At 37.2% G+C, this 144179-nt stretch overlaps 2 protein-coding genes and 1 long non-coding RNA gene across 3 annotated transcripts; 2 read left to right on the top strand and 1 right to left on the bottom strand.

Moving 5' to 3' along the window:
* Positions 1-53668: 53668 nt before the first annotated feature.
* LOC140146890 (uncharacterized) lies at positions 53669-54445 on the top strand. Its single transcript, XR_011858335.1, has 3 exons — positions 53669-53739; positions 54010-54105; positions 54376-54445. It is a non-coding gene; the product is annotated as an uncharacterized lncRNA (long non-coding RNA).
* Positions 54446-62119: 7674 nt separating this feature from the next.
* On the bottom strand, positions 62120-113021 carry LOC140146889 (serine/threonine-protein kinase Nek11-like). The gene is given in 18 exon segments (XM_072168780.1): positions 62120-63478; positions 67202-67283; positions 70421-70478; positions 71004-71326; positions 74511-74561; positions 75454-75498; positions 78732-78833; positions 78835-78889; positions 80694-80799; positions 83046-83356; positions 84469-84547; positions 85202-85351; positions 88295-88486; positions 93227-93345; positions 93753-93918; positions 99323-99412; positions 100687-100849; positions 112928-113021. Coding segments are annotated over 17 exon segments (2211 nt in total). The 5' UTR covers positions 100761-100849; positions 112928-113021; the 3' UTR covers positions 62120-63270.
* A 255-nt stretch (positions 113022-113276) lies between these two features.
* On the top strand, positions 113277-133045 carry LOC140145355 (single-strand DNA endonuclease ASTE1-like). The gene is made up of 4 exons (XM_072167109.1): positions 113277-113396; positions 129639-129773; positions 130936-131687; positions 132261-133045. The coding sequence occupies exons 2-4, from the start codon at positions 129653-129655 to the stop codon at positions 132795-132797; spliced, it is 1410 nt and encodes a 469-aa protein (XP_072023210.1). The 5' UTR covers positions 113277-113396; positions 129639-129652; the 3' UTR covers positions 132798-133045.
* Positions 133046-144179: the final 11134 nt, after the last annotated feature.

The following is a 144179-nucleotide window of genomic DNA, read 5'->3' as shown; positions in this document are numbered from 1 at the left end:
TACCAAATGTAAAAACGAGGTCATTGGGTACAAAATCTGTGTATAGGTTACATTATGTAATGTCCATAATTGCCAAAAGAAGTCATTGAGTTTTAACTTCTACACATACATAAGTAAGTGCCAACGTGCAACAAAATAAAACATTATTTCTCGAGAATAACACAAATACCACCTGAAAATATGCGTCAATGGGTACTTGACATTTTGAAATAAAAAAGAGCGGTCATTGGGTAGCAGGAAAGAAGAAAAGAGGGTCATTGAGTATCCTGATTTATTTATATGGCTCATTTGAGGAATAGGTAGGCCAGTAACACAAAAATTGTGGGCATTGGGTACATGACACTTTGGAAAAGGGGTCTCCCAAGGCACATGTTGCGTGTCCGTTTTGGAAGTGTCCCCACCCCCCAGGGAAACGCCTGGATGTCGGCTACGTGTTAGAACTGACTGTCACGATTGGCGTACTCACAATAAATGCTCAATAACAGAAGGGAATGACGGTTTAAAACACACGTGGCCTGTATTTCGGTTTAATGTGTAAGTAAAGATTTAAACATAAAATAGATGACGTTACGCGTAAACCCAAAAATGTTTGCTACAAAATAGATCATGTTAATTGTGTGACAAGTACCGTAATGTTCCGACGACCACGTGCATACCTATATTTATATGCCAACAATAACAAATAGTACATTTTTTGAGTAAGTTTGAAGAAAATGTTCATCTAAACATACATGGCATTGGATTTGAAGTGAATGCATAAACTTGAACTTGATTTTCCACATTATAATTAAAAAAGTTTTCTTATTTGATATAATTAATGTAAAAGAAAATAGAAGTTTTTAAGATAATTTGCTGTTAATTGCTCTGATTGATATCATTGAAAATTGATATCAGTCAGTCCTTGATATCCAAATTCTATTTATTTTGTGCTTTCATGCGTGCACTTATTAAACTTATTTTGTGTATGTCAACATTAATAATGTTGCTATCTACTGAAGATAGCAAACAGGTATGTCCTGTTTTTTGGTTGGTTTTGCTTTTTCTTGAATTTTTTTAATTTCGATGTACATGTTTAAAATGTAGCAGAACACTTGCATGCAAAACGCACCTTTTCGCTTTATGTTGTTCATTGTGGATTATATTCTTCACATAGGGCCAGGGGTGGACTTTACTACAGTGCAGGGTGGGCACATTTCAGGGGTCCATGTCATAGGGGGAAAAGTGATGCATATGTGTCTAATTTTGACCAACTCATATCTAGTAACTTTTAGCTTTTCGCATAAATTTGATTCGATTTGAATCATATTCAACCATTTACGCCTTTATTTTGTCCAAATAAATGTTTTATCACCCAAATATGTCCAAGGATCAATATTTCCAAACATAGGCAAACATGTTAGGTTTTGGTGTTGTTAAGTACTCAACAATTCCTCTATTCAACCTGATCAAATCCGGTAAACACCTTAAATTTAAACAAATAATTATTATTAACGTGTAATTGTCATTTTTAGCACAAAGATCTAAAAAACTTGCGATTTGAACACATATGATTCGCAATAGACGGTCACATCTATAGGCCTACCGGTGTGTATGGGGTGGGGGTTCAGGTAAAATGTAAATTTACAAAAATATGGGGTCATTCAGCACAGTTTAAATAAAACTGAGGTCTCACGGTATGAAACTTTAAAAGGGGAGCCATTGGGGTAACAAATGTAAAAACGAGGTCATTGGGTACAAAATCTGTGTATAGGTTACATTATGTAATGTCCATAATTGCCAAAAAGAAGTCATTGAGTTTTAACTTCTACACATACATAAGTAAGTGCCAACGTGCAACAAAATAAAACATTATTTCTCGAGAATAACACAAATACCACCTGAAAATATGCGTCAATGGGTACTTGACATTTTGAAATAAAAAGAGCGGTCATTGGGTAGCAGGAAAGAAGAAAAGAGGGTCATTGAGTATCCTGATTTATTTATATGGCTCATTTGAGGAATAGATAGGCCAGTAACACAAAAATTGTGTTCATTGGGTACATGCCACTTTGGAAAAGGGGTCTATCCCAAGGCACATGTTGCGTGTTCGTTTTGGAAGTGTCCCCACCCCCCAGGGAAACGCCTGGATGTCGGCTACGTGTTAGAACTGACTGTCAGGATTGGCGTACTCACAATAAATGCTCAATAACAGAAGGGAATGACGGTTTAAAACACACGTGGCCTGTATTTCGGTTTAATGTGTAAGTAAAGATTTAAACATAAAATAGATGACGTTACGCGTAAACCCAAAAATGTTTGCTACAAAATAGATCATGTTAATTGTGTGACAAGTACCGTAATGTTCCGACGACCACGTGCATACCTATATATGCCAACAATAACAAATAGTACATTTTTTGAGGAAGTTTGAAGAAAATATTCATCTAAACATACATGGCATTGGATTTGAAGTGAATGCATAAACTTGAACTTGATTTTCCACATTATAATTAAAAAAGTTTTCTTATTTGATATGATTAATGTAAAAGAAAATAGAAGTTTTTAAGATCATTTGCTGTTAATTGCTCTGATTGATATCATTGAAAATTGATATCAGTCAGTCCTTGATATCAAATTCTATTTATTTTGTGCTTTCATGCTTGCACTTATTAAACTTATTTTGTGTATGTCAACATTAATAATGTTGCTATCTACTGAAGATAGCAAACAGGTATGTCCTGTTTTTGGTTGGTTTTGCTTTTCTTCAAATTTTTTAATTTCGATGTACATGTTTAAAATGTAGCAGAACACTTGCATGCAAAACGCACCATTTCGCTTTTATGTTGTTCATTGTGGATTATATTCTTCACATAGGGCCAGGGGTGGATTTTACTACAGTGCAGGGTGGGCACATTTCAAGGGGTCCATGTCATAGGGGTGAAAAGTGATGCATGTGTGTCTAATTTTGACCAACTCATATCTAGTAACTTTTAGCTTTTCGCATAAATCTGATTCGATTTGAATCATATTCAACCATTTACGCCTTTATTTTGTCCAAATAAATGTTTTATCACCCAAATATGTCCAAGGATCAATATTTCCAAACATAGGCAAACATGTTAGGTTTTGGTGTTGTAAAGTACTCAACAATTCCTCTATTCAACCTGATCAAATCCGGTAAACACCTTAAATTTAAACAAATAATTATTATTAACGTGTAATTGTCATTTTTAGCACAAAGTTCTAAAAAACTTGCGATTTGAACACATATGATTCGCAATAGACGGTCACATCTATAGGCCTACCGGTGTGTATGGGGATGGGGGTTCAGGTAAAATGTACATTTACAAAAACATGGGGTCATTCAGCACAGTTTGAATAAAACTGAGGTCTCACGGTATGAAACTTTAAAAGGGAGAGCCATTGGGATAACAAATGTAAAATCGAGGTCATTGGGTACAAAATCTGTGTATAGGTCACATTATGTAATATCCATAATTGCCAAAAGGAAGTCATTGAGTTTTAACTTCTACACATACATAAGTAAGTGCCAACGTGCAACAAAATAAAACATTATTTCTCGAGAATAACACAAATACCACCTAAAAATATGCGTCAATGGGTACTTGACATTTTGAAATAAAAAGAGCGGTAATTGGGTAGCAGGAAAGAAGAAAAGAGGGTCATTGAGTATCCTGATTTATTTATATGGCTCATTTGAGGAATAGGTAGGCCAGTAACACAAAAATTGTGGGCATTGGGTACATGCCACTTTGGAAAAGGGGTCTATCCCAAGGCACATGTTGCGTGTCCGTTTTGGAAGTGTCCCCAACCCCCAGGGAAACGCCTGGATGTCGGCTACGTGTTAGAACTGACTGTCAGGATTGGCGTACTCACAATAAATGCTCAATAACAGAAGGGAATGACGGTTTGAAACACACGTGGCCTGTATTTCGGTTTAATGTGTAAGTAAAGATTTAAACATAAAATAGATGACGTTACGCGTAAACCCAAAAATGTTTGCTACAAAATAGATCATGTTAATTGTGTGACAAGTACCGTAATGTTCCGACGACCACGTGCATACCTATATTTATATGCCAACAATAACAAATAGTACATTTTTTGAGTAAGTTTGAAGAAAATATTCATCTAAACATACATGGCATTGGATTTGAAGTGAGTGCATAAACTTGAACTTGATTTTCCACATTATAATTAAAAAAGTTTTCTTATTTGATATGATTAATGTAAAAGAAAATAGAAGTTTTTAAGATAATTTGCTGTTAATTGCTCTGATTGATATCATTGAAAATTGATATCAGTCAGTCCTTGATATCCAAATTCTATTTATTTTGTGCTTTCATGCTTGCACTTATTAAACTTATTTTGTGTATGTCAACATTTATAATGTTGCTATCTACTGAAGATAGCAAACAGGTATGTCCTGTTTTTTGGTTGGTTTTGCTTTTTCTTCAAATTTTTTAATTTCGATGTACATGTTTAAAATGTAGCAGAACACTTGCATGCAAAACGCACCTTTTCGCTTTATGTTGTTCATTGTGGATTATATTCTTCACATAGGGCCAGGGGTGGACTTTACTACAGTGCAGGGTGGGCACATTTCAAGGGGTCCATGTCATAGGGGTGAAAAGTGATGCATGTGTGTCTAATTTTGACCAACTCATATCTAGTAACTTTTAGCTTTTCGCATAAATTTGATTCGATTTGAATCATATTCAACCATTTACGCCTTTATTTTGTCCAAATAAATGTTTTATCACCCAAATATGTCCAAGGATCAATATTTCCAAACATAGGCAAACATGTAAGGTGTTGGTGTTGTAAAGTACTCAACAATTCCTCTATTCAACCTGATCAAATCCGGTAAACACCTTAAATTTAAACAAATAATTATTATTAACGTGTAATTGTCATTTTTAGCACAAAGTTCTAAAAAACTTGCGATTTGAACACATATGATTCGCAATAGACGGTCACATCTATAGGCCTACCGGTGTGTATGGGGGTGGGGGTTCAGGTAAAATGTACATTTATAAAAATATGGGGTCATTCAGCACAGTTTGAATAAAACTGAGGTCTCACGGTATGAAACTTTAAAAGGGGGAGCCATTGGGGTAACAAATGTAAAATCGAGGTCATTGGGTACAAAATTTGTGTATAGGTCACATTATCTAATATCCATAATTGCCAAAAGGAAGTCATTGAGTTTTAACTTCTACACATACATAAGTAAGTGCCAACGTGCAACAAAATAAAACATTATTTCTCGAGAATAACACAAATACCACCTAAAAATATGCGTCAATGGGTACTTGACATTTTGAAATAAAAAGAGCGGTCATTGGGTAGCAGGAAAGAAGAAAAGAGGGTCATTGAGTATCCTGATTTATTTATATGGCTCATTTGAGGAATAGATAGGCCAGTAACACAAAAATTGTGTTCATTGGGTACATGCCACTTTGGAAAAGGGGTCTATCCCAAGGCACATGTTGCGTGTCCGTTTTGGAAGTGTCCCCACCCCCAGGGAAACGCCTGGATGTCGGCTACGTGTTAGAACTGACTGTCAGGATTGGCGTACTCACAATAAATGCTCAATAACAGAAGGGAATGACGGTTTAAAACACACGTGGCCTGTATTTCGGTTTAATGTGTAAGTAAAGATTTAAACATAAAATAGATGACGTTACGCGTAAACCCAAAAATGTTTGCTACAAAATAGATCATGTTAATTGTGTGACAAGTACCGTAATGTTCCGACGACCACGTGCATACCTATATTTATATGCCAACAATAACAAATAGTACATTTTTTGAGTAAGTTTGAAGAAAATATTCATCTAAACATACATGGCATTGGATTTGAAGTGAATGCATAAACTTGAACTTGATTTTCCACATTATAATTAAAAAAGTTTTCTTATTTGATATGATTAATGTAAAAGAAAATAGAAGTTTTTAAGATCATTTGCTGTTAATTGCTCTGATTGATATCATTGAAAATTGATATCAGTCAGTCCTTGATATCCAAATTCTATCTATTTTGTGCTTTCATGCTTGCACTTATTAAACTTATTTTGTGTATGTCAACATTAATAATGTTGCTATCTACTGAAGATAGCAAACAGGTATGTCCTGTTTTTTGGTTGGTTTTCCTTTTTCTTCAAATTTTTTAATTTCGATGTACATGTTTAAAATGTAGCAGAACACTTGCATGCAAAACGCACCTTTTCGCTTTATGTTGTTCATTGTGGATTATATTCTTCACATAGGGCCAGTGGTGGACTTTACTACAGTGCAGGGTGGGCACATTTCAAGGGGTCCATGTCATAGGGGTGAAAAGTGATGCATGTGTGTCTAATTTTGGCCAACTCATATCTAGTAACTTTTAGCTTTTCGCATAAATTTGATTCGATTTGAATCATATTCAACCATTTACGCCTTTATTTTGTCCAAATAAATGTTTTATCACCCAAATATGTCCAAGGATCAATATTTCCAAACATAGGCAAACATGTAAGGTTTTGGTGTTGTAAAGTACTCAACAATTCCTCTATTCAACCTGATCAAATCCGGTAAACACCTTAAATTTAAACAAATAATTATTATTAACGTGTAATTGTCATTTTTAGCACAAAGTTCTAAAAACTTGCGATTTGAACACATATGATTCGCAATAGACGGTCACATCTATAGGCCTACCGGTGTGTATGGGGGTGGGGTTCAGGTAAAATGTACATTTATAAAAATATGGGGTCATTCAGCACAGTTTGAATAAAACTGAGGTCTCACAGTATGAAACTTTAAAAGGGGGAGCCATTGGGGTAACAAATGTAAAATCGAGGTCATTGGGTACAAAATTTGTGTATAGGTTACATTATGTAATATCCATAATTGCCAAAAGGAAGTCATTGAGTTTTAACTTCTACACATACATAAGTAAGTGCCAACGTGCAACAAAATAAAACATTATTTCTCGAGAATAACACAAATACCACCTGAAAATATGCGTCAATGGGTACTTGACATTTTGAAATAAAAAGAGCGGTCATTGGGTAGCAGGAAAGAAGAAAAGAGGGTCATTGAGTATCCTGATTTATTTATATGGCTCATTTGAGGAATAGGTAGGCCAGTAACACCAAAATTGTGGGCATTGGGTACATGCCACTTTGGAAAAGGGTTCTATCCCAAGGCACATGTTGCGTGTCCGTTTTGGTAGTGTCCCAACCCCCCAGGTAAACGCCTGGATGTCGGCTACGTGTTAGAACTGACTGTCAGGATTGGCGTACTCACAATAAATGCTCATTAACAGAAGGTAGTAACGGTTTAAAACACACGTGGCCTGTATTTCGGTTTAATGTGTAAGTAAAGATTTAAACATAAAATAGATGACGTTACGCGTAAACCCAAAAATGTTTGCTACAAAATAGATCATGTTAATTGTGTGACAAGTACCGTAATGTTCCGACGACCACGTGCATACCTATATTTATATGCCAACAATAACAAATAGTACATTTTTTGAGTAAGTTTGAAGAAAATATTCATCTAAACATACATGGCATTGGATTTGAAGTGAATGCATAAACTTGAACTTGATTTTCCACATTATAATTAAAAAAGTTTTCTTATTTGATATGATTAATGTAAAAGAAAATAGAAGTTTTTAAGATAATTTGCTGTTAATTGCTCTGATTGATATCATTGAAAATTGATATCAGTCAGTCCTTGATATCAAATTCTATTTATTTTGTGCTTTCATGCTTGCACTTATTAAACTTATTTTGTGTATGTCAACATTAATAATGTTGCTATCTACTGAAGATAGCAAACAGGTATGTCCTGTTTTTGGTTGGTTTTGCTTTTTCTTCAAATTTTTAATTTCGATGTACATGTTTAAAATGTAGCAGAACACTTGCATGCAAAACGCACCTTTTCGCTTTATGTTGTTCATTGTGGATTATATTCTTCACATAGGGCCAGGGGTGGACTTTACTACAGTGCAGGGTGGGCACATTTCAAGGGTCCATGTCATAGGGGGAAAAGTGATGCATGTGTGTCTAATTTTGACCAACTCATATCTAGTAACTTTTAGCTTTTCGCATAAATTTGATTCGATTTGAATCATATTCAACCATTTACGCCTTTATTTTGTCCAAATAAATGTTTTATCACCCAAATATGTCCAAGGATCAATATTTCCAAACATAGGCAAACATGTTAGGTTTTGGTGTTGTAAAGTACTCAACAATTCCTCTATTCAACCTGATCAAATCCGGTAAACACCTTAAATTTAAACAAATAATTATTATTAACGTGTAATTGTCATTTTTAGCACAAAGATCTAAAAACTTGCGATTTGAACACATATGATTCGCAATAGACGGTCACATCTATAGGCCTACCGGTGTGTATGGGGGTGGGGGGTTCAGGTAAAATGTAAATTTACAAAAATATGGGGTCATTCAGCACAGTTTAAATAAAACTGAGGTCTCACTGTATGAAACTTTAAAAGGGGGAGCCATTGGGGTAACAAATGTAAAATCGAGGTCATTGGGTACAAAATCTGTGTATAGGTCACATTATGTAATATCCATAATTGCCAAAAGGAAGTCATTGAGTTTTAACTTCTACACATACATAAGTAAGTGCCAACGTGCAACAAAATAAAACATTATTTCTCGAGAATAACACAAATACCACCTGAAAATATGCGTCAATGGGTACTTGACATTTTGAAATAAAAAAGAGCGGTCATTGGGTAGCAGGAAAGAAGAAAAGAGGGTCATTGAGTATCCTGATTTATTTATATGGCTCATTTGAGGAATAGGTAGGCCAGTAACACAAAAATTGTGGGCATTGGGTACATGCCACTTTGGAAAAGGGGTCTATCCCAAGGCACATGTTGCGTGTCCGTTTTGGAAGTGTCCCTACCCCCCAGGGAAACGCCTGGATGTCGGCTACGTGTTAGAACTGACTGTCAGGATTGGCGTACTCACAATAAATGCTCAATAACAGAAGGAATGACGGTTTAAAACACACGTGGCCTGTATTTCGGTTTAATGTGTAAGTAAAGATTTAAACATAAAATAGATGACGTTACGCGTAAACCCAAAAATGTTTGCTACAAAATAGATCATGTTAATTGTGTGACAAGTACCGTAATGTTCCGACGACCACGTGCATACCTATATTTATATGCCAACAATAACAAATAGTACATTTTTTTAGTAAGTTTGAAGAAAATATTCATCTAAACATACATGGCATTGGATTTGAAGTGAATGCATAAACTTGAACTTGATTTTCCACATTATAATTAAAAAAGTTTTCTTATTTGATATGATTAATGTAAAAGAAAATAGAAGTTTTTAAGATCATTTGCTGTTAATTGCTCTGATTGATATCATTGAAAATTGATATCAGTCAGTCCTTGATATCCAAATTCTATCTATTTTGTGCTTTCATGCTTGCACTTATTAAACTTATTTTGTGTATGTCAACATTAATAATGTTGCTATCTACTGAAGATAGCAAACAGGTATGTCCTGTTTTTTGGTTGGTTTTGCTTTTTCTTCAAATTTTTTAATTTCGATGTACATGTTTAAAATGTAGCAGAACACTTGCATGCAAAACGCACCATTTCGCTTTATGTTGTTCATTGTGGATTATATTCTTCACATAGGGCCAGGGGTGGATTTTACTACAGTGCAGGGTGGGCACATTTCAAGGGGTCCATGTCATAGGGGTGAAAAGTGATGCATGTGTGTCTAATTTTGACCAACTCATATCTAGTAACTTTTAGCTTTTCGCATAAATTTGATTCGATTTGAATCATATTCAACCATTTACGCCTTTATTTTGTCCAAATAAATGTTTTATCACCCAAATATGTCCAAGGATCAATATTTCCAAACATAGGCAAACATGTTAGGTTTTGGTGTTGTAAAATACTCAACAATTTCTCTATTCAACCTGATCAAATCCGGTAAACACCTTAAATTTAAACAAATAATTATTATTAACGTGTAATTGTCATTTTTAGCACAAAGTTCTAAAAAAACTTGCGATTTGAACACATATGATTCGCAATAGACGGTCACATCTATAGGCCTACCGGTGTGTATGGGGATGGGGGTTCAGGTAAAATGTACATTTACAAAAACATGGGGTCATTCAGCACAGTTTGAATAAAACTGAGGTCTCACGGTATGAAACTTTAAAAAGGGGGAGCCATTGGGGTAACAAATGTAAAATCGAGGTCATTGGGTACAAAATCTGTGTATAGGTCACATTATGTAATATCCATAATTGCCAAAAGGAAGTCATTGAGTTTTAACTTCTACACATACATAAGTAAGTGCCAACGTGCAACAAAATAAAACATTATTTCTCGAGAATAACACAAATACCACCTGAAAATATGCGTCAATGGGTACTTGACATTTTGAAATAAAAAGAGCGGTCATTGGGTAGCAGGAAAGAAGAAAAGAGGGTCATTGAGTATCCTGATTTATTTATATGGCTCATTTGAGGAATAGGTAGGCCAGTAACACAAAAATTGTGGGCATTGGGTACCTGCCACTTTGGAAAAGGGGGCTCCCCCAAGGCACATGTTGCGTGTCCGTTTTGGAAGTGTCCCCACCCCCAGGGAAACGCCTGGATGTCGGCTACGTGTTAGAACTGACTGTCAGGATTGGCGTACTCACAATAAATGCTCAATAACGGAAGGGAATGACGGTTTAAAACACACGTGGCCTGTATTTCGGTTTAATGTGTAAGTAAAGATTTAAACATAAAATAGATGACGTTACGCGTAAACCCAAAAATGTTTGCTACAAAATAGATCATGTTAATTGTGTGACAAGTACCGTAATGTTCCGACGACCACGTGCATACCTATATTTATATGCCAACAATAACAAATAGTACATTTTTGAGTAAGTTTGAAGAAAATATTCATCTAAACATACATGGCATTGGATTTGAAGTGAATGCATAAACTTGAACTTGATTTTCCACATTATAATTAAAAGTTTTCTTATTTGATATGATTAATGTAAAAGAAAATAGAAGTTTTTAAGATAATTTGCTGTTAATTGCTCTGATTGATATCATTGAAAATTGATATCAGTCAGTCCTTGATATCCAAATTCTATTTATTTTGTGCTTTCATGCTTGCACTTATTAAACTTATTTTGTGTATGTCAACATTAATAATGTTGCTATCTACTGAAGATAGCAAACAGGTATGTCCTGTTTTTTGGTTGGTTTTGCTTTTTCTTCAAATTTTTTAATTTCGATGTACATGTTTAAAATGTAGCAGAACACTTGCATGCAAAACGCACCTTTTCGTTTTATGTTGTTCATTGTGGATTATATTCTTCACATAGGGCCAGGGGTGGACTTTACTACAGTGCAGGGTGGGCACATTTCAAGGGGTCCATGTCATAGGGGTGAAAAGTGATGCATGTGTGTCTAATTTTGACCAACTCATATCTAGTAACTTTTAGCTTTTCGCATAAATTTGATTCGATTTGAATCATATTCAACCATTTACGCCTTTATTTTGTCCAAATAAATGTTTTATCACCCAAATATGTCCAAGGATCAATATTTCCAAACATAGGCAAACATGTTAGGTTTTGGTGTTGTAAAGTACTCAACAATTCCTCTATTCAACCTGATCAAATCCGGTAAACACCTTAAATTTAAACAAATAATTATTATTAACGTGTAATTGTCATTTTTAGCACAAAGTTCTAAAAAACTTGCGATTTGAACACATATGATTCGCAATAGACGGTCACATCTATAGGCCTACCGGTGTGTATGGGGATGGGGTTCAGGTAAAATGTACATTTACAAAAACATGGGGTCATTCAGCACAGTTTCAATACAACTGAGTTCTCATACTATGAAACTTTAAAAGGGGGAGCCATTGGGGTAACAAATGTAAAATCGAGGTCATTGGGTACAAAATCTGTGTATAGGTCACATTATGTAATATCCATAATTGCCAAAAGGAAGTCATTGAGTTTTAACTTCTACACATACATAAGTAAGTGCCAACGTGCAACAAAATAAAACATTATTTCTCGAGAATAACACAAATACCACCTGAAAATATGCGTCAATGGGTACTTGACATTTTGAAATAAAAAGAGCGGTCATTGGGTAGCAGGAAAGAAGAAAAGAGGGTCATTGAGTATCCTGATTTATTTATATGGCTCATTTGAGGAATAGGTAGGCCAGTAACACAAAAATTGTGGGCATTGGGTACATGCCACTTTGGAAAAGGGGTCTATCCCAAGGCACATGTTGCGTGTCCGTTTTGGAAGTGGCCCCTCCCCCCAGGGAAACGCCTGGATGTCGGCTACGTGTTAGAACTGACTGTCAGGATTGGCGTACTCACAATAAATGCTCAATAACAGAAGGAATGACGGTTTAAAACACACGTGGCCTGTATTCGGTTTAATGTGTAAGTAAAGATTTAAACATAAAATAGATGACGTTACGCGTAAACCCAAAAATGTTTGCTACAAAATAGATCATGTTAATTGTGTGACAAGTACCGTAATGTTCCGACGACCACGTGCATACCTATATTTATATGCCAACAATAACAAATAGTACATTTTTGAGTAAGTTTGAAGAAAATATTCATCTAAACATACATGGCATTGGATTTGAAGTGAATGCATAAACTTGAACTTGATTTTCCACATTATAATTAAAAAAGTGTTCTTATTTGATATGATTAATGTAAAAGAAAATAGAAGTTTTTAAGATAATTTGCTGTTAATTGCTCTGATTGATATCATTGAAAATTGATATCAGTCAGTCCTTGATATCCAAATTCTATTTATTTTGTGCTTTCATGCTTGCACTTATTAAACTTATTTTGTGTATGTCAACATTAATAATGTTGCTATCTACTGAAGATAGCAAACAGGTATGTCCTGTTTTTTGGTTGGTTTTGCTTTTTCTTCAATTTTTTAATTTCGATGTACATGTTTAAAATGTAGCAGAACACTTGCATGCAAAACGCACCATTTCGCTTTATGTTGTTCATTGTGGATTATATTCTTCACATAGGGCCAGGGGTGGACTTTACTACAGTGCAGGGTGGGCACATTTCAAGGGGTCCATGTCATAGGGGTGAAAAGTGATGCATGTGTGTCTAATTTTGACCAACTCATATCTAGTAACTTTTAGCTTTTCGCATAAATTTGATTCGATTTGAATCATATTCAACCATTTACGCCTTTATTTTGTCCAAATAAATGTTTTATCACCCAAATATGTCCAAGGATCAATATTTCCAAACATAGGCAAACATGTTAGGTTTTGGTGTTTTAAAGTACTCAACAATTCCTCTATTCAACCTGATCAAATCCGGTAAACACCTTAAATTTAAACAAATAATTATTATTAACGTGTAATTGTCATTTTTAGCACAAAGTTCTAAAAAAACTTGCGATTTGAACACATATGATTCGCAATAGACGGTCACATCTATAGGCCTACCGGTGTGTATGGGGATGGGGTTCAGGTAAAATGTACATTTACAAAAACATGGGGTCATTCAGCACAGTTTGAATAAAACTGAGGTCTCACGGTATGAAACTTTAAAAGGGGGAGCCATTGGGGTAACAAATGTAAAATCGAGGTCATTGGGTACAAAATCTGTGTATAGGTCACATTATGTAATATCCATAATTGCCAAAAGGAAGTCATTGAGTTTTAACTTCTACACATACATAAGTAAGTGCCAACGTGCAACAAAATAAAACATTATTTCTCGAGAATAACACAAATACCACCTGAAAATATGCGTCAATGGGTACTTGACATTTTGAAATAAAAAGAGCGGTCATTGGGTAGCAGGAAAGAAGAAAAGAGGGTCATTGAGTATCCTGATTTATTTATATGGCTCATTTGAGGAATAGGTAGGCCAGTAACACAAAAATTGTGGGCATTGGGTACATGCCACTTTGGAAAAGGGGTCTATCCCAAGGCACATGTTGCGTGTCCGTTTTGGAAGTGTCCCTACCCCCCAGGGAAACGCCTGGATGTCGGCTACGTGTTAGAACTGACTGTCAGGATTGGCGTACTCACAATAAATGCTCAATAACAGAAGGGAATGACGGTTTAAAACACACGTGGCCTGTATTTCGGTTTAATGTGTAAGTAAAGATTTAAACATAAAATAGATGACGTTACGCGTAAACCCAAAAATGTTTGCTACAAAATAGATCATGTTAATTGTGTGACAAGTACCGTAATGTTCCGACGACCACGTGCATACCTATATTTATATGCCAACAATAACAAATAGTACATTTTTGAGTAAGTTTCAAGAAAATATTCATCTAAACATACATGGCATTGGATTTGAAGTGAATGCATAAACTTGAACTTGATTTTCCACATTATAATTAAAAAGTTTTCTTATTTGATATGATTAATGTAAAAGAAAATAGAAGTTTTAAGATAATTTGCTGTTAATTGCTCTGATTGATATCATTGAAAATTGATATCAGTCAGTCCTTGATATCCAAATTCTATTTATTTTGTGCTTTCATGCTTGCACTTATTAAACTTATTTTGTGTATGTCAACATTAATAATGTTGCTATCTACTGAAGATAGCAAACAGGTATGTCCTGTTTTTTGGTTGGTTTTGCTTTTTCTTCAAATTTTTTAATTTCGATGTACATGTTTAAAATGTAGCAGAACACTTGCATGCAAAACGCACCATTTCGCTTTATGTTGTTCATTGTGGATTATATTCTTCACATAGGGCCAGGGGTGGACTTTACTACAGTGCAGGGTGGGCACATTTCAATCCATGTCATAGGGGTGAAAAGTGATGCATGTGTGTCTAATTTTGACCAACTCATATCTAGTAACTTTTAGCTTTTCGCATAAATTTGATTCGATTTGAATCATATTCAACCATTTACGCCTTTATTTTGTCCAAATAAATGTTTTATCACCCAAATATGTCCAAGGATCAATATTTCCAAACATAGGCAAACATGTTAGGTTTTGGTGTTTTAAAGTACTCAACAATTCCTCTATTCAACCTGATCAAATCCGGTAAACACCTTAAATTTAAACAAATAATTATTATTAACGTGTAATTGTCATTTTTAGCACAAAGTTCTAAAAAACTTGCGATTTGAACACATATGATTCGCAATAGACGGTCACATCTATAGGCCTACCGGTGTGTATGGGGGTGGGGGTTCAGGTAAAATGTACATTTACAAAAACATGGGGTCATTCAGCACAGTTTGAATAAAACTGAGGTCTCACGGTATGAAACTTTAAAAGGGGGAGCCATTGGGGTAACAAATGTAAAATCGAGGTCATTGGGTACAAAATCTGTGTATAGGTCACATTATGTAATATCCATAATTGCCAAAAGGAAGTCATTGAGTTTTAACTTCTACACATACATAAGTAAGTGCCAACGTGCAACAAAATAAAACATTATTTCTCGAGAATAACACAAATACCACCTGAAAATATGCGTCAATGGGTACTTGACATTTTGAAATAAAAAGAGCGGTCATTGGGTAGCAGGAAAGAAGAAAAGAGGGTCATTGAGTATCCTGATTTATTTATATGGCTCATTTGAGGAATAGGTAGGCCAGTAACACAAAAATTGTGGGCATTGGGTACATGCCACTTTGGAAAAGGGGTCTATCCCAAGGCACATGTTGCGTGTCCGTTTTGGAAGTGTCCCTACCCCCCCAGGGAAACGCCTGGATGTCGGCTACGTGTTAGAACTGACTGTCAGGATTGGCGTACTCACAATAAATGCTCAATAACAGAAGGGAATGACGGTTTAAAACACACGTGGCCTGTATTTCGGTTTAATGTGTAAGTAAAGATTTAAACATAAAATAGATGACGTTACGCGTAAACCCAAAAATGTTTGCTACAAAATAGATCATGTTAATTGTGTGACAAGTACCGTAATGTTCCGACGACCACGTGCATACCTATATTTATATGCCAACAATAACAAATAGTACATTTTTGAGTAAGTTTGAAGAAAATATTCATCTAAACATACATGGCATTGGATTTGAAGTGAATGCATAAACTTGAACTTGATTTTCCACATTATAATTAAAAAGTTTTCTTATTTGATATGATTAATGTAAAAGAAAATAGAAGTTTTAAGATAATTTGCTGTTAATTGCTCTGATTGATATCATTGAAAATTGATATCAGTCAGTCCTTGATATCCAAATTCTATTTATTTTGTGCTTTCATGCTTGCACTTATTAAACTTATTTTGTGTATGTCAACATTAATAATGTTGCTATCTACTGAAGATAGCAAACAGGTATGTCCTGTTTTTTTGGTTGGTTTTGCTTTTTCTTCAAATTTTTTAATTTCGATGTACATGTTTAAAATGTAGCAGAACACTTGCATGCAAAACGCACCATTTCGCTTTATGTTGTTCATTGTGGATTATATTCTTCACATAGGGCCAGGGGTGGACTTTACTACAGTGCAGGGTGGGCACATTTCAAGGGGTCCATGTCATAGGGGTGAAAAGTGATGCATGTGTGTCTAATTTTGACCAACTCATATCTAGTAACTTTTAGCTTTTCGCATAAATTTGATTCGATTTGAATCATATTCAACCATTTACGCCTTTATTTTGTCCAAATAAATGTTTTATCACCCAAATATGTCCAAGGATCAATATTTCCAAACATAGGCAAACATGTTAGGTTTTGGTGTTGTAAAGTACTCAACAATTCCTCTATTCAACCTGATCAAATCCGGTAAACACCTTAAATTTAAACAAATAATTATTATTAACGTGTAATTGTCATTTTTAGCACAAAGTTCTAAAAAAACTTGCGATTTGAACACATATGATTCGCAATAGACGGTCACATCTATAGGCCTACCGGTGTGTATGGGGATGGGGGTTCAGGTAAAATGTACATTTACAAAAACATGGGGTCATTCAGCACAGTTTGAATAAAACTGAGGTCTCACGGTATGAAACTTTAAAAGGGGAGCCATTGGGGTAACAAATGTAAAATCGAGGTCATTGGGTACAAAATCTGTGTATAGGTCACATTATGTAATATCCATAATTGCCAAAAGGAAGTCATTGAGTTTTAACTTCTACACATACATAAGTAAGTGCCAACGTGCAACAAAATAAAACATTATTTCTCGAGAATAACACAAATACCACCTGAAAATATGCGTCAATGGGTACTTGACATTTTGAAATAAAAAGAGCGGTCATTGGGTAGCAGGAAAGAAGAAAAGAGGGTCATTGAGTATCCTGATTTATTTATATGGCTCATTTGAGGAATAGGTAGGCCAGTAACACAAAAATTGTGGGCATTGGGTACATGCCACTTTGGAAAAGGGGTCTATCCCAAGGCACATGTTGCGTGTCCGTTTTGGAAGTGTCCCTACCCCCCAGGGAAACGCCTGGATGTCGGCTACGTGTTAGAACTGACTGTCAGGATTGGCGTACTCACAATAAATGCTCAATAACAGAAGGGAATGACGGTTTAAAACACACGTGGCCTGTATTTCGGTTTAATGTGTAAGTAAAGATTTAAACATAAAATAGATGACGTTACGCGTAAACCCAAAAATGTTTGCTACAAAATAGATCATGTTAATTGTGTGACAAGTACCGTAATGTTCCGACGACCACGTGCATACCTATATTTATATGCCAACAATAACAAATAGTACATTTTTTGAGTAAGTTTGAAGAAAATATTCATCTAAACTTACATGGCATTGGATTTGAAGTGAATGCATAAACTTGAACTTGATTTTCCACATTATAATTAAAAAAGTTTTCTTATTTGATATGATTAATGTAAAAGAAGATAGAAGTTTTTATGATAATTTGCTGTTAATTGCTCTGATTGATATCATTGAAAATTGATATCAGTCAGTCCTTGATATCCAAATTCTATTTATTTTGTGCTTTCATGCTTGCACTTATTAAACTTATTTTGTGTATGTCAACATTAATAATGTTGCTATCTACTGAAGATAGCAAACAGGTATGTCCTGTTTTTTGGTTGGTTTTGCTTTTTCTTCAAATTTTTTAATTTCGATGTACATGTTTAAAATGTAGCAGAACACTTGCATGCAAAACGCACCTTTTCGCTTTATGTTGTTCATTGTGGATTATATTCTTCACATAGGGCCAGGGGTGGACTTTACTACAGTGCAGGGTGGGCACATTTCAAGGGGTCCATGTCATAGGGGTGAAAAGTGATGCATGTGTGTCTAATTTTGACCAACTCATATCTAGTAACTTTTAGCTTTTCGCATAAATTTGATTCGATTTGAATCATATTCAACCATTTACGCCTTTATTTTGTCCAAATAAATGTTTTATCACCCAAATATGTCCAAGGATCAATATTTCCAAACATAGGCAAACATGTTAGGTTTTGGTGTTGTAAAGTACTCAACAATTCCTCTATTCAACCTGATCAAATCCGGTAAACACCTTAAATTTAAACAAATAATTATTATTAACGTGTAATTGCCATTTTTAGCACAAAGTTCTAAAAAACTTGCGATTTGAACACATATGATTCGCAATAGACGGTCACATCTATAGGCCTACCGGTGTGTATGGGGGTGGGGGTTCAGGTAAAATGTACATTTGCAAAAAAATATGGGGTCATTCAGCACAGTTTGAATAAAACTGAGGTCTCACGGTATGAAACTTTAAAAGGGGGAGCCATTGGGGTAACAAATGTAAAATCGAGGTCATTGGGTACAAAATCTGTGTATAGGTCACATTATGTAATATCCATAATTGCCAAAAGGAAGTCATTGAGTTTTAACTTCTACACATACATAAGTAAGTGCCAACGTGCAACAAAATAAAACATTAGTTCTCGAGAATAACACAAATACCACCTGAAAATATGCATCAATGGGTACTTGACATTTTGAAATAAAAAGAGCGGTCATTGGGTAGCAGGAAAGAAGAAAAGAGGGTCATTGAGTATCCTGATTTATTTATATAGCTCATTTGAGGAATAGGTAGGCCAGTAACACAAAAATTGTGGGCATTGGGTACATGCCACTTTGGAAAAGGGTCTATCCCAAGGCACATGTTGCGTGTCCGTTTTGGAAGTGTCCCCACCCCCCCCAGGGAAACGCCTGGATGTCGGCTACGTGTTAGAACTGACTGTCAGGATTGGCGTACTCACAATAAATGCTCAATAACAGAAGGGAATGACGGTTTAAAACACACGTGGCCTGTATTTCGGTTTAATGTGTAAGTAAACATTTAAACATAAAATAGATGACGTTACGCGTAAACCCAAAAATGTTTGCTACAAAATAGATCATGTTAATTGTGTGACAAGTACCGTAATGTTCCGACGACCACGTGCATACCTATATTTATATGCCAACAATAACAAATAGTACATTTTTTGAGGAAGTTTGAAGAAAATATTCATCTAAACATACATGGCATTGGATTTGAAGTGAATGCATAAACTTGAACTTGATTTTCCACATTATAATTTAAAAAGTTTTCTTATTTGTGACACAATCTGGTCCATGGGGGCCAAAGGAGGCATTTTTGAAAATTGCGTTACTGTAATTATTACATTACACATACGATAGGTTATCATTAACTGAAAACGCCAACGGTCTAGCATATTTGGTTCTTGAGTTATGAAGTTTTTTGATGTCTATTTTCTTATGTATTTCATTGTTTTTTACTCCATATTTTTGCCATTATCTCAGTTTCAAATTTGCCGCCTTTGGCCAACATGGACCAGATCATGTCACATTTGATATGATTAATGTAAAAGAAAATAGAAGTTTTTAAGATAATTTGCTGTTAATTGCTCTGATTGATATCATTGAAAATTGATATCAGTCAGTCCTTGATATCCAAATTCTATTTATTTTGTGCTTTCATGCTTGCACTTATTAAACTTATTTTGTGTATGTCAACATTAATAATGTTGCTATCTACTGAAGATAGCAAACAGGTATGTCCTGTTTTTGGTTGGTTTTGCTTTTTCTTCAAATTTTTTATTTTCGATGTACATGTTTAAAATGTAGCAGAACACTTGCATGCAAAACGCACCATTTCGCTTTATGTTGTTCATTGTGGATTATATTCTTCACATAGGGCCAGGGGTGGACTTTACTACAGTGCAGGGTGGGCACATTTCAAGGGGTCCATGTCATAGGGGGAAAAAGTGATGCATGTGTGTCTAATTTTGACCAACTCATATCTAGTAACTTTTAGCTTTTCGCATAAATTTGATTCGATTTGAATCATTATTCAACCATTTACGCCTTTATTTTGTCCAAATAAATGTTTTATCACCCAAATATGTCCAAGGATCAATATTTCCAAACATAGGCAAACATGTAAGGTTTTGGTGTTGTAAAGTACTCAACAATTCCTCTATTCAACCTGATCAAATCCGGTAAACACCTTAAATTTAAACAAATAATTACTATTAACGTGTAATTGTCATTTTTAGCACAAAGTTCTAAAAAACTTGCGATTTGAACACATATGATTCGCAATAGACGGTAACATCTATAGGCCTACCGGTGTGTATGGGGGTGGGGGTTCAGGTAAAATGAACATTTATAAAAATATGGGGTCATTCAGCACAGTTTGAATAAAACTGAGGTCTCACTGTATGAAACTTTAAAAGGGGGAGCCATTGGGGTAACAAATGTAAAATCGAGGTCATTGGGTACAAAATCTGTGTATAGGTTTTGATTTGATTTGATTTGTTCGGGTTTTGACAACCCTGGATAACCCAAGAAAGCCTCTATTGAAGCTTATTTCCATTGGGGTCCATTTGAACACCGGGACGGGTTAGGAACAGTCAGGGGTTAACACCCTACTCTTTTCGAAACTGGCTGCGAGATACATGTACAGGTATGGCTCTCTGTACACGGGACCGACGGCTTAACGTCCCCTCCGAAGGACGGAGTACTTTCATGATTCATTTACCCAATTCTAAATGAACCATGGGGAGAGCGGAAGTCTGAATTCAATCTACAGAAGTTGCCAATTAATTTCAGACTTTTTTTTCCAAGTCAATATCCCAGCAAATCGCCACCGCCGGGAATCGAACCCGGGACCTCATGCACTAAAGGCAAGTACCCTAACCATTGCGCCACGCTCACGCTCTCCGTCACATTATCTAATATCCATAATTGCCAAAAGGAAGTCATTGAGTTTTAACTTCTACACATACATAAGTAAGTGCCAACGTACAACAAAATAAAACATTATTTCTCGAGAATAACACAAATACAACCTAAAAATATGCGTCAGTGGGTACTTGACATTTTGAAATAAAAAGAGCGGTCATTGGGTAGCAGGAAAGAAGAAAAGAGGGTCATTGAGTATCCTGATTTATTTATATGGCTCATTTGAGGAATAGGTAGGCCACTGTGACACAAAAATTGTGGGCATTGGGTACATGCCACTTTGGAAAAGGGATCTCCCAAGGCACATGTTGCGTGTACGTTTTGGAAGTGTCCCCACCCCCAGGGAAACGCCTGGATGTCGGCTACGTGTTAGAACTGACTGTCAGGATTGGCGTACTCACAATAAATGCTCAATAACAGAAGGGAATGACGGTTTAAAACACACGTGGCCTGTATTTCGGATTAATGTGTAAGTAAAGATTTAAACATAAAATAGATGACGTTACGCGTAAACCCAAAAATGTTTGCTACAAAATAGATCATGTTAATTGTGTGACAAATACCGTAATGTTCCGACGACCACGTGCATACCTATATTTATATGCCAACAATAACAAATAGTACATTTTTTTAGTAAGTTTGAAGAAAATATTCATCTAAACATACATGGCATTGGATTTGAAGTGAATGCATAAACTTGAACTTGATTTTCCACAGTATAATTAAAAAAGTTTTCTTATTTGATATGATTAATGTAAAAGAAAATAGAAGTTTTTAAGATCATTTGCTGTTAATTGCTCGGATTGATATCATTAAAAATTGATATCAGTCAGTCCTTGATATCCAAATTCTATCTATTTTGTGCTTTCATGCTTGCACTTATTAAACTTATTTTGTGTATGTCAACATTAATAATGTTGCTATCTACTGAAGATAGCAAACAGGTATGTCCTGTTTTTGGTTGGTTTTGCTTTTTCTTCAAATTTTTTAATTTCGATGTACATGTTTAAAATGTAGCAGAACACTTGCATGCAAAACGCACCATTTCGCTTTATGTTGTTCATTGTGGGTTATATTCTTCACATAGGGCCAGGGGTGGATTTTACTACAGTGCAGGGTGGGCACATTTCAAGGGGTCCATGTCATAGGGGTGAAAAGTGATGCACGTGTGTCTAATTTTGACCAACTCATATCTAGTAACTTTTAGCTTTTGGCATAAATTTGATTCGAATTGAATCATATTCAACCATTTACGCCTTTATTTTGTCCAAATAAATGTTTTATCACCCAAATATGTCCAAGGATCAATATTTCCAAACACAGGCAAACATGTTAGGTTTTGGTGTTGTAAAGTACTCAACAATTCCTCTATTCAACCTGATCAAATCCGGTAAACACCTTAAATTTAAACAAATAATTATTATTAACGTGTAATTGTCATTTTTAGCACACAGTTCTAAAAAACTTGCGATTTGAACACATATGATTCGCAATAGATGGTCACATCTATAGGCCTACCGGTGTGTATGGGGGTGGGGGTTCAGGTAAAATGTACATTTACACCAACATGGGGTCATTCAGCACAGTTTGAATAAAACTGAGGTCACGGTATGGAACTTTAAAAGGGGGAGCCATTGGGGTAACAAATGTAAAATCGAGGTCATTGGGTACAAAATCTTTGTATAGGTCACATTATGTAATATCCATAATTGCCAAAAGGAAGTCATTGAGTTTTAACTTCTACACATACATAAGTAAGTGCCAACGTGCAACAAAATAAAACATTAGTTCTCGAGAATAACACAAATACCACCTGAAAATATGCGTCAATGGGTACTTGACATTTTGAAATAAAAAAGAGCGGTCATTGGGTAGCAGGAAAGAAGAAAAGAGGGTCATTGTGTATCCTGATTTATTTATATGGCTCATTTGAGGAATAGGTAGGCCAGTAACACAAAAATTGTGGGCATTGGGTACATGACACTTTGGAAAAGGGGTCTCCCAAGGCACATGTTGCGTGTCCGTTTTGGAAGTGTCCCCACCCCCCCAGGGAAACGCCTGGATGTCGGCTACGTGTTAGAACTGACTGTCAGGATTGGCGTACTCACAATAAATGCTCAATAACAGAAGGGAATGACGGTTTAAAACACACGTGGCCTGTATTTCGGTTTAATGTGTAAGTAAAGATTTAAACATAAAATAAGATGACGTTACGCGTAAACCCAAAAATGTTTGCTACAAAATAGATCATGTTAATTGTGTGACAAGTACCGTAATGTTCCGACGACCACGTGCATACCTATATTTATATGCCAACAATAACAAATAGTACATTTTTGAGTAAGTTTGAAGAAAATATTCATCTAAACATACATGGCATTGGATTTGAAGTGAATGCATAAACTTGAACTTGATTTTCCACATTATAATTAAAAAAGTTTTCTTATTAATTTTGATATGATTAATGTAAAAGAAAATAGAAGTTTTTAAGATAATTTGCTGTTAATTGCTCTGATTGATATCATTAAAATTGATATTAGTCAGGCCTTGATATCCAAGTTCTATTTATTTTGTGCTTTCATGCTTGCACTTATTAAACTTATTTTGTGTATGTCAACATTAATAATGTTGCTATCTACTGAAGATAGCAAACAGGTATGTCCTGTTTTTTGGTTGGTTTTGCTTTTTCTTCAAATTTTTTAATTTCGATGTACATGTTTAAAATGTAGCAGAACACTTGCATGCAAAACGCACCATTTCGCTTTATGTTGTTCATTGTGGTTTATATTCTTCACATAGGGCCAGGGGTGGACTTTACTACAGTGCAGGGTGGGCACATTTCAAGGGATCCATGTCATAGGGGTGAAAAGTGATGCATGTTTGTCTAATTTTGACCAACTCATATCTAGTAACTTTGAGCTTTTCGCATAAATTTGATTCGATTTGAATCATATTCAACCATTTGCGCCTTTATTTTGTCCAAATAAATGTTTTATCACCCAAATATGTCCAAGGATCAATATTTCCAAACATAGGCAAACATGTTAGGTTTTGGTGTTGTAGAGTACTCAACAATTCCTCTATTCAACCTGATCAAATCCGGTAAACACCTTAAATTTAAACAAATAATTATTATTAACGTGTAATTGTCATTTTTAGCACAAAGTTCTAAAAAAACTTGCGATTTGAACACATATGATTCGCAATAGACGGTCACATCTATAGGCCTACTGGGTGTGTATGGGGTGGGGTTCAGGTAAAATGTACATTTACACCAACATGGGGTCATTCAGCACAGTTTGAATAAAACTGAGGTCTCACGGTATGAAACTTTAAAAAGGGGGAGCCATTGGGGTAACAAATGTAAAATCGAGGTCATTGGGTACAAAATCTTTGTATAGGTCACATTATGTAATATCCATAATTGCCAAAAGGAAGTCATTGAGTTTTAACTTCTACACATACATAAGTAAGTGCCAACGTGCAACAAAATAAAACATTAGTTCTCGAGAATAACACAAATACCACCTGAAAATATGCGTCAATGGGTACTTGACATTTTGAAATAAAAAGAGCGGTCATTGGGTAGCAGGAAAGAAGAAAAGAGGGTCATTGTGTATCCTGATTTATTTATATGGCTCATTTGAGGAATAGGTAGGCCAGTAACACAAAAATTGTGGGAATTGGGTACATGACACTTTGGAAAAGGGTCTCCCAAGGCACATGTTGCGTGTCCGTTTTGGAAGTGTCCCCACCCCCAGGGAAACGCCTGGATGTCGGCTACGTGTTAGAACTGACTGTCAGGATTGGCGTACTCACAATAAATGCTCAATAACAGAAGGGAATGACGGTTTAAAACACACGTGGCCTGTATTTCGGTTTAATGTGTAAGTAAAGATTTAAACATAAAATAAGATGACGTTACGCGTAAACCCAAAATGTTTGCTACAAAATAGATCATGTTAATTGTGTGACAAGTACCGTAATGTTCCGACGACCACGTGCATACCTATATTTATATGCCAACAATAACAAATAGTACATTTTTTGAGTAAGTTTGAAGAAAATATTCATCTAAACATACATGGCATTGGATTTGAAGTGAATGCATAAACTTGAACTTGATTTTCCACATTATAATTAAAAAAGTTTTCTTATTAATTTTGATATGATTAATGTAAAAGAAAATAGAAGTTTTAAGATAATTTGCTGTTAATTGCTCTGATTGATATCATTAAAATTGATATCAGTCAGTCCTTGATATCAAATTCTATTTATTTTGTGCTTTCATGCTTGCACTTATTAAACTTATTTTGTGTATGTCAACATTAATAATGTTGCTATCTACTGAAGATAGCAAACAGGTATGTCCTGTTTTTTGGTTGGTTTTGCTTTTTCTTCAAATTTTTTAATTTCGATGTACATGTTTAAAATGTAGCAGAACACTTGCATGCAAAACGCACCATTTCGCTTTATGTTGTTCATTGTGGTTTATATTCTTCACATAGGGCCAGGGGTGGACTTTACTACAGTGCAGGGTGGGCACATTTCAAGGGATCCATGTCATAGGGGTGAAAAGTGATGCATGTTTGTCTAATTTTGACCAACTCATATCTAGTAACTTTGAGCTTTTCGCATAAATTTGATTCGATTTGAATCATATTCAACCATTGCGCCTTTATTTTGTCCAAATAAATGTTTTATCACCCAAATATGTCCAAGGATCAATATTTCCAAACATAGGCAAACATGTTAGGTTTTGGTGTTGTAGAGTACTCAACAATTCCTCTATTCAACCTGATCAAATCCGGTAAACACCTTAAATTTAAACAAATAATTATTATTAACGTGTAATTGTCATTTTTAGCACAAAGTTCTAAAAAACTTGCGATTTGAACACATATGATTCGCAATAGACGGTCACATCTATAGGCCTACTGGTGTGTATGGGGGTGGGGGTTCAGGTAAAATGTACATTTACACCAACATGGGGTCATTCAGCACAGTTTGAATAAAACTGAGGTCTCACGGTATGAAACTTTAAAAGGGGGAGCCATTGGGGTAACAAATGTAAAATCGAGGTCATTGGGTACAAAATCTGTGTATAGGTCACATTATGTAATATCCATAATTGCCAAAAGGAAGTCATTGAGTTTTAACTTCTACACATACATAAGTAAGTGCCAACGTGCAACAAAATAAAACAGTTCTCGAGAATAACACAAATACCACCTGAAAATATGCGTCAATGGGTACTTGACATTTTGAAATAAAAAGAGCGGTCATTGGGTAGCAGGAAAGAAGAAAAGAGGGTCATTGAGTATCCTGATTTATTTATATGGCTCATTTGAGGAATAGGTAGGCCAGTAACACACCACTCCACGCCATACATAAATTCTCCCAGTCACATTTCCCCAATATGAAATTTAAAAAAAGTTAAATTTTAATATTACTTCTATTAAAGTTTGGCAGAGGCGGGGTTCGAACTCACGGCGGACCACGCCGCTTTGGATATGCTCTATGAGCCTAGCGCCTTAGACCACTCGCCCACTTGTCTTGATGGAATCCATTTGAAACTTATTTGGCGATATAATCGCAACTTCAATATAGGCCTACCACGTGACAAGCAAAAGCAGAAAACGTACCATATTTTGGAATTTTATTTGCCTAAAAACATTAATGTGTATTAATAGCGCTCAATTGTTGTTAATCCGACAATAATAAATGATAAATGCGCGTCTATATGGACAATACATTATATCGATTTTGACATGTGCTCGCACGGTGTCAGTACATTAGCATGGTCAGTAAAATACTATAGAGGAACCTACCATTTTTCTTGTATACACGTTCGATGTTTTTATCAATTGCATAAAAAATCCATTTTAGACCCCAAATGTTTCTTCGGGAAATAAAATATTAGAATATCATAAAAACGAAACAGTAATCTTTTGCCGGGTCTAATGTTATTTCTACATAGAATTTTTAACGTTTTTTCTATCCTTATTCTTGCTCAATTAAAAAATATTTTGGCGTATATAAAATTTAAATAAAATTCTCTGCCTCATAAACGACCTCAAATATGCCACAATTGGGTATCACGAATAGTTATATATGATGTGCAGTTAATATTCATATTTTCTCTTTTATACAGAGGATGCTTCAGTTTTGACAGGAAAAATATTTTCTTGAAAACCCTCTCACTCGGTTATTTCAAAACAGTAACCACGCTTCCCTGGAATGTGCAATAATTTAGCATTAAAATTTTTCTTATTCTAACAGCAAGCGTTTCTAGAATAAATTATGGCGAAATGTGGTGTAGGCCAGTAACACAAAAATTGAGGGCATTGGGTACATACCACTTTGGAAAAGGGATCTCCCAAGGCACATGTTGCGTGTCCGTTTTGGAAGTGTCCCCACCCCCAGGGAAACGCCTGGATGTCGGCTACGTGTTAGAACTGACTGTCAGGATTGGCGTACTCACAATAAATGCTCAATAACAGAAGGGAATGACGGTTTAAAACACACGTGGCCTGTATTTCGGTTTAATGTGTAAGTAAAGATTTAAACATAAAATAGATGACGTTACGCGTAAACCCAAAAATGTTTGCTACAAAATAGATCATGTTAATTGTGTGACAAGTACCGTAATGTTCCGACGACCACGTGCATACCTATATTTATATGCCAACAATAACAAAAAGTACATTTTTTGAGTAAGTTTGAAGAAAATATTCATCTAAACATACATGGCATTGGATTTGAAGTGAATGCATAAACTTGAACTTGATTTTCCACATTATAATTTAAAAAGTTTTCTTATTTGATACGATTAATGTAAAAGAAAATAGAAGTTTTTAAGATCATTTGCTGTTAATTGCTCTGATTGATATCATTGAAAATTGATATCAGTCAGTCCTTGATATCAAATTCTATTTATTTTGTGCTTTCATGCTTACACTTATTAAACTTATTTTGTGTATGTCAACATTAATAATGTTGCTATCTACTGAAGATAGCAAACAGGTATGTCCGGTTTTTTGGTTGGTTTTGCTTTTTCTTCAAATGTTTTAATTTCGATGTACATGTTTAAAATGTAGCAGAACACTTGCATGCAAAACGCACCTTTTCGCTTTATGTTGTTCATTGTGGATTATATTCTTCACATAGGGCCAGGGTGGACTTTACTACAGTGCAGGGTGGGCACATTTCAAGGGGTCCATATCATAGGGGTGAAAAGTGATGCATGTGTGTCTAATTTTGACCAACTCATATCTAGTAACGTTTAGCTTTTCGCATAAATTTGATTCGATTTGAATCATATTCAACCATTTACGCCTTTATTTTGTCCAAATAAATGTTTTATCACCCAAATATGTCCAAGGATCAATATTTCCAAACATAGGCAAACATGTTAGGTGTTGGTGTTGTAAAGTACTCAACAATATTTCTATTCAACCTGATCAAATCCGGTAAACACCTTAAATTTAAACAAATAATTATTATTAACGTGTAATTGTCATTTTTAGCACAAAGGTCTAAAAAACTTGTGATTTGAACACATATGATTCGCAATAGACGGTCACATCTATAGGCCTACCGGTGTGTATGGGGGTGTTGGTTCAGGTAAAATGTACATTTACAAAATATGGGGTCATTCAGCACAGTTTGAATAAAACTGAGGTCTCACGGTATGAAACTTTAAAAGGGGGAGCCATTGGGGTAACAAATGTAAAATCGAGGTCATTGGGTACATAATCTGTGTATAGGTCACATTATGTAATATCCATAATTGCCAAAAGGAAGTCATTGAGTTTTAACTTCTACACATACATAAGTAAGTGCCAACGTGCAACAAAATAAAACATTATTTCTCGAGAATAACACAAATACCAACTGAAAATATGCGTCATTGGGTACTTGACATTTTGAAATAAAAAGAGCGGCCATTGGGTAGCAGGAAAGAAGAAAAGAGGGTCATTGAGTATCCTGATTTATTTATATGGCTCATTTGAGGAATAGGTAGGCCAGTAACACAAAAATTGTGGGCATTGGGTACATACCACGTTGGAAAAGGGGTCTATCCCAAGGCACATGTTGCGTGTCCGTTTTGGAAGTGTCCCCCCCCCGGAAACGCCTGGGTGTCGGCTACGTGTTAGAACTGACTGTCAGGATTGGCGTACTCACAATAAATGCTAAAGGTTTATTTATATGGCTCATTTGAGGAATAGGTAACACAATAATCGTGGTCATTGGGTACAAGCCACTTTGGAAAAGTTGGTCTATCCCAAGGCACATGTTGTGTGTTCGTTTTGGAAGTGCCCCCACCCGAAGGAAAACGCATGCATGACGGCTATGTGTTAGAACTGACTGACAGGATTGGCGTACTTACAATAAATGCTCAATAACAGAAGGGAATTGCGGTTTAAAAAACACGTGGCCTGTATTTCGTTTAATGTGTAAGTAAAGATTTAAACATAAAATAGATGACGTTACGCGTAAACCCAAACGTGTTTGCTACAAAATAGATCGTGTTAATTGTGTGACAAGTACCGTAATATTCCGACAACCACGTGCATACCTATATTTATATGCCAACAATCACAAAGAGTACATTATTTGAGTAAGTTTGAAGAAAATATTCATCTAAACATACATGACATTGGATTTGAAGTGAATGCAAAAACTTGAACTTGATTTTCCAGATATGATTAAAAAAGTTTTCTTATTTGTAAAAGAAATTAGAAGTTAAGATATTTGCTGTTAATTGGACGGGCTTTACATCATTGAAAATTGATATCAATCAGTTCTTGATATCCAAATTCCATTTATTTTGTGCTTTCATGCTTGCACTTATTAAACTTATACCTATATTCATATGCCAGCTCTAACAAATAATACATTATTTGAGTTACTTTGAATAAAATATTCATCAAAACATACATGAAATTGAATTTGAAGTCGACCTTGTAAATGCATCATTTGAACTTGATTTTGCAGATATGATTATAAAAAGTTTTCTTGTTTGAAATGAATAATGTAAAAGAAAATAGCAGTTTTTAAGATAATTTGCTATTAATTTGCACGGACTTTATATCTTTGAAAATTGATTTCAATCAGTCTTTGATATTAAATTTCCATTTATTTTCTGCTTTCATGGGTGCACTAATTACATTAATTTTGTGCGTGTCAGCACGAATTAACAATGTTGCTATCTACTGACGATAGCAAACAGGGGGTAGATTTTCCCACAGTGCAAAGTGGGCACTTTTCTAGGGGTCAATGTCATTGGGGGCATAATTGATGCATGTGTGTCTGATTTTAATTCGGTATGAAACTTTTAAAAAAAGTGTGTCCATGGGGGCAACAAATTGTAAAATCGAGGTCATTGGGTACAAAATCTGTGTGTAGTTTACATTATATACTATACATAATTGTCAAAAGGGGTCATTGAGTAAAAACTCGTTCGTAAACATACCTAAATAAGTCCCAACGTGCAACAAAAATCCATTATTTATCGAGGAAAACATCATCGGGTACTTGACATTTTGAAATTTAAAAAAGGGAGGGTCATTAGGTAGCAGGAAATAAAAAGGGGCCATTGAGTACCTGGTTTTTAAAGTATAGTAAATACAGTATATGTTCCATAAAATGCAATAGAACAATTTTCAAAATGACGTGCGTTTTTGTAAAATGATAAAAAAAAATGATGGTTTACCCTTTCCCTTAATAGAAGTTTTAGATAACAAAAATCTTAAAGTCAAAACAACGTTTTGAAAAGAACTATTAAAACTTGTCAAGTAAGTCATTCTTATATATACATATACACATCCTGTATTCTGTACAGTATCAGAGTTTGGGGCTTCATCGTGAGGTGCCAAATATTGATCCATTTGAGTATATGAGTATTCGTTATCATGGTTATTAAAATACTTGTTAGCCTGGCAAATAGTAAGACTACCATTCATTCTCTTTATCTCACAATAATTATATTAGGCTGAAATAAATAATGTTTTGGTTCTTATCCTATCCCTCCTTAATTTCTGGGATTTGTCAGATTTATTGTTATTAATTTTACCAGATTTTGCAACTAATTTTAGCATTTAGAATGAATACTTTATACATATAAATAAGTTTATTAGCGAACATAGATCAGTTGACTTTTTGTGGTAACCTAGGGGTGTATACAGAATATTACATTTGAAAAGGAAAAGGGTCTCCTCTTTCCTCGATCGAGCACTGTTGAAAAAGACTCACCGAGAACTACTAACAATGTTAATTAATTTTACATCGAAAAACCAACAAACAAAAAACAAACAAACATACCTCCCCCTTCATCAATTCATTAAAAGCTTCTGGACAAGAACCAAAACATTAATTTGATACAGCCTTAGCGGCAGGTTGTGTGGTACTCAGGTTGAAGCTACCTACATACGTCAATATTGAGGGATGTCGTTTGCATGACTTACAAAAACGCACATCAACTTTGTAACATACTCACGTCCATTAGTGGCGTCCATTTACTCCTTATGAGTTTTGCACGATGAAGAATAAACTACATAGAACAATTTTCAAAATGACGTATGCGAACCGTACAAGCATGCTACAACAATTCAGAAAATCCTGGGTGACAATAAATTGGCGCAGATCGACATGTTCCTCGATGCTGTGACGAGTGTGTGTTGGAACATATCTACATACGATAATACTGACGATGGCGTATGCATGACGTACGTGAACGAACTGTAGTTAGAAAAGTTAGTCATGGAACAGTGCATACGATCCTTTTGAAATAGCGTACGAATGCCTTATAAATTTACCAGGATGAAATACACCGTGCTCAATGACCTAGGCCTAACTAACTTAAAAGTAGCTGGAAATTATACATGACATTGGATTTGAAGTCGACATTGTGAATGCATCAATTGAACTTGATTTTCCAGATATAATTATAAAAAGTTTTCTTATTTGAACCCAGCAAACACAAAACGTTTTCGACATCATCACAAATTCGCAAAAGGTTATAAAAGGTTGTCAGAAAACGTTTAAATGTCGGGTTATATAAAGGGTATATTAAGAGTATAAAACAGTTCATAACCTTAAAAAACATTTTTTGATAATCTACTGCTCAGCAAACAAAAATGTTTCACAGAAAACGTTTAAATGTCGGGTTATATAAAGGGTATAAAAACGTTTTAATAACATTCCAAAAACATTCTTGAAAACTTGATACAAAACATTCTAAACAAAATGTTATTTTGGGGTTGAAAAAATATTTTGTGTAAAATGTTTGCCCAAAATATTTTCATTAACGTTTTAAAAACGTTTTCATGACCTTTATATAACCCGACATTTAAATGTTTTTAAAAGGTTTTAAAAAACATTTTAAGAACATTTCTGTGTTTGCTGGGTTCAAATATTTTAACATAATGTTATTTAAGTATTGACACAATATTTGGCAAAACTGTTTTCAAAAATAGTTTACAATAACGTTTTTTTAAAAGATTTAAAAATATTGTTGTAGTGTGTTTTCATACAAAACGTTTTTAAATGTTATCATGACCTTTTTATAACCCGACATTTTACCTACACCAAAAGCCAAAATATAACTTATTTAAAACGTTTTAAAAACGTTTTTGTGTTTGCTGGGAAACGAATAATATCAAAGAAAATAGCAGTTTGTAAGATATTTCGCTATTAATTGCACGGGTTTAATATCTTTGAAAATTGATTTCAATCAGTCTTTGATATTAAATTTCCATTGATTTTGTGCTTATGATTGTACTTAATGCCCTAATTTTGTGTATGTCAGCACGACATTTGGAAGGGGGGTCATTGGAATCATTGGGTAGCAGTAAATAAAAAAGGGGGTCATTATGAACGTAAAGTTATTAATGGGAAATTGGATATTAAAAATAGGTTGGACAGTAACACAATAAATAGGGCCATTGTCTACAAGCCGGTTTGAAAACGGAGGTACATGTATATCCCAAGGCAAATGGTGCGTACCTGTTATGGAAGTACCTCCCCCCCCCCCCCGCCCCCTGTGAAAAGGCCTGCATGTCACCTAAGTGTTAGAACCGACTGACAGGATTGATTCTGAAAACCTTAAATGGTCTAAATATTTGCATATTGAAGTGTTTCCGTACAGTTTTTACTAAGCCTTTTAGAGTGTTTTATTTAAAAGGCGGCCATGAATGTGGCTGGCCAGCAAATTCTCACCCCACCCCCAATTTTACCCACCCCTGGGGATTATAATTATTGCACAGCCCATTATAATTTTTATTTTATGCACAAAATTCGAGCACAATTCAATAAATGAGCTACCCTCCTTTATACTTCATTTTTATGTGCTAGCTGCTTGTATCATTTTCTTTAGTGTCTTTTTAAACTTTTAATTAAGTGCCTTTTAGCTTGTATATGTTCTATAAATTTCACTCATCCAAAACAATGTGCAATTTATCTTTCCAGTTAATATAGAATGTTTTTGTGCAATAATTTAGCTTCACTACCAGTGCACTACTGTTTTATCTTGACTTCTTTATAAATTTTGTTTTATCTAAACATGTTTTTGATGTAGTAATATTAAAAAATAACTTGAAATTGTGCATAGATATATAATTTTGATCTTAATTAATGTGTAAATTTTGATGTTTGTAAATTGTTAATTGTGTCGCAATTCAGTTTTTACTGCTATGGCATTTAATGAATTATACCTGAAATATACGCCTACCTGTTTGTAATTTGCACTGAGAGGATTTGGGTCGTTTTCTATAATTTCTTTTTTCTTTGTGCTAAATAGCTAGCTAGCATCTTGGGATTTTTTATTACAGATATTTCACTGAAACTCACACACCGATTTTAATCAATGCAGTGAATAATGAATAATTAATATTGATTAATTGATAAACTATTAAGAAATTAACATTAATTAATTATAATAGAACGAAACGAAATGTGTTTTGCTCCTTTCTTTAAAATGTTAAATATAAATATTATGAAGTTATTATCTAGGCCCTTGTTATTTTATTATTATTAAAATTTCAAGTATTACTTTGTGTTCATTAATTGCCCAACATTTAAATAGGCTTCAAGGAAAGGAAATTATAATTGTCTGCATTTTGGAAGTTTTTGTTTCCAAAGCATAAATTTGCACAAATATAAATGCTTCATAAATTTAACCGTATTTAGCATCCAAGACACTGATAGTAAGCATAGTAGTCATCATCATGATCATACCATGAAGCTAGTAATATTACATAATACGCGACCCTGACCGGGGAACTTTTTGGTCTGTGTAGGCCTATCTGTGGTCTGTATGCATAGCATGCCTGCTGCATAAAACCCATACTAGCTTCAACGTTAGATAAACATTCAGTGCAGACATTATTTTTTCTACATGTACACAGTCCATACTTGAGTTTTTGAAACACGTTTCATTGCCCCAATGAGAGCGTTATTATTAAAGTGTAAAATCTCCGGTTAAAATATTAGGAAACGTATGAATTACGTTAAAGTTTCAGTTGAATTTGGGAATTTCGCAGGCTTAATATAATCGATTTTTCCAAGAATACGGTGCCCTTACGTATATGTGGGGATAATTAAAATGTTTTCACAATCAAGTGTTTTCATTTATAGTGAGGCTGCATTTTTTAATTCAAGCTGCAAAAAGCAGAGCTCATTTGATAAACAGTTAAAATATGATTTTGAATGTAAAAAATGGTTGCAGGATAAATTTTGCGATTTTGCAACCATTTTACATTGCGAGATCATATCTTTTATATATATCTATCAAAATGAGATCAAGCTTCAAAATGATAGCTATGTGGCATTTACATTATGCAACCACTGAATGACTTTTCAAACACATTTAAAGATATAGGCCTACTATTTCATTAATTGGTACTGCTTTTATTTTGGCACACTCTGTAAACATATCTCAGTATATGTTTCAGCAAATAATACAAATAGGCCTACGAGCTCCTACGTGTCAAATTATACCCACACGAAAGCTGTACAATAATAATTATGAGCTGGGGTTTAATTTTCAAATTCCGTACCATAAAATGCTTGCCTCCTCTCAGTCTGCCAAAAATCGTTTGCTCCCCCCCTCCCCGGACTTGCCAAATATATCTTGCCCTTTTTATTTTACTCTCCCACCAGGGCTCATGATCATTGTACAGCCCCTATATGTTTTTGTACGGAAAACATTGTATGCAGACCAAATCTGATTTTGTTGCATCAGGGTATTGGGCTATTCCAGAAAATAAGTGCACACCCCCTATAGAGGAGTAAATTTTCAATCAAAGAAATGTCTGGATTTCCAAGTCTGCTTTCTGAAAGCAACTGGAATTCCAGTTGCCAATGTCACTTAAAAAGCTTGAAATCCACTTAAATGAAGGGGAAATGGTGGAAATATCCAAAATGAGCTCTCAAATTGAGGATTTCTGATTTTGAACTAATTTTCTACTGGCTTTTTTCACATTTGAACACTTTAAAAGTCTGGATTTCCAACAGTCATGATAGGACAAAAAGTCCGGAAATCCGAACTCCTCTATAGGGGTGTGCATCTATTTTCTGGAATAGCCCATTTATGATTTCTCGAACTTGAAAAGTTTGTTTCAAAGTATTGCAGTGGCGGCGCTACGGGGGGAGGCAAGGGGATTTCCTCCCCCAAATATTTTTCTTGCCCCTCCCCAGTTTTGAGGCAAAAAAAACCACAACCACGTAAATTTCCGCTTTTTGCGGCAATTTTATTTGAAATGGTTTTTAAGATAATTTACTGTTAATTGCACGGGCTTTACATCATTGAAAATTGATTTGAATCAGTCCTTGATATCCAAATTCCATTTATGTTTTGCTTTCATGTTTGCACTTATTAAACCTATTTTGTGTATGTCAACACGAATTAATAATTGCCAAAAGGAAGTAATTGAGTTTTAACTTCTAAATATACATAAGTAAGTGCCAGTAACCCAAAAAATCTTGGTCATGGGTACAAGCTACTTTGGAAAAGGGGGTCTATCCCATGCCACATGTTGCGTGTCTGTTTTGGAAGTGCCCCCACCCCCGGCCCCCACCCCAAGGAAAACACCTGCATGTCGGCTACATGTTAGAACTGACTGACAGGATTGGCGTACTCACAATAAATGTTCAATAACAGAAGGAAATGACGGTTTAAAACACACGTGGCCTGTATTTCGGTTTAATGTGTAAGTAAAGATTTTAGTATAGATGACGTTACGTGTAAACACAAACATGTTTGCTACAAAATAGATCATGTTAATTGTGTGACAAGTACCGTAATATTTCGCCGACCACGGGCATATCTATATTCATATGCCAACAGTAACAAGTACAGGTAGTATATACATTATTTGAGTTGGTTTGAAGAAAATATTCATCTAAACATACATGACATTGGATTTGAAGTGAATGCATAAACTTGAACTTGATTTTCCAGATATAATTAAAACAGTTTTCTTATTTGAAATGATTAATGTAAAAGAAACATACATAAGTGCCAACGTGCAACAAAATAAAACATTATTTCTCGAGAATAACACAAATACCACCTGAAAATATGCATCATTGAGTACTTGACATTTTGAAATAAAAAGAGGGGTCATTGGGTAGCAGGAAAGAAGAAAGGGGTTCATTGCGTATCCTGATTTATTTATATATGGCTCATTTGAGGAATAGGTAGGCCACTAACACAAAAACAAAAAACCGTGGTCATTGATACAGGCTACTTTGAAAAAGGGGGTCTATCCCAAGGCACATGCTGCGTGTCCGTTTTGGAAGTGACCCCACCGCGTAAACCCAAACATGTTTGCTACAAAATAGATCATGTTAATTGTGTGACAAGTACCGTAATATTCCGCCGAAAACGTGCATACCTATATTTATATGCCAACAATAACAAATAGTACATTATTTGAGTAAGTTTGAAGAAAATATTTATCTAAACATACATGACATTGGATTTGAAGTGAATGCATCAACTTGAACTTGATTTTCCAGATATAATTTAAAAAGTTTTCTTATTTAATATGATTAATGTAAAAGAAAATAGAAGTTTTTAAGATAATTTGCTGTTAATAATTGCACGGGCTTTACATCATTGAAAATTGATATCAATCAGTCCTTGATATACAAATTCCATTTATTTTGTGCTTTCATGGTTGCACTTATTAAACTTATTAAAATTATACATTTTGTGTATGTCAACACGATTTAATAATGTTGCTATCTACTGAAGATAGCAAACAGGTATGTCATGTTTTTTGGTGGGTTTTTTTTTCCAATTTTTGAATTCCGATGTACATGTAGTAGAACACTTGCATGCAAAACGCACCTTTTCGCTTTATGTGGCCCATTGTGGATTATATTCTTCACATAGGGCCAGGGGTGGATTTTACCACAGTGAAGGGTGGGCACATTTCTAGGGGTCCATGTCATAGGGGCGAAAAGTGATGCATGTGTGTCTAATTTTGACCAACTTAAAACTCATATCTAGTAATTTTTAGCTTTTCGCATAAATTTGATTCAATTTCAACCATATTCGACTATTATTATGTCCAAACAATTTTTTTTCACCCAACTGTTGCAGTGTCCAAAGATCAATCTTTCCAAACATAGGCAAACATGTTAGGTTTTGGTGTTGTAAAGTTCTCAACAATTCCTCTTTTCTACCTGGTCAAATCCGGTAAACGCCTTAAATTTAAACAAATAATTATTGTTAACATGTAATTGTAATTTTTAACACAAAGTTCTAAAAACATTCGGATTTGAACACATATGATTTGCACTAGACTGTCACATGTTGGCTTACGGGTTTGTGTATTTGGGTGGGGATGCGGGTGGGGGTGGGGGTTGCACTCCACATCTGAAGTCCGTTTTGAAAGTATGGGGCATTCAGGTGAAATGTACATTTACAAAAATATGGGTTTAATCAGCACATGTTGAATAAAATGGAGGTCTCTCGATAACAAACTTTAAAATTGGGAGCCATTGGGGTAACAAATGTAAAATGGAGGTCATTGGGTACAAGATATGTGTATAGGTTACATCATGTACTATACATAATTGCCAAAAGGAAGTCATTGAGTTTTAATTTCTAAACATACATAAGTAAGTGCCAACGTGCAACAAAATAAAACATTATTTCTCGAGAATAACACAAATACCACCTGAAAATATGCGTCATTGGGTACTTGACATTTTGAAATAAAAAGAGGGGTCATTGGGTAGCATGAAAGAAGAAATGAGGGTCATTGAGTATCCTGATTTATTTATATGGCTCACTTGAGGAATAGGTAACACAAAAATCGTGGTCATTGGGTACAAGCCACTTTGGAAAAGGGGGTCTATCCCAAGGCACATGTTGTGTGTCCGTTTTGCAAGTGCCCCAACCCCAAGGAAAACGCCTCCATGTCGGCTATGTGTTAGAAATGACTGACAGGATTGGCGTACTTACAATAAATGCTTAATAACAGAAGGAATTGCGCTTTAAAACACACGTGGCCTGTATTTCGGTTTAATGTGTAAGTAAAGATTTAAACATAAAATAGATGACGTTACGCGTAAACCCAAACATGTTTGCTACAAAATAGATCATGTTAATTGTGTGACAAGTACCGTAATATCCCGCCGACCACGTGCATACCTATATTTATATGCTAACAATAACAAATAGTACATTATTTGAGTTAGTTTGAAGAAAATATTCATCTAAACATAAATGACATTGGATTTGAAATGAATGCATAAACTTGAACTTTATTTTCCAGATATAATTAAAAAAGTTTTCTTATTTGAAATGATTAATGTAAAAGAAAATAAAAAGTTTTAAAGATAATTTGCTGTTAATTGCGCGGGCTTTACATCATTGAAAATTGTTATCAATCAGTCCTTGATATCCAAAGTCCATTTATTTTGTGCTTGCAAGCTTGCACTTATTACTCTTATTTTATGTATGTCAACACGAATTAATAATGTACAATATTTATATTCAAAATGGACTTTAATAGTCTATTTCTTTTTCATTTCAGCTTAATTTAGCAGTTGTCATGGTTTTGTGTAAATTGCAATTAGATACTTTGTAATAAAACATAAATAAAAGTATTTGTATGAATTATAAATTATATAAATTATATAATTATATAAATTATATAATTATATAAGTTTTCTCTGAGGACTTGCAGCAAAATTGATGATGATGATGATGACGACGACGACAACGACGACGATGACGATGATAATGATGACGATGATGGTGATGATGATGATGATGATGATAATGATGATGATGATGATGATGATCTTTTTTGCTCATAGCACACGTATTAAGCAAAAGCATATACATGATAAGTGAGTAGTTTAGTTGACACCATAGACACATGCTATAAAACATTACAAGTAACATGAGTGGCAAGCATTAGAATGTTTCATATTGCTTGCAACTCCCTCCACTCCAATCAATGTTGGAGCCAATACCAAACTTATTGACTGTTCCTGTCTCAATATCAAAACATCATTGACTGTGTGGGTGCGGGAGGGGGAGTGCATGAAAATTATGACCACTGTGGAATAAACTATTCATAAGCAGCAAAAAGGTAAGATTTAGACCCTTTTTGAAACCAGACAATGTACTTGATTCCCTGATGGTTGTGGGCAGATTGTTCCAAACATGTGGTGATGAATGAACAAAAGACCTGGTTGTAGGAGTTTTCAGCAATTTGACGCTGTTGATCTCAGAAAGACATGTTGTATCAGAGGCGGATCTGAGGCCAGTCCTGGCTGGACAATACAGAGAGAGCAGATCAGTCATATAAGAGGGGGCTGATCCAACAAAAAAGGACTGCTTAAGAACTCCTTCATACCTAGAACACTAAAGGAGTGGAATAGCCTGCCTGAGTCAATCGTCAGCATTGAAGAACCCAAGCAGTTCAAAGCACAAGTAACAAATCTACAATAGCTCAACCATTAAGCGCACACCATTTTCCGGTTCGCCTTCCCCACTAGGGGTGTTGAACTGTACCAAGAAGAAGAAGATCCATTAAGGCATTTCAAAATAATCATCATGATCATTGGGTACTATGATAGTAACACAAGAAGGTGGTCATTTGGTACACATTGAAAAAGAGAATCTAACCCAAGTCACTTGTCAGTCTATCCCTAGGCACATGTTGCGTGTCGTTTTGGAAGTGCCCAACCTCCATGTTGGCCAAGTGTTAGAACTGACTGGCAGGATTGGCGAACTTACAATAAATGCTTACAGAAGGGAATAACGGTTTAAAAACATGTGGCCTGTAAGTCGGCTTAATGTGTAAGAATTTGAAAACTGATCATGTTACGCGTAAACACAAACATGTTTACAGCAAAATTGATCATGTTAATTTTGTGACATGTACCGTAATAGTCCGACGACCACGTGCATACCTATATTCTTATGCCAACAATAACAAAAGAGTACAGCATTTGAGCTAGTTTGAAGAAAATATTCATCTAAATATTCATGACACTGGATTTGAAATAGATCTTGTGAATGCATAAACTTGAACTTGATTGTCCAGATATAGTTTTATTTTTGCGGGGTTTGACGAAAAGTTCCTGAAAACTGAAGTTGTTTAGACATTTTGGCTTTCGTGTATTTTTATATAAAAAAACCTGCTAAAAATAAGAATCTACACCCTCTAGGCATGCGAGTCATAAAAAGAGAGTTTCATATTCTTGCAACTTATCATGCTTATAGGCATTTTGAGGCCTGGAACAAAGTTTGTATATCGTCGAAAAAGTATACGTTTACTAATCATGCTAATCTTAATGTATAGAGGATTAAAAGGAGGTTGATTTGAAATGCATTTTTGTTGAAGTGGCCTGTTAAATACAATAATTCTTTGTTCTTTTTTCATAGCGACACGGAAAACAACGACAGCCCAGAGGCTCTTTTTCATAGCGACATGGACTGTGAAGTAATCTTAACAAAACTATCGCATACTGGGTAAGTTCCAAGATTAAATTTTTGCTCAAATAAGATGAAATGTGTGTCAAAACACACAAAACCCAAAAACAAACCAAACAAACAACAAAAACAAACAAACAAAAATCCGCGTGGTTTTTATTTTCTCACTTTTTGTTTGAAATAAATAATATCCAATACCATGGAGGGGTCTTTCTCACTTGCTCTCGTAATGTGTGCCTTGAATTACTGGGAGCTTAAGTCCAAGTCGATTTGACAAACACATTTTGCTTTACAAACATTTTTAAGATCCCGAAATGCATGTTTCATGAGTTGGCCTGGAAAGGCCTGCATTTCGGCTAAGTGTTAGAACGTATTGGCGTACTCACATTAAATCCTTACTAACAGAATGGAATAACGGTATGTCGGCTTAATATGCAAGTACGCAAATCAAGATAAAGATAATAATGAGGTACAAAAAATCTGCATACTTTAAAAATCAAAAGACCATTTTTGTTAAATGACTGCTCAATTTATTCCTTTTAATTTAAACATAAAACTGATCACGTTACGCGTAAACACAAACATGTTTACAACCAATTTGATCATGTTCATTGTGTGACAGGTACCGTAATATTCCGACGACCAAATTTTTTACCCTTAGCAAGTACTGATAATCGCATTCGTTTGCACCCCTTAACAATTGATCTGTTTTTACACCCCTAAACAAGTAATAATAGTTATACACCTTTACGAGTATCAGCAACTTATAATACTTCACATGTATAACCCAGATGAAGTAATTGGCCACGCGTTTTGAACTCGCCACCCAAAAATGGTGGTTTTGTTACGCTTTTCCAAATCGAGACTCATTCAAATTGTTATATCTCTGCTTAAACAAAAGGCATTGAAGTGTGTTTGGTGTCATGTTGTAGCTAAATGTGTGCCCTAACAGACCTCCAAAGGAAAATGGTTTATCAGCGAAGATAGTGGAGTTAGAGTTGTTTGAGTTCAGAATGACAGAGGTGGGGGCTGAGGCGGTGGCGGATGAGGCGGTGGCGGTATGTGCAAAGTCTATGGGAAATAGAGATTTTGTGTGTGCATGTTGAATCAACTGATCATATCTTTGCATCCATATGGGCTACAGACATGGTTAAGAGCTCTTTTGAAATATTATTTATTCTGTTAATTGTTTTTAATCATTTTGAACTCTTTATGATTGGTTTAGTCTATTAAATGCAAACGTTTATGTACAAAACCACTTGTTTTCAACAACAACAACAGCATCACAATTTCAAGTGAAAAACGTGGATACATTTTGAAATGGATAGCCGGAAATAAGAAAGTGGGTAATTGGATAGGCCTGTAACACAAAATGAAGGTCATTGGGTATGGGTAGTCTAGAATAATTATAGTTTGTTACTTGATTTTTTAAATTTTTTAAATCTTTATTACATATAGCATAAAAAATTAGCTTTCCAAAAATACCATTTTCATTAATTTTGGACAAACTTTATTTCAGCCGCCATCTTGGATTTTTGAAGATTTGATTTTTTGAATTTTTAAATATTTTCCCCATATAGCATTAAAATTAGCTTTCCAAAAATACCATTTTCATTGATTTTGGACAAACTTTATTTCAGCCGCCATCTTGCATTTTCGAAGACGTGTTTTTTTTTATTTCTAAATATTTTTCCCATATAGCATAAAAAATTAGCTTTCCAAAAATACCATTTTCATTAATTTTGGACAAACTTTATTTCAGCCGCCATCTTGGATTTTTGAAGATTTGATTTTTTGAATTTTTAAATATTTTCCCCATATAGCATAAAAAATTAGCTTTCCAAAAATACCATTTTCATTAATTTTGGACAAACTTTATTTCAGCCGCCATCTTGCATTTTCGAAGACGTGTTTTTTTTATATTTCTAAGTATTTTTCCCATATAGCATAAAAAATTAGCTTTCCAAAAATACCATTTTCATTAATTTTGGACAAACTTTATTTCAGCAGCCGCCATCTTGGATTTTTGAAAACTTGATTTTTTTTAATTTTTAAATACTTTTCCCATATAGCATAAAAAATTAGCTTTCCAAAAATACCATTTTCATTAATTTTGGACAAACTTTATTTCAGCCGCCATCTTGCATTTTCGAAGACGTGTTTTTTTGTATTTCTAAATATTTTCCCCATATAGCATAAAAATTAGCTTTCCAAAAATACCATTTTCATTAATTTTGGACAAACTTTATTTCAGCAGCCGCCATCTTAGATTTTTGAAAACTTGATTTTTTATTATTTTTAAATACTTTTCCCATATAGCATAAAAAATTAGCTTTCAAAAAATACCATTTTCATTAATTTTGGACAAAGTTTATTTCAGCCGCCATCTTGAATTTTTGAGACTTGATTTTTAAATTTTTTAAATATTTTGCCCATATAGCATAAGAAATTAGCTTTCCAAAAATATCATTTTCATTAATTTTGGACAAACTTTTTTTTAGCCGCCATCTTGGAATTTTGAAGAGTTGAGTTTTTTAATTTTTAATATTTTTCCCACATAGCATAAAAAATAAGCTTTCCAAAAATGCTATGTCAGGTTAGGTTTGTAATACTATGATGTAATGAAGCAAAATCAGTCGAAAGCCGTCGATATTCAATTTCTAGTTTTATCACTGGTTTATTAAAGCTACATTTTGCAGAAAACCTCATTCAAAATGGATAATTAGTCTTAAAGATGTGAATGATGAAATTGTAGCAAAATCAATATTTCCGAGCTCCGACTGATTTGGCTTGATTACTGTACCTTTTTCAAACTGTCTTTAATTTAGTTTTAAATTTATATTTAAGATTTTATCATAGCAAAATTTATCCCTTTGCGTCATATTTTGATCAACTTAAACTCATACCTAGTACTTTTTAGCTTCATCATCATCATCATCATGATCATCATCGTCATCATCATCATCAACAACAACAACATCATCACAATATCAAGTGAAAAATGTGGATCTTTGGGCACTTCATATTTTGAAATGGATAGCAGAATATAATAAAGGTGTTCATTAAGTATCTGGATAGGCATGTAACACAAAATGAAGGTCATTATGTACAAAACCTTTTCATGGGTAGTCTAGTATAGTATAGTTTGTAAAAGTTGTATGGTGCCTTCTGAGCCTCTCCACGAAGAGGATTTAAATGCTTTTAATGTACACATGTCGTAGAAAACGGGGAAAATCAATCATGTAAATAATTTGATCATGTGAATTAAACATTTCAAATGATGGCGCCCGTCCGTTTCAACATAATAGAAACATGAAGAAACACATAGGTGATACCCCATTCACACTCATTACCATAGCTGAGACGAAAATTACACAAATTACAATGATTGATTTAATAATTGACATGTTAAAAATATAATTGACATGTTCTAATTATAATTGACATGTTCTAAAATACAATTGACATGTTCGTAACCCTAAAATGATAAAACCGATCATGTCAATCGCGGTATTGATCATGTCAATTGTAAAACCGAACATGTCAATAGGACCATATCCCTAACCCTAACCCTAACCCTAACCCTAACCCTAACCCTAACCCTAACCCTAACCCTAACCCTAACCCACTAACCCTAACCCTAACCCTAACCCTAACCCTAACCCTAACCCTAACCCTAACCCTAACCCACTAACCCTAACCCTAACCCTAACCCTAACCCTAACCTAACCCTAACCCTAACCCTAACCTAACCCTAACCTAACCCTAACCTAACCCTAACCCTAACCCCTAACCCTAACCCTAACCTAACCCTAACCCTAACCCTAACCCTAACCCTAACCCTAACCCTAACCCTAACCCTAACCTAACCTAACCCTAACCCTAACCCTAACCCTAACCCTAACCCTAACCCTAACCCTAACCCTAACCCACTAACCCTAACCCCTAACCCCTAACCCTAACCCTAACCCACTAACCCTAACCCCTAACCCCTAACCCTAACCCTAACCCTAACCCTAACCCTAACCCTAACCCTAACCCTAACCCTAACCCTAACCCTAACCCTAACCCTAACCCTAAACCTAACCCTAACCCTAACCCTAACCCTAACCCTAACCCACTAACCCTAACCCTAACCCACTAACCCTAACCCTAACCCACTAACCCTAACCCTAACCCTAACCCACTAACCCTAACCCTAACCCTAACCCTAACCCTAACCCTAACCCACTAACCCTAACCCTAACCCTAGGTTAGCGCAGCAGAAACACGTTATTTAATGTTTCTACATGAATGAGCTTTATTAAAGAATCAAAAATCAAAAAACGGAATTGAAATCGGTCAATGCATTGTGATGTAGTGTCAATTTTAAGATGCTCGTAAATGGAATTAAAACCTGCCACAAATGGCTATAATGACAAAATTGGCACATTTCGAGATTTTGAAGGTTTATTTGGACCCTTGCTTGAAAAAGCAGCGTTAATTTAAGTATCACAGGTTAAATGCCTATCTTTCCGTACTTCGTTAAAGAAAACAAAATTTAAAAATCTATCATTGAATAATTATAATAAATTAACCAAATATACTATTTTAGCTATTTCAGCCAATCTGCAGACAAATTAAAGGTGATTCAGCTAATTAATATGCAAAATTGATGCCAATAGAAAACCGTACATGATATCAGGGTGCGGTTTTTTTGCACACATATGTATACAAAGTTATTTCAATTGATAACAAAAAATACACAAAAAGTAATTAATTATGCAAATTAGCTAATTACAGCTAATTATGTATTCATGATATTATTATGTAAATTAGGCATGAGTAGTTTTGGTTTTTTCAATATTTAATGAAAGTCTATCCATTCACCATAAATTTGTCAAGTATGAACCTGTTATGATGTTGAATAAAGAAACTGCAGTTAATTACTTAAATATAATACAAAAAATACAAAGTTTGACATTTTGACGATGTCTGGAATAGAATTTTCATTTTTTTTTCTGTAAACATGGTATGTGTCACCATTGCTCAAAGCTAAATCCGAAAAGTAAAAATAAAAATTCATTTGCAATGAGACTTTAACACGGGAAGACAAATGGTAAAGAGAACAGCCATCCTACTGTATCGCGTATACAAAAATAGTATGGCCTTGGGCACACACAATGGCTTAGAGCTATTGTGGTTTGGAAAATTACTCCCTAAAAATTTCTTTGATAATGTTTTGTTTTTAATTAGTTTTACTCAAGGCAAGGGAAGTGTGCCATTCGTTGTCGACGGAAATAATTTACATGCTAAGAAAGATTAATATTTCAGCTAAATGGTGGTAGGTCCCTTTATATCAATAGGCCTATATTTTACTGATTTATGAGGGATCTTCAAAAATCCATAAAAACAGGCAGTAGCTCTTAAACAAAACAATGTTTAATTTTTGCGGACCCGATGGTAGCCTTGGAAAGTCTTCACACACCATATATTAAAAATTCAAACATTTTGGATAAATGAAGCATTGTGAGGAAATTCATTTTTTGACATGATGTTTTCTAAAATTGGTCAACTTTGAAGCGCGCGCTTTTCAATTCACTGTTATGCTTGCATGCACAGTGTGGCAGAATTATTGTGCAGCCACTGTGACATACCTACTAGTATTTTGATGTAATAAATATCAGTACAATTTCGAGTTCAACTGAATGCGTTCATTATGATTAATAACATTTTTATTTATCAAAAATCGACTATGGCATAGTCTAGGCCAAGAACTGATGTGAGCATCATGGACGGTGCGGTACTTGTCAGCATTCTGAAACCTGTCGGATGCAAGACATTTGGTGACTATACAGCAACTAGGTGTTTGTTCCTTACATCAAGAGGGAACAAAATCAGACTCATAGAGTAGACATTGTGTGGGACCAGTACTTCGACAACAGTCTAAAAGCACAAACCAGAGAAAAGCGTAGTACAGGACCAACTCAACGAAGACGTGTGGAGTTGTCTAGTCGCGTACCAAGGAACTGGAAACAGTTCCTCCGCTTGAACGACAACAAGACAGAGTTGTTCAAACTCCTTAACAGTGAACTTATAACAAGTACAACTGCAGAAACGTCTCTCGTTGTTACCAATGGCGACACTGCACTTAGTGCCCCTGCTCGAGAAATGACCAACTTAGCTCCTTGCAATCATGAAGAAGCTGATTCCAGAATTATGGTTCACGTTGCAGATGCCATCATGCTGGGCTTTCAAAGGATCCTCGTTCGAACAGTAGATACTGACGTAGTTGTGCTTGCAGTAGCTGCTCTGCCACAGCTAAGAAGAGCAGAACTTTGCATTGAATTTGGTACTGGCAAGAACTTCCGCTACATCCCTGCTCATGAGATATGTGCATCACTTGGACCACTCAAATCTGTGGCACTTCCGGTGTTTCAGGCGTTCACAGGCTGCGACACTGTATCCCAGTTTGCCCAAGTGGGAAAGAAGACTGCATGGAAAGTATGGGCATCACATGATGAATTCACTGCAACCTTCTATGAGCTGCACAATTCACCAGAGCCAATATCTGAAGAGACAGAAGCTTCATTGGAGTATTTCACTATACTTCTCTATTACAGGACAGCAACATGCACCTCTATCAACGAAGTTCGAAAGCTTCTCTTTACACAAAGGCCGTCAGATGTCATATCTTCCTCCCACCAGGGCTGCTTTACAGCAACATATTAGAAGAGTAGTCTTGCAAGGTGGACATATCTGGGCTAGTACTACGGTGCCATATCGTCAAATACCATCGTCTGCTGACTGGGGTTGGACTTGTCCAGAACAGTGGATGCCCTTGTGGACACATTTGCCAGAAGCTAGATTGTCCTGTCCAGAGTTGCTGAAGTGTGCATGTAGGAGCAGATGTAGAGACTGTAAATATGTAAGGGCACTCTTAAAGTGCACTGTATATTGCACATGCATGAGCGATTGTGACAATGCCTAACTGTGGCAAAGGTCCGCAAACAGTCTTAAGGTGATATGAACTTGAAAATAACTGGATACTAACTTTGAATGTGCTGCCTTCAAGCATCAGCAGAATATGTTTTAATCAGACGTGTGTAAATTTCACACTATTTTTTCAACTAACTGGCTGAAAGTTATTCATATTTTGCTCAATAGTATAGTTCTTAGTCAGTTATATAGATATGCCTTATTATAGACTAATGTAAATTAAACGCTTGTTGCTATAGGTAATGTGTTTGCCTATGTGTAAAGAACATCTTCTTTAGAGTATTTGGTGAAAAAACTATCCAAAAATGTATTACATTAAAAACGTGATGTTAGTTTTAAATCAAAGAGTCAAAATGAAGGCTTTACTCGCATCACTTGTAATGACGAGTTCGATAAAGAATGAGAACCACTCAGTATACGCACAAATTTGTTCAGCAATTTTATATCACACAATCAAATAAATCAAACATGAACAATTTAAATGTCAAGATATGACATTTCGCAGTGGCGTACCGTACCGAAAAGGTTGACCCAATTTTTTTTTTCGGTGGTTTGAAAAAGTGAAGAAAAAAAAAAAGGATTATAAGCGCAAGCGCCCTAAAAGCAACACATTTTGATGTACGTATAGTACCAATTTTTCAAAAAATTTTATACTTTTTCAAAATTTTTCGCCAATTTTTCTTTACTAATTCTATTTGCCGCCCCTTCTATTTCCGCCGCCCCCTCTATTTGCCGCCCTTCTCCTTCCGCCGCCACTTCGTTTTGGCCGCCCCTGCTTTTTACCCCGGGGCTGGCGCCCCAAAGCCCCCCCAAAAAAAAATACGCACATGTTTCGTCATGATATGCAGCTTTCACGCTGCAAAGATAAACACTCTTCTCTTCATTATGCGCAAAGCAATATTGTAACCTCAGACTTGGATTTTTTGGTCATTACGAAATGTTATCTACAAGAAAGTTTGAAGTTATTGCGTTCGGGGTATGTTCGGCAAATTGTTGCGTCGACAACTGACTCTGGGGCAAGCTGCAAGTTCCCTTTGAACCGCTGCAATATTTGCAGCTGAACGACCAGTTCTTGGACGTCCGCTCCCTGCTTTGCATCTATTCATCACACTTCCGAGGTTGTGAAAGTTGTTCGTATGTAGAGTTATGGTAGGTTTCGGTGGGATCTTACCGAATTTTTTCCTGACAGTTGTTACTATAATAATATTTGGCAAAGAATAACCAAATTAAAATTTGACACTGAGAAATCGTATTAATACTGGGCTTTAACCAGTTTTGCAAACAAAATCATTGCATTTTTCTTCTTCGCGGCACTACCTCCGGGTCTTAATCAAATTGAGAGCATACTAGGCCTACTTGTCCAGCAATCGATCGTACATCACGTGTGTAAGGCACACGGCCGCGGGCCCGGGGACACCGCGGGCTCGGTGTGTTCTGGCACTTTTGCGTGCTTTGTCACGGTACCATTGATTGGACACATATCACACCCGGCGTTTTCGTGGAAGTGGCAGCAAATATCCGCCGCTTTACACGCTGCTGTCGTTTGTTTTGCTTGTTGTGCGCATTTGTCTTATAATATAGACTTATTGTCTTTGTAATATATTTTTTCAGTCCTTTTAATAGTTTCATTATGTCAAAGAAGATCTTCTCTGATTTAATATGTTTATAGGACTACAAGTTTTGAACATCTCAAACTTATTTTAACTGAGTTTGAGTCTGTAAAATAAAAATACACAAAACTCGCAAGAGTAAGATTTTGTTGTTGTTTTTATTTTCTTTTCTATAATGTTTTGTTTTTCCATTATATTATATAAATTATTACATAGCTATACTGGCGATAAGTAGTTTACATGTTTAACACTACTATGCACGCTACGGCAACGTTATACACGGTGAGTCAATTGGGGCGAACTGGTCGTGGTATGTACGTGTATTGGGGCGAACTGGTCGTGGTATGTAATGTGTATTGGGTGAACTTTTTGGGGGCGAATAGGTTTCGGGGTGAGACGTCTCGCATTCTGCATATGACATCACACTCACAGTATCATATCCAACCTGTTATAATTTCAGATTTGGTCACAATTTCAACACATTTCACTGGGCATTTAAGTTCATCAAAGTTACATATAACAATATTATTGTGGGCTTCCTCTTGAGCAAATTTACCTTTTTGTAATAGGCCATCTTAATTAAATCCGGAGTCTCAAAGCTGCCGCGAACTTTTCTTTGAAAATCAAGAAATTCATTTTTTTAAATATTTGTGACACGATCTGGTCCATGGGGGCCAAAGGAGGCATTTTTGAAAATTGAGTTACTGTAATTATTAAACTACACATACAATAGACTATCATCTAAAAACCCCAAAGGTCTAGCATACTTGGTTCTAAAGTTATGAAGTTTTTTTTTATGTCTATTTTCTTTTGTATTTTATTGTTTTTTACTCCATATTTTTACCTTTATCTCAGTTTCAAATTTGCCGTCTTTGGCCCCCATGGACTAGATCGTGTCACATTAAAAAAAAAATTTATCAAAAAGGCAAAAATAAAACTCAAAATTCCTATTTTTATTCAAGTTTTCAACACAAAGAATTAAAATCTACCAAAAAGTAATTACCCCCTTTAAAACAAGAAAATAACTCAAAATCTATGCATCAAAATTGAAAACTGAAATAGCAAAAGTAAACCCAGGTTAATTCTGCAAATTTTGATACACATTGAAAACATTGCTTTTGTTGCTAAAGTGCCTGGTCGTCACTGGTCACCGCAGGTCATCCTTGATCAGTCATGTGGAGAATAAATTAGCCCGTTCGCAATTCCAGATCATAGTGCATTATGGGTAATATTTGCCGATGAATTGGAGATAAACACGATGAGGCTACTGTACATTTTCAATGGGGTGAACTTTGACGTTTGCATAAAAATGTTTTGTACTGGAATTGAAAATGCATCTTTTTCATTCAAGGAGGAAAAGGGGGGGGGGGATTACTTTTTTGTAGGTGTTTATTTTGTAGCAGTGACTTTATTTGTCTACTACTCGGCCAAAATTTGCAACAGACATTGGATACTTTCTGCACAAAATGCTTGTCCCAAAGCCTGTATTGTATTTGTATGTCTATTTTTATCATTTTTATCAATGATATGCCAAATGCAGTATCACATGGGAAAATATCCATACGCTGATGATACCACGCTGTCTGTAACTACTGATATTATTTCTAAAAAGCTCACTGAAGATCTTTCTGCAATTAAGGCATGGTTAATGTTAACAAGTTGTTTCTTAATACTGAAAAGACAAACGTTATGCTAATTGGTAGTGAGCCTAAGTTACGTAATGATAAATGTTCTGCTTTTTCGGTTACCATTGATGATTGTCAACTTGAAAGAGTTCATAGTGCCAAATGTCTTGGTGTAAAGATTGACTCTAAATTACTCTGGCACAATCATGTTAACTCTGTTATACAGAAGCTTTTTTGTAAAATAGGACTCTTAAGACGTCTTAAAACATTTCTTGACGTACGCACTCTTAATGTTTTATACAAAGGTCTTATTCAACCGCAGTTCGATTATTGTAGTGTAGTGTGGTTTGGTCGCTTCAATGAAGATATGCGTAAATTAAGTGTGTTACAGAAGCGATGTGCAAGAATAATATTACGTGCCAATTACCTTACGTCTTCTGATATGTTTCCTATACTAGGATGGGAATCACTTCCGAATCGTGCAATGTATTTCAAATCTCTGTTAATGTTTAAATGTCTAAACGATATGGCTCCACAGTACCTAATCAACAGGTTTTCTTATATACACGAAAAGCATAATGTTAACACCAGACAAGCTGCGACAAATTTATTGGCTCTACCGCCTTGCATGAATGGTTATGATACTGAATATTTTAAATCATCTTTTTCGTACAGTGGGGTTGAAGTTTGGAACAAGCCGAGTAATGAATTAAGAAGCTCAACAAATATGCAGACTTTCAAGCAAAGATTCAAGTCCTAAAATGTTGTGCATACTTGTAAATGATGTGTTTTTATTTACTTTGAAAATTGTATGTATTTTTGTATTTTAAATTTGTATCTAAGAGTTGTATATACTATATTAATTGTATGTTGATAATTGTTGCTTTTAAATTATTGTATGTATGTGTAGCAGGGCCCCATGTTAGACCAGCTATTTGGCTGAATTGGGCTACCCTGGATAAATATGATTAAAATAAAATAAATAAATAAATGGTACTGACACATAAATAATAATAATACTTTTTTTTTAATGCATTCAGCATTAGGTTTTCAATATCTCACAAGCTTTGAGACTCGGGATTTAATTAAGGTGGTCTAATACAGGAGGTTGGTGGACCCATACAAATCCAAAAACAATTCATACAGCCCGAACATTTCACAATGTCAATGCAAAAAGGATGGGCTTTTGTATGGATATTGGAAGTGGGAATGAGATTGGTGATGGTTTATAAATAGACTGACAAACCTGAAGATGAAAACAAAGGGAATGAATGCCAGCTTGCATGGCAGCTATTATGCTTCCTGCACCATTTTGTGTAGTGTTGGCCATGACAGATATGCCTTCTCCCACCCTGTTTCTCAATGAACCCTTCCCGGGACCCTTCCCCTTCAAAAATACCTCACACATCCTTATAGTGTACCCCCTGTAACAGGGCAGTGGCAAGCAGTAAACTGGGAAACTCCATCCAAACTACAATGTAGACAATATTATAAATTGGGTCAAATTCATCTAAAAATATTCTAAAAAGAGAATAAAATATTATTTCCTCCTTTCAAAAAAAAAAAACCCCACAATTATTGACAAATAAAATTGATTTGATCAGTTCTGTAACATTTTCTCATCAAAGGTTTATAAGAATATCTCAACAAAAATATATAGTTGTTAAAATAGGTGAAAGAAACTTAATAATTAGATTCAGGTTATAAACATGTATATTTCATTTAATGTTTGAAGATTCCTTCACTTAATATACAAATAATAATACACTCACATGGAATATAATAGCATCAAGATGGTGATAGTATTAGTACATACCCATGTGTAACACATTCTTACACACAAAATACAACACTGCATAGAAATTATAATAAATATCAAGGTTTTCTAACGACCTCACAAAAAGTAACACATCCATTACAATTATATGACCAAAAACTGTGAATAAGTTCTGAAGCTATAGGCATATTTATAACAGCTGCATTACTTTTTGTGACGTCTGCTTTGGACGGATTTTAGTTTACATTTAGACTTCTCTGTACTTCACTTGCCCAAGGTAATCTATGGCAAACGCTGCTTGTCTGTGGTGTACAACAGCAAAGAGATTAGACCCAAAGAATACCAACTCCAGCATGTTTGCATGTCCTGTAAGGTAAAATAGTGTACCTCAGAATGGGTGGCTATGCACAAGGTAATCTAAGGCAAACACTGCTTGTGTGTGGTGTACAACAGCAAAGAGATTAGACCCAAAAAGTACCAACTCCAGCATGTTTGCATGTCCTGTAAGGTAAAATAGTGTACCTCAAAATGGGTGGCTATGCACAAGGTAATCTATGGCAAACGCTGTTTGTCTGTGGTGTACAACAGCAAAGAGATTAGACCCAAAGAGTACAATCTCCAGCATGTTTGCATGTCTTGTAAGGTAAAATAGTGTACCCCAAAATGGGTGGCTATGCACAAGGTAATCTAAGGCAAACACTGCTTGTCTGTGGTGTACAACAGCAAAGAGATTAGACCCAAAGAGTACAATCTCCAGCATGTTTGCATGTCTTGTAAGGTAAAATAGTGTACCTCAAAATTGGTGGCTAAGCACAAGGTAATCTATGGCAAACGCTGCTTGTGTGTGGTGTACAACAGCAAAGAGATTAGACCAAAAGAGTACCAACTCCAGCATGTTTGCATGTCCTGTAAGGTAAAATAGTGTACCCCAAAATAGGTGGCTATGCACAAGGTAATCTATGGCAAACACTGCTTGTCTGTGGTGTACAACAGCAAAGAGATTAGACCCAAAGAGTACAATCTCCAGCATGTTTGCATGTCCTGTAAGGTAAAATAGTGTACTTCAAAATGGGTGGCTATGCACAAGGTAATCTATGGCAAACGCTGTTTGTCTGTGGTGTACAACAGCAAAGAGATTAGACCCAAAGAGTACAATCTCCAGCATGTTTGCATGTCTTGTAAGGTAAAATAGTGTACCTCAAAATGGGTGGCTATGCACAAGGTAATCTATGGCAAACGCTGTTTGTCTGTGGTGTACAACAGCAAAGAGATTAGACCCAAAGAGTACAATCTCCAGCATGTTTGCATGTCCTGTAAGGTAAAATAGTGTACCTCAAAATGGGTGGCTATGCACAAGGTAATCTATGGCAAACGCTGTTTGTCTGTGGTGTACAACAGCAAAGAGATTAGACCCAAAGAGTACAATCTCCAGCATGTTTGCATGTCCTGTAAGGTAAAATAGTGTACCTCAAAATGGGTGGCTATGCACAAGGTAATCTATGGCAAACGCTGTTTGTCTGTGGTGTACAACAGCAAAGAGATTAGACCCAAAGAGTACAATCTCCAGCATGTTTGCATGTCCTGTAAGGTAAAATAGTGTACCTCAAAATAGGGTATATTGCTGATCCACTGATTATCCTTTTCTGGTGCATTGTGGGATAGAAAAGGGGGCAAATCGATCGCTAATTTGTTCCCTTTTCTATCCCACAATGCACCAGAAAAGGATAATTAATGGATCAGCAATATACCCTATGGGTGGCTATGCACAGGTAATCTATGGCAAACGCTGCTTGTGTGTGGTGTACAACAGCAAAGAGATTAGACCCAAAGAGTACCAACTCCAGCATGTTTGCATGTCCTGTAAGGTAAAATAGTGTACCTCAAAATGGGTGGCTATGCACAAGGTAATCTATGGCAAATGCTGTTTGTCTGTGGTGTACAACAGCAAAGAGATTAGACCCAAAGAGTACCAACTCCAGCATGTTTGCATGTCTTGTAAGGTAAAATAGTGTACCTCAAAATGGGTGGCTATGCACAAGGTAATCTATGGCCAACACTGCTTGTGTGTGGTGTACAACAGCAAAGAGATTAGACCCAAAGAGTACCAACTCCAGCATGTTTGCATGTCTTGTAAGGTAAAATAGTGTACCTCAAAATGGGTGGCTATGCACAAGGTAATCTATGGCAAACGCTGTTTGTCTGTGGTGTACAACAGCAAAGAGATTAGACCCAAAGAGTACCAACTCCAGCATGTTTGCATGTCTTGTAAGGTAAAATAGTGTACCTCAAAATGGGTGGCTATGCACAAGGTAATCTATGGCAAACGCTGTTTGTCTGTGGTGTACAACAGCAAAGAGATTAGACCCAAAGAGTACAATCTCCAGCATGTTTGCATGTCCTGTAAGGTAAAATAGTGTACCTCAAAATGGGTGGCTATGCACAAGGTAATCTATGGCCAACACTGCTTGTGTGTGGTGTACAACAGCAGAGATTAGACCCAAAGAGTACCAACTCCAGCATGTTTGCATGTCCTGTAAGGTAAAATAGTGTACCTCAAAATGGGTGGCTATGCACAAGGTAATCTATGGCAAACGCTGTTTGTCTGTGGTGTACAACAGCAAAGAGATTAGACCCAAAGAGTACAATCTCCAGCATGTTTGCATGTCTTGTAAGGTAAAATAGTGTACCCCAAAATGGGTGGCTATGCACAAGGTAATCTAAGGCAAACACTGCTTGTCTGTGGTGTACAACAGCAAAGAGATTAGACCCAAAGAGTACAATCTCCAGCATGTTTGCATGTCTTGTAAGGTAAAATAGTGTACCTCAAAATGGGTGGCTATGCACAAGGTAATCTATGGCAAACGCTGCTTGTCTGTGGTGTACAACAGCAAAGAGATTAGACCCAAAGAGTACCAACTCCAGCATGTTTGCATGTCCTGTAAGGTAAAATAGTGTACCTCAAAATGGGTGGCTATATGCCTGGTAATCATTTTAATTTAAAGTGAATGCTTGTTTGTGTTGTGAGTGCGTTGTGCTGACAATGCGCCCTACATGCGCAAACCTTTATAACGCTCAAGTTTGAAGATGCAAATTATCGTTCAATGTTTGATTTTTGCCGGGAAATGATGGATGCACACTATTGTGGTCTCCATACGTGAAAATAATATGGCAGATTTATCATAGCATTACGCACAAGGAAATCTGAGTACATACTCTTTGAGGCTAATCTCTTGGCAGATTTATCATAGCATTACACACAAGGAAATCTGAGTACATACTCTTTGAGGCTAATCTCTTTGAGACCAACAGAGGGCTATATACCTTGTTTCACAAAAGATTTGGTATTGTGGTAGTTTTGTATTTCACTCATGTTGCAGTTGAATTGTACATGCCAATCTAATTCCACATAGCGTATACTCACAGGTACACGGGCGGTGTGTCCACATGCTTGCTGTGCAACCGCGTAAAGGCATTGGCATGCTAATCTAATTCCACATAGCGTATACTCACAGGTACACGGGCGGTGTGTCCACATGCTTGCTGTGCAACCGCGTAAAGGCATTGGCATGCTAATCTAATTCCACATAGCGTATACTCACAGGTACACGGGCGGTGTGTCCACATGCTTGCTGTGCAACCGCGTAAAGGCATTGGCATGCTAATCTAATTCCACATAGCGTATACTCACAGGTACACGGGCGGTGTGTCCACATGCTTGCTGTGCAACCGCGTAACGGCATCACTAACAAACTCAAAGTGAAACAAAGTATACATTCTGTGATCTCAACATATGACATGATCTGATCCAAATGAGAAATTCTGAAAATTTAGTTATTATCATTGATTATCAACTTGCACATTAACCAAATGCGCTATTGCTGAAATCCTAAATCTGTCACACTTGGTACACATTTATATGGGTGGAAGCTCTATAGTCCGAAGGTTCTTTAGTCCGACGGTTCTTTAGTCCGAAGGTTCTTTAATCCGACGGTTCTTTATTACGAAGGTTCTTTATTCGACGGTTCTTTATTTTGAAGGTTCTATAGTCCGAATTTCAAAAAGGTTCCCTAATCCGAATATTAAAAGAGGTTCTTTAATCCGAATTTTAAAAGCGGTTCTCTAGTCCGAATATGAAAATAGGCTCTATAGTACGAATTTTAAAAAGGGTTCTATAGTCCGAATATGGAAATAGGCTCTATAGTCCGAATTTGAAAAAAGGTTCTATAGTCCGAAATTGCAAAACGGTTCTATAGTCCGAACCGGATACCGTGTTCTTTAGTCCGAATTGGTAAACGGGTTCTATAGTCCGAATTTTATTTTTATCATTTGTTTCAGTGTCAAATCATCACTTGTTAAATACAAATCCGCTGAAGTTCAACATGGTTGGTTTCTCTGGATATTTTTTGTAGCATACATTAACGTTCACCTGTATTCTGGTGATATTTTCTTCATTTGTATCTGTTTTTCATTTTCGACCCGTTCAGGGTAAACCCTGAAAACCCGTTTCTGGCCATTTTTCAATCCGACGGCCTACTTTATTAAAAAATTGTGTTATGCAACTTGTTGGGCGATCCAAGTTCATGTGTAGGTCTCAAATATTTATTTATGCTATAACATGCCTCTCTTTTTTCCACAGAAAGGCCAAATCTCTAAAAATATTTTTGTTTTTACCGTAATCCATCTACATTACATCGTGATTTGGTGGTGTGCGCCTTTTAATAGCAGTAGCGTCATATCCCGTTGCCATAGACTCTGCTTTAGTATTATCTAGCTAGAGGGCTTAGTATATGTTAATGTTTTAAAAATTCGGACTATAGAACCTTTTTACTGATTCGGACTAAAGAACACGGTACCCGTTTGGGACTATAGAACCGTTTTACAATTTCGGACTAGAGAACCCTTTTTTTTTTTTTTTTTATAGAGCCTATTTCTATATTCGGACTATAGAACCCTTTTTAAAATTCGAACTATAGAGACTATTTTCATATTCGGACTATAGAACCCTTTTTTAAATTCGGACTATAGAGACTATTTTCATATTCGGACTAGAGAACCGTTTTTAAAATTCGGCCTATAGAACCTTCGCAATAAAGAACCGCCGGAATAAAGAACCTCGTTTCAATTTTTTTTCGGACTAGAGAACCTCTTTTAAAATTCGGACTAACGAATGCTATGAACACGTGTTCGGACTAGCGAACCTTCGGACTAAAGAACCTTCGGATTTTAGAACCTTCGGATTATAGAGCAGTCCCCATTTATATGAGCATACATTGGACAATTGTTTGTCTAGCGTCAGGTAGTGAGAAAAAGATAAATTTCCACTATCTGTGATGTATGGTTAATATGTTACAGGCAAAGAAGTTAGGTCTAAAGGTTCCAATGGCAATTGTCCTGTTAAATCGGTTTATTAGTTGTACCTAAGTAACTACCATATTTCCTCGAATAGTCGCCCCCCTCAAATAAACGCCCCCACCACTTTTTTCAACCAAGATGTTTCAAAAATGCCGATATTTCCATTCTATCTTGTGTAGTAAGCTTACCAAGTTGCTCACATGTCGATAATAACAGCAATATTTGGCGAAAATCTGCATCGAAGCTTACCTAATGATTTTTTAACAGGAATTGTTGTGCTAAAAATGACCACTAATTAACGCATCCCCCCACCACCCGTTTGGAAAATGCAACGCCCCCGGGAGCATTTATTCGAGGAAATACGGTATACATCACAGGTAGTGTTAACTTATCTTTTCCTCAGTGCCTTAAATTTTTAACCCCTGAACAACTTGAAAATTGACCTTTGACCCTCTTGCCACATAACTACTACACAACCACAGGCCAGCATTCTTATATAAGCTTTTAAGGCTTGGTTTAAGCATTTTGCTTAACAGGTCCCATCAGGACCCAAGTGTGTGTCTGCCCAGACCGACCAGTTAAACAAAGTTTAAACAAACACTGAAATCCTACATCATCAGTACATTTCATGCAAATGTGACAGAATTTTAACATCATACTTGTAGTCAAGTTAGTGAGAGGTAAGTCATGTGTCCCTTCTAATGGAATATTGAGTCAACTTACAACAAATTCATACACTGAAATAGTACCAGAGATCCTGTTGTGATTATTTCACCCCACCCAGGTGTAATGGAAAGCTGTTAGGGGTAGTCACAGTCATTGTACTGATGAACCCTGAGCCAATTGTAGGCTGCAAACATGGTTCCGACGTATTCCAATGACAGCTGAATAAATACAAAGTGCTTTGAGGCTGTTTACGGCATAAAGCGCTTTTCATTTTGTGTATATATTCAAAATATTTTGTATGTTATTTCAATTTGGAATCAGTAATCTCTTATCACTCACCAACTGTGACTCAGTTCAACTTGCAAGTCTGGCTTTATAACCACTACATGATAAAGATTCTGCCAGATTTTAACATTTAATAATCTCAGCTTCATATTCAAGGTGGGCATTATTATCGATACAGTTACAAAACTTCACATATGCATCATTTGTAATGTATACAAAACTGGTATTTACATGGAAAAATAACATCTTCTACAAGGCTGACATGGTTTACACACACAATGTGTAGCAAAATCAAAATTTGATAATCAAAATTCAATGTCATCATTCATATAAGTGCACAAGTGGTAGGCCTATCATTAACAGGATTACACATAACTATACATTGCAATTATTAAAATAAAACTTATTGCAAGATGGTGGGTAAGGTAGTACAACCCACCCATTTAGAAATGACATTTAATTTGGGATTTAAAGTTGTCAAAACTAGGTAAAACATTTTCCTTCAATCTTTCCCATTTTACACAAGTCAAGTCACTCAAACGTGCTTGTGCTATACAAATGCACTATTAACTTGTACATTACCAGGAGTCACTTTTAGCCATATGGTACTCATATGACCCAAACCCTGCTGAGGTGCTTTGATTGGCAGTGTGTGGGGGCTAACCTTGTCTCTAGCAAATCCCACATTGCGGGTGACCTTCCATTCCTAGCACAGGGAGAGACTGCTTAACATATATAGGGCACCTCCACCAAAACCACCCATGACGGCTAGGGTTCTGATAATGAGAACATCTTAATCAATTCTTTACAAAAATATCTCATGTTCATAATTATACCACTAGGTCTAGTGCTTCAAATTTCCATGTCCCGAGAGTAGGATCTTACACCAAAAAGTCTTTTTTCTATCAATCCACACTTGATTGGAATAATTTACCATCCCAAATCAAAGCTATTATTGACAAAAATACTTTTAAATATGCCATAAAAACACCTTACCAGAAGTGCGTTAACCCAAGAGTCAGCTGCATTTGTGTAACCTGTTCCTTCCTGTCCTTTTGCTTGTTTTGTCCTCCGTCCCAGGCACCGTCTTGTCTTTATGTTGGACCCCATTGGAAATAAGTTTACACATTTGCAGCTAGACTTTATGGGTTATCCTGGCATTTTCGGATTTTGGCGTCTTTGCTTGTATCCATGTATTTCATATATGCTAAATTTGTGATAATTTGTGATTGATTATATTTATTATCTTGTCGATTTTGCCGAATAAATATGAATGAATGGATGGATGACCCTAAGGTTAGGTCACAATTTTGAACATTTAAAGAAATTTCAGAGTAACACTAAGTGTATTGAATGAATATAATAGCCACAATCTCCAGTTAATATGTTTTAACGTGCTAATCAATGGAGGCACGGCGCTGGTCCCCTTATTCGCGAACGCTTTGTGTACAAATCAATAGCGCATGCAATGGAAGAAACTGCAACTTTTATATTGGCACCTTCCTTGGGGTTTTGGATCGTCGTGTCTTTATTTCTTGAACGATTTCAACTAAGGCTAAGTAAAAAATAAAACATGTTTCACGTCCGGGTTTTCGAAAAAAAGGAGGAAGAGGGGGCTTTTTATTTTCTATTTTTTATCGCAAAATTGGTGTAAATACCCATACTTAGAGCTGTTTTAGCGTACAATCTGTACATACAATAATGCCTGGAAAAAGGAGGAGGCCCTTTTTTATTTGTTGTAATGAGAGTTACACCCACTCTAATGATCACAAAACCTTCCTAAAATGTTTCTTGTATCTTAACAAGGCTGTAGAAAGCATCCCAACTTCCTAGACATATTTCTTGAAAAGTTATAACTGAATTTCAAAAAATAAAAAATTGTTTGAGAAAACCTCAAAAAAGGAAGCGGGAGGGGACGTGAAACATGTTTATTTTTTTATTTGGCCTAATGAAGTCTTAAATTCGAGCTAAAAGATTCAGCTATTGGCTGCTGGCTCCAATTATGACATATCTGCCTTTGTTTAGGATATACAAGGGGCAGGGGCGTAACCAGACCTGACCTTCCGGGGGCAAGATTGAAAAATTTCCCAATTTTTGACCAAAAGTTGTATTTATGTGCGCATCGCCAGCGGCTTGCCGCGAAGTGATAAACGGGTGTGGTCCAGGGACCCGCCTTAGGGCCCCTGGTGGGGTCCAGGGGCAAAGCCCCGGCGGGGTCCAGGGGCAAAGCCCCGGCGGGGTCAAGGGGGCAGAGCCCCCTGAAGCTCATGGTTTTGGCATATTAGAAGCTAAAAATCCAGTGTTCAGAGTACAAAATTTCACAATGAAAGTAGTATAGATCTTCTTCCCTCTTTCTTTCCCTTTTCTCTTCTCCCTTCCCCTTTTTTCTTCCCTCTTTTTCTTTTCTTCTTTCCCCTTTCTCTTCTTCCCTTTTTTCCCCTTTTTTCTCTTCTCCTTCCCCTTTTTTCTTCCCTCTTTTTCTCTCCTTCCCCCTTTTCCCCTTCCCAATTTTTTGCTTAGTTCTTCCCAGTTTTTTTTGTGTCCGGGGGCCCGCCCACACTGGTTACGCCACTGACAAGGGGTAAACATAACTGGTACCTTAATTTTTTGGCTTACTGTATATAAAAAGGCACTGCCAGTAAACATGTTTAAAAGTGTATGCACTTTCAGCTTACACCTATCAACTAAGTTTAATGAGCTTGTTCACATGTAGAGCAATATATAATTTCTCCTTTTTTTATTAAATATTCTTGGCAGTTATGAATCTCAGTTCTTAGATACATGTATGTCAGGCCCTCTCAACTGGCGGTGCATGTGCCATTTGTGGCGCTTGGAGTAGTGGCGAAGTGGCGCACGGTAATTTCAATAAATTTTTCAGAAAACCCAATCTGGGCCTTTAAAAAACCTTAAAATCCAGGAGGTTCTGGTGGCGCTGCCCCCTGGACCCCCCATAAAGCACCACTGCACCTTACCCGCTATACACAAGTGCTACCTCTCCCTTGACATGTTGGCACTTTATGATCACTAAAATGTTCCAGTTGGCACTTCATATAAACACGTTGAGAAGACCTGATGTATGCAATTATATTGTCATGCTACAGCTAACAGTGCACAACAATTCATTCCCTTTTTCTACCATATCTCAAAATCAATTCTAGGGACAAATCACTCATCTTCCTTGATTGAGATGAATGGTTCTTAATAATAAAAACCACTTATATTGCAAGAATAGTCTGTATTTGTTTAAAAAATATAGCAAGTTAACAATGGATCATTTGATATAAAATATGTAAAGCGCATAATACATGTATGAATACAAATACACACACATATCTGGAACAGCTTACACATGATAATTACAAATTCTGGCTTCACTTCAACGAGAGCACTAACACTTAACAGACACACAGCGAATTCTGGTCTGATTGATAAATGTCTGTTTCAGGAAAAAATTAACCCATGCAGAGAGTGTTCCACCACAAAAGAGTGCTCCTAATTCTCACCTTTTCACCATCAAATTATTTTCTTCTGGAGCACTATTTTCACCTCTAACTGTGCCCTTATGTACTCATCATATTGCAATACATGATGTACTCATGTCTAGTGAATTATGCAAGTTGTGCTGTTCTTACATGTAGATGTGGAAAACTAATCTTTATTTTTGGTTAGAAAACAATCACCACAGATCTTATTGAAGAAAAATGGACAAGAGGAGGGGGTGACTAAGATTAGCTATGCCTAGTCATTTCCCCTCCCTGTCCCCACATCTTTGGTATTACATCATTTTCACTTGTTCCTCCAGGAAGAGTAGCTGATCAATTAAGAAACAATCGCTGGGATTTTTCACAAATTGTCGTAACCCATTCATGATCTCACTTTCATCCATTGTATTTCCAGCAAGGGCACCGTCACCAAATCTTGCTTGCTTCAGGAATGTGTAGGCTTTCTTAAAGCTGTTCTTGCCAATTTTCTTCTCACATTCACTGGTGAAAACATGAGGTTAAGGAATAAATAAATGAAGGAAAGCATGATTGCCATCAATATATAATATCATAAATCAGCAAAATGCATCTTGTAGAGAGACGAAATGTAGGACTGGTGAATATGGTTGAATGTAGAAAAACAAAGATTAAAAAAATAAATAAACTGACAAATAGAATATTGACTAGAATCCTAGAAACTCTGAAATGACTTTTTTAAATGCAGGACAATAAGTGCTGATACTTTCCACCCAAGTTTCATGAAAATCCAAAACAAGAATATTTGTTCACAAATTAACAAAATAATATGGAGAAATATGTGACCCCAATGTCAGGCAGTCACCCCCCCCACACACACACACACAGTGCAGAGTGGATTAATGGAATTTTACACAAAATATGCAAAAAAGCTCATTAATATTTATAGATATACAAAATAACTTCACACAAGTTAACTTCACTATATACAGCACCAGGCTCCGATAAATCCCCTGTCGGGCAAGCTAAATCATCAGACACCCTGCCCGATCGGGCAATGGCAAAATTATCGAGCAATGATGTGCAAGATGCAAATACAAGACAAATGCTACGATGAATGCTGATTTTGATAAAGTGTTATCTTAATATTCATTATTTTGCTACAAAGGAAACTTACAAAACATTATTTGGGAAGAGATAACAATCTGAAAAAGATAGAAATGAGTCTGATGATCAAGCAGGCAATACTGTATAAAGTTAAAGCTTCAAAGCAGTTTTTTGTAAGCTTAAAATCACAGTTTATACCTGCTCTTCCCCGATATGGACAGTTTTCTTTCACAAATATTCGGGCATAATTGGGCAAGCAAAAGTTAACCTAACCTTGCCCGATCGGGCAATTAAAAAATTTAAATTTATAGGAGCCTGTACAGCACATAAAGTCAATCAAAAGGTTCTTATTTCTGATCCAATAAATTGCACTTAGGGAACAAACCAAAGATCGTTGACGTCCAATAAACGTAACTAGTTTCGTTTCTCAGCCGACCCCCTCCCTCCCTGCCAGAAACGTAATTTTGAAATGTTGAAAATTTTGACATAATAATTATAATGACACATTCTTCAGACCGATGTTTTTGTACAAATGTAATCGAGTATTTTTACCCCCTCCCCCTAAACGAAACTAGTTTCGTTTATAGGACGTCATCGATCTTTTGGTTTGTTCCCTTACTGTGTACGTTTCGATAACCACTCGGTTATCTTTATCAACACTGAATGAAGACTGCTACTGTGAACTGGTCATCCAATCACCTATTGATTTCTTGGTTATTGACTTGTTGACTGTGTTGTCAGTTGATTTTTTTCCTGTTGGATGTTTTGATGGATTTTTCACAGGATGTAGCAGTTCATCAAAAATGTGAGAAAGCTGATATTGACCTTCATCTCTGTTCATGGTGGCACCCCTTCTCTTCCTGATCTCTATAGCCTCCTTGACCCAACGTTTATATCTGTCTTGTTCTGTGCCTATGACCTCTGCCTCCTCCAACCGATGACCTTGGTTCTCTCTGCGACATGATCTATGATGGCCGATTTATGGATGGTTGTAATCGATTCTTTCCTGCTTGCTCTGGCGACTGTTTTTCCAAGTTCTTTTTCTGCTTCCACGTGGCGCTCATCCAGTCGAGTGCCAACAAATTTAATTTCTGCCTCTCCTACGTACGAGAGATCACAATTCAAGCAAATAATGTTGTGCACACCCAAATAAAAAAATCAGTTGTTATGGAATCCTGTCGTGAAAGCCTATCTACTTACATGTTGTATATGGCTTGAGTTGTACTAAGCGGATCGTGTTTATCATTCGGGTGCACCAAAGGTTTGACTGCCTGCATCTGGTCTTTCACCCGTTTAAATGTTCAATCAGGATAACCACACACTCCTGTGCAGGCCTCGAAATAAGAAGAAAAATCAAAGGGTTCTCTGGACCCTTGCCTTTGAAATTTCAAGGGTCCTCGCCAATTTTGAAGGGTCCGAACCCGGACCCATACTTTTGAAGTTTCAAAAGAAAGAATTAGCTACGGCGATCACGGTATGTAGATTGTAGAAAATTGAAAACCCGGGTTGAAAACTTGATGGGAAACTAAAATGAAAGTGTACTCAGGGAGCTGGACCTACAATGTGAAGCAGATTTTCCAGTCAAACTAGGATTTTCTGCTCTTTGCATGGTTTAATTTTTACGGGTCACGCGGACCCGTACCCTAGGAAATGTGCGGGTCCGCGCCTACTTTCACGGGTATTTGACGCAAGGACGCGCCTTATTTCGAGCGCTGCTCCTGTGACAAATCCATCAAAACATCCAACAGGTAAAAAAATCAACTCAACTGGCAACACCACCAAGTCAATCACCAAGAAATCAATATGTGATTGGATGACCAGTTCTCAGTAGTAGTCTTCATTCAGTGTTGATCTAGATAACAGAGTGGTTATCAAAACATACACAGTAAGTTCAATTTATTGGATCAGAAATAAGAACCCTTTTGATTGACTTTATTCTACCGATCCTGATGAATTTGTTCAACCAAGCACATAAGGTCACCTTAATTTATCATCCTACCAAATTTGAAGTTAATCAGTAAAAGTATGCTACAGAGTGGATTAATAAAATCAGGGAAAATATGCAAATAAGCTCATTAATATTCATAAATATGCAACTAACTTCATGCAAAACTATACAGCACATAAGACACCATACTTTATCAGCCTACCGAGTTTGAAGTTAATCAGTTATTGTATGTAGGCTGCAGAGTGAATTAATGATTTTGCTTCCCCCCCGCCAGCGATCCATCTGCACTATAACATTAGCCACACACAACACATGTTGTGGGACCAAAAAGCATTGGATTAGCATACAGCGTTGTCAAAAGTGTTTTGCCAACTAGTGTTCTAGTTTTGGCAATATTGTTACTGAAGGTCTCTTTTTTTTATTCTTAAGCATCAGTATTTGGGGTTACATTTTCTGGGTATATATAAATATACAGCACCCATTTCCAGGTTCTGTATGAATTTCAATCCCTGGATTTTTAAATGCATGAAATAATTACATATTAATGCATTTTATCATTATGAGTATAAATAGCGTTGTTTGTCCTCAATGATTCAAAAAGTGATGTTAAACCATTTAGCAAATGTAGTTACACCACATGTAACAAACTTGGTACTGTAAGTTACACCTTGTACAGTCTAGCTGTTATGAGGGTTGATTTACATGCATGCATAGTACTTTTATATTTGGGCTAACCCTGGAGTCACATAATGTACTGTATCCATTCCATTAACTGCCCAGGGCGCTTAACAAAGTCATTGTGAGTGGGTGCTTATTTCTTTATAATTTTTTTTTAAATGTATCTTATGGTTTCGTGTTTGAATCTTGCACATAATGATGGAGGATCGTGTGTAGAAAAGTCACTGAATGGGCACTTATAGGGGCATGGGCGGTTAATGGAACAAATACAGTCATTATGTAGTTGTATGCAGTTGATGAGAAAAATCTGGTGCTCTGGTTTCACAGCAAACACACACACCTGCACCTACATGTACCCTCACACATATCCACAAACAAATAAACAAACCCAGCTTTTGTTTCAATGCTATAATCCAATCATCATTCAAACTATATATTCCTTCACCTTCAGCTTTAGTTTTTTAACTATGACAAAATGCTATGCAACTTTAACAGTTTTACAGAAGAAAGGATACGCTCTGAGATTCTTGATTTTAAGATCCCTCACTGCTGGTGAAAACAGTCCAATTGTGTCATCTTGAATTGTGGCATTTTGATCTGAAGAAAACAAAATTTAGCATCGTCACATTACAAGGAACATATACAATGGGGAGGGGTCCCCAATATTTTACAAGGGGGTGACCTGTGTAATTATCCCCCATATGGGGGTGTGTCTTTAAGCGAAGTTTTCCCTCTCATCAAACCACACTAGTTCACTACTATATTTTTAATCAGTCCATTCCTTCATTTTGTTTATTGCCTCACAGTGCCTATGAAAGCCATGACTAAAATACATTGTACAATTACAATTTCTAAAGCGCTTCGTACAATTACCCCGGTAAGATCATTCTTTCATCTTGTTTTTAAAAGTTTTGCCTGGTAAATGTATATGTCACTGAGCCCAACATCAAAAAATGATGCACACCAGATATTTTATCTTTACCTAATATACATTCATAGTTAGCATGCACGGTAAGACCATGATATACTGTAATGAAGCAAGGACGCAGCCTGCAATGCAAGCCTAATAATGGGACAGTGGCAACCTGACACCTCTCAAGCTAAATACCGAGACAAAATCAAACTGCCATGCATGGTTTACCCAAATCAAACTGCCATGCATGGTTTACCCAAATCAAACTGCCATGCATGGTGTACCCAAATCAAACTGCCATGCATGGTTTACCCAAATCAAACTGCCATGCATGGTTTACCCAAATCAAACTGCCATGCATGGTTTACCCAAATCAAACTGCCATGCATGGTTTACCCAAATCAAACTGCCATGCATGGTGTACCCAAATCAAACTGCCATGCATGGTGTACCCAAATCAAACTGCCATGCATGGTGTACCCAAATCAAACTGCCATGCATGGTGTACCCAAATCAAACTGCCATGCATGGTGTACCCAAATCAAACTGCCATGCATGGTGTACCCAAATCAAACTGCCATGCATGGTGTACCCAAATCAAACTGCCATGCATGGTGTACCCAAATCAAACTGCCATGCATGGTGTACCCAAATCAAACTGCCATGCATGGTGTACCCAAATCAAACTGCCATGCATGGTGTACCCAAATCAAACTGCCATGCATGGTGTACCCAAATCAAACTGCCATGCATGGTGTACCCAAATCAAACTGCCATGCATGGTGTACCCAAATCAAACTGCCATGCATGGTGTACCCAAATCAAACTGCCATGCATGGTGTACCCAAATCAAACTGCCATGCATGGTGTACCCAAATCAAACTGCCATGCATGGTGTACCCAAATCAAACTGCCATGCATGGTGTACCCAAATCAAACTGCCATGCATGGTGTACCCAAATCAAACTGCCATGCATGGTGTACCCAAATCAAACTGCCATGCATGGTGTACCCAAATCAAACTGCCATGCATGGTGTACCCAAATCAAACTGCCATGCATGGTGTACCCAAATCAAACTGCCATGCATGGTGTACCCAAATCAAACTGCCATGCATGGTGTACCCAAATCAAACTGCCATGCATGGTTTACCCAAATCAAACTGCCATGCATGGTTTACCCAAATCAAACTGCCATGCATGGTTTACCCAAATCAAACTGCCATGCATGGTTTACCCAAATCAAACTGCCATGCATGGTGTACCCAAATCAAACTGCCATGCATGGTGTACCCAAATCAAACTGCCATGCATGGTTTACCCAAATCAAACTGCCATGCATGGTTTACCCAAATCAAACTGCCATGCATGGTTTACCCAAATCAAACTGCCATGCATGGTGTACCCAAATCAAACTGCCATGCATGGTGTACCCAAATCAAACTGCCATGCATGGTGTACCCAAATCAAACTGCCATGCATGGTGTACCCAAATCAAACTGCCATGCATGGTGTACCCAAATCAAACTGCCATGCATGGTGTACCCAAATCAAACTGCCATGCATGGTGTACCCAAATCAAACTGCCATGCATGGTGTACCCAAATCAAACTGCCATGCATGGTTTACCCAAATCAAACTGCCATGCATGGTTTACCCAAATCAAACTGCCATGCATGGTGTACCCAAATCAAACTGCCATGCATGGTGTACCCAAATCAAACTGCCATGCATGGTGTACCCAAATCAAACTGCCATGCATGGTGTACCCAAATCAAACTGCCATGCATGGTGTACCCAAATCAAACTGCCATGCATGGTGTACCCAAATCAAACTGCCATGCATGGTGTACCCAAATCAAACTGCCATGCATGGTGTACCCAAATCAAACTGCCATGCATGGTGTACCCAAATCAAACTGCCATGCATGGTGTACCCAAATCAAACTGCCATGCATGGTGTACCCAAAAATCAAATCAAACTGTACCCAAATCAAACCATGCATGGTGTACCCAAATCAAACTGCCATGCATGGTGTACCCAAATCAAACTGCCATGCATGGTTTACCCAAATCAAACTGCCATGCATGGTTTACCCAAATCAAACTGCCATGCATGGTTTACCCAAATCAAACTGCCATGCATGGTTTACCCAAATCAAACTGCCATGCATGGTTTACCCAAATCAAACTGCCATGCATGGTTTACCCAAATCAAACTGCCATGCATGGTTTACCCAAATCAAACTGCCATGCATGGTGTACCCAAATCAAACTGCCATGCATGGTTTACCAAAATCAAACTGCCATGCATGGTTTACCCAAATCAAACTGCCATGCATGGTGTACCCAAATCAAACTGCCATGCATGGTTTACCCAAATCAAACTGCCATGCATGGTTTACCCAAATTCACTTTGAGGCAAAATTGTCATCATACAACACGCTTGTTAATGACATATCATGCTATAATTTGATTCACCTCAAGTTCGGCAGTGATGCACGTGCGTATTTCGCTCGCCGCAGTTTTAAATTGTGCGTGTAAATTTAGATGCGCTGAGTGTACACGCATGTCGGCACGCTTGCGGCAAAAAAAAAAAAAAGCATTGACTACCAAACTTGAGATGAATCAAATTATAGCACCACATATCAATTTTGGATTCCATGCTTTTCAAATCGTATTCATTATACTCAAATTATATCCACACTTGTCAGTTCTTTCACACATAGAAAATTCACAACAGATCCTCTGAAGAGTTAAATACATGTATCAGAAAGAATACCTCCATATAATGATAATCATGAATGCATTTGTACACCTACCAGTTGTGGTTTTATCCAATGCATCTTGCATGACATCCATTAAGGCTCCATAATCATCCTGCAAATAAAATGATGTGGAATGAGTTTAGTACTTAACCATATACATACCTCACAAAAAGAAAGTGGGTACTTGTTTTAGTGGTCATTTAAAAACATTTTTTAATGACTTGGATTTCCCACTGGGTATGCAATGTGCATGGGCAAACCTGACAAAATAGCAGCTCATAGAATTTGTCATAGAAGTAGTGATTTAACAGGATTAATTACCATAGCGATAGATAAAAACAATGTTTGAATGTATTGCCCTGCACTATAAGTAGGCTGCACTCATCACCTGTCATGTCTGTGTATGTGTACAATCATAGATTGAATATAAAACCGCTCTTTTCGAAGACACTAATCGTACAGGTGCGAGTGAAACAAACATTGACTTTGCATAATGTGAAATTTCCATAGAATTATGATCCATGTCTTTATGCATATCCAGATCAAAACAGATGAGAAAACCATTATGAAGCTTCATAAGTGGAGGTGAAGGTAATTCAATTAAGGTTAAAACAGCATATAGTGAGATTCTACTCACATCGTTTTCAGAGTCTGATTCAAAGTCATCTTGCTGTGAATAGTACGTCTCAGCTGCATCTGCATCCTCTGGTATCTCACTTCCAATCACCTCCTCAATCATTTTCCCTGACCCTTGACCCTTCTTACGTGAACTTTGACCCTTTCTTGGTCCTGCTGCTTGTTTAGTAGGTGATGGCGCTCTTTGGTTATTGTTATTGGTTTTGGTTGGAGGATTTTTCCTCGCCGGTGGAAGCCCTGGTGGGGTTGCGTCGATTAGATTAGGATCATCAAAATTTATAGGCTGCTTTTGAGGTGTGATAGGACGATCTCCTCCTGAAGGCACTGTGTGGTAAATAAATTGTATCATCATATCAATCAATTCTTTTGAGGTGTGATAGGACGATCTCCTCCTGAAGGCACTGTGTGGTAAATAAATTGTATCATCATATCAATCAATTCTTTTGAGGTGTGATAGGACGATCTCCTCCTGAAGGCACTGTGTGGTAAATAAATTGTATCATCATATCAATCAATTCTTTTGAGGTGTGATAGGACGATCTCCTCCTGAAGGCACTGTGTGGTAAATAAATTGTATCATCATATAAATCAATTCTTTTGAGGTGTGATAGGACGATCTCCTCCTGAAGGCACTGTGTGGTAAATAAATTGTGTATCATCATATCAATCAATTCTTTTGAGGTGTGATAGGACGATCTCCTCCTGAAGGCACTGTGTGGTAAATAAATTGTATCATCATATAAATCAATTCTTTTGAGGTGTGATAGGACGATCTCCTCCTGAAGGCACTGTGTGGTAAATAAATTGTATCATCATATAAATCAATTCTTTTGAGGTGTGATAGGACGATCTCCTCCTGAAGGCACTGTGTGGTAAATAAATTGTATCATCATATAAATCAATTCTTTTGAGGTGTGATAGGACGATCTCCTCCTGAAGGCACTGTGTGGTAAATAAATTGTATCATCATATAAATCAATTCTTTTGAGGTGTGATAGGACGATCTCCTCCTGAAGGCACTGTGTGGTAAATAAATTGTATCATCATATAAATCAATTCTTTTGAGGTGTGATAGGACGATCTCCTCCTGAAGGCACTGTGTGGTAAATAAATTGTATCATCATATAAATCAATTCTTTTGAGGTGTGATAGGACGATCTCCTCCTGAAGGCACTGTGTGGTAAATAAATTGTATCATCATATAAATCAATTCTTTTGAGGTGTGATAGGACGATCTCCTCCTGAAGGCACTGTGTGGTAAATAAATTGTATCATCATATAAATCAATTCTTTTGAGGTGTGATCTGACGATCTCCTCCTGAAGGCACTGTGTGGTAAATAAATTGTATCATCATATAAATCAATTCTTTTGAGGTGTGATAGGACGATCTCCTCCTGAAGGCACTGTGTGGTAAATAAATTGTATCATCATATAAATCAATTCTTTTGAGGTGTGATAGGACGATCTCCTCCTGAAGGCACTGTGTGGTAAATAAATTGTATCATCATATAAATCAATTCTTTTGAGGTGTGATAGGACGATCTCCTCCTGAAGGCACTGTGTGGTAAATAAATTGTATCATCATATAAATCAATTTGTATTAATGTGTATTGGAGATACATTGCTAAGTTGGGATTAGATCACTGGGAGCACAGCCTTAAATCTCCTTGTGATATCAAACTTAACCTGACCTCAAACCGACCTGGAAAAGTGCATTTGTTTCATCCCATAGTAGCCCATACCCCGACCCAATCCAAACTTGTGTGGACCAGACAAAAGTTGATGGACCAAGTTGGACCACAAGCCAACCTGACGAGATATTCTTATTTATTTGGTGTCCCATGCAAAATCCATTTTCTGTTTAGGGAAATCAAAATAACATATTTTAATCCACAGCAGCTGAAGGGAGTATCCCATTATGCTTTGCGGTACCACAATAGAACTGCATGTACTGGTACCATTGAGAATGTACACAAAATCCATCAATTCAACTTTCAATTACTCACTTAAATAAGGGTGCACAGACTTTTGTTTGAAACAATATGACCCCTAACGTATCGTGAAACTATCCATAGCTCTCAATATTTATGCAACTCTTATTTTTTATGCATTTGCCATGGAGCCAGCAGGTACACTGCAATGCATGATGGTATAATCCCTTACATTGCTGTGATCTTGATCAGTTGCAGTGATGCGTTAGGTGCACAATTGGGCTACTTTGTGATCACCTGCCTAAAATTGGGCTACTTTTGCCAATGTCAGGCCTCGGCAGAGATTTCGCCGCTTATTTTCCTTTCCATTTAGCGGAATTAAAAAGGTTTTAAGAATCTAATCTAATTTAACAATGGGTTTGTGACCATTTACTGATTGGTCAGTGAGTTCCCATTCAGTACCAAAAGCTGTTTTAAAGTCAAGTGCTTTTCCGCCTGATTGGGTGATTTACATTCCAAATTTGGGTAAAACCGTCCCAATCTCTGGTATTGGGTGTTTTTTAAAATACTATTAAAAATTGGGCTACTTGAGAGTCAATCACAGCTGTCTGGCGAGCCAAGTTGCTGTGCCTTGGCACTGAAATTACGTTTCCCACAGGGCTTTATATACTTGGGGTTGAACTTTGAACTCGACCATTAACAACCTTTAACCAAGTGGTATACAGTTATTACTTTCCTGTCTTGCTGTAACACAAAAACAAATCAAACACATTCATACATCCAATTTTTGCCACCCTATAGACTGCGCAAGTGAATGACCATTGTTGAATACCACATGGGTGACACTGTACTGTGTGCATCTAATTATCATTTACAAAGCATTATGCTATTATACCCAGTACAGTGTAGTGCTTTTATATATACAAAGGTTTTGATTTGGAAATCACTTCCAAAATTGCAGGGAGTGGTTTCCAAATGAAAAACCTCTTTTTACACTTGAATGAGAAGATGTTACCTGATCAGGATCAAACTGAAAACCTATAGATTAAAAATATTATATCATTCCCCCAGCAGACACATTAGCACTTTTGGTAGAGCACTATATCATATCATTCCCCCAGCAGACACATTATATCATTCCCCCAGCAGACACATTATATCATTCCCCCAGCAGACACATTATATCATTCCCCCAGCAGACACATTAGCACTTTTGGTAGAGCATTTAACTGGTGAATCAACGGTCCCAGGCGTCCACATGTTTTCAGAAGTGGGGGCCAAAGGTCATGATTCCCAGACTGTTCAAAATTTGTTGGCTCATTTCGCTCGTCATAATTGGTAACCTGCAATTTTTCTCCAGACTTGGTGCATTTCCCCCCGACTGACAGAAGTGGGGGAACATGGCCCCCGCTGCCTTTGCATACGCCACTGGTCCCAGGTTTGAATCCTGGATGAGCAATGGAATTTTTTTCCCTAGTTATCAATCACGTTGTGTTTAGTGAAAAGTTTAATCCAATAATTATTATTTATTTACCCACATGTCACTTTTCTCTAAGCTTCATGAATATTTACTTACTCATTGCAGCTGGCTTGATAGGCCTGTCATCATAAGATCTGTAGTCTGTCCCTGCAATAAACACAAAATATCTTCTAAACTTGTGTGTGTTGAAACAAATTGCCATTTATAATAATTGTACTAAATACACTGCATGTACCTTGAATCTCACTTAGTCGTGCAGTGTCATAGTTCCCAGACATTTTTTTAATTCCATGCCTTTTACATAACTTTTCAATCAGAAATACTAGACTGACAGATTAAACATACTTACAAAATCACAGTCGCTTTTTTTTTTTTTTTTCAAATTGGAAATCTAGCTTCTTAAACATTTTGATGGAGTTCTCAGCACTAAATATTGGTAAAATGTGGATCTTAAAAGGTGTACATGTAGACCCAATATATTCACGTAATTCACCAATAGATGTCAATGAAAGCTGTAGGCCTATATTTAAAACAAATTCATGACTATAGCGGTAAGTTCTTGTAGTTCATGTACATTCTGTTAAAGTTGCCTCGTGTTACTGACCAAGACCAAGAACTGTTTGCTGTCGAAAGTCTTACACAACAGCCTGTGCCTGCAAATAAGCTAGAATTAATAACTGTAAGTGCTTCTCATTGACCAAATGGTCCATAGCAAGCTGTAGATACCATGGAATACTTTGCGATCTTTAAAAAAAATAGATCAACCTACCAACCCAAATAAATTATGAGCTGAAAGGGCAAACAGACCTTTTATTTTTTTGGCCTTATTTCAAGGAGTCTCATGATTTGGGCCCACATTCTTTACCAAACTCAACAAAAATCCTAGCTTGATATGTAAACATTATACATGTTCTCCTGTTTTAAAGCTTTAAGGTACAATTTCTATCAAATTTTAATTTTGTCATTCTTTACTCTAAATGTTGAACTAATATTAGTACTGTCAGGAAACTGCAGAAATAACAAGAAAGCCTATACATACCTTCTTTCATTGTTCCCATATCCTCTCTCTCCCAATAGCCGGCACCTGCATGGAAATTAATACATCAAAATTATTTCATTATCATAAGGCTCCATGGTAGGAAAATTAAAGGATTAGAATAGGCAAGTTCAAAAAACTTGACATCAATGCAGCATGCAAAGCAGGCATGCACACATCTGTGCTGCTTCTTTAAACATATGACAGATACATGTCAGTGCTCTGAGGGAATGCTTGCAATTTGAAGCTGCGCCCAACACTCATATTACTGCCTGCATAATTATTTAAACTGCATATTTAAACATGTGATGGGTAAATCAGTGCTTTGCGTGAATTTGAAGCTCCATCCAATTAATTCGCTCTGATATCTCTACTGCAAAAGCAGCTATTTAGCATTTTTGCTGCACATTTAAACCTGTGTTGGGTACATGAGCACTGAGTCAATGCTTGCAATTTGAAGCTCTGCCCAATGCAATTCACATCCAGTATCACTTGATTGCCCTTGGCCAACAGCAGTATATGAAGTATTCCTAGCAACCAGCTTGTAGTGTCTCAAAAGATTCCTTCATAACATTCTGTCACAAATATCTACTGATAATCTTATTACACATTATAAGATTGTTCCAATTTGTGCAAAATCAGTCCTTATTCAGGAAGTGAATTGATTCTGGTTTAAATTTGAAGAGAGCTCCTTGTATTCATGGTTGATGGGCTCACTGTTAAAGTGAAAGGGGCAGTAAAAGAGTCAAGTAACTTCCACAATGCCTCACCCTGACCCCCATGCTGTATAAGTGCAGAGATAGGTCACCTTACCTTCATGTACTGTCCCAATGCCTCACCCTGACCCCCATGCTGTATAAGCTACAAGTGCAGAGATAGGTCACCTTACCTTCATGTACTGTCCCAATGTCTCACCCTGACCCCATGCTGTATAAGTGCAGAGATAGGTCACCTTACCTTCATGTACTGTCCCAATGCCTCACCCTGACCCCCATGCTGTATAAGCTACAAGTGCACAGATGGGTCACCTTACCTTCATGTACTGTCCCAATGTCTCACCCTGACCCCATGCTGTATAAGTGCAGAGATAGGTCACCTTACCTTCATGTACTGTCCCAATACCTCACCCTGACCCCCATGCTGTATAAGTGCAGAGATAGGTCACCTTACCTTCATGTACTGTCCCAATGCCTCACCCTGACCCCCATGCTGTATAAGCTACAAGTGCAGAGATAGGTCACCTTACCTTCATGTACTGTCCCAATGTCTCACCCTGACCCCCATGCTGTATAAGCTACAAGTGCAGACACCTTACCTTCATGTACTGTCCCAATGCCTCACCCTGACCCCCATGCTGTATAAGCTACAAGTGCAGAGATAGGTCACCTTACCTTCATGTACTGTCCCAATGTCTCACCCTGACCCCCATGCTGTATAAGCTACAAGTGCAGAGATAGGTCACCTTACCTTCATGTACTGTCCCAATGTCTCACCCTGACCCCATGCTGTATAAGCTACAAGTGCAGAGATAGGTCACCTTACCTTCATGTACTGTCCCAATGTCTCACCCTGACCCCATGCTGTATAAGTGCAGAGATAGGTCACCTTACCTTCATGTACTGTCCCAATACCTCACCCTGACCCCCATGCTGTATAAGTGCAGAGATAGGTCACCTTACCTTCATGTACTGTCCCAATGCCTCCCCCTGACCCCCATGCTGTATAAGCTACAAGTGCAGAGATAGGTCACCTTACCTTCATGTACTGTCCCAATGTCTCACCCTGACCCCATGCTGTATAAGTGCAGAGATAGGTCACCTTACCTTCATGTACTGTCCCAATGTCTCACCCTGACCCCATGCTGTATGAGTGCAGAGATGGGTCACCTTACCTTCATGTACTGTCCCAATGCCTCACCCTGACCCCCATGCTGTATAAGCTACAAGTGCAGAGATAGGTCACCTTACCTTCATGTACTGTCCCAATGTCTCACCCCTGACCCCCATGCTGTATAAGCTACAAGTGCAGAGATAGGTCACCTTACCTTCATGTACTGTCCCAATGTCTCACCCTGACCCCATGCTGTATAAGCTACAAGTGCAGAGATAGGTCACCTTACCTTCATGTACTGTCCCAATGTCTCACCCTGACCCCATGCTGTATAAGTGCAGAGATAGGTCACCTTACCTTCATGTACTGTCCCAATACCTCACCCTGACCCCCATGCTGTATACGTGCAGAGATAGGTCACCTTACCTTCATGTACTGTCCCAATGCCTCACCCTGACCCCCATGCTGTATAAGCTACAAGTGCAGAGATAGGTCACCTTACCTTCATGTACTGTCCCAATGTCTCACCCTGACCCCATGCTGTATAAGTGCAGAGATAGGTCACCTTACCTTCATGTACTGTCCCAATGTCTCACCCTGACCCCATGCTGTATGAGTGCAGAGATGGGTCACCTTACCTTCATGTACTGTCCCAATGCCTCACCCTGACCCCCATGCTGTATAAGCTACAAGTGCAGAGATAGGTCACCTTACCTTCATGTACTGTCCCAATGTCTCACCCTGACCCCATGCTGTATAAGTGCAGAGATAGGTCACCTTACCTTCATGTACTGTCCCAATACCTCACCCTGACCCCCATGCTGTATGAGTGCAGAGATAGGTCACCTTACCTTCATGTACTGTCCCAATGCCTCACCGTGACCCCCATGCTGTATAAGCTACAAGTGCAGAGATAGGTCACCTTACCTTCATGTACTGTCCCAATGTCTCACCCTGACCCCCATGCTGTATAAGCTACAAGTGCAGACACCTTACCTTCATGTACTGTCCCAATGTCTCACCCTGACCCCCATGCTGTATAAGCTACAAGTGCAGAGATGGGTTACCTTACCTTCATGTACTGTCCCAATGTCTCACCCTGACCCCCATGCTGTATAAGCTACAAGTGCAGAGATGGGTCACCTTACCTTCATGTACTGTCCCAATGTCTCACCCTGACCCCATGCTGTATAAGCTACAAGTGCACAGATGGGTCACCTTACCTTCATGTACTGTCCCAATGCCTCACCCTGACCCTCATGCATTATAAGCTACAAGAGCAGAGATGGGTCACCTTACCTTCATGTACTGTCCCAATGTCTCACCCTGACCCTCATGCATTATAAGCTACAAGTGCAGAGATAGGTCACCTTACCTTCATGTACTGTCCCAATGTCTCACCCTGACCCTCATGCATTATAAGCTACAAGTGCAGAGATAGGTCACCTTACCTTCATGTACTGTCCCAATGTCTTCCCTTTCATAGTATCCAGTTCCTGACATCTCATGGTAATCTTCATACGAATACGTAGCTGGTGCATTTGGAGGAGCGAGCATGGAAAGCAGGATCGTTGTATACCTCGGGATTGCTGCGTGCCCATGGTGGAATCTGAAACAAGAGTAGTTCATGATCAACTCATGAGTATGTCAGATTTGTTATTTATGGAGGGATAAATGGTTTTGGTTTTTCGGCATCTCGGGGATGGATGCAAGAAGTATCTTAATCAACATCGGAAATGGTAAGATTTTTCGGTCCAACTCATGAGTAGGCTAGAAAACCAAAAATTAGATCAATACTAGGCACGGCCCTACACTTCTTATATCGCCTTGATAAGAGTTCAAAGCCCTGTCAACAACAGAGGGCAGTAATCTTGCGGTAAAGATGTCTGATGAACCGCGCTAATGAGCTGGTCAGTAACCAATAGAAAAAGCTTGTTTCCGGTAAAAATTTACAAGTAACTTTCACAAATTTGTAGATACAGTTACTAGAAGGTCGTGTGATGCCAATCCAACCATTTGTTAACAATTTCTTTCTTGAGGGAGCAATAATTACTCCTCATGAATATTACTGTTATGTTGATGACATCATAGTTACTCATAGTTATTTAACGCTCAAAAATCAAGTTATTTACCGACATAAATTAAAAATGTATACTACTTGGCCCACATAATCAAGGCAAATTTTGGTGTGAAATGGGCCATACACTTTAATTTAAGTAGGTTTTCTGAACGGTGGTCCACAGCGTAATACACCACTGCCAGAGATGCCAACATTTACTTTTCAGCAATCAGGCCAAAAAATGATAGTTTGCTTGTCCTCCACAACTTTTTAAGAATTGGGTCGGTCAGTCGGGATTTTTTTTGTTGTAAATGTTTCTTAAAATGCTCATAACCAAAACATGACTGTATGCCTTTATTAGATTAATAAATAGCCCAAATACTCTGTATACCACTTCATTCATTCACATTTTAAAACAGTTAAGAAGTGAGTGGAAACTGTAAAAAAAACTTTTCAGGATGTCAAAAATGTTGAAAGAAACAAAAACTTTTTCTGGATTAGGGTCAGTATTAATTTGTACAGTAAAACAAAAACAAACCAAAAAACATTTTTTATCCAGATTTTCCAGACTAGTGTCAGTTGGAAGAAGACAAGCATACAAATTTTTTTTGGCCTCAGGGATGTTTCACACAGAAATCAGGGAGGTTTTCAGAATTACATGCAACCTAATGGGTGCAAAACCTTCCAGAATCAGGGAGGTTATCAAATTTTGTTTGTAGGAACGCACACAAAATTCATTAAATGCAGGGAGCCCCCCTGATAATCAGGGAGGGTTGGCATCTCTGCACTGCATAAATCCTTACACCTTTTCTGCAAAGTATACTAGAGAGGACAGAATGGTGTAGTGGTTGAAGCACTCACCTCTTACCACTGTGGCCCAGGTTCAATTTACTGCAAATTCATTTTCGAGTGATACAATAGCTTTTACAGCCCTCACATACAACTTTGTAAACAATTTAGGAGCTTCATGCTCAAGTGCTGTTTCCCATCATAGGCGTAAATCCGGAGGGGGGATGTTGACACTCTCATATTTTGACATTTTAGCCTAAAAAGTGCACATTTTTGCTTGTTTCATGCTAACTTGTTCCACTTTTGCACCACATTTCACCATTTTAGCTGCAATGTGTCAAAATTGTTCACACGCATTTGTACCATAAACTTATTCTGTCGCCAAAAGGTGCTGGATTCACTATACATCAATAAATTTTTTCCAACCCCATCCTCCCCCTAATGTCAAAAAGAAATCCATGCCACTGACCCTCATTGTGCTCTACACATTCCATTTCATTTTTTGCAACAATACCATCATTATGTCCAAGAGTTTCATATCCCAAATAATATAACAAATCCTTACCGCTCCTGCGCCACCTTGCCAGGCAGGTGTCTTTAAAGTTCCCATGGTGCCTTTTAGTGTTTCTTTTCTCATCACATTCTCAACAAGGTTGCTTCTGGCATGCATACTGCAAAATAATAATAAGGTAAAGGTTGATGTTATCTAAGCACTCTATTACAAATCAGGATAACGACGTTATCTCAGTATTCTATTACAATCATGTACTCTACTAATTCTACAAAATTTCACAACATTTGATCAACTATTATCTATTCCAGATCCAGTCACACCTCATTAATTTCCCTGGACCTTAGGATGCCTTGAAATAGGTACTAACATTTCACTTTGAAAAATCAGTATAACAGGGTGCAGTGCCAGTGTTCATGCCCCTCCATACGCCTAATCCTACCCAGGAAAATATGCACACGGAGTCACTTGAGTTGAAACACATAATAAATGGTCTTGAAGGGGCTGTAAAAGGGCAAAGACCTGCCATTGCCACACTTAACCCAAATATGCACAATTTTAAGACATCAACTGTTTCTTTCAACACAAACTGTACAAAAGCCAATCAAAATGATTATGTAGTGTATATTATACAAATTCCAAATATGACCAAAATTCTCAGATGCCGAAAATGACAAGGAACTACCCATCCACCCCGTGACTGCTTTACTCGATATCAACTCCATCTTTAGGTTTTTTAAAATTATATATATACTATTGTATCAAATAGCTCAGTAGAACTTGCATAAAATAAGCAAGCTATTACCCTAAGCTATCTGAAATTTCACTGTATAATCATAGCCCAACACTACTGTAATGAAAACTGGAAGTGAAAACTGATGCATTCCAATCATCTAGACAGAAGCTGCAGAAATGGATACACATTTTGACATTCCTGAGTTCTGCAGACATGGATACACATTTTGACATACCTGAGTTCTGCAGACATGGATACACATTTTGACATACCTGAGTTCTGCAGACATGGATACACAATTTGACATACCTGAGTTCTGCAGACATGGATACACAATTTGACATACCTGAGTTCTGCAGACATGGATACACAATTTGACATACCTGAGTTCTGCAGACATGGATACACATTTTGACATACCTGAGTTCTGCAGACATGGATACACAATTTGACATACCTGAGTTCTGCAGACATGGATACACAATTTGACATACCTGAGTTCTGCAGACATGGATACACAATTTGACATACCTGAGTTCTGCAGACATGGATACACAATTTGACATACCTGAGTTCTGCAGACATGGATACACAATTTGACATACCTGAGTTCTGCAGACATGGATACACAATTTGACATACCTGAGTTCTGCAGAAATGGATACACATTTTGACATACCTGAGTTCTGCAGACATGGATACACATTTTGACATACCTGAGTTCTGCAGACATGGATGTCCAATACACAATGTCCACATTTGGATACACATTTTGACATACCTGAGTTCTGCAGACATGGATACACATTTTGACATACCTGAGTTCTGCAGACATGGATACACATTTTGACATACCTGAGTTCTGCAGACATGGATACACATTTTGACATACCTGAGTTCTGCAGACATGGATACACATTTTGACATACCTGAGTTCTGCAGACATGGATACACATTTTGACATACCTGAGTTCTGCAGACATGGATACACAATTTGACATACCTGAGTTCTGCAGACATGGATACACAATTTGACATACCTGAGTTCTGCAGACATGGATACACAATTTGACATACCTGAGTTCTGCAGACATGGATACACATTTTGACATACCTGAGTTCTGCAGACATGGATACACACCCCTGTCTGTGTTTGCCTCCAAACGTGGACATTGTGTTTTGCTATCTAACCGAGGACGTGTGTATGATGTTTTCATCGCCTAACCGTGGACTAAAATGGCGGATTTTTTGTGTGTATAATACGAAACGGAATTTTAGGCATCACCCTGCGGACGGTAGTTTTTACACGTGTGGTCCTCGGTTTCAGGCAAATAGCGTTTAAAGCATCTAGCATGCATTTGAGGTCTTTTGCAGCAGTTTGAGACCGAGGACAGTCCTCGGTTGGAAGTAGGTCCACCGTTTAGGGTGAAAAATCTTGTGTGTGTCCTCGTTTGTTTCGGCAAACACGTACGCATTTTGACATACCTGAGTTCTGCAGACATGGATACACAATTTGACATACCTGAGTTCTGCAGACATGGATACACAATTTGACATACCTGAGTTCTGCAGACATGGATACACAATTTGACATACCTGAGTTCTGCAGACATGGATACACAATTTGACATACCTGAGTTCTGCAGACATGGATACACAATTTGACATACCTGAGCTCTTGTGCCTTCCTATCTGCTTCTTGCATTTTTCTTAACCTCATCCGTTCTCTTGGTGTAAGATGCGTATATGGATCTTCCTGCTGCCTCAACTGCTGCACTTGATTACCATGGTTACCATCTCCATGGTGACCAACTTGCTGTGGCTCCCGGAGATCTTTCCTCTTCATGGACTCATTTTGCAGATCTTCAAGATGGGTTTTCTCTCGTAAGATGGTGGCAAGTTCTTCTGTGTCTCGTGTCACCTGCATTGAATCTTCATCTTTTACTTGCTCCTTGAATTCAGCTATTTTATTTCTCATTTTCTAAACAAAAGAACAAGAATTACAAAAGTTGAAAAGTTTGTTGACAATATTGTCCTACATGGAATATTAAAGACAAGTGTGTGTACATTTTTATTTTAATCATGAAATGTCACAAATGCAACTTGTTCCTGGTTTTGTCAGAATGGGTCACAGTTTTGGAACTATTTTGTAATTTCCATGACAACACATTCACCTTGGACTAAGTGGAAAGCAGGAATTGTTCATGGTGGTCATATCTTAGACATGTCAATCACCGCAACTTGGGCGTTCTGGCCGTTATTGTGTTTTGCACATACCAATGCTGCTTTCAGTGCCATTCTATCGGTAAAACACTGAAAATCTATAGGCCCTAGTCAATTTCTACCGACCTGAACTCAAATGTTTCATTGACATATACTGACTGTATTTACTCTATTAAACACTCCCCTTTTATTAAACATCCCCTCCCTTTTTTCAAAGAAAGATGGGCGTAAATGCAGAACATTTCCATGCCATAGCATGTAAACATCGTAAGTAAGCTAAAACCTGGCATGTCATGTCAGTTTATTGAGCCAAATCTCTGAATAGACCCTGGCAACTTTACACCTGGTCTGTGGTGGATGCCCGGGGTGGATGGTCACATATGAGTCCAGAATGTGTTTTATTTATTCGTTATTTATTCAGGAAATTCCATCAATACAAATGTACTGGTCTCCCTGGAAGACCTGATTATAATTCTATATACATGGACATGATAATAACAAGATAGAAATATATATTATACAGAATGAAAGAACCAAACATGATACAAAACAAAATGCAGCATTGTTGAGCTCAAATTATTATACAATTTAACTTACAGACCAATTGCATTTTTGAATTCACCCAAACTCATTGAATTAAAATTGATACGAAGATTGGGAGGAAGCTTGTTCCAAGCAACTGAAGATCTGTAAAGGAAAGTTTTCTTTCCAGAAGAGGTTTTCCATATTGGAACAACCAAGCTGTTTTGAGATTGACCCCTTGTACATTTAGATGATTGTGATGACAAAACACATGATTCTTGCAATTGAGTCATACTTGCCATGTTGTAACACCAACAAATCACTCAATTGTCTCACTAGTCTACTTACCTCTATGTGTCTAGCTACATATGGAAGTTTAGTCACCTCAGCTGCTGATGGTCTTTTGGAAGGGTCTCTTTCTAACATTCTGCAACAAATAAAGTGAACAAAAACATGTTTCCACAATTTATTGATAGGAAACAGTACTTGAGACACAACATGTGATCCCCATGATGAGGCTGGGAGAGAGGGAGCCTGAACACAGGCCTATTGATAACTGATAATCAGAGTATTGAATTTCGCTCCATGCTAGACATCAGTGGTAGCTATTAGATGAAGGGCAGCACATAAACACAAGAGATGCTATCTCTGTTGGTGCCAGTTTGCATCACAATTCAGAGAGCTCCACAGCTTGCAGATGATCTTCTTTCAAAACATTGTATGAAAGCACTCCAAAACTCAGTCTATTATCTTTCATTTTGCAAGTTTAATACTTAAGTCTCCTGCACTATTTGGGACTCTTCCCCCAGACTGCTCAGTCAAAAGCATATACCATCGCTATAGTCTGTATACCTTCCTCGAGTCAGTAAAATCAAATCAAACTTTGGGATTTTCTCAAAACCTGTTACATGCATCTGTTATGCTAGTTGGATTCCTTGCATCATTTCCATTCTAAAAATGTATACCTTTATATATACTTCTCTTCATTAGATTTAGAGATATAATAAAAAACAATATCTAAATTACTGAATTGAGGAAGGCATACAGACTATAATAGCATCATGTTTCATGTTATACTTACACATTCAGTATTTCTTGTATACTCCTGTCGTATTGTGAAGGAATTTCTGGTGTCTTCCCTTCAACTATCTTGTACATAACACCCATCAGCGACTGTCCTTCAAAAGCATGTTGTAAAGCACACAACTCATAGAGTATACATGCGATGGACCTGCAAAAGAATAATTACAAGAATTTTAGAGAAAAAGCAAGGTTTGTTCACCGCCAGACAGTTTTTCATGTACTAAAGTCTGAGTTCATATTTACCATCTAATAGCCTTAAAACATTTTATTGCATATTTATTCAGCACTCAAACATAAAAAAAATTACATTGCACACATTTCAAATCAGATTGCACATATTAAAAGACATAAAGTACTGATGAATACAAAGTGTTAGCACCAGTATATAAAAATGGCAAAAATGAGAATATTCAATTCCAAAGAGTACCAAAGATAGCCCAACAAGAATCTAATAATAGAGACTTATTTCCATTGGAATCATTTTCCATTGAGGTCCTTTTCTTCTCAATGGTTGAATCCAAATTATAGTTATACACACTTCAATGTTTGGGCTGTGTTCTATGCAGGATATGCCTCCCTAAAAACCTACACATAATAATGTAAATAATATTAAAATATTTGCAAACAAACAAACAAAAAGGACTTTAATCTGCAAATTTTCCCAACGCCCTAACAAATTATAGTTTTTCTATCACTTTTCGGACTCAAATATACAACATTACTGCATGTATGGTAACATGTATACATCTGCAATGGATAATTATGTGATTTGTTGCTACTGAATACTCGACACACCTGTCAAATATTAGCAGGCTGTGATGACATGCTCATACCTCAATGCAGACCACAGAGAAAACGACTTTGAATATACATTGAATATTATATTATTATAATAAGAGAATCTTTTAGTTTTAAAAGGGTACTCATCCCTGGTGCAGGATTCCTGCTTGGTCCACATATTATGGGGTCCAACTGACTGTGCTAAAAGACCCCAAAACTCGGTGTAGCGGGAACCCTGTCCTGGTATATGAGTTTCATGTTAAACTCACCACACATCTGATTTTGAGTTATAGCCTTCATGTTTGAGTACTTCAGGACTCATATAGTATGGTGTCCCAGGTTAAACTCACCACACATCAGATTTTGAGTTATAGCCTTCATGTTTGAGTACTTCAGGACTCATATAGTACTCACCACACATCAGATTTTGAATTATAGCCTTCATGCTTGAGTACTTCAGGACTCATATAGTATGGTGTCCGTTTCAGTTTACTCACCACACATCAGATTTTGAGTTATAGCCTTCATGCTTGAGTACTTCAGGGCTCATATAGTACTCACCACACATCTGATTTTGAGTTATAGCCTTCATGCTTGAGTACTTCAGGACTCATATAGTATGGTGTCCGTTTCAGTTTACTCACCACACATCAGATTTTGAGTTATAGCCTTCATGCTTGAGTACTTCAGGACTCATATAGTACTCACCACACATCTGATTTTGAGTTATAGCCTTCATGCTTGAGTACTTCAGGACTCATATAGTATGGTGTCCGTTTCAGTTTACTCACCACACATCTGATTTTGAGTTATAGCCTTCATGCTTGAGTACTTCATACCTCATATAGTACTCACCACACATCTGATTTTGAGTTATAGCCTTCATGCTTGAGTACTTCAGGACTCATATAGTATGGTGTCCGTTTCAGTTTACTCACCACACATCTGATTTTGAGTTATAGCCTTCATGCTTGAGTACTTCAGGACTCATATAGTACTCACCACACATCTGATTTTGAGTTATAGCCTTCATGCTTGAGTACTTCAGGACTCATATAGTATGGTGTCCCAGTGTTAAACTCACCACACATCTGATTTAGAGTTATAGCCTTCATGCTTGAGTACTTCAGGACTCATATAGTACTCACCACACATCTGATTTTGAGTTATAGCCTTCATGCTTGAGTACTTCAGGACTCATATAGTATGGTGTCCGTTTCAGTTTACTCACCACACATCAGATTTTGAGTTATAGCCTTCATGCTTGAGTACTTCAGGACTCATATAGTACTCACCACACATCTGATTTTGAGTTATAGCCTTCATGCTTGAGTACTTCAGGACTCATATAGTATGGTGTCCCAGTGTTAAACTCACCACACATCTGATTTAGAGTTATAGCCTTCATGCTTGAGTACTTCAGGACTCATATAGTACTCACCACACATATGATTTTGAGTTATAGCCTTCATGCTTGAGTACTTCAGGACTCATATAGTATGGTGTCCGTTTCAGTTTACTCACCACACATCAGATTTTGAGTTATAGCCTTCATGCTTGAGTACTTCAGGACTCATATAGTACTCACCACACATCTGATTTTGAGTTATAGCCTTCATGCTTGAGTACTTCAGGACTCATATAGTATGGTGTCCGTTTCAGTTTACTCACCACACATCAGATTTTGAGTTATAGCCTTCATGCTTGAGTACTTCAGGACTCATATAGTACTCACCACACATCTGATTTTGAGTTATAGCCTTCATGCTTGAGTACTTCAGGACTCATATAGTACTCACCACACATCTGATTTAGAGTTATAGCCTTCATGCTTGAGTACTTCAGGACTCATATAGTACTCACCACACATCTGATTTTGAGTTATAGCCTTCATGCTTGAGTACTTCAGGACTCATATAGTACTCACCACACATCTGATTTTGAGTTATAGCCTTCATGCTTGAGTACTTCAGGACTCATATAGTACTCACCACACATCTGATTTTGAGTTATAGCCTTCATGCTTGAGTACTTCAGGACTCATATAGTACTCACCACACATCTGATTTAGAGTTATAGCCTTCATGCTTGAGTACTTCAGGACTCATATAGTACTCACCACACATCTGATTTTGAGTTATAGCCTTCATGCTTGAGTACTTCAGGACTCATATAGTACTCACCACACATCTGATTTTGAGTTATAGCCTTCATGCTTGAGTACTTCAGGACTCATATAGTACTCACCACACATCTGATTTTGAGTTATAGCCTTCATGCTTGAGTACTTCAGGACTCATATAGTACTCACCACACATCTGATTTTGAGTTATAGCCTTCATGCTTGAGTACTTCAGGACTCATATAGTATGGTGTCCCAGTGAAAGTACTAGCCATATCCGTAGTCCCCATCAGCACACGTGAGATCCCAAAATCACCAATTTTGATCATGTTTCTCTTCAAGAAGATGTTACGAGTCTTCAGGTCTCTATGCAGAACTCTCCTGGAAATCAAATTGGTACATGTATGTAATATTTGTTCAACCCATAATGGTTACCTTTATGTTAATATCAGGAAAAAGCCTGCATCACTCGAGTTTGTCTCAAGGGGCATGTCATGGTTTAGAAAATCCTTGCACCTGTTACTTAAGTGGTGTAGTTTATTAGTTCGTTCATTATATAGAGATTATGTTATGTTTTATCAAAAGGAACAAGATAGAAAATGTGATGTGATTTGAATGCTAGAATATAAATATAAGATAAAAGTGAACAAGTATGAAAACTATGAATCATATTTTATCAGTGTACATTTCATTTTAATAGGGTGGCCACAATGCTAGCTATTGTGTGTACCCTGCCTACATACACAAATGTATGGTGAAAATGTAACAGATTCTGCAGCAGTTGGAAAACTTTTGGGCATTTTGAATTCCATATAATTTGTCTCCTAGTAACTTCTGTGCAAACCCAACTACCTAATTAGATAGAAAATATTCTGCTCGTAATGAAGGTGAATATAGCATTTTTGTACGGTTATTCTTAAAATAGTTACGCACAAAATAATTTTTTGTCATCAAATAAAACTATTTTCCTAAAGATGTACAATTATGCTATATTCAGTTTTACAATCTAGACCCTCAGAGCAAAATCCTGTGCAAAAATCAGACAATTTGGGTGTGTGGTTTAGAAAATACAGGCCTTTGAAGGTCATAATTGGCACATAATAGCGCCCTCAATGGTGAAAATCACATATATTTACCTTAAAAGTCCTGGCAAAAGAGTTATTTTTGTGATTTCAGCCATTTTAAAAATGTTGTAAAGAAGCAAATATAGCAATTATGACCCTGGATTTTTAATATTTGCATAAATGAACATTAAATAAACAAAAACAATACATCTCGTGCCTTCTTTGGCTTTATTCCCACAATTATCGCTCTGTGAATATGCAAATTTATGACAAAATCAGGATTTTCCTAAAAATGGGGTAAAAATGGCCAATTTTGTGAATCTTTAAAAGACTGTATCTTCGCAACGGATTGTCCGATTGAGTTGATTCAAGAGGTTTTTTAAATCATTTTGCAGCAGGAACAATCCTGACAGAAAAAGTAATTCCAGGGGTGGGTTTGAAATTTTCATGTGACCACCCTAATTTTAAAAGCCAATTCAGCCACACAAGCTGGAAGGAAATGTTAGGGTGCAGAATGATTTCCAAGCATCTTGATGACACACAAAATTAATGCAAAAAACATGTATACACATCAGAATATACTACCTCGACAATCCAGTCGATAGTGATACTGGTATCAAATGATGTGCATTCTTCCCTTTAATTCATTGGTCATACCTTTTATGCATATATTGTACTGCTATTACTAGTTGCACAAAGCAGTCCTAATGACACTGGTGTCAAATGATGTACATTCTCCCCTTTAATTCATTGCTCGTACCTTTTATGCATAATGATACTGGTATCGAATGATGAGTATTCTCCCTTTTAATTCATTGGTCATACCTTTTATACATATGTTGTACTGCTAATACTAGCTGTACTAACAGCCCATAATGACAGCTGCAAACAGCTGTATGTGATCCGACCCTGATCGTATCTGTGCATATTTCAAAATACAACACAAATGCATGACCTTGGAAAATACTAACCAATCACAAATAAATTGGCATGGTCGGATTCACTTCCGCGTCATGCACACGCAAGCATTCATCACACAGTGTACGCAGATGATTGTCATGCTGTTGTGCAGCTGTGTTCATTCAATCGAAATTCCCAGTATATAGTATCAAATGATGTACATTCTCCTTTTAACTCATTGGTCATACCTTTTATGCATATGTTGTACTGCTAATACTAGCTGTACAAACCAGTGCATTATGACACTGGTATCAAATGATTTGCATTCTCCCTTTTAATTCATTGGTCATACCTTTTGTGCATATGTTGCACTGCTAATACTAGCTGTACAAACCAGTCCATTATGACACTGGTATCAAATGATTTGCATTCTCCCTTTTAACTCATTGGTCATACCTTTTGTGCATATGTTGTACTGCTAATACAAGCTGTACAAACCAGTCCATTATGACACTGGTATCAAATGATTTGCATTCTCCCTTTTAATTCATTGGTCATACCTTTTATGCATATGTTGCACTGCTAATACAAGCTGTACAAACCAGTCCATTATGACACTGGTATCAAATGATTTGCATTCTCCCTTTTAACTCATTGGTCATACCTTTTATGCATATGTTGTACTGCTAATACAAGCTGTACAAACCAGTCCATTATGACACTGGTATCAAATGATTTGCATTCTCCCTTTTAATTCATTGGTCATACCTTTTATGCATATGTTGCACTGCTAATACAAGCTGTACAAACCAGTCCATTATGACACTGGTATCAAATGATTTGCATTCTCCCTTTTAACTCATTGGTCATACCTTTTATGCATATGTTGTACTGCTAATACAAGCTGTACAAACCAGTCCATTATGACACTGGTATCAAATGATTTGCATTCTCCCTTTTAATTCATTGGTCATACCTTTTATGCATATGTTGCACTGCTAATACTAGCTGTACAAACCAGTGCATTATGACACTGGTATCAAATGATTTGCATTCTCCTTTTAACTCATTGGTCATACCTTTTATGCATATGTTGTACTGCTAATACAAGCTGTACAAACCAGTCCATTATGACACTGGTATCAAATGATTTGCATTCTCCCTTTTAATTCATTGGTCATACCTTTTATGCATATGTTGCACTGCTAATACTAGCTGTACAAACCAGTGCATTATGACACTGGTATCAAATGATTTGCATTCTCCCTTTTAACTCATTGGTCATACCTTTTATGCATATGTTGTACTGCTAATACAAGCTGTACAAACCAGTCCATTATGACACTGGTATCAAATGATTTGCATTCTCCCTTTTAACTCATTGGTCATACCTTTTATGCATATGTTGCACTGCTAATACTAGCTGTACAAACCAGTGCATTATGACACTGGTATCAAATGATTTGCATTCTCCTTTTAACTCATTGGTCATACCTTTTATGCATATGTTGTACTGCTAATACAAGCTGTACAAACCAGTCCATTATGACACTGGTATCAAATGATTTGCATTCTCCCTTTTAACTCATTGGTCATACCTTTTATGCATATGTTGTACTGCTAATACAAGCTGTACAAACCAGTCCATTATGACACTGGTATCAAATGATTTGCATTCTCCCTTTTAATTCATTGGTCATACCTTTTGTGCATATGTTGTACTGCTAATACTAGCTGTACAAACCAGTCCATTATGACACTGGTATCAAATGATTTGCATTCTCCCTTTTAACTCATTGGTCATACCTTTTATGCATATGTTGTACTGCTAATACAAGCTGTACAAACCAGTCCATTATGACACTGGTATCAAATGATTTGCATTCTCCCTTTTAACTCATTGGTCATACCTTTTGTGCATATGTTGTACTGCTAATACAAGCTGTACAAACCAGTCCATTATGACACTGGTATCAAATGATTTGCATTCTCCCTTTTAACTCATTGGTCATACCTTTTATGCATATGTTGTACTGCTAATACAAGCTGTACAAACCAGTCCATTATGACACTGGTATCAAATGATTTGCATTCTCCCTTTTAATTCATTGGTCATACCTTTTATGCATATGTTGTACTGCTAATACTAGCTGTACAAACCAGTCCATTATGACACTGGTATCAAATGATTTGCATTCTCCTTTTAACTCATTGGTCATACCTTTTGTGCATATGTTGTACTGCTAATACAAGCTGTACAAACCAGTCCATTATGACACTGGTATCAAATGATTTGCATTCTCCCTTTTAATTCATTGGTCATACCTTTTATGCATATGTTGTACTGCTAATACAAGCTGTACAAACCAGTCCATTATGACACTGGTATCAAATGATTTGCATTCTCCCTTTTAATTCATTGGTCATACCTTTTATGCATATGTTGTACTGCTAATACTAGCTGTACAAACCAGTCCATTATGACACTGGTATCAAATGATTTGTATTCTCCCTTTTAACTCATTGGTCATACCTTTTATGCATATGTTGTACTGCTAATACTAGCTGTACAAACCAGTCCATTATGACACTGGTATCAAATGATTTGCATTCTCCCTTTTAATTCATTGGTCATACCTTTTATGCATATGTTGTACTGCTAATACAAGCTGTACAAACCAGTGCATTATGACACTGGTATCAAATGATTTGCATTCTCCCTTTTAATTCATTGGTCATACCTTTTATGCATATGTTGCACTGCTAATACTAGCTGTACAAACCAGTCCATTATGACACTGGTATCAAATGATTTGCATTCTCCCTTTTAACTCATTGGTCATACCTTTTGTGCATATGTTGTACTGCTAATACAAGCTGTACAAACCAGTCCATTATGACACTGGTATCAAATGATTTGCATTCTCCCTTGTAACTCATTGGTCATACCTTTTATGCATATGTTGCACTGCTAATACTAGCTGTACAAACCAGTGCATTATGACACTGGTATCAAATGATTTGCATTCTCCCTTTTAACTCATTGGTCATACCTTTTATGCATATGTTGTACTGCTAATACAAGCTGTACAAACCAGTCCATTATGACACTGGTATCAAATGATTTGCATTCTCCCTTTTAACTCATTGGTCATACCTTTTATGCATATGTTGTACTGCTAATACTAGCTGTACAAACCAGTCCATTATGACACTGGTATCAAATGATTTGCCTGCTTTTTTCCATGCTGTGATCTTGTCATCTAAATCACCGCCCTGAAATAGAGAAAACAAATTATGCCAATTAATGACAAATTCAAGCATGTGGGAAGAACACTCCTTTGTAAAGAAATGATTCAAGTAAGATGGGAGGTTGATAACTTAATGGACATCATTTTAACACCAAGGATGTCGGAACTTGAGATAGCGAGCATTGATGGTATGAGTGATCTGGGTGAAGGCTGAGCAATCGCGGTGGAGGGAGGCGTCCAGGCAAAACTTTCTCACAGCTGGGATAGAATCATAAAGGACATTCCTATTGACTGTAATCTATAAATGGAAGTTACCAGTACTCAAGGTCATTTGCATCACAACCCAGCTGAAGATTGAAGGTTTCAGTACATATTCACATGGTGGGTGTGTTGATACAAGCTGAAATTCATACCAATTCATAAGAGTCTTACCTCACAATATTCAGTGATAATACAGAAGAATTCCCCATCTAGAAAACTATCATGAAATCGGACAATGTTGGGATGGTGGAGTTTAGATAAGAGTTTGGCTTCATGCATTGCATCAACAGTTTCATCTGGAGCTAGATCACCACAGGAGATTTCTTTAAGTACTTTCCTAAAAATAATTCAAAACAAACAAACAATAAACCTCTTCATAGATAATTATGTATCTTTTTATGTTTTTCTCTCCAAGGTATATCCATCCACACTTTTTTCATCAGAAAATTGAGGTTTTAATATTGCAGATGAGCTACAACACTTCAGAATCTTTATTAAATTTCATTGGTCCCTCACCGTGTAATATTAAACAATATGACACAGCTGCAACTGGCAACACCGCCTTGCTCAAACCACTGGAATTTGAACACTGGCAAAAGAACTGATTATCAATTCAAAGTTCAGGTCGTCCACTACTCAAAATATTGAACCTGCCTGTTGTCTATCACACATTCTTAGTCAGTGGGAGTGGTCTATTAGTAGACACTTAATCTGATTGGACAATCGCATGATTTTGGGTGTCGTCTATCAGGCTGTAGACGATCCCACGTCATCATGAGTGTTGATAACGTGTAACACGCTCATAGAGGTGCTGCGTATGTATCGCGTTGTATGCGTGAGACGCAGAGCGGAATACTGCGCACGCGCTAGCAGTACAGCGTAACAAAAGATGTGAAGTTGTAAACAAGTTTTGTTCATTTTAGAAAAGGGGAGTTTTTATGACGGTAACTTAATTTTTGCTTTAAAAATAGTTTACAGTTATTAAAATAATATTTAACTGACTAAGAATGAGAATAAACGATAGGAATTTTTATTTTGCCTATCCTCTACCTATGATAGCGACAGGCAGGTCCAATGTTTTATCTATCTCTAAGTAGAGAGGATAGTAAAAACAAAAATTCTTCTTCCCCTTTGCTTTTATTGGATTTCATGTCATACACAAGATAAGCAGTGCCAAAGTTATCACTGTCTCTCACTGACTGCAATAGATAACTATAATCAATCCTGTTCCTTACCATTCTTCTTCTCCTTTGCTTTTCTTGGCTTTCATGTCATACACAAGATAAGCGGTGCCAAAGTTAGCACTGTCTCTCACTGACTGCAATAGATAACTATAATCAATCCTGTTCCTTACCATTCTTCTTCTCCTTTGCTTTTATTGGCTTTCATGTCATACACAAGATAAGGGGTGCCAAAGTTAGCACTGTCTCTCACTGACTGCAATAGATAACTATAATCAATCCTGTTCCTTACCATTCTTCTTCTCCTTTGCTTTTATTGGCTTTCATGTCATACACAAGATAAGCGGTGCCAAAGTTAGCACTGTCTCTCACTGACTGCAATAGATAACTATCAATCCTGTTCCTTACCATTCTTCTTCTCCTTTGCTTTTCTTGGCTTTCATGTCATACACAAGATAAGCGGTGCCAAAGTTACCACTGTCTCTCACTGACTGCAATAGATAACTATAATCAATCCTGTTCCTTACCATTCTTCTTCTCCTTTGCTTTTATTGGCTTTCATGTCATACACAAGATAAGCGGTGCCAAAGTTAGCACTGTCTCTCACTGACTGCAATAGATAACTATAATCAATCCTGTTCCTTACCATTCTTCTTCTCCTTTGCTTTTATTGGCTTTCATGTCATACACAAGATAAGGGGTGCCAAAGTTATCACTGTCTCTCACTGACTGCAATAGATAACTATAATCAATCCTGTTCCTTACCATTCTTCTTCTCCTTTGCTTTTATTGGCTTTCATGTCATACACAAGATAAGCGGTGCCAAAGTTAGCACTGTCTCTCACTGACTGCAATAGATAATTATAATCAATCCTGTTCCTTACCATTCTTCTTCTCCTTTGCTTTTCTTGGCTTTCATGTCATACACAAGATAAGCGGTGCCAAAGTTATCACTGTCTCTCACTGACTGCAATAGATAACTATAATCAATCCTGTTCCTTACCATTCTTCTTCTCCTTTGCTTTTATTGGCTTTCATGTCATACACAAGATAAGCGGTGCCAAAGTTAGCACTGTCTCTCACTGACTGCAATAGATAATTATAATCAATCCTGTTCCTTACCATTCTTCTTCTCCTTTGCTTTTATTGGCTTTCATGTCATACACAAGATAAGGGGTGCCAAAGTTAGCACTGTCTCTCACTGACTGCAATAGATAACTATAATCAATCCTGTTCCTTACCATTCTTCTTCTCCTTTGCTTTTATTGGCTTTCATGTCATACACAAGATAAGCGGTGCCAAAGTTAGCACTGTCTCTCACTGACTGCAATAGATAACTATAATCAATCCTGTTCCTTACCATTCTTCTTCTCCTTTGCTTTTATTGGCTTTCATGTCATACACAAGATAAGGGGTGCCAAAGTTAGCACTGTCTCTCACTGACTGCAATAGATAATTATAATCAATCCTGTTCCTTACCATTCTTCTTCTCCTTTGCTTTTATTGGCTTTCATGTCATACACAAGATAAGGGGTGCCAAAGTTAGCACTGTCTCTCACTGACTGCAATAGATAACTATCAATCCTGTTCCTTACCATTCTTCTTCTCCTTTGCTTTTCTTGGCTTTCATGTCATACACAAGATAAGCGGTGCCAAAGTTAGCACTGTCTCTCACTGACTGCAATAGATAACTATAATCAATCCTGTTCCTTACCATTCTTCTTCTCCTTTGCTTTTCTTGGCTTTCATGTCATACACAAGATAAGCGGTGCCAAAGTTAGCACTGTCTCTCACTGACTGCAATAGATAACTATAATCAATCCTGTTCCTTACCATTCTTCTTCTCCTTTGCTTTTCTTGGCTTTCATGTCATACACAAGATAAGCGGTGCCAAAGTTAGCACTGTCTCTCACTGACTGCAATAGATAACTATAATCAATCCTGTTCCTTACCATTCTTCTTCTCCTTTGCTTTTATTGGCTTTCATGTCATACACAAGATAAGCGGTGCCAAAGTTATCACTGTCTCTCACTGACTGCAATAGATAACTATAATCAATCCTGTTCCTTACCATTCTTCTTCTCCTTTGCTTTTCTTGGCTTTCATGTCATACACAAGATAAGCGGTGCCAAAGTTAGCACTGTCTCTCACTGACTGCAATAGATAACTATAATCAATCCTGTTCCTTACCATTCTTCTTCTCCTTTGCTTTTATTGGCTTTCATGTCATACACAAGATAAGGGGTGCCAAAGTTAGCACTGTCTCTCACTGACTGCAATAGATAACTATCAATCCTGTTCCTTACCATTCTTCTTCTCCTTTGCTTTTCTTGGCTTTCATGTCATACACAAGATAAGCGGTGCCAAAGTTAGCACTGTCTCTCACTGACTGCAATAGATAACTATAATCAATCCTGTTCCTTACCATTCTTCTTCTCCTTTGCTTTTATTGGCTTTCATGTCATACACAAGATAAGCGGTGCCAAAGTTATCACTGTCTCTCACTGACTGCAATAGATAACTATAATCAATCCTGTTCCTTACCATTCTTCTTCTCCTTTGCTTTTATTGGCTTTCATGTCATACACAAGATAAGGGGTGCCAAAGTTATCACTGTCTCTCACTGACTGCAATAGATAACTATAATCAATCCTGTTCCTTACCATTCTTCTTCTCCTTTGCTTTTCTTGGCTTTCATGTCATACACAAGATAAGGGTGCCAAAGTTATCACTGTCTCTCACTGACTGCAATAGATAACTATCAATCCTGTTCCTTACCATTCTTCTTCTCCTTTGCTTTTATTGGCTTTCATGTCATACACAAGATAAGCGGTGCCAAAGTTATCACTGTCTCTCACTGACTGCAATAGATAACTATAATCAATCCTGTTCCTTACCATTCTTCTTCTCCTTTGCTTTTATTGGCTTTCATGTCATACACAAGATAAGGGGTGCCAAAGTTATCACTGTCTCTCACTGACTGCAATAGATAACTATAATCAATCCTGTTCCTTACCATTCTTCTTCTCCTTTGCTTTTCTTGGCTTTCATGTCATACACAAGATAAGCAGTGCCAAAGTTATCACTGTCTCTCACTGACTGCAATAGATAACTATAATCAATCCTGTTCCTTACCATTCTTCTTCTCCTTTGCTTTTCTTGGCTTTCATGTCATACACAAGATAAGCAGTGCCAAAGTTATCACTGTCTCTCACTGACTGCAATAGATAACTATAATCAATCCTGTTCCTTGCCATTCTTCTTCTCCTTTGCTTTTATTGGCTTTCATGTCATACACAAGATAAGCGGTGCCAAAGTTATCACTGTCTCTCACTGACTGCAATAGATAACTATAATCAATCCTGTTCCTTACCATTCTTCTTCTCCTTTGCTTTTATTGGCTTTCATGTCATACACAAGATAAGGGGTGCCAACGTTATCACTGTCTCTCACTGACTGCAATAGATAACTATAATCAATCCTGTTCCTTACCATTCTTCTTCTCCTTTGCTTTTATTGGCTTTCATGTCATACACAAGATAAGGGGTGCCAAAGTTAGCACTGTCTCTCACTGACTGCAATAGATAACTATAATCAATCCTGTTCCTTACCATTCTTCTTCTCCTTTGCTTTTATTGGCTTTCATGTCATACACAAGATAAGGGGTGCCAAAGTTAGCACTGTCTCTCACTGACTGCAATAGATAACTATCAATCCTGTTCCTTACCATTCTTCTTCTCCTTTGCTTTTATTGGCTTTCATGTCATACACAAGATAAGCGGTGCCAAAGTTAGCACTGTCTCTCACTGACTGCAATAGATAACTATAATCAATCCTGTTCCTTACCATTCTTCTTCTCCTTTGCTTTTCTTGGCTTTCATGTCATACACAAGATAAGGGGTGCCAAAGTTAGCACTGTCTCTCACTGACTGCAATAGATAATTATAATCAATCCTGTTCCTTACCATTCTTCTTCTCCTTTGCTTTTATTGGCTTTCATGTCATACACAAGATAAGCGGTGCCAAAGTTATCACTGTCTCTCACTGACTGCAATAGATAACTATAATCAATCCTGTTCCTTACCATTCTTCTTCTCCTTTGCTTTTCTTGGCTTTCATGTCATACACAAGATAAGGGGTGCCAAAGTTATCACTGTCTCTCACTGACTGCAATAGATAATTATAATCAATCCTGTTCCTTACCATTCTTCTTCTCCTTTGCTTTTCTTGGCTTTCATGTCATACACAAGATAAGCAGTGCCAAAGTTATCACTGTCTCTCACTGACTGCAATAGATAACTATAATCAATCCTGTTCCTTACCATTCTTCTTCCCCTTTGCTTTTATTGGCTTTCATGTCATACACAAGATAAGGGGTGCCAAAGTTAGCACTGTCTCTCACTGACTGCAATAGATAATTATAATCAATCCTGTTCCTTACCATTCTTCTTCTCCTTTGCTTTTCTTGGCTTTCATGTCATACACAAGATAAGCAGTGCCAAAGTTATCACTGTCTCTCACTGACTGCAATAGATAACTATAATCAATCCTGTTCCTTACCATTCTTCTTCTCCTTTGCTTTTATTGGCTTTCATGTCATACACAAGATAAGCGGTGCCAAAGTTACCACTTCCAAGTTTCTTCTCAACTCTGAAAAATCAAGATGAGAAATAGCACATTTATACCATTTCTAGTGACAAGCTGATCCATTCAATAACGATAACTCAACATTTGACCTAATATTGTGGAACTGTGATTTTGTTGTACTTATCTTCAGTGTGGTGATCCCGGGGGTGATCCCTTTGCAGCTTGATGAAGCTATACTGGAATACTATTCTCATTACAGTAACATTTTCAATCCATCAAATGAAAACCACATTTAACCCCTGTGTAAATAATGGTTTGGTCAGTTTCTCTTTGGCATCTTTTTTGCGGTTTGGCCAAATAAATCTGAAGATGCATTGCATACCCATTAATTTTCATGGCGTCATTGCTTTGTCAGGGATTATCCAGACAAGTTGTGTTTCCTATTTTGTTGCCTTTTTGGGGTTAAAAAGACTTTATAAGGCTAAAAAAAGACCACCCGCAAGAGCACATGTATTATTGCTCTATGGGCCACATTATGCTTCTTTTCATGTCATATCCAAACTACTGACACAACAATTTGGGTGTTAGTCTGTCATACTGCACCCAAATGTATCAGGAATACACCCAAATGTATTAGGAATACACCCAAATGTATTAGGAATACACCCAAATGTATTAGGAATACACCCAAATGTATTAGGAATACACCCAAATGTATTAGGAATACACCCAAATGTATTAGGAATACACCCAAATGTATTAGGAATACACCCAAATGTATTAGGAATACACCCAAATGTATTAGGAATACACCCAAATGTATTAGGAATACACCCAAATGTATTAGGAATACACCCAAATGTATTAGGAATACACCCAAATGTATTAGGAATACACCCAAATGTATTAGGAATACACCCAAATGTATTAGGAATACACCCATATGTATTAGGAATACACCCAAATGTATTAGGAATACACCCAAATGTATTAGGAATACACCCAAATGTATTAGGAATACACATAAATGTATTAGGGATACACCCAATGTATTAGGGATACACCCAATGTATTAGGAATACACCCAAATGTATTAGGAATACACCCAAATGTATTAGGAATACACCCAAATGTATTAGAAATACACCCAAATGTATGACAGACTAACACCCAGTGCTTTGAGCGAAAAGTCTATATAAATTTTGTCACTTTTGAAATGCTCTCTTTTTTTCATTCAAAGTGGTATAAGTTGGGGAAATTAAGTCGCATCAGATCAGATATCGGCCGATATCAGAAAATCAATATCAGATTTTGGATCGGTAGACAGAATTACCAACCTGTATCTATTAGCAAGAACTCGATGATCAGTTTTATCTTCCTTCGGTTTCTTCACACCTCTTGAGGGCGGCATGATGACTACGCATACCAGGAGGAACCTTTATCATGTAATAAATACCGAGTCCTGGTGGTGGCAGCTTACTCTGCTTTTATGTAATCAACCTGAAAAGAGATATGATGCAATCAGATGACAAAATGAAGCAAGTCTGACATTGACATTAATGCCCTGCGCACAAGATATATCCAATCATGGCATTCCCTGAATAATACCAACCCAATCCGACACAATGTTTTATGCTGGTTTCATACTTTCTGCCGCTTGCCGATAAGCGGTGTGACGCTTCATCATGCCGCTTGCACTTGTCTGCAAGCGGAATGGCACACCGCTGAGCGGCAGCGGCATGACTCTGAAAGCCACGGTTGCCGCTCAGCACTGCTTCAAAATTATATCTTGTTCTCATACGTCAGAGCTGCACTGCTCCAAGTTGACTTGAATACAACTCCCAGCGGCAAAGCAGTGGAGTGATTGATATATCGGCTTGCCGCTGGTCACCGCTAGCGTTTCTGGTGTGACTGCACAGTGAAGTAAAATCATGCTTATAAAATGCTTATTTATTATTATTTATTATCAATAACAACATCAATCGCTTTGAGAAAGCCAGGAGGTTTCTGGCGAAAACAGAAAAACATAAGTTTTTCCCCCGGGTTTTTCCTTTGGTCTTGGCAAAGAACTTTTATTAGCTGTTGAAAATCAACAGACCTGATGAACCTCTTCAGTCAAGACTATCATGAATATTGATGAGTTTAAAGAGGTTCAGCCAATCGGAAAGCCTCTTATATTTTTCCTCATATTGACTCCACGGTTAAAAAAGGCATAACGCATGCTGATTGGTTGTGACCTTGTCCGGGGACCCTAGCTGGGCCAGTAGGGATCTCTCATCACTGACAGCTGAAGGATGGCTTTTGGGGTGTATCATTGAAGTAGGGAGAAGACTTTTCGTTCACCTTTCAAGAATGAAGGAGAAAGCACAAAATCCAAAACTTGGCAGAAAGCACAAAATCCCAAACTTGGCAAAACTACCCTAAGTATAGCAGCATGTAGACTGATATTGGACTCTGTCATATTGACATAAGCTTAAAAAGTTACCTTTTCAGAGTCTGAATCTAGCAGTGACGTAGCTTGCGACGCCATCACGGCGTCTTCATTCAGCGTAGTGAGTAACTTTTTAAGCTTATACCCTAAGTATGTAAGAGCTCCAAAAACATACCCTTTTACACAAATTTTACATGAATTTGATACCCTAATGTTACGCACATAACGTGCCCTAGTCTGAAAACAATACCCTTTTTGCGTGAATTTACGGACGCGCCTGATACCCCCCTTCACCACTACAGTGGCCCCCTGGGGAAAAACCAGAATTTAACATTTTTTCAGGGCATTCTCCTCAGCAAATGTTATAATATGGCTTTAACCGTGACCACTCGGCCATCTCGCATTAAAATGTTGGCTGAACTAGTCTGTGTTACTTATATCACTTTCAGTTTCCCATGCGTTTTAATGGGAATTATTTTGCCTACTCGCCACAAGTTTAGGAAGCACATTTCTTCAATATTTTGACAAGTTGACATCAAATGTTCTATTCTATATTGTTTGGCAATAATGTATTTTGCCAATAGTACGTCCAAAGTTGTAATTTTGTGTAAAAACTTTTGATCTAATACTAATGTATTTGCTGTTGTTATTTTTGTTTGTTTGTAAAGCGCAATGTTCATATTTTTGGTATTGCGCTATATTAAGCGCCGTTGTTATGTTATGTTATGATCGCAAAGATCAGATATTTTTATTCCTGATTCCAATTCTGCACTCTTCGCAAGGGTAGAGAATTCGGCAGAACTTTGACGATAATTTTGCCTTTTTGGACACTAAAATGCATTTGATCCTTAATTTTGTTTCAACCGAGTCTTGAATTAGCAAGCACAATAAGGTGGGTGCCAATTTTTGATGAAATTTTGAAGAAATTTTTTGAATATCTGACCTGCGCAAACCGTTAAGTGTGTATTTTCCATAGACAGACAAAATGGCGTGAGCCAGTCCTTAGGTACAGTATGTATTGTACTGTACTGGCGAGCGAGTCTAGCTAGGTATGCCCACATTGCTTATTACAGAGGGCCTCATTCAACTCCTACTTGTGACCACAGAAATGGCTTAACTGTGTAATCCCCATTGGAAAATACAAAAATTTGAAATTTAGATGCCAGAACCCTTACGTAGAAAGATAAAAAGTGTCAATTGGTATACCTTGTCCTTGATACAGAAGTTATCATACAGTGATAATAATTTTTTTTCAAATAAAATCGCTTTTCTGTAAAATGGATCGCCATACTGAAAAATGTTGCATGTACGAGGGGGAATCAAAAAGATTTAGAAATCGCCCAGAAGTGAAAGCGCTATATCAATGAAATTTAGTCAGTGCAATCACTGGTCCTTATGTACACTATGATGCAAAAATGGTCTCATAAGAATGTTTACTTTTTTTACAGGCGCTAGATGTCAGTACCTGCCTATGTAACCGCATAACCAGCAAAATGGAGAAAATTGAGGCATGTAGCATGTAGCATGAACTTAAAAGTTCCATTTTAAGGGTTACAGTGCCCAAAAAATCTGTGATGAAATAAAAATTCATTTTCCAAAAAGCAACAGCGACAATATCACAATCACCACCGAAAATAACTTTCATTTCATCATCGATTTTCTAGGCACTGCAACCCTTCAAATGCAGGATCTTAATAACGCTGCTTGCCTCAATTTTCTCAATCTTGCAGTTTATGCGCAGTAACTGGGGCAGCAGGTTATTAGCATCTAGCGTCACCTGTAAAAAAAGAAAACATACTTATGAGACCATTTTTGCACCATAGTGTACATAAGGACCAGTGATTGCACTGACAAAATTTCATTGATATAGCTCTTTCACTTCTGGGCGATTTCTAAAACTTTTGATACCCCCTCGTACTTTGCTTGTTTGTACAGTAATTCATTGTAAGGTACCATCAATGATGGTCACAGAACTTGGAAAAATACATTTGCCCATAACTTCACTAATTTTTGTCCTACAGACATGGTTGACCCCTCATTTTTTAAGTTAAATAATCACCTTTCTGAACAAAACAATTTCAATGTGAAATATCATACTTGAAAATTGGATGATCAGCCTAGTCTAGGCTGAACATGCTGAATCTGAATGTTTTTGATGAAAGCCAATCTTTGACAAGATGTAACTTTGCTACGGAAAGCGCTGTGACAAAACGGTTTTCAGTTTTAGCTTTCTTTACTCAAGGGCTCTACATGGTGTAATTTGATTATAAAATGATGCGGTTTGATGGCAAATTAATAATGAAAGTTGAAACTGAAAAGCGTGCATGTGCATTCAATGGCATGAATCCATGATCATGTACATGATGTATGTATCATGTCATGTGGTATGTATGTTGCATGAATGATATATATTTAGATTTTAGATTTATTGACAATTACCAAAAACATAAACTGCGATGGAAATAGTATATCCCTAAGACTAGTCTCAGTCAGGTATGTACCAGGGGGTATCGCATCGATCTCATTTTGCGACTCATAAAAATTAAAATAAATAAATGTTATAAATTTAGAACTGCATGCAGTACGTATTTCAATTTGCACTCTATCGCTAAAATGCTAAACAATTTTTTTAAATTTTGATGGCAAATTTGAATACACCTTTTATACCTAAATTTCTATCATGTCGATTATTGGTACTCTGCCTTACTAGCCTGTATCACGTTTCAGCGAAAGAATGTCTGTACTGTAGTACATACCTGTTTTTAATGACTTTGCAACAATGTTTCTATTGTCAGCAATAACACCTTGCATTCATACTTTTGAATTTGTATGGAGCATATTCGTACACATTATAAATAAGTTAAATCAGAATATCCTGAAAGGAATTTAGGTAACGAATTGAACGACACTGACCTCGCAGCAGCTAATGTTTTCATGTCAACATGGCGAATGAATGATGTAGGTAGGGCCTATGCTAGGTGAATTCAAATTTGCCATCAAACTGCATCATTTTACATATCAAATTAAAGCCCTTGAGTAAAGAAAGCCAAAACTTAAAACATTTTTGTCATAGCACTTTCCGTAAAAAGTTACATCTTGTCAAAGATTGACTTTCATCAAAAAGATTCTGCTAGCAAAATTCCCCAAAACGGCATTTAGGGGTGTTTCTAGACTTAGTCTCATGGCGATAACAGCTTTTTTTAATGGAACTGCTATCAAAATCCCTCTAAGGCCCTTCGTACTTGATAATTAGTAAATCCTGTTTACCGCCCGCGTCCAAAATTGAAAATCTAAAATAATTAATTATTTTATTTTCATTTCTAATTTTCTCCTTTAAAATAACTTTCAGCTACTTCTACTTGCCATTTTCTGACTTTAATAATATCAACAATAATGCCCGGGCAATAATGATGAATGAACAAAGAGAACAACTCCACCTTCACTTATTTATAAAATCAAATATTGTTGTGAAATAATTAAATGCCCGCTCTAGTCAAAATGAGTCAATAGTTGCTTGTAATCTTTGAACAAGTTCATTTGGAATGTTGTATTGAACTGTAAACATGGTTCGTTTTGAACAATTCCAGTGCAAAATGATGTTGATCTACTCACATTTTCAGTGACGTTTCACCACTACACTAGTGGTTTCTTCAGACTGCAACTCATCACATCTTGACTGCTTCCTTTTATAGTCAACAGTAGCCGTTGAGGGCGTGATGAGTTGGTCAAAGATGTTGTAGTCACTGAGGAAGCGGACAAGCAAAAAGAGGAGAAAAATATCCGCGAAGCCTTGTCGTGCTGCGGATACCCCGATTGGTCAATAAAGAAAGTAAAACAAGACAGAGCTACTCCTAAAACAAAGCCTACCTCTAAGCAAAAAGATGACAGTGAAAAGTCAAAAGGCATGGTTGTTGTTCCTTATATAGAGGGCCTCACTGAACGAGGCTCGCGAGTTTTTAAAAAACATGGCTTCGCAACTGCTATGAAACCACATCGTACAATACGTAGCATGCTTGTTCATCCCAAGGACAAACTCCTCCCTCAACAAAAAGCGGAGGCGATTTACGAAATCCCCTGCAGAGACTGTGCTAGTTCATACATTGGAGAAACCGGCCGTCCCTTCGGAGTCCGCTTGAAGGAACACCAAAAAGAGGTAGAGAAACTTGAAAGCAAACCATATACTCGAGCTAGCCGAAAATCATATATCACAGACATTCACAAGTCAGCTATCACCGACCACGTAGCTTCTTCTAATCATTCCATCAATTGGGAGGACGCAAAAGTTATCGACAGGGAAGCTGACAAGACCACCAGATGGCTAAAAGAGGCTATCTGGATACGCAGAAAAAGAAAAGACACTCTAAACAAGGACGAGGGGGCCTATTCACTCAACAACATCTTTGACCAACTCATCACGCCCTCAACGGCTACTGTTGACTATAAAAGGAAGCAGTCAACTTGAGTCAAGATGTGATGAGTTGCAGTCTGAAGAAACCACTAGTGTAGTGGTGAAGCGTCACTGAAAATGTGAGTAGATCAACATCATTTTGCACTGGAATTGTTCAAAACGAACCATGTTTACAGTTGCTTGTAATAGTTCAAACTAAATAAAGAAAATAAAAGATAATTAATAATTAATAATTAAAAGTCACCTCGTCCCTTTTTCAAAATGTTTAACAGGAAACTAATAATCAAGTGCGAAGGGCCTAAAATTCCATGTGCGACTTGATTATCACCATAAAAAATCATATATTTGGGTCAAGTGAAGTATAGAAAACATATTTATGTAGGTTTCCTTCACCGACCTGTTCTCGAAAAAAAATTCAAATTTCTATGTAAATATGCATTGTGTTTGGGCCCGGTCTCGGCAAATTTCGCTGACTAGCAAATGTGTTAACTAAGGTTTGCCTGGGATACCTAAATGATGTCATTAGACATTTTTTAGCCTATGTTTCGTATCCTACTATCGGAACATTGAAACAAGAAAACCTCATTCTGGCCTCATTCACGAATTCACTCACCTTCCTACACCACCACACCAGTTGAAATAAAACTCAAAACATCCTGTGTTATTCCTCAAAACTACATGTACCTTCATTAATAAAAAAATGAAATCCTAATAGAAATCCGTTATCGAAAATTGTTTGATATAAAACGTCAACAAAAAGTATTTTTTCTGAAGAGTCGATACCACGTGTGATAATCATGATAATGGCGGCTCGCAGTCGCATCCCCTGCATTACCCAATTCGAACCGTCATAGACTGGAATAATCTACCCCAAGAAATAACCAACATCGAAGAACCAAAAGCATTCAAGAACCAGCTAAAAGACCACTTCAAACTTGCGCACACCATCAGTGTTCAGCCTCAACAAGTTACAGTAGGTATGCCAGGCAAACCTTAGTTAACACATTTGCTAGTCAGCCAAATTCGCCAAAAATGTCAATGCATATTTACATAGAAATTTAAAACAACAGGCCGAAGAAGGAAACCTACATAAATATGTTTTCTATACTTCACTTGACCCAAATATATGATTTTTTATGGTGATAAGACAATCGCACATAGAGGGATTTTGATAGCAGTTCCATTAAAAAAGCTGCTATCATAATGAGACTAAGATCTAGAAACACCCCCGAAATGCCGTTTTGGGGAATTTTGCTAGCTGAATCTTTTTGATGAAAGTCAATCTTTGACAAGATGTAACTTTGCTACGGAAAGTGCTATGAGAAAAAGGTTTTCAGTTTTGGCTTTGTTTACTCAAGGGCTTTAATTTGATATATAAAATGATGCAGTTTGATGGCAAATTTGAATTCACTTAGTTACAGGCCAGCCGGGCTTGACCTTAAAAAGTTACCGGCCAGCCGGACCAGCAACTGGGATGCCAGTCAGAAAAGTTACCGGCCAATCCAAAAAGTTACAGGCCAATGGCCGGCTGACCGGCCCTATTTCGAACGCTGCACACCATACCCCGATTCGTCTCTCTCCACCAGGAGCGTTGAATCGTACCTAGTCACTAACTATAGAAGCCATTTTCCGAGGCGCGGAAAGACACCAAATTGGTGTCGTATGACCTATGACCCTGATAAACAACACGAATTACTCCATGTGGAAGTTGTTGACATTGCTTGTGAGTTTTGTTGAGGAAATTCCTATTTTATAACAACATGTAACACACCAAAACATAAAGATCGACTATCTAATGACTTCATAGTCTACAATGATTCTAAATTTACCATTATCTGCGGAATCCTTTCTGTTCAAACATGAATTTGTAGTTTCATATTTTTGCCGTGATCGCAGTGTTCGGCGAAGCTGCCAAATAATTCAACACTGATGGTCATGTGATGACCTTCTTCATCCGGGTCTCTGTGGACCCTACCACTTCTTAATAGGTATGCTACATGCTTTTGCGGCAATGGGGATCGCCCTACGCCGTCTGGGTGATTTGTCAATGAAGTCAATTACCTCCCCTATAGCCGAGTGGAATTAGTAATATCATGAATATGCTAATTCTGACTTCCCCCTCCTTCCCATATTGCATTGCGCGATAAACATGGACGACTGCGAGTGAAAAATTCGGCGCGCTCACCGATTTCATGCCTAAATGTGTAAGAAATAATCATCTGATTTCAATATGGAATCAACAAGAAGAAACCGTAATCACCTCATATACGACTAGAGTAGGTATAATACAAAAAAAATTGAACTTTTTTTGATTCTCATCAAAGTAATCTCATATTAAAGAGCTAAATGAAAGAAAACTGATGAGGCATAAATGAATGTCATACGACATGTGGTTGCGGAGATATGCTAATTTGAATGTCTCATTTTTTCAGCCAATTTCCTGTACAAACTTTTTGGGCTTTTGTCTAACACACGCGTCACGTCACGTCACGTCACGTCACGTCACGTCACGTCACGTCACGTCACGTTGAAATGTTATCAAAAGTTCATAATAAATTATTAACTCCACAATTACCCTTATCTCCCTACGTGATAAATAGTCCGTGAAATAGTCCATGGAATTCCAGCTTTTCATCAATGCCGCAAAGCACAGCAAAGCTTCAATGAATAAAATAATCGGAAATGTTTCATGTATGGAAAGAGGAAAATGATTTTGAAACTAACAAATGTTTTGGTAAAAGTAACAGACATTTTGGAAGTTCACATTTACTTCGTTCTCCATGTTTTATGTGTAAACCGATTTTCATTGTGAAGATCGTCAGCGTTTTCTGCGCTGGCTGCCAAATTAAGAGTAAATCAGGATGTGGTTGTGATTGTGTTTCAAAGTTTTGATATATTTTTTTTCCATTTCAAATTATGAGTACAAGATGCGATTTTGTGCTAAACTCTCATAAAAAGTTCGGGTGTTTTCATGTCATAAATTTTGTACAAGTTTTCTTTTTTAAAATGCATTCAAAAATAGCGGGTGCTCTGTATTTTTGTATGGACCATAAAATGGCATTTTTCAAAACATTTGCTCCAGACATGTTGACTGCATGTACATGTTTGAACATGTTTGCTCAATGCTCACCCTCGGTACATGTACGCCTTTTATCTTGTGCCGCTTCCATGCAGTACCTGCGTGTCGTCATGCGTTACACAAAGACTTTTGATACATGCATGTTTACAGTCAGCGCGTCTCAAGTATGGTACAGCCACCACTTCAGCGTACACATCAGCTTGTTTATAAATTTCTGATTGACTGAAACAAATCCCTCGTGTTGTCGTGGCAAAGTAATTGTTTTTATTATAGCTGACATCTGGAGTAAAGCTCGCTTTGAGTTCGTGTATTTTATCATGATCGCCGATTTATTTAACCATGCGACACATGTGCATAATACAAGCGTGATGCACGCGAGTGTTTGTTTAGAAAGCAAAGTACATGTTGATTTTTGTGATGAATATTTTTTTGTGTATTTCAAAAATTTTCAAAGTTGACATTACATGCTTTAGAAAATGTTCCATTTCACAACTGGGTATCTTGCTTGCCTTCACTGGTTGACAAGAATCCCTTTTGCTCATTCATTGTTGCTAGTGTAGACTGTGTAGTAGATTTAATGACCTAAATTCAAAAATATTGTTTCCCCTTTCAAAACCAAACCATTTTTGGGGTGGCGCATGCATGTTTAGGCATTCTTCTGGTAAATTTTTTTCCATGCATGGCTCTCATGTTTAAGAAGTATATGTTTGAGTACTTCATGTTTTCCTCGGACTGATCACCCAAGGAACACGTGTTCACCCTCTCAGGTTCCATGGACTATTTCACGGACTATTTATCACGGAGGGAGATAAGGGTAATTGTGGAGTTAATAATTTATTATGAACTTTTGATAACATTTCAACGTGACGCGACGTGGACGCGACGTGACGTGACGTGACGTGGACGTGACGTGACGCGTGTGTTAGACAAAAGCCAACTTTTTGTGCATGCACATATTAAAATGCTTATAGGCCTATACTGTGCATACTGTACACAATTTTAAGAAACAAGCACTTGCTATTTACCGGTACTGAACTGTAAATGTAATCCTAGATTGATTGAATTTGTATTGATGTGAACATAAGGGCCTATCATTTTCTTTGGAAGGGTGGTTCCCAAATAGACAGGGGGGGGTCATTATGTTTTGGAAAGAAAAATAGGGGGGGTCATAAAATGACCAAAATGTAGGGAGTTGCAAGATGACCACAGATAGTGTGTTTATCTTATTCAAAAAGACTGAATACAATTTTAGCCTCTTCAGGGGGTACATGTAAGGTGTATCAGTGGGTGGTGGGGGAGGGGGTCATAAAATTTTGTTGCCAAAATAGGGGGTCATAATTTTATTGATGCTGACTTTTGTAAATTTGGGAGCCCCGCAGAAAATGATAGCCCCCTAATATACTAAATGAACATGTATGAGTAACATTTTGTTTTATTTCTGTTTTCTGATGCAGATTCCAGCTTTGACAGAGGATGGAAACCAGGGACTGTCTTTGGAATTTGCAGGAGAGCATTGAATAGCTCTTCTAGAGCCTTCAAGAGCTGTTTAGAACATTTACAATAAAATGTAATGAGAGAATGGTCAACTAAGGAAAGCTAAAAATCACTCTCCTATATCCGATTTAAGGAGAGCAGTAGAGAGCGATTGCTCTCGCTCTCCTCAAAAGGCAGTCCCTGGGAAACCACAGTGAGGGCCAACAGCACATATGCAAAAATAAAGAAAAACCAAGAGAAATTTGTGTTGAAGTGTCTTATTTTTTATTTTTTTGTCATTGAAAAACTCACGGTTTTGATACTACCCACCCAGTACACCTTTTCACTGATACAAGGGGGGGGTAATTTGTTTGAGGGGCACCCTTTAAAATGTTTAATTATCATAAGCACTAGCTGATCACCCCCTCCCCAGGAAAATGTTTTGAGCAGGCACCCTTTGGAGCACTGGCTGGCGATGCTCCCTATTCAAGATCATTTGAAACTCGAGGGCCAGTTCACTTGATCATCAGAATGGGGTCACTCCTGCTCAAGTATGAACCCCCCACCCCGCCCGCCCCCAGCGTAAGTTTTGTCTTTGAGCAGGCACCCTTTGGAGCACTGGCTGGCGATGCTCCCTATTCCAAGATCATTGCGGAAACTCGAGGCCAGTTCACTTGATCATCAGAATGGGGTCACTCCTGCTCAAGTATGAACCCCCCACCCCGCCCGCCCCCAGCGTAAGTTTTGTCTTTGAGCAGGCACCCTTTGGAGCACTGGCTGGCGATGCTCCCTATTCCAAGATCATTGCGGAAACTCGAGGGCCAGTTCACTTGATCATCAGAATGGGGTCACTCCTGCTCAAGTATGAACCCCCCCTTCCCCCAGCGTAAGTTTTGTCTTTGAGCAGGCACCCTTTGGAGCACTGGCTGGCGCATGCCCCCTATTCCAAAGATCATTGCGGAAACTCGCGGGCCAGTTCACTTGATCATCAGAATGGGGTCACTCCTGCTCAAGTTACCCCCCATGATGTAGCGCCATAAGAGTACGTCCCCCCCATCAATTTGAACATTTAGAAAATCAAATAGGAAAATGGCCAAAAACGGCCTGTGTGTCCCCCCCACCCGGCCATCATACCCGATGTGTCCACAGTGATTTATGCATCTATCATAGCAAAAATCTGCTAGCGCTATGCATGATGGGATAGGAATAGGAAAGGTCAAAATTTGCTTCTTCCCCCGACTCATAGTCGGCACAGAATGAGAATCTATCCCAGCATCCACAGCATGAGCCCATTCAATTAGTATATACACAAACCACGCCGGGTTAAACATGTTCACTCACTGGCAAAAGTCGCTTAATTCATACTACACAAAGTCCCCAGTTCACTCACTTTTGCGCAAGGCATCCATCCAATCTCATCAAACCAAACATTTTTATGTACAAAAAACTACTTTTATTCACCGCGTGCTCCATTTAACTTACCGCTCAACTCCGTTATTTAGATATTTGGAGAGTAAATACCAAAAAAAATTAGATCGAAATCGTCACTTTCAAACCCACTAGAAAGTCGCCAAAATTTGCCGCGACCGCATGCGAATCATCTGACCTCTTCCGGGTTATGATCAAGTTCAACCTTTTGACTTGACCTTGTAAGCTTTGGAACTGTTTTTAACTCAATCTAATTCCCCCAAAATTTTTTTTTTTCAAAAACATCGCCGTAAAATTTACTACCGTAATGAATTTCCAAAATGGCGCGGTGCGCGATTTCCCTATGCTGAGAGAGGCTGAATATTGCGCATGCTCAGGTAAGGAATGCTCACATACCTAACTAGAGACAATTTCAGTACAATAGTAAGTGTGCGTAATTGCTAACGAAGATGAATTAAAAACCGGTAACCAACACGTTAAGGATGCACCTCCGTGTACATTGCATAACCACTTAGTCTCTCCCTGATAGTCATATAACGACCAAATGATAAATGACGACTATCATGGAAGACTGAGTTCCGCAGTCTAAATCGTACCCTGCAGAACCAGAACCTAGAATAGATTATTGGATAAAACTTGACAAATTAGTCCAATTTAGCCACGCTCTTTAGACACTTATCCCCTTTGTATTTTCCCAATCTATTACATCATTATTATCAACAACAGTTTCTATAATATATTGAACATTTAAAAACCTACCAAAAGTAAGAAATTCGATGAAAATATTGCACACTTTCATTGGTCTAAAAAGACGAACCTTCGCTAGATACGGTAAACATCCACCATTAAAGATGAGGCGCGTTCACTATCATTTTATCTTTAACGTATTTTTAACCCATGCCATTTAATTTTAAATGCTATTTTTACAAATAAAATAACTAAATTTTGGTAAACTATTTTTTTATATAAATGAATGTTTTGTAATGAAAAATTCAACTGTTATTATGATATTTCAAAAATAATATATAGATGAAAGAGGGTTAATTGAACTTCGACCAATTTGACCCACGTGTGGAAGTTGACCTCAACCCTGGATGTATGCCGAATGTAAACATTGGTTGGATAGCTCGCCACAGCCTGCTGCGGAAATGCTGCTTTTGCTGCCCACGCTTGCGGAAATGATGAATAAAAGCTGTTCCTCACGCCTTGAGAGTTGCAAATAAATCGGGTAAGTTTTCTGATTTAGCTGATTGTGTGTGCATGATAAAAATCAAGATCTAGATGATCTAACTGAGTCTGAGAGGCTGATATTTTACAAGCGTCTAGGGGACGACAGGTAACCTTCCGGTCAGCTATTGTTGTCACACAGTAATCCGTTGACCGCTATCCTGTCAATCGACATCTAATTGATCGATTGATCCAATATTGATATTATGGAGTACCCGCGGCGCCCTGTGATGCAGCAGGCACAGGCCGGGTAGAACCTAATTTGTTGGACCGACGCTAGCATTGTAGTAGCGCACTGTGTCTAATAATAATAAATTAATATTAGGCTAAGTAAAAAATAAAACATGTTTCACGTCCGGGTTTTCGAAAAAAAGGAGGAAGAGGGGGCTTTTTATTTTCTATTTTTTATCGCAAAATTGGTGTAAATACCCATACTTAGAGCTGTTTTAGCGTATAATCTGTACATACAATAATGCCTGGAAAAAGGAGGAGGCCCTTTTTATTTGTTGTAATGAGAGTTACACCCACTCTAATGATCACAAAACCTTCCTAAAATGTTTCTTGTATCTTAACAAGGCTGTAGAAAGCATCCCAACTTCCTAGACATATTTCTTGAAAAGTTATAACTGAATTTTAAAAAAGAAAAATTGTTTGAGAAAACCTCAAAAAAGGAAGCGGGAGGGGACGTGAAACATGTTTATTTTTTTATTTGGCCTTAATAATACAAAATATTCTGATCATGTGGATTTTTCTTTCTTGTTTTATTTCTTATCATTATTGCTTTTCTATTTGTTAGGCCCACACTTTATTTTCTTCTTTCTCCCTTTCATTTTCTTTATTATTCTCATCAGGAGATTTTTTTTTCCTTTTCTTCAAAATTATGTATTTTTTCTTCATATTTCTCTATTCATTCGAAATATTTACTTTATCTCAGTTTGTCCATTTATTTCCTTTTTCATTTACTTAATTTGCCTATTTTACTTTTGTCTATACTGTTTTTCTTTATATAATACATAATTCATTTATTATAGACCTAATGCATTTCAGTGTTCTTTCATGTTTTTCTGTTATTTTTTTTCTTTATTCATTTCTTTGAACTAGGGCCTAATTCGCCCGATTTATTTTCTTTCTCAAACGTTTCTTTCTTTCCTCTTTCATTTGCTATTCCACTAGTCTTTCCTTCTGTATAAATTATCTTTTCTTTATTTTAATTTAGATTTTCTTTTACCTCTGCTTTATTTCTCAGACTTCAGCAGTGAAATATTTTCGGAAAGCATCAACATCACTGTGTCACTGTTGATGTTGGGATAACGTCAACAGTGACTGTTTTATATGTAGAAAATCTATAGAATTTATAAAACAAGTCATTTTTTAAATATAGATTTTCTTTTTCTTTTCACCTCTTCTTTCTGTCTGTTTTTTCAAAAATATATGGTTCTTTTCTTCTTGATTTCATGGACTTCTTCCTTTCCTTTTTTCTTCATCTTTCTTTTCTTCGTATTTTTTATTAATTTCAATATAAATATCTACAAAAGTATGAAAAATAAAAGTACCCTGAACATTTATGCATGGATTTTTAGCAAAATATTGGCAAAAATATATATAAAGCACTTCCATAATGCCTCCAATACCACCCAGGCCTATAATATGATATATTTCAGCTTATTGATAGCATAAAAATTTGTTACATAAAATATTACTTAGGCCAAGTAAAATAAAAAACATGTTTCACGTCCGGGTTTTTGAAAAAAAGGAGGATGAGGGGATTTTTATTTATTATTTTTTATCACAAAATCGGTGTGAATACCATAAATTAGAGCTGTTTTAGCGTATACAATAATGCCTGAAAAAAGGAGGAGGCCTCTTTTTATTTCTTGTTCTGAGAAATAGTTCTGAATTTCAAAAAATAAAATTTAAAAAAACCTCAAAAAAGGAAGCGGGAGGTGAGGTGAAACATGTTTTATTATTTGGCCTTACTTTCTAGTATTAGTCGTTCCTTCAAGTGCTGGACGAAAAGTACACAGTATAGTGTAACCATGTTGATTTATTATTTATCTCCATGAGTCGTTCCTTCATCTTTCCCTCAGTCTGAAGTGCTGGATGAATAGTACACAGTAACCAAGTGATAACACTAATGTCGTGATGATATAGGGAAGTACATCAGAGCAATAGTGTTACCCCCGTGGCCACCATATGGTAGCCATGAGCCAGATTCAGGGGGGCCCGTGGCCTGGCCCCCCCTCCTCCCAAAAAAAAAAAAAAAAGAGGAAAGGAGAGAAGAGAAGAGAAAGAGGAGAAAAGGAGAAAAAAATAAGAAAAAAGGGAGAAAAGGAGAAGGAAAAGGTTAAATTGCACGTATAGTAGGCCCATGCCTAAATCGTAGTCGGGTCAGTCTATATAGGTATGTGATTATTTTGCTTGAAGGCGGGTCCTCTGCCTAAAAGCATGTGAAAATACTGGCGGGCCCACCGATATGTAGGGCCCGTCACATTTTGTCACCAAAGTCAGTAGGCCTATTAAAACGGACTCCGAGCCGACTTCAATTTAACACCATGCATGCTTTAATTGCAAATCTCAAGTCTTAGGCCCTATAAAGTGTTAGTGTTACATTTAAAATTGTACAAATCGAGTTCGGGCCCTTTTTTGTTTTAAAAAGCAATGATAGTGTAAAAATGGTCCACCAAATGGCTTCAATTAGGTCTTCATTTTGCAAAAGTTTCTCACTCAAGGGGGGCATATCCCCCCTCAGACACCCCCCTGTGTGCCCAACTTTATGTTTACATCTAAAGCAATATCGGGTAATTTATTTATAAAGGTTAAAACTTGTCCACGAATGGCTTCAATTGGGCCTTCATTTCGCAAATTTTCGGCCTTTTGAAACATAAAATTTTACACAATATAGGCCTATAGTGCAAAATAGTCCACCAAATGGCTTCAATTAGGCCTTCATTTTACAAAATTTTCTCACTTCTGAGGGGAGAACATCCCCTCAGACACCCTCTCGTCATGCTAACTTTATTGGTACATAATTATAAAGCAATAATTCACACAATAAAAGTCAAAACTTGGCCACAAATGGCTTCAATTGGGCTGTTTTTCTCAAATTTTAGGCTTTTTCAAACTAAAATTTTACACAATAATACTGACAAAATGGTCCACCAAATGGCTTCAAATGGGTCTACATTTTCCAAAAGTTTCTAACTTCTGAGGGGGGCACATCCCCCCTCAGACACCCCCCTGCGTCGCGCAAGCGCTCCGGGATGGCCGCTTCGCGGCCATTACTTACATTTTTTTTTCTAATATTTGGGCCCCCCCCCCCCTCTGACTGCTCTGGATCCGCCACTGGGTAGCCGGCCCAAATTGACATGGACCCAGGTCCCATGGATTGGTCTGAAGTTCGTATTCCTCATCGCATTGGTAACACAGTGTTGGCGTCGTTCAGTTGGTTGGGGAAGCTTTTGGTAAAGATTGGTCGGCAAGTGACCGAGGCTGACGACAGGGCTGGGTGAGGAGATGAGAGCTGAGACGTTTAACAGTCCCTACAACGCCATGGTCGTCCATCTACATCTGGAGAATCTTTGATGCCCACGCAGGTCCTGTATATTATTATAAATTACACATCATAATAAATAAATGACTTAAATAGCGTTGTGTTGATCATTATAATAAATTATTATAGGGTCCACTTATAAGTTCCCCTAAATACTCTTTTAAAATAGTCACAATGGTAAATAAAATAAAAAAGAGATCGTTTTAAACAGACTATAACAGTAGATGTTATACTTATTTTCGTTTCAGTTTCATTTAGCAGACCTATAATAATTATACATGTTAGATTGTTTGAAACTCAGCTAAACTCACCAGTGATACCATGTCTTACAGTCCGTCGCACTCAACCATCATAGCATGGTAGATATCCTCGCATCTGCCACATTTCCATTCATCCCGCTTTTTGTTTACTGAGAAGAGAAGGAAGAAATAATGAAAATATATAAATACGTACTTCAAGGGCAGTTCGTATAGCTTCCATGCACTAATAATTCGATTATAAAAATCAGTTACATAGGCCTATACGGTAATAATCAAACAAGATGCGTTTTTGCCACTTCGTATAGCTTCCCTGCACTAGGCCTATATACGATAATTCGATTATAAAAATCAGTTACATCATACGGTAATAATCAAACAAGATGCGTTTTTGCCACTTACAGGTCATTTGGAGCACATCCCAGGCGTCAGCAGTGAAATGTTTCCTGAAAGCATCAACATCACTGTCCTTCATATCCAGAACATCATTGTCAAGGCGCGCTGGGATCACTTCAACTTCTGTTTCCACGACCAAACTGCCACCTCTCTGCACACGATAATGTCATCAATAATCCTCCCCTTAGGTACTCCTATCTTCAGTTTTCCAGCAATCTTCAGACGGTCAGCACTAGGTATAGGAAGCGATCCAACTCGGTTCTGGTGGCCATAGTGGGTCTTGTAGACTGTAGCTGATACGGTGCCATCGGGGTTTGAAGTGGTGCGGATTCCTGCCGTACATCTTTCTTCCATTTGAAGTGGTGCGGATTCCTGCCGTACATCTTTCTTCCATTGTACATCTTTCTTCCAATGTAAGTAATGGCCGCTTCGCGGCCATTACTTACATTTTTTTTTCTAATATTTGGGCCCCCCCTCTGACTGCTCTGGATCCGCCACTGGGTAGCGGCCCAAATTGACATGGACCCAGGTCCCATGGATTGGTCTGAAGTTCGTATTCCTCATCGCATTGGTAACACAGTGTTGGCGTCGTTCAGTTGGTTGGGGAAGCTTTTGGTAAAGATTGGTCGGCAAGTGACCGAGGCTGACGACAGGGCTGGGTGAGGAGATGAGAGCTGAGACGTTTAACAGTCCCTACAACGCCATGGTCGTCCATCTACATCTGGAGAATCTTTGATGCCCACATGAGGTCCTGTATATTATTATAAATTACACATCATAATAAATAAATGACTTAAATAGCGTTGTGTTGATCATTATAATAAATTATTATAGGGTCCACTTATAAGTTCCCCCTAAATACTCTTTTAAAATAGTCACAATGGTTCATTATGTAAAAAAGAGATCGTTTTAAACAGACTATAACAGTAGATGTTATACTTATTTTCGTTTCAGTTTCATTTAGCAGACCTATAATAATTATACATGTTAGATTGTTTGAAACTCAGCTAAACTCACCAGTGATACCATGTCTTACAGCCGTCGCACTCAACCATCATAGCATGGTAGATATCCTCGCATCTGCCACATTTCCATTCATCCCGCTTTTTGTTTACTGAGAAGAGAAGGAAGAAATAATGAAAATATATAAATACGTACTTCAAAGGCAGTTCGTATAGCTTCCATGCACGAATAATTCGATTATAAAAATCAGTTACATAGGCCTATATGGTAATAATCAAACAAGATGCTTTTTTGCCTCTTCGTATAGCTTCCCTGCACTAGGCCTATATACGATAATTCGATTATAAAAATCAGTTACATCATACGGTAATAATCAAACAAGATGCGTTTTTGCCACTTACAGGTCATTTGGAGCACATCCCAGGCGTCAGCAGTGAAATGTTTCCTGAAAGCATCAACATCACTGTCCTTCATATCCAGAACATCATTGTCAAGGCGCGCTGGGATCACTTCAACTTCTGTTTCCACGACCAAACTGCCACCTCTCTGCACACGATAATGTCATCAATAAGCCTCCCCTTAGGTACTCCTATCTTCAGTTTTCCAGCAATCTTCAGACGGTCAGCACTAGGTATAGGAAGCGATCCAACTCGGTTCTGGTGGCCATAGTGGGTCTTGTAGACTGTAGCTGATACGGTGCCATCGGGGTTTGAAGTGGTGCGGATTCCTGCCGTACATCTTTCTTCCATTGTGTGCGAAACCTTAGGCATCCTCTTCCCTGTACTCTTGCTAGCACGATTTCGAGAACCAGAGATGTGAAATATAATAATTAATAAGTGACCATCTTCATAATTATAAACCATAGGTACAATGTATAATGGTCTCAACATTCCAAATAAATATAGAACAGAATGCATAACAAATTAATTGTACATCAGAAACAAAAAAGAGGTGAAACAAAGTTCCATCACATGGTTATTCAATGTAGAGAAAACAAACATCCAATTCCCACGTGTCATCAACTACCTACCATCTGCAGATTCAAAAGACAGGTCCTCCTGGTCTTGCTCTACGGAATGCAGACTTGTCAGGTGACTCCGAAGTTGGGGCATCATGACGCAGGCGAAGTCACAAGCATCTTCCAAGCAATGGATGGGTCCCTGGTTCTTAATGTTATGGACGTTCTTCATGTGTCTAGGCAAAGACTTCTTGTGGTAAGATGCTCCACAGATCTTGCAAACAACAGTCGTTGCTTGAGCCATGAGTAGCGAGTGGTAAATCTGTAAAGAGAATAAACAAAAAGAAACAAAAGGAAAAACAATGTGTGGTTAATGCAAACAGATTATTAACAAGAGAGTTCAACGAAAGGAAATCAAGAAAACAAATACTAAATAGCTAGAGTGTGAGTAACATTTTATTGGATTGTCAAGCAAAAAAATTAATGCACAATCAAAATACTATGATAATAGCAATATATAACCGTATAATCAAAGAGAAAACAAAAATTATATAACATTTTAACAAATTACAACAATATGCATTATACAAGAGAATGTTATACAAAAAGAAACAAATGGAAAACAATAATTATAGTTAATAATAAATATAATTATAGCTATAAAGATAGACAGTAATTACCTGTCTCAAAAGGAAAGTTCCAATGTCGGTATATTCCAAAATATAAATCCAGAGTGTCAAGTTAGAATCGCAAGACGAAAGGGGTGGTCAAAGGTAGTTCCGATGTCGTATATCCAAAATATAAATCCAGAGCAAAAGTATAGCAATCAAGTTGAACAAACAAAGTTATGAGCTATCTTGCTCATTTCCTGCCTTTTATATCTTTTCGGTAGGATCCAAAAGGCGGAATCTCAAGTACCCAGTCTCACGCGATTGGTCATTTAAGGGCGGGATGCGATTGGTCAATATGGTCTACCCCCGGGGTCTACCTCACGGGGAGGACAATGCAAAAAATGGCTTCTTGTTCCAATTTTGTGCTTCTTCCCTTTTTTTATCTTCATATTATGACCCGTTAAAGTTACTTTGCAACGGTCAAACTTGTACCACAGGTACCGACGACCAGTCTTAACTACTTCGTCCAAAAATCATTCCGAAAGATCAAGCCGTTTTAAAGTTATTCCCAAAAAGGTAGCGCATTTGAGCTACAAACACATAATTTTCGGTTCAATTTGTGTGAAAGGCCTAGCCTTTATGACTACTGTATAGTATTTTAGTGTAGTGTATAGTAAATTTTGGCTTCGTTAAAGGTTCAGTATTCTCTTTAAAAAACATGCATGTATTTAATCAGTTATATTTAAATGCTTTATTCAATTAACTTTAATTCCTTAATTCAGGCCTTTGTTTCATTTTTATGATTCAAGCACACGGGCCCAGGCTTATACCCGGGGGCCTATAGGGCCTACTGTGATTGTGACCTCGCTTCATTTTTTACAAGCTATATGCTTATCATGCTAGCCATAGACTCTAAAATATGAATATAACTTCTTAATGTAACGCACTAAATTTTGTTTCATAATTTTCTTTTTTACCCGTTCTTGTAAACATGGTTAACGTTTCCATTTAGGCACTGCACGAGTCCACACCTTACCGCGCCACATGTCTGCGTACAAGACGGGAAGTTAGCGCTGAGTATGTTACCCGATGATTCCCCGCGCTGCGCCGGCCCAAGTCTGCCGTGATGGAACATGGACCACCCGTATACCATGTATTTCAACTTTGTCATTTTATTTCCATTTTCATTTCATTGTATTCCATTTCAACTTTATTTAATTTCAGGTCCAATTTATTTATTTTATTTTTTATTTAATAATTTCAAAATCTTAATCTCTAAATAAATGCAGGGATTTCATATCAATAATAATAATAATATTATATTATTATTATTATTATTATTATTATTATTATTATTATGTATGTTGGAGATGAAACCAAATAAATAAATCTGAATCTGAATATTGAATTGCATTTTTTTTTTTTTTAGTTAATTTTCTATTAAATTTTTGTATTTAATTTAATTTAATTCAATTCATTTTTATTTTATTTTATTTTATTTTATTTTATTTTATTTTATTTTATTTTATTTTATTTTATTTTATTTTATTTTATTTTATTTTATTTTATTTTATTTTATGTGTGTTTTATTTCAATTTTAATTTTTTTATTTATTTATTATTTTATTTTCTCTCGTTTCTTTCTTGTTTCTTTTCTTTCTTTTTTTCCCTCCAACTATTTTGACAATATAGTCGGCCCGGCGGCAGCTGACATGTGCTGCTTGTTGTTATGACATACTGGTTTGCGATCGATACCTATCATCAATGCATCGTGACCCGACTTCCGATCGATGTCATTGAGTGGATAACGGTCACATGCACGGAGAGGGAACAATAGCGTGAGTGTTTGATTGACAAGGTTACCTGTCGTCCCGTAGACGCTTGTGATATTTTTTTTTCAATTCTGAAGTTGGTAGTGCAGTGTCAGATTAGTACAAGGAACTTATACGATGTCCTCATTCACAAACTGATACTATCTGTCCATCGTATAAGCCTGTTACCGTACGATAATGTGGTGAAGGAATATTACACAGTCAAGAATAGGCTCCATCATTTTTTTGTTCTGATCCCTCCCAGTCTCCCCAAACATCAAAATATCAAAAGCGTTGCACATTTACTTACTTAAGACTGTCCTTTTTCATATAACGCAGACAAAGTAGGGCCAAGCTACCTAGAAATGGTCAAATTTTGGCAAGAAATATCTCTGTGTAATCCTATGTAAGTCCCATATCACATCGTTATCGGCGATCATGTTTTTTTCTGAAGTTTGGCTGGTACCTACCAGCGCGGCGTCATGCACATGACGTGACACAGCTAAAATAATCGACCGGGAATCAGGGATCATTATTCGTCAACGAATTTCAAAACATAGAAATCAGTCAACTTAATGGCGAAGCGGTCCGAATTTTGAGCCATACAAGTTTACGTGGTGAACTAGTGTCAGATGAGCTTCATAAACTAAACACAAGAACATTTTGCATGATGAGGGCTTCAGAGAAATATGAGAAAAAACCGCTTCAATGAATTGATATTATTTATGTTACTACGGTACTTTTAAAATCAACTCTGGACAGTATTTTAAGAATCTCTGTTCTAAACTTGTTATAAAAATGTTTGCTTAAAAATGTTTGCTTATTTCAAAGATTATTGAAAGAACTGTTCATAACCAATTATATGATTATCTTTGTAGTAGAAATATCCTTTCGGATTCTCAATCTGGTTTTAGATCCAATCATTCTACAACAACAACAGTTACTTTACTAGATGTTCAAGATTATATTCTTAATAATATGGACAATGGTTTTGCAACAGGAGTTATATTTTTGGATTTAAAAAAGGCTTTTGATACGGTAAATCATGAAATTCTAATTACCGTATTCGTCCGAGTATAGTCCCACGTTCGAGTATAATCTCACCCCCATTTTTCGAAAAATTCCAGAAATTGTAAAAAAAAAAAAAAAAAAAAAATTTTTTATTTTTTCCGGTTTTGGAGTGTCCCTGGACCTAGACCTAGATGCTAGGATCATTCATGGTTGACCTAAAAAAAAAAAAAAAAAAATTTTTTTTTTTTTTATAAGTTTTTTTTTTTTCCGGTTTTGGAGTGTCCCTGGACCTAGACCTAGATGCTAGGATCATTCATGGTTGTCCTAAAAAAAAAAAAAAAAAAAAAAAAAAATTCAAGATATTTTGTATTTTTATTAAATATGAAAATTGATAATTTGTATTCATGTCATACTCTATTAATGATTTCAAAATGCATTGAATTTGGTAGACTGGACCCTTGCCGGGACATTGCCCATGGACTCCACCAGATGCCCTAAGGCAGGCTCCTGATCCCGGTAGACTGGAACCTTGCCGGGGCATATTGCCCCTGGACTCCACCAGATGCCCTAAGGCAGGCTCCTGACCCTGGTAGACTGGACCCTTGCCGGGACATTGCCCATGGACTCCACCAGATGCCCTAAGGCAGGCTCCTGATCCCGGTAGACTGGACCCTTGCCGGGACATTGCCCATGGACTCCACCAGATGCCCTAAGGCAGGCTCCTGACCCTGGTAGACTGGACCCTTGCCGGGACATTGCCCATGGACTCCACCAGATGCCCTAAGGCAGGCTCCTGACCACGGTAGACTGGACCCTTGCCGGGACATTGCCCATGGACTCCACCAGATGCCCTAAGGCAGGCTCCCGACCCCACCCTTATTTTTGTGCAACAGTGGTCATGCTGCATACTTCACATGCATTTGAACAGGGGAAGGATCCCCCTGACAAATCAAAGAAAAACAATTAAATTCCTTGTTCTTAGCAATGTTTAAATATGCACACCTTGATTTGGGTATAAAATGCTGTGAGTTTGGCAATTTTTGATCGCTTCGTCCGAAAAGAAATCCGATATGTAGGCCTCCGATATGTAGACCTATCAACTTTTCAATGCTTCAAATAGTATGAAACAGAAAATAAATGTGAACTAAATGCGAACTGTGCAAAATTTATACCCCCTCCCCCACACCCCCGCCCCTGATACTTAAGTCCGGGCACGCCCAACTCCTTACTATTGCGTTTTGGGTCAAGCTGGGAGAAAAAAACACGATAGACCACCTAAGTTATTGTAAATCGGTTTCTCCCAGGTCGACCGTAAATTTTGGGTTGCCACATTCGGCCCGCAAACGCCAGGATTTTTAGCCAGGTCGACCACGACAAGCATGCAAATAGGCCTACATACCCGGTACGTGCCCCGACCATGGCGATTACATGACGAGTATATAAACCATTGTACAGCGTTCAGTCATAACTTTGCAAGCGCCGGTGACTTTTACGATATCTGTTTGTCTTTTGCCACAGAGGCAAATTTATGGAGATATATCATACTTCCAAGTTTTCTAAGTTGCGTCAACACCGTCATGATATAGGCCTAAGGCTAAGCTTACATCCAAGTTCGCATGGACGGTACTGCGAGTCTGCAACTCGATGTTTCAGAATTGTGAGAAAAAGAAAGTAATAAATTATGAGAAGGGGTCACAAATAGGATCAAATAAAATAATCCAACAAAGAATCACCCTGCCTAAGTGCCGGACATATGCCTGCATGTTTTATACTTCATTATTATCCACCACGAAAAGAGTGCCAATTTCTATTAGCCTAAGCTGTCTTTCTATCAACAAGCGCGGCATCTCCCATCTTGACCAATTCGGCCTTACTATTGGGCCCAGTCTATTTTGCTGATAGGGCCCTTTTCGTTAAATCCGCCACTGGCTTTGCACATTTTATACAAAAAATCCGTTTGGACACTATCTAGGGAAACATAAAGGGATTCTACATAAGGGAAGGCAGAACTGCCAAATAGCTAACAGCTCTGCAGGGTAAGGGAAGGCAGAACCGCCAAATAGCTAACAGCTCTGCAGGGTAAGGGAAGGCAGATCCGCCAAATAGCTACAGCTCTGCAGGGTAAGGGAAGGCAGAACTGTCAAATAGCTAACAGCTCTGCAGGGTAAGGGAAGGCAGAACCGCCAAATAGCTAACAGCTCTGCAGGGTAAGGGAAGGCAGAACCGCCAAATAGCTAACAGCTCTGCAGGGTAAGGGAAGGCAGATCCGCCAAATAGCTACAGCTCTGCAGGGTAAGGGAAGGCAGAACCGCCAAATAGCTAACAGCTCTGCAGGAGGGTAAGGGAAGGCAGAACCGCCAAATAGCTAACAGCTCTGCAGGGTAAGGGAAGGCAGATCCGCCAAATAGCTACAGCTCTGCAGGGTAAGGGAAGGCAGAACCGCCAAATAGCTAACAGCTCTGCAGGGTAAGGGAAGGCAGAACCGCCAAATAGCTAACAGCTCTGCAGGGTAAGGATATTTTTAGTGCATGGTAATTTGATCAAAATTGACCAAATTCTTGACTTACTCAATTAAATTGTGCAATTTTGGACTCTGAGTGGTGGGCTCCAGTGCTAAAATTGCAGCTGAGTGATGGGCTCTAGATAAAGCTGAGTGGTGGGCTCTGCCGCCCACCACGCACGCCGATCCACCAACGCACCGCCCATTGTAGCTACAACCCTGCAGCTCTATGAATTTAATACACACCTATGACGTCGCGCTATTGTTTTACCGCTCCATTATTTTCCACGAATGGAGCGATGATCTAATAACACGCCATTAAAGTAAATGCCTTTCTCTTTTCTCTGAAAAGCAAATACTTTTCAGGGAAAAAGGACTGGCATTCACGAATGTAGTGTTAATATCAATTGCACTTTTGAAAAGCAAGTATTTGTGAAAAGTGCGGTATTGTTATCATCACTTCATTCATGCAAAACAATGATACGAAAAACAAGAAGAAAATGATTTTCATTAATACAATAAATTGAGGAAGCGGATAGCAACATTTGCACAGTATTGTCATAGGACCTGAGAGCACATCAGACATATCGAATTGCATGCTGAATACGAGGATTGTCCCTATATCTAATAATAATAATAATTTTGCTTTTGTGAAATTCGCGATATAATACAAATTATTAAAATTTCATATTTTTTATATTTTTTCCAAATTTAACAGTCCTCGAAGTAAACTTTATAAATCTAATGATATGTAATTAAACTATATGCCTATGTAGCTGGGATGAAAAGCCGACTCAATTGAAAATTTGACCTTTCATATAGAACTTAAACATTTGTTTCAAAAAAGACCTACATTTTTTAGTGTTTTGAGGAAAAAATCTATATCTTTAATAATGAAGGTCACAATTTTCATATGATTGACGGCTGTTCAACCCAACTTCCTACTATTTACTGCATATCGTTAGATTTATACAATTTACTTTGAGGACTGTTAAATTTCAAAAATATCAATTTTAATAATTTGCCTTAAAATGTGTATTGTATCGCGAATTTAATAAAAATCTAAATTATTTGATATCAGAAGGATGTGTCTGATTTGCTCTTAGGTGCCACAAACAAAATACGTAAAAGCGTAAGCTATCCGAGCCCTTACAATGCAATCTGTGAAAAGTAAGTCAAGATCAAAAGCGGGCAGGTTAAATTGTTGGCTAAATCACGTTGTACTTATTATGCAAGATGTGTTTTACCCTCACTTAGGCTTTACTCGTAGAGGCCTTTACTTTTATTTATTTGGACCTTTCTTTCTACGCTTACTGTTTTTTATAACATTTTTTCCTTCTTTATATTTTTATTTTTTCAGTGGCTTAGGCCCTAGGGCAACATTGCTACATATACATAATACACATTCTGTATCAATGTATTTAGGCCTATGAATCTGTTTATTTTCAAATCGTTCTCTTCGGGCATGTTTAATAATGATAAAAGCCACAGTATTTTCTGTATAATTTTTATTTGTCATTAGTATATCTGATGTTTCATCTGATGGTATTTTGGCATGCTTGAATATTTACTTACATCGATCAGTAGGCCTATCCGATACCGTAAAACGGTAACTTTAGGCACTTTTCAGAGTTTTTAAACCACTGCTTCCAAACAAAACCAAATATATTTCTAATTATCTCTTTTTATGACGTTAGGGTTCCTTCTACACCTTGAAGTTGAAAAAGATTTTTGAATAATTTTGAAAGGGTGCCCTAGGGGTTGAAAATAGCCTGACCAAAGTTACCCCGCATTTGGGGCAACTTTGGTCAGAGTATTACATTCCATGAAGAAAAGAAAATGAAAAAAATTAATCTTCGCTGTATATGGGCAAGGTTTTGTTTTTTGTGACATTTGTCCCCATGCAAAATTAAGCAAGCACGCATCCTTGCTCACAAATATCGATTTTTATTTTGTCTGAAAAAAATGTAAAAAATGCTCATTTTTGGTCGTAACTTTCAAAGAAATTGGACATGAGCGACTTCTTTCAAATATATTTCTTAACAAATTAAGACCAAATATGACTAAAAACAATATTGCTGCACGGAAATATGACCATTTAAAAATATATTTGAACGACCAAAGTTACCCGCTTACGGGTTACCCCCATTTACGGTAATTAAATATTACAATGTTAGGGACGCTCCATTTGATTTCGGAAGGGGGACTGGAAGTTGAGGTGGCTTTTATTTCGCGTCGAAGGCGGCGAAGTTTGTTTTGTTTTTTTGCCGACAAAGTTCAAGGACAATAATAGGCCTAGGTAAAATGTGTTGTAGTACATTTAAAATTTTCGTACCTTTCGCAGTACCTGATTTTGGTCCTTCTGCTGCGAATCAACGATATATATCCTCGGAATGATTCCATCACAAAAGTATCCAAGATAAACAATAGTGTCCATAATTGCATGGTTGTTCCAAAATCGTAAACTCGATTCACAGAGAAGAGTATCATTGCTCAGGTATAGCGATAGGTGTAGTTTTCTTGAGGTTGACAACTGTAATGACCATTTCATATGAGCCTACACATGCTATATGACCTTTTTGCCAATTTTCCTTATTATGCAAAATAGAGACGTACCTAAACGCAACTACTTCAACAGTTAATACATTAGAAGTGGGCATAAAGAACTATTGATGGTCTAATCACTTTAATGATTTTACGAATCTACGTTTATTCAATTTGTGTAACAAACATTTTAAATCTTTATAATTCAAGAAGGTGGTTACGGATGATTTGAACTAAACACCTGGATCGTGATATGATGGGTATTTCTATAGAAATTTTACATAAAGCTGAGTCGGACTATTTTTGCACTCGCACCTAAAATTTAGTACGATCATTATATTAGTGTATTGTCCGCATCAATGAGTAATTGATCAATTTGTAAAGAGCAACCTATTTCAATAACACTCCATTCGTGAAAAATAATGGAGCGGTAAAACAATAGCTGACGTCATAGGTGTGTATTAAGTCGGTTAATGGCGCGGATTAGAGCGTGAGTGGTAAGAATGGCTTCGCCCGCTCCGCGCTCAGCCATTCTTACCCACTCACGTTCTAATCCGCGGCCATTATCCTATACATAAACTTCCCTTTAAACTTCAGCCTCAGATTCAAATCCAGGAACTGTCTTTTAGAATTTGCAGGAGAGCATTAAATAGCCTTTGAGCATTCAAGGGAGCTGATTAGGGCATTTACAATAGAATTAATGTAAGGAGAGAATGGTCAACTAAGGAGAGCTAAAAATCACTCTCCAATATCAGATTTAAGGAGAGCAGTAGAGACAGGGTTATAGGCACGCCCGGTCGGGTCGGGGTGACCGGCGCCGACTGGCACTAAAAAACATTAATTTTTTTAAAAATTTTTTCCCACAAATGTTTATTCATCATAAAGAGTGTAAAAAAAAAAAAAAAAAAAAAATTGGGGGGTATACATGTACCCCTAGCCTATTCCCCGATCCCTTGTGTTCACTAAAAAGATTGTGCCCTGAGCCAGCCCTCTAATTGGATAGTAAAATTAGCCGGCACTCAACTTGGGCTAGCTATAACCCTGAGTAGAGAGTGATTGTTCTCGCTCTCCTCAAAAGGTAGTCCCTGCAAATGCTTGGTTATCCTTCCCTAGATGCAATAGTTCAGTGGCAATGTCCATACTGTGCCATGAGACTACCATCTACAGAAGAATTTAATTCTAAGGCGGACTACCAGCTTTGAAATTACAGGTCTTAGTCACCACTTATAAGGCCAAAATAAAATGTTTGATTGCCCTCAGAGAAAAAACCAAAAAATCAGAAATATTGGGTCAGTGTTTTTGTTTTGTTTTATTTCATCACTTTTTTAGAAGAAACCTTAAATTTTGACAATATCAAGGACATTTGTTATTCACTCATTTTATTTATTAAATGCATAAAATTGATTAAAAATAAGAAATATTTCCATTTGTCCAAAAACACACAGTTTTATGACAAATGATCAAGAATCTGTCAAATGCTAGCCTTTTCAAAATGAAGGAAGAGCCCATGGGAAAAAAAAGGATCAACCTGCCGACCCTCCAAATTTTTATCTTGGATGGGCAACCAATCAATTTTTTTTGGCCTAAAAAGAGCTGAAAACGGCTAAAGGGACAAAGTGACATTTCTATTCTCTTTATTACAGAGACGTGAGCAGAGATGGGGGTCAAAGGTCTTACATCATTCATAGAGCAACAACATTCCCTACTATTGGAATATCAACTCCATGATGCAAGAGTTATCATTGATGGATACGGATGTATGTTCTATCTATACTCAGGTAAATATCGAACCTGTATTTGGGTGTATTCTAATACATTTAGGTGTCATAAAGTTTTGAATTAAATCTAATACTGAACTTACATTTTTGCAACTTGCAGTTGCAGTATTTGATTTAATTCAAAACTTTGTGATTTTAACAACTGGATGACTGAGAATATTCTATTTTTACATTTGGGTGTATTAGTAATACATTTGGGTGTATTCCTAATACATTTGGGTGTATTCCTAATACGTTTAGGTTTTTTTCTTATACATTTGGGTGTATTCCTAATACATTTGGGTGTATTCCTAATACATTTGGGTGTATTCCTAATACATTTGGGTGTATTACTAATACATTTGGATGTATTTCTATATAATACATCTGGGTGTATACCTAATACATTTGGGTGTACTCCTAATACATTTGGGTGTATTCCTTATACATTTGGGTGTATTCCTAATACATTTGGGTGTATTCCTAATACATTTGGGTGTATTCCTAATACATTTGGATGTATTAGTACTACATTTGGGTGTATTCCTAACATTTGGGTGTATTCCTAATACATTTGGGTGTATTCCTAATACATTTGGGTGTATTCCTAATACATTTGGGTGTATTCCTAACATTTGGGTGTATTCCTAATACATTTGGGTGTATTCCTAATACATTTGGGTGTATTCCTAATACATTTGGGTGTATTCCTAATACATTTGGGTGTATTATAATGAAAGACAAAGATAAAGAGAATTTATCGCGTCTGACATCATCTGTCAATCAAACTCGAGCACGGTTTGTTTACAAGTGTCGTGGTGATGACTTACTGAACGCGGATTTATAACCGGGCTCCTTATTGTTAATTTTGCACCTTTCGACATGCAAACCATCTCAAAAGTTAGGTCTTTATAGTAGGAAACTTTCTTAACAGAAGGCACCATGTCCACAATGCCTAGAAAAGCTGTTTTTCGCCATTTGCTGCTATTCCTTTTCTCCGATCAGCACCAGATAGATCGGTCTTCCTTTTACGCGCTGATTAACCTGTGTAAACCAATCAAGGATCGTAATTGACAGTGACATCAGATGCGATAAATTCTTTTTATCTGTGTCTTTAATTATAGTACTACATTTGGCTGTATTCCTAATGTAATACATTTGGGTGTATTTTTTCTCTCTCCAGCTCATCTGGACCATGGTCACCATGGCGGCGAATACGACGCATACGAAGACAAATGTAGATTGTTTTTCACCAACCTCCACAAGTGTAACATCACCCCTTACGTTGTGTTTGATGGTGCGTACGATTTGGACGACAAGAAGCTATCGACATTGCGTTCTCGTTGCGAAGACCGGATAAAGTTTGCAGGAAATATTGCCGATGGAAGATCCGGATATCTACTACCAGTGTTATGCGAACATGTATTGAAGAAGGTTATGAACGACCTTAGCGTACCGTCTGTTGTGTGCGATTTTGAAGCAGATCATGAGATCGCTGCGCTTGCAAATGCGTGGAATTGCCCTGTGCTAGGCCGCGATAGCGATTTCTTCGTCATGGATATCACAGGCGGGTACTTACCGCTAGAAATGCTTGATTGGAATCACGTGAGAAAGAAAAGCGCTAAGTCGAAAGCGGACGACCGTACTGCTATCTTCACGGCAGCGAAGTATACATTGACGAAATTCTGTAAGCGTTTTAACGTCAAGAAAGAATTGATACCACTTCTTGCTACAATAACAGGAAACGATTATGTTGATCCAGTTTGCATTAACCAATTCCTGATGAAAGTTTATCAGAGACCAAAGACGGGTCTAAATACGGCCAAAAAACATGGACATTTAAACAGCGTGTTAGATTGGCTCTCTGAGCAAGACACAATGGAAGATTGTATAGAGGAGATATTGCGAGTCGTCAAGATGGATCAAAGACGCAAAGTGCGGCGGCGCTAGAAACATCACTAAGCATGTACGTGCCTGCAGATGATTCAAAGTTGGCGCAGTATTTCACAGACGACTTTCTGTCATCTTTCCACGGTTACTTAGGTACGAACATTCCCATTCCTCGATGGTGTTTAGTCGCTCATCGCCGTGGCTACATGCCAAGCTCAGTTATCAACATAATGTGCGCTCAGCGAGTTTTTGCGTTGACGCAAGTTGAGAATCATGCAATGCCGTCTGCAAATGACACATCTCGACCTTTACGACAGGTTCTGTACGGGATCTTGCTCCATGAAAGTGCAAAAGGTCAATGGGTCAACAACCAGGTCAAGGGTCAAGTGCTGAAAGGTCAATGAGTCAACCAGGTCGAAGGTCAAGCAGTGAAATTTCACAAGAAACAAAGAAATGCACTGTTGTGGAGTATGACAGGAGTGGTAGGCATGTCAAATGTAATGAAATAGCACCCTCGTATGATGTGCCAAATTTTGGCGCAGTTATTCCGATTCAAGATGTACCAAGACTGGATCAATTGGCGAGACGTAATCTAGTGCTAGCGGTTCTTGGAATTGATCAACAAAGGTCAAGAGGTCAATCTGGTCTGGATGCCGCAGAGGATGTGGTTCCGTGCCTGCTTGTTTTCATCTTGTGATATTTGTCGTCATTTACTGGTTAGGTCATGCTGATCCAAAAGCAAATGTGTGTCATGTGAAGGCGCTTTTGTTATGTTGGATGCGCTGCCTTGTCAAGCAGAAACACAGGCATATGTGTCGTGATACACTACAGTGGGATGACGCAGAAGCGCAAGCATTAATGAATAATTTTCACGTTAACGTCGAACAGAAGATGAAGTCATATGCGTTGGACATTGAAGCGTCGCACGGATACGCACAAATGCAGAGTTGTCTGAAAGCGGCAATGCATCTGAATGCCGCTCTGCAACATCCATTTCCTGAACCGGATGTAGCCTTGATCTACAATGGCCGACTTGTGCACTGTTTGTACGCCACCTTGAAAGGGATCCCAGGGGTGATAGTCAGCATCAGGCTTGGATCGAATACCATATCTTCCACAGAGCTCCTAGGGCACTTGCTCTATATAATGCACTGAATCGGTATATAATGTCTCACATCGCATCAGAGGCATTATACGTGGCTGTGCCTAAGAAGCGTAAGAGGCGTGGAGGTCGAGGAAGAAGGGGAGGTCACAAGCAGGTCGTCGCTATGGTGACGGAGCTGCTCATGGGAAATCAGTTTGCAGGATTAGAAATAGAAGCGAAGATAATGATGATGATTTGTAATTTATTGACAAATACATTTGGGTGCATTATTAATACATTTGTGTGTATTCCTAATACATTTGGGGTACATTTGGGTGTATTCCTAATACATTTGGGTGTATTCCTAATACAATTGGGTGTGTATTCCTAATACATTTGGGGCTGGCGTATTCCTAATACATGTACATTTGGGTGTATTCCTAATACTAGTACATTTGGGTGTAATTCCTAATACATTTGGGTGTAATTCCTAAACATTGGGTGTACATTTGGGGATGATTTGAAGTGACCTCCACTTGAGATGATCGAGTGGTATTTATTCCTAGCTATTATGTAAAAAGATACCCATGTAGCAACTAACAAGTCTATCCTTTTGATATGAATACACAATTAAAGCCATATTGTAAAATTTCTATAAAAATAGATTTAAAATATTTTTTTTCCATAAAATGTTAGCTTTTACTGTCAGATATGTCCCCTTTTAATTTTGAGCCGAACAAGTGAGGTAAAGCAAAGGAAATTGGAATTCACTACTAGCGCCAATGTGCGTTACTCCGGCGGTCGTAATATGCTACAAACATTTGATGTGTGTCCGGCAGGACATGTACATACTGTGTTGTGAACATCACATACGTGTTTGACTAATATTTCAATCATAATAAACCGTCTTAAAGACGGTTTATTCAAAATCTCAGGTTTTGACAAAACAACATCACCGTCCTAAAGTCTTGATTTTGGCAGGGTATCTTTGTTTACTAAAGTACATGTATGTTACAATCATGTAAAAACTAGAATTTAAAAAAAATGAGGCGTCCTCCTCAGCAAATGTTACAATATGGCCTTGATTTTGGGCATGTCTAAAAGGGGAGTACAGAACAGTTTAGCTCAGATTAAGGAAGATCTCTTACCCTCTCCAGAATCCTCTGCAACATGATGCATCCCCTCATTACATGACACTTCTATTAGGCCAAGAAAAAAATGTTTGCTTGCCCTCAATTGAATTTTTAACAATTGGGCGATCGGTCGGTCGGGATTCCTTTTTTTTTTTTCTTTTTTTTTAATTACTAGGATTTGTATTTAAAATTAAGGCTCAAAATATGAAAAATCAGACAATTTTTGTGTCAAAATGAATCAACTAACATTACAAAACAACTAAAATGTTGAACACAAGCTCTAAAATACATTTTTTTTACATCTTCAGATGCAAAATTTGAAAAGAAAAAAAAACTTTTTCAGGGATTTCCAAAAATAGGTTCGGTATTCTGAAGAAAAAAACAAAACTTGTTTTCTGATTTCCAAAATTAGGGTCAGTCGGTTGAGGGCAAGCAAACATCTTTTTTTTTACCTTCCTTTGTACAGGTTTTGTTTTCATGTTCAGAATAGAGTGGCTAAACATGGGTCGATATTTGACAGACAAGAAATAAACATATACAAGATGTGCTGTTCATTGAGGTACTTTTTGTCACTATCGACCCATGTTGCACTAGATATAATTGAAGGCCGAATTAAAAAGACTAGTTTGCGTATGATGTCCTGTCAACCAGACCACAAATGCTGTACTGCGCAGGTCAGCAACCAATCACATCGCACCTTTACCCTCACGTCAGACGCAAACTAGTCTTTTTAATTCGGTCTTCAATTATAGCAAATCAGTACAGGAAATTGAAATGAAAGAAATGCATTGTGGGAAGTGTAAGATATTTTCTCTGAGTTAAGGCCTTTTATGAAACTGGTCAAATTTAGACCATTTAGGTCTAAGGTTTAAAATATGTGATGTGATCAAGCAAAATCAGTCGGAAGTCAGGAATATTTACGGTATTATAGCCCCTTTTGTTTCCTTTTGTTTTGGAAGGTCGTTTAACTGCTCATATCTTATGAACTGGTTGTCCAAATTAATTGGGGGTTCTGCAAAATGTAGCTTTACAGATGCATGCTTTTTACAATCCAATAAGAACATGAAAAGTGAATATATCTGATTCAGACTGATTTTGTTTGATCACACCATATAAGAATGGGCTATTCCAGTTGAAATCCATATACACCCCCTGTGGAAGATATGACCTTAATCTCCCACACAGGGAGTGTGAATAACAAATGGGGTTACTTGAATGGATGACTTCATATATTTGAAATCTACACTCCTGTGGGAGATTAAGGACATGTCTTTTATAGGGGTGTGTGTATTTCAAATGGGGTTACCTGAATGGGTGGTTCCATTTGATATGTTTACCCCTGTGTGAGAGAATAAGGCCATGTCCTCCTTTGAGGTGTATGGATTTCAACTGAATAACCCAATAGGCGGCAATAAATTTTACAAATAAATACCAGACTCATCTCAAGTGGAGGTCAAATCATATCCTCAGCTGACAAGTACATTCTTGTTGATTTGGATGACAGTTTGATTAGCTCGTAATCGGGCCGTGGGCCTTACAACATCGCGGATTAATATCAATATATTTTATTTTGAGAATTGCCTTGCGACATCTCACCAGAAGCATCACAAGTTAAATTGAAGTCCTACGTATACACTTTGTCTACTTTAAACACACAAGATATATAGACAATAGAGGTTTTACTCTTTTCTGGGTCTATTTTTTTGGCGTAGTAGTACATGTAAAAGCTTAACAATTCCAAGAGATTACGAGCTGATCAAAGTATACACAATTAAGGTTATACTGAGGTATTGTTGGTCGAAGCAGCCAAAAAAATCGATTTTCATTATCTGAATCAATATATTATTGAAAAATAACACTTTGGTGTTTTGCAGAAGTTCATTCTACAAATCATATACTTTGAAAACTTGCTTAATTTTAATATTGTTGTTAATGAGTTACAAAAATGTATGTACATTTTACAAAAGTGTTGTTGTTTCAGCGCTCTTTACAACATAACTCAAGAACCACAGGACCTACAAAAGTATATCTGTGATATTTGATTTTTTTTTACACGCTCGCTATGAATTGAGCAATGCAATTTTTGCTAAAGCTCACTACCATTCGCAAGATGCTGTGAACTACATTTTTTGCTGCTTCGACCAACAATACATCGTATACCCTTAAAGCCATATTATAACATTTTCATGCAAAATTTAGTATTTCTTTGCCATAAAAAGTTAGCTTTTACTGTCAGATACATGTATATACCTTTTTAATTTTGAGCCGAACAACTGAGGTAAAGCAAAGAAAATTGAATTTACTACCAGCGCCGATGTCGCCAATATGTATCACTCCTTCGGTTGTGTTACGGTACAATCCTTTGTTGTGTAGATCACGGTCCCGCACGCCATGTACATACATGTACTGTGTTGTGAACAAAGCGTATGTACCCATTCGACTAATTCTAATATTTCCATTGTAATAAGAAAACAGCGGTTCCTGCATTTTATTCAAAATCTCGGATTTTGACAAAACTGCAACACGCAGGGTATTGATTTTGCAGGGTATGTTGATTTTTAAAAAATAAAGTACATGTACATTATAATTGTGTAAAAAAACAGAATTTTGAAAAATATTGAGTGAGGGCATCATCCTCATCAGCAAATGTTATAATATGGATTTAAAGGCCCATTCAGTGATTTGCTCATCCAGATTTTGGTACCTTTGTCATTGTCATACATGTGTAGATGTGTAAAACATAGCTAGCTAGTGGTTCAGCTGAAAGTTGTGTACATTTAAAAGACAAAATAAAGCATTTGCATGAATCTATAATTTATATGCTGACAGTATATAAATTAGCTATGCATGTATAATTTGAATGAGGCGTCAACTTTGTCAAGACAGCCTTTTCTTTGTTTTTTGCCAAATTTTTCATTTCATAAATACCAAATGACAATTTGAATGATTTACCCTTCACTTAAGCAATTTACATATGTATAAACAATTTTTGTACACTTGTGCTGGGATCACTGATGAATGGGCCTTTAATTTTGAGCATGTCCAAAATCAAGTGGGTAGGTGCAGTTTAGCTCACAATGTTAGCAGGCCTTTTAATAATCAGTATGAAACTGGTCAAATATAGGCCTAAAATATAAAAATGTGCTATCCCAGTTGAAATACATACACACCCTGTGGAAGAAATTGCCTCAATCTCCCACATTGGGAATGTGAAGGTCAAATGGGATTGCCTGAATGGACGATGCCATTCAGGGGTAGCGCCAGGTTTTCAAACAAGGGGTCAAAAATGTCATATTTTGTGAGACTATATAATGGATCCAAAACAATAGAAATAAGGAGTTCAAATGACCCTTTAGCACCCGCTAAATGGTAATTTTGTGCGCCAAAAGCTAAAAGAATACGCCAATGACCCCATGGCGCGGGTTAGCGCTACCCCTGATTCCATTTGAAATCTAGGCCTCTTTGAATCTGATAATTGCCTTTTCTTACCATATCTCTGATTGGTACAAAACATGACATTGCACTCTATGTAACCAATCAGATAGTTTGTTATAAGAGGAGGGGGGGCATTGGGGAAAAGTGAATTTCAGGGGGGCAAAATCAACAATTTTGCACAAAATTCCTGGAAAAATTCATGTAATTTTAAATTTTAATGTTAAATTTTTGTCTAAAAGTGGGGAGGGGCAAGAAAAACATGGGGGAGGGAAATGCCCCTTGCCCCCCTTCTTAGTGCTGCCAATTGATGTAAGTGCCCCCGATTGGTTAATTACATTCATATCATCAGAGTTCAACCAATCAAAATAGAGCTTTTAGTTCTCCAGACTAATAGAAATGTTTTGCCTTCAATCTTAACAGATTTTTTCTTACCACATCTCTGATTGGCTAAATATTTGATATATAACCCTCTTGGTAACCAATCAAAATTAACTATTGATTTCCATTTCATTATGGTTTTATTGCATCAAATCTTTTTTGGTTTTGTTTTTTTGTTTTTTGCTAGGTGACAAAAAACCCTTTCAAGTAGGGTCGGTGGGTCTGGCTTTGTTTGTTTGTTGTTGTTGTTTGTTTGTTTTTTTCTTGAGGATAAAATTACCCAAAATTTCACAAAAATCTGAAGATTTTTGCAACAAATATTTTCTAACAATTTTGGCCCAAAAAATGGCTGTTTTAACATGATTTTAGGCAAATTAAAAAGAAAATCTCCATAATGCAAATTCTGGATTGGTCGGGCCTGTAGAACAGGCTTTTTTATTTTCGTTGCCTTAGCTTTAATATCTTTTCTCTTTGAAGGTGTTACATTGGTCCTGTGAGATTTTGACCTACATTTGGGTGTATTCCTAATACATTTGGGTGCATTCCTAATACATTTGGGTGCATTCCTAATACATTTGGGTGCATTCCTAATACATTTGGGTGCATTCCTTATACATTTGGGTGCATTCCTAATACATTTGGGTGTATTTCTAATACATTTGGGTGCATTCCTAATACATTTGGGTGCATTCCTAATACATTTGGGTGTATTCCTAATACGTTTGGGTGCATTCCTAATACATTTTGGTGTATTACTAATGCATTTGGGTGCATTCCTAATACATTTGGGTGTATTCCTAATACATGTAGGTGCATTCCTAATATGTTTGGGTGCATTCCTATAATACGTTTGGGTGCATTCCCAATACATGTAGGTGCATTCCTAATATGTTTGGGTGCATTCCTATAATACGTTTGGGTGCATTCCCAATACATGTAGGTGCATTCCTAATATGTTTGGGTGCATTCCTATAATACGTTTGGGTGCATTCCCAATACATGTAGGTGCATTCCTAATATGTTTGGGTGCATTCCTAATACGTTTGGGTGCATTCCTAATTCATTTGGGTGTGTTGTTGGGTTTTGCTTTTATTTGTTTGCATTTACTCTTTAAAGTTTCTTGTGTTATAATGTTTTTTCAAAAATACTCTTATTGATATTACCGTATTCATTCTAATAAGCGCCCAGGGCGGTTAACAAAGTCATTTTGGCTGGGCGCTTATTTTTTACCTGGTTTACCTAATTTTTTTTGTTAGGGGTGTTTATTAGAGACAAATTTATGTATGTTATAAATGGATCCTGAGACGTTCTTGTAGCTTTTCTGATGTAGAAAATGTATTGGAAGTTTACACAGGACTTCTAGTCCTCCAGCTATTTCACTGCATCAACGTCTATTCGTCACTTCAACATTGATGGTACCCTTTAACAAATTGAAAATACCCTGGGTGGGCGCTTATTGGGGCATGGGCGTTTATTGGAATGAATACGGTAACTAAATGCAGTCTTAGCATAACTAGCTGGGTTAATTTTATTCGGGGGATGGGGGGGGGGGTAGGCAGGCGGCAAAGGACCTAAGGTGACTCTCAGGGGGAAATTTAACGAAAAAAAATTTACAAAGTATAAAAATCTTAACCCCATGAAAACTACCTGCCTATTGGTCAAAAAGAAGTTTCCATTATCAATTGGACCAATCAGCAACATTGTTAGAATAATTTCACCATGCAAAAAAACTGGGGTGCATTAGCTCCATTCTGATTTTGATTAAAGTGAAGATATCACGTAATTGACCAATCAGAGGCAATGTCAGATCGGTAGGTAGTACTCAGGGGGTTAACAATTCCAGTAACCAACATCCAACAGGGAACTCATAAAGGGCTTAAGCAGGGTTGCCAAACTCATGATATTCTGGCCCAATTGGGCGACTTTTTAACATTTTCCTAGAGACTTTGATGATTTCTAATTCCATAGAAACTATGTGGTTAAGAAAAAAATTGGGGGACTTTTCAACATTGGCTCCAATGACTTAACCCTAACCCCCTGGCTTTTCAGCGACGGGAAGGGAAAGAAGGAAAGAATAAAGAGAGAAAAGAAGGAAAGAAGTTGTTTGCTCTGGGTGGGATTCGAACCCGAGACCCCTCGCATGCCAAGCACTCGGTCGGCGACACTTTGCCACAGGTCTTGGGCTTTGCTGGCCAGCGAAACCGTGCCTATATATCACTTAGGGCGCTTGCGTCATCACACCATGTGGGATGCATGCACGAACAGCGCATATATCAAGTAGTATTTTGTAGTATTCAGGCGGGTTAGGGTTAAGGAAGCCTATACTGAGTTTCGATAGTGGTAACCTAACCCTAACCCCCTAAGGGGTTTTCGGCGACGGGAAGGGAAAGAAGGAAAGAATAAAGAGAGAAAAGAAGGAGTTGTTTGCTCTGGGTGGGATTCGAACGCGAGACCCCTCGCATGCCAAGCACTCGATCGGCAACACTTTGCCACGGGTCTTGGGCTTCGCTGGCCAGCGAATTGCGTGCCTATATATCACTTAGGGCAATTGCGTCATTACACCACGTGGGATGCATGCACGAACAGCGCTTATTATATATCAAGTAGTATTCAGGCGGGTTAGGGTTAAGGTAGTTTTTCTGTGCTGTAAAACCAGTCGCTGAGAGAATAATTGCGCGACTTTTTGATTCTTTGCCCTGTTATTTGGGCCTGGGCTTTGGGCTGATATTGTTTGGCACCCCTGGGCTCAAGATGTTTCTCAGGATGGGCAGCTGCCCCTCCCCCCCCCCCACTGTCCCCCTGGCTATACAGTGGTTCACCTCAAGTTGGTAGTGACGTAGGTGCATATTTCGCTGATCACAGTATAGAAATGCACACACATAATTTTAATCTCATGGAGCGTCCATGCACACGTACAAGGACAGTTTGCCGGCAAGTATGCAGCGCAATTGTGGAAGGCATTGACGTCACTACAGAACTTGAAGTGAACCAAAATATAGCGAGTAAAAATCAGTAATGTGAAAACAGATCTCCATGCTACAGTGTAATTTAAGTAAATTTACTGTAAACAATTACCAATGTGAAAAGACTCATAATTCTGGCTCTAATCCCTCAGTATCAAGGGTTTTGTGCAAAGATTGCCCTATCAGCAATAGCTGCCTGGTGTCATATTATGAGATATATACAGTATACTGAATGCAAAATTGTCAAATGTCTATAGGCAGCTATTATGAGATGCCTTTCTTGCACACCATTATGTAAGAAATTAAAGATCAATGTAATTTGGATGTATTCCTAATACATGTGGGTGTATTCCTTATACATTAGGGTGTATCACATAAAGTAGTATTAATAATTCTTGATACATTTGGGTGTATTTCTAATACATTTGGGGGTATTCTTATACATTGTAGTCCTAATACATAAAGGAGTATTTCTAATACATTTGGGTGTATTCCTAATATATTTGGGTGTATTCCTAATACATTTGGGTGTATTCCTAATACATTTGGGTGTACAAAACTGTACATGTATGTACTCCTAATACATTGTACATCTGGGTGTATTCCTGGTACATTTGGGTGTAATCCTGGTACATTTTTGTATTCCTAATACATTTGGGTGTATTCCTGACACATTGGGGTGTGTTCCTATACATTTGGGTGTATTCTTAATACATTTTGGGTGTATTCCTAATACATTTTGGTGTATTCTTGATAAATTTGAACCCAATGAGATTGACACAAAACATGGTGCTGAATTTTATAATATAACCTATAAACAATATGCAAATAATTGTATGCATGTGTACATTGTTATCAACCACTTGATTTACTGAAATAAAAGTTTATTTTTAAAACAAGATGAAGTTGAGTCAGATACTATTTGAAATCTAAATACTGGACCCTGGACTCATTTTAATAGCCTGAGTCCCATGGCCTCTCACTTGCAACAATCAAGCATGTCGGATAAACATGGTAGTAGTCTCCTCCGTAGCCAGTTTGGTTACACTCCCTCCACACAAACAGTCTACCAATGACCACGTATACGCCATTTCTCTAGCTGAGAGGTTGACAATGCAAAGTCTATGAGAACCTGATCAGAAGCGATGCATCCGGGAATTTGATTACCAGTGGGTTGAACTCCTGGCTGAATAATCGGATGGACAAGCAGCACTTGCTGGATGACTTCATGGGAAAAGTGCTAGCCAATCAAGAACTCGTTAGTTATCATTGGCAGACTGTTTGTGTGGAGGAGCGGAACCAAACTGGCTGCTGTGGAGACTAACATGGTGGTGGCTTGTTCAATATAGGGGCGGAACAAGAGCCTTGGGTGCCCATCATGAACAAGGAGCAGTGCTAGGCCCTTACATCTCCTTTATCAGCCCTATCCGTAACCAACACTTTTGCTCCGGGCCAGGTTTGTGAATTGTTGACCCCAGTTTCATTTGTCCAGACTGCGCTCAAGAATCTAAAAAGTGGAGGTGAGGGGTGGGTGTAGCAATTTTTTCAACACATATTTATATATTATAACTTATGTGGCAACGTATGGACAAGCAGTGCACATAATTTCTAATTAAAGAATAAAGGTATTGTTTTTAGCCGCTGGAGTGCATCTATCATCTCATATAACACGGGCAATATCATTATTTTAACTTAGTAAAACAACGAGGCGTAAGCGAGTCGTTTACACCTAATCCCAGGCAGTGGCGTGGCTGGGATTTTTTTTCCAGGGGGACAAGCCTGTATGGGGAGGGGGCCCAAATCCACCAAACAAAGATTTTGCTGCCTCTTCCTCAAAAAAAAAAAAGGTTGACCTAATTTTTTTTTTCGTGGTTTGAAAATTTTTGAAATTGTTCAAATTCTATCCACACCTTATATCGTTGGCCTATGGATTCTCTCTTCTCTTTCTTTTCCCTTTTTTCCATCTCTCTCACTCCTTTATTATTTTGCCCCTGCGCTAGGGCGCGAGGGCAGTTTCCCCTGCCCCGGCAGCTACGCCCACTGTCCCCAGGGAGGGTCACTTAACATAAATGACCATACGGTCCCATTGAAACCAATGGTTACGAGAAAAAATTGGGTGACTTTTTCAACTTTGGTTCCCATGATAATTGATATAGTAGATTCCTGGGCCTTAAACCATTGCTGTGACATCAGTCTATTCAATAAACTGTAGATTATTTTCACTTAATCGACACTTTTCTGCACAAATCTACAGTTAAGTGTGGATTCGTACAGAGAAAATGTGGATTCTGTACAAAACATGTAATCTACAGTTTATTGAATAGAATTACGGCTGTTTCTAAATTAAGTAATAGGAAAAGAACATCATAATATCATGAACAAAATAAAATTATGAAACCATTTTACACTAAAAAATAAAATGAATACAATACTTTATTTGTACATGCGCTGAACTTACGTTTTTCCAAAATTATATAATAGGCCTACCGAGCTTTTATAATTGTATAGGCCTACAAAATTGTAGTTGTATGTAAAATAACAACGCATAAATTGTGCATTTTGAGTGTAATTCTGCCATTACACTTTCATTTGTGTCATAAATATATTATTCCGCCATGATTTGCATAGACCTATGTTCTTCTTTTCTTTAATTAAAAATATTTTATCTTTTGTCGGTTTTTTTCTTTTCTGTTCTTTTTTCTTTTTCTTTCTTTTTTTATTTCACAGTCGCTTATGTATTTTTTATTTAGGAAATTTTGCTACATAATACACATTCTGTATCAATGCATTTAGGCCTATCTGTTTATTTATTTGTTTGTTTTGTGCATGTTTATTTTAAAATGATATTAGCCACCGTGAGATCTATTTTCTGTTTAATTTTTATTTGTCTTTCGTGTACAAACTGCATTTTGTTACATCTGGTGGTATTTTGGCATGCTTGAATATTTACCTATATCGATCAGTAGCCAGTAGGCCTATCCGATAATTAAATATTATAATGATCAAATATTATAAATATTTATTATAATTAAATATTATAATAATATGATGAGTATCATTTTATTATGAAATGTAAAGCTTAGGATACTCTGAGACAGGTTTTTCTGTCTCATATTAAGGGGGTACTACACCCCTGCCCAATTTTGTGCCTATTTTTGCATTTTTCTCAAAAATTATAGTGCATTGGGGACAAGTAAGATATGTATATTATAGGCCTGGGCAAGGACTACAACAACTGCACTGGAAATTTTATTTCAGAACAGGCAACAGTTGTGGAGTTACAGTCAAAAATTTGATTTTGATCAATAAATCAATAATTACTTGCTTTGAGTTGCTGAAATTTTAGTACAGTAGTTGTAGTCCTAGCCCCTATAATATACACATCTTACTTGTCACCAATGCTATAATTTTGAGAAAAATGCAAAACAAACAAAAATTAGAAATAGTACTTATAAGTCTATTTAGAATACCACAAACCTAAGTAGAGTAGGCATATGATATTTTTAATGCAATTAATGGGTGCTAAAGATAATGATATTTTACA

This window comes from Amphiura filiformis, chromosome 2, assembly GCF_039555335.1.
Source record: "Amphiura filiformis chromosome 2, Afil_fr2py, whole genome shotgun sequence".
Lineage (NCBI taxonomy): Eukaryota > Metazoa > Echinodermata > Ophiuroidea > Amphilepidida > Amphiuridae > Amphiura > Amphiura filiformis.
This window is presented reverse-complemented; position numbering and strand designations above follow the sequence as displayed.

What these genes read in the sequence shown, in the direction of transcription:
- LOC140145355 (XM_072167109.1), top strand. Translation starts at nt 129,653, where the DNA reads ATGGGGGTCAAAGGTCTTACATCATTCATAGAGCAACAACATTCCCTA. An exon ending in TATGTTCTATCTATACTCAG is followed by an intron (nt 129,774 to 130,935) that starts GTAAATATCGAA and finishes TTCTCTCTCCAG; the next exon opens with CTCATCTGGACCATGGTCAC. An exon ending in AGATGGATCAAAGACGCAAA is followed by an intron (nt 131,688 to 132,260) that starts GTGCGGCGGCGC and finishes TCTTGGAATTGA; the next exon opens with TCAACAAAGGTCAAGAGGTC.